Source organism: Lygodium microphyllum, chromosome 20 (genome assembly GCF_053477565.2).
Source record: "Lygodium microphyllum isolate KBCC chromosome 20, Lygodium_microphyllum_v1.1.10, whole genome shotgun sequence".
In the NCBI taxonomy this organism is placed as follows: domain Eukaryota; kingdom Viridiplantae; phylum Streptophyta; class Polypodiopsida; order Schizaeales; family Lygodiaceae; genus Lygodium; species Lygodium microphyllum.
In genome coordinates this window covers 34,788,091-34,932,269 of record NC_141154.1, presented here as the reverse complement: position 1 = coordinate 34,932,269, position 144,179 = coordinate 34,788,091, and the positions used below count along the sequence as shown (strand labels likewise).

Here is a 144,179-nt window from a genome sequence, read left to right as displayed (position 1 = left end):
CCACCATAGTTGGGATTGTAGCACCTTTCGGGCTGTTGTGTCCCCGCTAAAGTGTCCTCCAGCGATTCCGCCATGTGCTTCTTTCAGTGCATCGTGCATCTCGTGCTCACATATGCATCTACGCAATAAACTGTCTTGTCCCAACCTATAGAGTTGGCCGGCTATCACTTGGTATGGTTGAATTTTCAGGATAAGTCTTCTCAGCCTGGCCTTCTCAATGGGTCTCTCAGGTAGTCCGTTCTCTAGCACGTGCACTATGTCATCGGCCCAATATAGCGTCAGATCAGCTTTAAATAATTCTCTCTCGCTAGACAGGTTAAAAAGATGAGCATCCCGTAAATCGTCAGGTATGCCTTGTCCAACGGCTTCTCCTGTGGGTATGCGGGATAGGTGGTCAGCCATGTAATGCTGCTTTCCTTTGCGTACAACCACAGAGAAGTCAAACTCCAGTAGAAGGAGCAACCATCTAGCTATGCGTCCCGTAGCGCAAGGCTTGTTCACAAGATATAACAAGGCTTGATGGTCAACAAAGAAGACAAAGGGAGTGGCCAACAGGTAATGCCTAATTTTCTTTACCGCAAATACCATGGCCAACCCCTCCCTTTCTGTCGTGGAATAGTTCATCTCGGTTTCTGTGAGCTGCCTGTTGGCAAAACTCACCGGGTAATCTAAGTTATGTTCACCAGGCTGGCATAGCATGGCTCCAATAGTGAATTAGAGGCCTCTATGTGTACATGAAACGTTATGTTCCAGTTTGGGGCTCGTAAGATTGGTGCAGTAGTAAGAGCGTTTTTCAAATCCTCATATGTGCGCTGGCATTCCTCAGTCCACTCGAACACTATCAACAGCTTGTACAATGGTCTAGCAATTAGTGTGTAATTTAGTACAAAGCGTCGATAATATCCAGTGTGTCCTAAGAAGCACTGAACTCCCTTGTAGTTATCGGGTGGCGGTAAGTCAACAATGACTCTGACTTTAGAAAAGTTAGTGGCAATGCCGTTCCTTGACACTACGTGCCCTAAGATGCATCCGTGTTTCACCCAAAACTGGCACTTTAAGGGGTTCAACGAGAGGTGGTACAACCTACACCTTTCAAAGACAACTCTCAATTTCTCTAAGTGTTTGGCCCAACTAGAGTGTAAGCATAAGTCGTCTACAAACACTTCCAGTTCATACCTAAGCATGTCCTTAAAGATAGTGTACATTAGGCGTTTGAAAGTCGCAGGTGCGTTCCATTAGCCCAAAAGGCATGACAATGTAGGTGAATACACCCCATACCATGGCAAAGGCAGTCTTGTGCCTGTTGTCGGGGTGCACTTGCACTTGATTATAGCCCGAGAAACCATCCTGAAAACTGTAGGCTTCTTTACTTGCTACCCTCTCAAGCATGTGCTCGGTGTAAGGTAAAGGATAGTTATCCCTCTTTTTAGCGGGATTCACTTTCTTGTAGTTCACACACACTCAGATTTGTCCATTTTTCTTCATGACAATCACAATAGGTGATACCCAATCCGTGTGCTCGATCTCATATATGAATCCTGCCCTCATGAGTTTATCAATCTCCTCTTTTACTACATGGGTGTGTTTGGGATTCATGGGGTAAGGTCGTTGTTTCGTTGGCACTGCATTAGGGACCATTGGGATATTATGAGTCACAACCCTAGGGCCGACTCCCTTAAGTTCATCCAATGTCCAGGCAAATACATCAATGTACTCTTGCAAGAGTGCAACAAGTTTGGTCTCCTCATCCTCCGTCAAGTCATCTGCAATGAATACAGGTCTTGGTTTTTCATCTTCCCTAGCCAAGTTAACTTCCATGACTTTGGCGGGTCCCTCGATCGGTTTACTAGTTTGGCCTTGTCTTTTCGCACCTAGCAGAATCACCACTCTGTCACCCTTTTTAAATTTTGTAAACCGTTTGGGTAGATCCTGCGGTTTCTTTTGCCTTTCTGCTTCTGAGTCCTTTGCTTGCTTCTTGGCCTCCTCTTCTAGCCTCCTGCGCCTTAGGTGGACTGGCAAGTCTCCCTTGGTGCATTTGACTTTAGAAGGTTGTGGTATCTCGGGATCACTCTCAGTGCTGACTTCCGACTCTGAGTTAGACCCACATCCCTCACTTGAGGAAGGTGTTTCCCCGGGGGGTCATAGTTCAGTAGGTGCATCCGTCTTGAGCACTGGGATTATCCATGGTCATGCCACTCCGGCTTGCTCGTAATCCACGGCTCCTATGTGTTCGAGCCAAGATCTGTCACACTCCATTCGCATGACTCCTTTTTCGTTCTGACTGGTCCTTCCTCTCCTAGGCCTCGAGTCTACCCTGATTTGTTCTATCACTTTTCCTTCTGTGTCGTACTCTATTGTATCTATCTCTTCTTCACTCTCCTCTCCCGTAGAGCAAAAGTCCTCATACTCCTCGTCATTAGAGTCCTGTCCTTCTGACTACTCATCATCACCTAAGATTTCCTCTCCAATCTCCTTGTCATCAGTAACTAAAGCCTAGTTATATAACAAATTCAGGTCATGGATCTTGGTCCATTTCCATTCTGGCTTAGCTAATAGATCACGTAGAGGTTTTAAGTTAGCAGCCAAGTTGCCTTCCAGTTTATTGGTCAGATACTCTACGATTTCCTGAAGCTCTAGTTTGTTGTTGGGGATATGGAACGAGGCTGGTTTGCCTGGGTTGAGTGAGCTTCCTGCCATCATGCAGAGTGGCACAATTGGCTCCTCAATTGGCATGGTTGCGGCTTTAGCAGCCTGCCGATATAGTTCTCCCTCATCCGAGATTGGTAGGTCAATGGTTGCCAAAATGTGCATCCAATCCCTCTCATCCTTAGGGCAAGGAATATATTTAGTGAGTGATCCATAGGGTTTGGTCATTTGAGTATCACCTTTCAACATAGCTGAGATGGCATCTAGGTCAATAGGGGTCGTCTTCCAAGTGTCCATCTCTACCCTTACTGCACTAGTTTTGTTCCCTAGGAAAATCAAACCATTGCCCCAGTCCTCAATGACACGCACATTCCTCATCCAAGGTCGGCCTAATAGTATGTCGTAATCCACTCCCTTCATGACAATGAAGTTTACTGAAAACTACACACCGGCAATCTTTACTGGCCAATTCTTTAAGACCCCGAATGGTCTTACCTTCATTCCATTTGCTAACGTGACGTTAAACCTGGCAGTCTCTACATGAGGGTTTTCCCATGCCTCTAAGACTGCATGGTTTAGTATACTAACACCTGCGCTGCCTGTGTCTACAATTTCTTTTTGCATCATATCTCCTAAGTCTAGGACGGGCAAAATTCATGCATTTCAGTGCCTTCCCAAAAAGCATTGATGTGCAAAGACTTAGGAGTTGAGTGTAGAGTCAGACTTGGGATCTGTGTAACCGCATCATGATCTTGCGGATCAGCACCACCTGCAAGTCCTGTGTGTCCCTCCATCAAGTCTTTTAACTCCTGCCATAAGGAATGATACTGCCTAAGCAGGTCTTCCAAGCTTAGAGTTACTGGAGTAGACAACAAGGTTGTGAGGAAGCTACTGGGCTCTTGTCTTCCCCTGAGGCTAGCATTTCTAGGCCATGCATTCTGTCTGCCCTGGCAAGTTTCCCCTTGGCCTTGCTGCTGAGTTGCCCCTAGTGGTGCAGGTATGCTCGCAACTTGTGGTTTTGAAGGTGAGTTTGGTGTGCTCACGCTGGAAAAATCGTCAATAGAATCTTCTAATATGGGTTCAGCATCCTTGAGGTGCTTTTGGGCGTCCTTGACCCATTGCTTGACCTTAGCTATAGCCTCGAGCTATCGTTTGGGGTGGGGATATTCCCCTACCTTGGCACTCCCTAGCTCGGCTATCTTAGGAGCTGAGGTCTCCGCCTCTACGTCTGTGACCCTCTTTCCTGTTACTAACGTAGTCGCTTCCTCGGTTTTAAGAGTTATCTTTGCATCGGTTCTCTTTTTCCGTCTCCTCCGGCTTTTCTTTCCTATTGAGGTTGCGTCAAGGTTACTTGGCCCTGGCAAAGAGATGCCTGCCTGTTTTGTTTGAGCTCGCGTCATAACATGTAGTGGGATGGGTGTATCCTCACTATCAAAGGTTTCCACTCCAAAAATCCCCAAAGGCACCGATGGCATGTTGGCTGAGCTGGTTGATGGCTTCTGCCTAGGACAATCGGGAAACAAATGTGTGATTCCACACTCTGTGCATCGGAGATCCGCTTTGTCCTTGTTAGCTTGTTCTCGTTCTGGGCAGCGTGATGAAATGTGGCCTGGGTGGCCGCAAGTCTAGCATGTGACTGGATCTTGGCTTGGCCCTCCAAAGCCTCTGCCTCTTCCTCTTCCTAAAGCCATCACCGGCACCGGTCAATAGTCCATCAGGACTGGGTTGCCCTCCTCGTCATAGGATATGTACGGGTTGACATATGTTTCTTCCTCATTAGGCTCCTCCACAAAGTGAACAGGAGCATCGCTAGATGGGTGGGTTACAAAAGGCCCTGGTGGTCTGGGTATACCAGTTGGGTTCATCTCCAACCTAGGCACGGCAGGTCTTAAGTCAGTCGGTGTTGGAAGAGCTAACTGGGCTCTCCTCCCAAAGAAATTGGGTGGCCTATTACCTAAGTATGGAGGGTTGTACTGATGTGCATATGGGAATCTCCTCGGCATTCTGCAATACATTGCATCATGCCCGAATCTACCGCAATTTGAGCATGGCCGAGATCTAGGATCTTGGCACTCAACTAGGAGGTGATTGCCGCCGCAGTATATACATTGTACATGCGATCTCACAGGCTTCCTCACCAGCTCTTGCAACCGTGCAATCTCAATTCTCATTTCTACCATCCCCTGGTCGTGGTCTACACTCTTTCACTTATCCTGCACACTAGCAGTTGCTTTTCCCCCCGAAATAGTTGATCTCTCAGGGTCCCTCTGGCTTGCACTTTCTCGGTTGGTAGTCCTCATGCTGCGTTCCCTGAGTTGATCATCTAAGCGTATTGCCTCCTCGAAAACTCTAGCTAGCACGTCTCGTTGCAAGGTGGAGTTACTAGCCAAAGCCTTGTAGAGCTCCTCACTTCAAATCCCATTCATAAACATTGTAGACACTGCCCTCTCGGTAAGTCGCTCATTGGCAGGGATTCTCTTGTAGAGGCTACGCACCTGAGTGACGTAATCCCTAATGTCCTCCTTCTCCCTTTGACTGATATTCATCAACCTAACGATGAGGTTATCCGAATACCCTGCCTCCGAAAACCTCTTGATGAAGAGGCCCTTAAGGTAAACAAAGTTCGTACGTTCTGCATCATCTAGACTAGAATACCAGGTCCTCCCCTTATCGCCTAAGCACAGGCCAAAAGCTTGAGCTCGCTGCGCAGGGTCAGTAAGACCATGTGCCTCACATACTTGCTCGAACTGCTCCATGAAGCTGTACGGGTCACTTCTAGGTTTGTATCTAGCTAGTTGTTTTGCTACGATGGGGATTCTAGCCTGCCCTTTAGCCCCTTCCGTGACTCCCAATCCCGATAATAGTGCGGTGGCTAGGGCAGTAGCACTCTGTTCAACGGACATATTGTCCAAGAGTCGCTTTGCTACCAGTTCGCTCAATGTCATGTCAGCCTCTGCTACCCGTTCCCTCTCTACATTCGGTCCAAATAAGGCCGCTTCAGCTAGGTCTAGCACTCATCTAGCCTCGTACATATCTACGTCTTGCTGTAGCCTTCTAGCCCTTTGCTCATGGTTGTAGGCAATTATGCCTTCTAGCGCTCTCTTGATTGCTCTTCTCTCTTCTTTCAGGTTTGCTACCACTTCCTCTACAGGTCTGCCCTGGATCACGGTCCTAGTGAGTAGATCGTAGTTGTGGACCAGTTCCTGGACTGAGGTTGGAAATTCTCCTAAGTCTAATTGGTCCTCTCCTCGTTTGCCTCTTGATCCCGACATTGTTTCTGCTTTCAGCTCCACGAGGTTGTCAATAAATCCAAGCAGCTCCGGCAGCGTCCAATCCTCTATATTGTTGCTTTCCGTGTTTTCGTGTCTTCTCCAGGTCCTACTAGTAGGGCACTCAGGCACTTGTCTAAGTCTTGGGGTCTTCTCCTACTAGTGGGTTCCTTAATGTTATTAGATATCTTGATGTGTTCCTTGTTATTTGAAAGCAGCTGCAATCCTTATTCACACGTTATGCTTAGTGCTTTCGTGGTGCTTGGTGCGAAAACAGGCTTTTCTCTTTTCTTGCAGTGCAAACTTAGTGGAACACAAGAGTGAAGTGCTGATGCAGAAAGCGTTTAATGCGAACTCCACTCTGTTTCTCTCCACATTCTTAGCCTGATTTGAGTTCTAAGCTTAGTTCCCAGCTATTCTATGGTCTTTCTGAAGGTCTGTGCTGCGTTTTCTATTCTGCTCTAAGTTCGATTGGTCTCTGAGGTTCTAATGGTCAAACTGGGCCTTGGGGGTGTTCAGGGTTGTGTCCTGGGGCTCAGGTCTGTGGCAGGGTCAACTAGAGATCCCTATTTTTTCCTTCTGGCAGGATGGTCTGATTCTGGGAATCGGACAGGGCTGGTCCGACTCTAGGAGTCGGACGGTCCGATTCTTGCAGTCGGACAGAGTGGTCCGATTCTTGCAGTAGGACAGGTCTGGTCCGACTCTAGTAGTCGGACGGTCCGATTATGATGGATAGACAGAGTGGTCCGATTATGATGGGCGGTCCGAGTGCCACGTGGCACGTCTGATCGGACAGGGCTGGTCTGACTCTAGTAGTCGAACGGTCCGATTCTAGTTTTTTTCTTCCATCTTCAAGGAAAGAATGTTTGTATGGCTTTGACATGGAAGATGGGGAGATTCTTCTTCACATTCAAAACAATGTACTCTTGTAAACATGGAAGGATTGATTTACTTGTACTTTGTTTAATTTCATATATAAGCCTTTGTTCTATTAGGATGTAATTGAGTGTAAACATAATATCAAAATATCTTAGAGTTTGTTGTCTACACCCACGACAAAATGTGCAAAGAATGAACATATCACAAATCCAAATATAATAATGAAAATGGAATTGAAAGACATGAAATAGAATAGAGAATGGAAGGTGAAAGAGAATCATCATTCTCTTCATTATTCATTTTTTCTTTGCTATTCATTAACAAGTCTATCATATGCTCCCTTGGGGGAGGGATGGGGGGATTGAAGAAATGGATGGATTGAACAAAAAAACTTAGGAAAATGTAATATGAGTATTCATTGGAACCCCGCCCCCCCCCCCCCCCCCCCCCCCACCACCACCCAAACAAAAAAAAGAAAAAACACAGAGGAGGTTGCAACGTTACATGGTAAGCTATTGAGTGCAAGTATCAAATTGTATATACGAGAAATTGGTGGCAAAATTCTTCATCCACTTTTCAGTCCTAATTAAGCAATCACTTATAGTCAGTGCTTCAATTACATATACTTACAATGTTAAGATTACACTTCCTTACTTGAAAACCATAAAGTAATGCTTTAAATGTGTGTTGTTGGCTTGCCTTAGAACCATGTTCAAGCCATAGATCCAATGGAGCTTGTGATACAAATGTAGTAGTTTGGAATGCTTGAGATTAGGTTGGGGCTATATTTGTTTGAGTTAAGCAAGATGACATGTCACATGGAATAATTGATGTGAGGACTACAAAGTTGAGTAAACAAAAAATAGAGACTAGTGCATCTAGTATAGTGAAGAATTAAAATTTGGTCATATGATGTTAAAAAATCAAAGGTGTATATGATGTTGCAAAAATTTGTTCAATTCTTTCATCACATTAGAGGGACAAATCTTAATTCATATATCTTTAAAAGCACAGTGGTAAAGTGGTTACAAAAAAGTTGGCCAAACTATCAATGATTGATGGCATTTGCCTAGCTTGATGTTATAAAATGATAGTTCTTAGCCTTGTTTGTTGCATTTGCCTCTTTGACATTGTACAATAGTACATAAGATGCTTTCAGAAGGTGGAGCTGAGATATATGTTCTTCGAAATTCTATTCTTGTCTTAGAGGTGCTGATATAGCAGTTTGGAAAGAGGGATTTGTGGTCCTTGGTCATCATTAATACCATTTCTCTATTGTGTCTATCTAATATTGATTGTGAAACATACTAGGATATGTCTATGGATCGCAGTCCTTTTAAATTTGAAGAAGAATATATATTTTAAGCACATAATCACTTGAGAATCACTAGTGGATGTTTCTCCAAGAAAACATGATAATATTGCTTTTTAAATACACTTTTGCCTTTGCACTTTCCTTTTGGCATAACTTGATGTGTGGAGAGGATGATAGAGTACATAAGAAGATCCAAGCATTGTTTTTCAATTTTCATTTTCTTAGGGGTTAAATCAAGTGTTTTTAAATTGCTTGTGATAAGTTAACACAATCCCCTTCATTGTCTAGTCAACAAGAGATCTATGTGATAAATTTTTGGTTGTGGCTAAGAGAGCTCTTGAACTTGCAGACGATCTCTTTTGTCAAAGCACCAAGTTAACATGGCCAACTCTCTTGTGGACATAGCTTGGAACTCTAGGACTTGCTCCTCCCATGCCATTCAGATTTCTTGAACAACAAACTCTTGCAGACCTCATCTTGCACCCCCACATGTGAAGTCTTGTTGGGCATGCGACAAACTCTGAGAGGGTTGTCCTTTGCAAAATCGAATTGGACATAAATTAATTGGAGCTTGTAGCCAGTTATGTTGGCTCTTCAAAGTATTGTCCACCATAGTGAAGACGTTGAATACTAGCATCAAAGTTTATAAGAGTACAATAGAGATAGCAAGAAAGGTGAGAATATATCAAAAATCACATTTGTATATCACCACTCAAGAGACCAAAACTAGGTTGACACATGCATCCAAGTTTAGGTATTGTGGACATTCCATTATTTTGTTGTATTTTGCATTGTTGGATTATATAGCATATTAAAAGAGAACACAAAGTCAATGCTAGATGTTGTCCGGTTAAATGTGGTGCATTGCTAAGAAAATGGTGCATAATTTCAAGTGATAAGGATTGCCGAGAATCAATTGTCGGTCCAAGACTTTGTTCATGATCAGTATGGCAAGTCCACATTCGACTATTTTGGACACCAAGGTCTAGCTACAATAGGCCAATATGGAGAATCTTTTTTGTATAGTCTAGGAATAGGCAATTATGTGCTTGTTTCGATCTTGATTTCCATGATATAGTCCACATTTTGTTATTATTATGTTGGCCTTGTGTTGTTAGCATGCAAGGATGAGCATAATACTTGATAGAGCCATCAAAACTTGCATTTCTTCCATACATTTGTTAGTCATTTGTGATATAGTGTTTTGATGCTGAATCATGAATACTCCACAAGTTGCTCATATTGTTAGTGTACTAATGATGCTTGCGCATTCAATTCCCCAAGTTGATTCCAATTTGTATATAGCGTACCAACTTGCAGTACATAGTTTTAGTGATGTTTTTCTTGAAGCTATAGTTTTTGTTTTCATAGAAGACCTTAATAAGGCCTTGTGATTGTGGTACCTATATGGAGTGCATGGTTGTTTTGTGTTCTATTAGCATAAAAATGTATGCTTATTGATGAAAATAGTACGATTGGATGAACAAATATAATTTTGCATCTTAATCTCTATGTTTTAAAAAATTACATGCTTTTTTAGAATAGTTTGATTGGATTTAGTTACTCACAAGTTTTTGAAGCTACTCAGCTTTGGTTGGAAAGTTGTCATATAGCTTGATATGTTGTGTTGATGATGAAGAGTAGCTTACAAACAAAAAATCAGAAAGAAAGAAAGTTGCTTGGTCAAACTCTAAGATATTGTGGCTTTCATGACTTGTAAAGCTTTGTAGAAGCATAATAGTGACACAAAAAAACACATAAATATGCTAATACAAGTATCATGTTGAAGAATTGGCACAAAATCTCTTCATTGTTTATAATTATGGGGAAAGGTGCCATTCCCCCATCTTTTGAGAAATTTTGAATTTTTCTTTGTTTTCTTTACTTTCATGCACTATTCACTATTAGAAAAGGGAAACAATATAAATTCTAACCTTGTAAAAGATTGTAGTTGCCGTTGCTAAACTGAAGCTTGCATTGATGAGACATAATCGAATGAGGAAAGTAGATTAATTGTAAGTAGAAAAATTATTAGTTTCATGTTCAACCCCACACACACACACACACACACACACACTCTCTCTCTCTCTCTCTCTCTCTCTCTCTCTCTCTCTCTCTCTCTCTCTCTCTCTCTCTCTCTCTCTCTCTCTCTCTCTCTCTCTCTCCCACCCAGACGACTATTACACAGTTCTTTCAGACAGACAGAGTGAGAGCTACTGTACCAGCCTCCAGCCAGACCTCCGGGCTCACACTACAGCAGGCTGAGGACCAGCGTACCCGATGCCGCACGAGGATCCGTGGGTTTCGTACCCCACAACCACACCGACAGGAGATCCGGAGGATTCTTGATCTACATCAACAGCAGACTGAGATCCGACGACACTCGACACATTGGATCTCAGATCTCCAGTTTGCTCTTTCTCCACCGCCAATGTACCACATCCTGCATCTAGGAGGGATCACCTGCTATTAGCGACTTCGACGACTGCTACTACATCCCAGGATAGTATATCTCCCTGCATCTGTTACATATACACATCGCACCACTTTATCACAGCCGGCAGTTGTTCCCCTATCACAGCCGACATTTGTTCCCCTTTTGTAGCCATTATCTGGAGTACCAGAGCTACATATGCACATACACATACACGACACTTATCACACTCACAGCACCGTATTTTCAGTTTCCAGTTTTTAGCTTTTCATTCAGCACTTTTATTTTGGATAGCTGGACCTCATCAGTTGTATCACAGTTTGTCTCATAGGCCAGTTTTGGTCTTTAGAAGACGTTAATATAACTTTCTTTCTTTCTTTCTTTCTCTCTCTCTCTCTCTATTTGTCTCTTGATTGGAACACTATAATTAAATTATTAATTATCAACTATAATACATACTAGTGTACTATTAACTACAATACACACTAACTATACATACTCTCTCTAACTAATTACTTAAGTAATTACAACATTAGCCATAACTAACTATTTGTTAGGTATGTTATTTAGCAATTGACTAATATTTCATTGTCTCCCATCCCCACCCCCTCCTCTCTCTCTCTCTCTCTATATATATATATATATATATATATATATATATATATATATATATATATATATATATATATATATATATATATATATATATATATATATAACACTATCTAATTGACACAACACCACGGCACTAGGCATGGTAGGAAATGTAGGGACATAGTAGAGCAAACTAATAGTGTATTATATTAAGATTATATTATCTATATTATATTATATTAGAATTAATTTACATCATATATAATGACACTTTACAAATCTAATTAACTAAAAACTAATCAACCAACTTTGTTATATTTCTAGTTGGTTTAGATACCTAATTAACTACTAAGAATTGAAGTAATGTAGCAACACATAACTAAACTACATAGCCCACCTAATAACTACTTAACCTTGCACTAATACATACTGAACTATAGTCTCAAAATGCATAATGATTAATTAACACCTCTTAATGTTAAAGTAATTATTAATTTTACTAATACTTACTGCTAACTAAAACCCCCATGTAAATCCCATAGCTCGCCGCATACTAATACATGATTACTAACTAGCTAAATCCCATAACCTACCTAATAACTTATTAACCACATATTAATACATAATTAACTACAATGTGTGCACACTATTACTAATCCATAAGTTAATTACTACTAATGAAAGTAATGCATACATAACTACTAGTAATAACTAAAGTACTATTAACTAATGATTAGTTAAATGTTGACATAATACTTAGATAATCCAATTATTTAATAATAGCTACTAACTAGCAATAATTTAACAAACTAAAGTAAAACATAATTAAGTAAGAACTACTACTATCTAAAGTAATATAGAATTAAGCCTTTTAAAGTAATGTATAACAAAACCCCACAACCCACCTAATAACTAACCAAGTACATACTAATATATAATCAATTACAATATTCACACACAAAATAATTAATTAGATATTATATTTAATTACTATTGACTAAAGTAATCACTACAAGGGAAGGGGGGAATAGCGACGCTGAGTTTCTACGCAAATTAGCGGCGTTGCTAGCGACAGTACTCAAACAAAAAAAACACGAGCGAAACCCGGCATTTTGCGAAAGAGAGTGTGAAAGAGGGAGGGAGAGGAAGAGAAAGAGAGAAAGAGAAGGAAGGAAAGCTTCTCCCCGCCGCTGCCTCTACCATCGCCGCACTGCCGTTCGCGAAGAAGAGGACGAAGAATACGAAGGGCAAAGAGGAGATGAAGAATCCATCTTTGAGCCTTTGCAGTGAGTGCATTGCTCCCTCTTGCTTTGTTTTTGTTCTTTCTCCTTTTCTTTTGTTTGTTTTTGTTAAGAATGAGGTACGTTGAGGGAGAAAGAGAGGAAATGAGAGAGGGAGAAGAAGAAAGGAAAAGGAAGAAAGAATGAGAGAGAGAGGGAATAAACACGAAACATAATAGAGAGAGAGAGAGAGAGAGAGAGAGAGAGAGAGAGAGAGAGAGAGAGAGAGAGAGAGAGAGAGAGAGAGAGAGAGGAGAATGAATGAGAAAACACGAGGGGATAGAGAAAAACAAAGAGAGACCATAGTCATGCAAGAGGACATTTCATGGTTAAAAGCTTGGTGAAAGAAACTCCCTACACCTTAACACATCACAAGGGCCATTGCACTTGAGAAGGAGTAACCAAGTCTTTACTAATGGAAAGCTCAACTCAACTCACTTGTTTGGACTTTAGGAGTGTTTTCAAAGTGCTAGATAGAGGCAAAAGAGATTATGCTAATACTTCTAATACACTCACTTCCAAAGTAAGTGCTAAAGGCTCACTTCATACCTCGAGAAGTGAACTTGAGTAGTCAACCTAAGAACAACTTGAGTGGAAGTAGCACTAATAGTGATAGTCAAGCAATTGGACCTCATACAACTAGGTCATCAAAAGTGACTACATCTAAGAGATGACAACCCTAAGAAGACTAGGATCTCACATTAATTAGCATACTAAATCACTCACAAGTGGTTGGATCATCAAAAAAGAGAATTCACACATTGTGTAGTGTTGTAAAAATTGTGATTGAATGCTTGTTTGCATATGTCATAATTGAATTGGAAGTTTGAGCACCATCATCATGAAGATACTTGCATTTATATTGAATCACATTGATTGTGGAAAACAAAAGCCTAGTTGTGCATGGTGCACCTACATACACTTGCAAGTTAGTAAAATTGTAAATTTCTAACAAAGGAACACAAGATACATAAGGAAATAAAATTTTAAAAAAATCACAAAATACATAAAGAAATTTGAGAAATAGAGAGACAAAATATTGACTAACTCTAGAAACCCCTACAATCATAGCTTAGACAAAGAAAATACACTGTGAAAAATGGACATTATCATCAAAAATATTCTTAAGCTTACACACCATGCAACAGAGACCACATCACTAAATGAGCCTTACTAGCCAACAATGACAAATTAGGCAACAAGCTTTTTAGCACATAGCATACGACACATCAAACATATGACAAATTTGCAGAGCGAGAGGTATCTCCCTCAGAAGCCACCACTTCCTTGCCTAAACTAATCACTTATTAAGATCGTAGTCATGCGGAGGTAGAGAAAAACAAAGAGAGGGGGAGAGAGGGAGGGAGAGAGGAGAATGAGTGAGAAAATGTAAGGGGGTGGATAGAAACATAAAGAGAGGCAACAAAAAGAGAGAGAGAGAGAGAGAGAGAGAGAGAGAGAGTAAGAAAGATAGGAAATGAGAGAGGCAGAAGAAGAAAGGAAAAGGGAGAGAGAGAGAGAGAGAGAGAGAATAAACTTGAAAGACAACAAAGAAATGGGGAAAGAGAGAGAGAGGGAGAGAGGGAGGGAGGGAGGGAGAGAGGAGAATGAATGAGAAAACATAAGGGAGTGGAGAGTAACAAAGAGAGGGGCAACAAAGAAAGAGAGAAAGAGAAATGGGAGAGAAAATAAAACGAAGAGCGTAAAGAAAGGTGCAAAGAAAGAGGGAGAATCAAAGAGACAGGGAGAAAACCAAGATGACATTTGACGTTACTTTTGTTGAGTTACAAGAGAAGAAATCCATTCTCAAATAAATTCAGAAAGAAAAAGAGAATGAGAACAAAAACAAATTGTTTGTTGTAACGTAGACAAAATGGAAAACGATGAAGGTCGTGATGTTCAAGGTCATGATGTGTATCTTAATCAGTATGTTCTGTGTCCTTGCTCTCAATGCAAGCTGGTAATCAGACGAAAGCGTTGCTTGCCTATAGAACATGTACGACGCTTCGGCGAGTTTCAATCAGAGATCATTGATCAGGTGATCTCAAACTTTGAGCAAATGGTAAGAAAAGTGTGTATCAATCATGCATTATATTTGCAAACTAATTGAATATCATATACAACAACACTGGATGTGACCATAAAATTTATACAGGGAGGTGACGTCTCATCCCAAGGAGGAATGCACCTATTGCGGGCAGTTAGAAGAGTTCGTGGGCGTGCGATAGATGGAGTACCTGAGCCAGTCCACCACTTGGAAGGCACTACCATTTGTGACCTCATAAATTAGATTATTCAACTAGTCGATTTAAAGACCATGGAAATTGTACATAGCATAATGGAAAGAAACAAAAATTTGGGAGGAGGCTCAGAGGCCACCATTGACACTTTCTGGCATATTGCTCACTTTAACATCTCAAACACAACCCTTGAGGCCATGGAAAAAAAACTCATAGAGCTGTAGGGGTAAGAGACATATACCCTCTAGTGGTTGTTGGATATCAACAATGGTACTAGATAGTAGCTTGCAATCATGTAAGAAGAGATGGATAGCATCTGAAGAAAATTGTTGAATACTAGAGCTACATCATCCTCACAAAATTCGTTATTAGAGCTCATGTACTAATGCCTATTTGACAACTTGGACATGTTTTAGGTAGGCTTGCATATTGCATAAACTCTCTTAATTAGAATGGGAAACACACTAAGAAATAAGGATCAAGAAAAAATCATGCCAATGGCTAAGCCATTGAATAAATATTGGGTCATGCACAACCCCTATAGCGTTTTTGAATAGTTCAAGAAAGTTTTTGAAGTAGATAACCTTACAGGTGATGCTAAGTAGGCACAAGTATTCATACCCTATTTAGGAGGAAAGAGACGAACCTAGTTCACCATGCATGATGCTACCATGAAAGCCTCATTTTCATACCACTCAAACATCTCTTTATCAAATTCTTTATAGAGGTTGATTAGAGTGAAAATTGCATTATCTAATTAATGAATATCAAGCAACAAGAAGAGGAGAGCATGCAAGACTATGTCTAAAAGGTGAGGGTCCTCTTAAACATATCCCAATTTTGTAGAAGACCCACTACTAAGGTTACAACTAAAGCTTTCATCGAGGGTATCCATGATGAAAAGACTTATGAGACCATGATAGAAAACTTAGGTCTTAATTGTTCCAACATCAATGATATACTCGATGAGGCAATTGACATTGATCACATAGGAAAAAGCACAAGTAGAAAAGCTGTAGGTAATTGTAACATGTTTGCCACTTAATTGTGGAAGGTAATGCTTGATAGTTGTCTAGTGTCTATCCTAGCTACCTCTATTTGCACTCCATAGGAATGATCAGACTTTGGTTTGGATTGGGTAGCCCTCAATCTACCTCAATGTGAATTCTTGGCCTTGACCCACTAGGATTGACCTAAAGGTTTCTAAAAGATCTAACAATCTCTAACAACATTCTAGCCGTTGGTCTAGGCGATTACATTGTAACCCTTCAAGATTGAGAGCAGGTCAATCATCACACTTGGTTCATAGTGAGTGAGAGATAAGGGGGAGTTGAACTTTACCTCCTTGCACACACATAAAGCTTTTAAAAACTCATTTCCATTCTTCTAAAACGATGCGTGACCAGGATCTAGGATCCAACCTTAAAAAATTCAGCATATAACTCTTATCTTCAATTTCCATATGAGGAAAGCACCCAACTTATAGGGTCCACCCAACCATTGATCATTTTCCATTGGAGAAATATGATCTCTTGCTTTTCATTTAAGCATGGACTTTCTTTAGTTTTCTAAATATAACATGCTAACATATTATTTGACATAAAAAGTAGCTTTCTTGATTATCTCTTAACATTGGGTTCATTTCACATTTTTGTTAGAAACAACACAAAAGCAATGAATATAGTTTTTCCAAAACATCTACTTTATTAATTAATAATCTTTACATTGGATTCCTACATAGAGCCAAATACAAAAAGCCCACTCTTTTTCTTAGAGCGATATACCAACCCCTATAAATTTGCGGGCTCTTGATGCTCATCTGCATCGTACTTGTATGAATTTCTTCTCCATTTTAGGACCAACTATGTAATTATACTTTTCTAACTAGCCCCTTGGTTATGCATTGCCATAGGAGGGAGCCTTTCATATGAGACCTTCCTGCCTAGAGCACTCATAGGTGAAACATCACCGGCTCAAACCAAGCCCCAATAATTGCCCTTAGGGAAGGTGGAAATTACTTAATCCTACTTAATATCTAAACATAAGAATATGTTTCTTGGATGTACATTACACATAACTTTCAACTCAAGCTAATCAATCCTTCTCAAATAGAATTTGACTATTTCAATGGGAAGGGAGATTTATACATTTAATATGATTACACTTTCAAATTTAAGTGATCATATTAATCAAGCAAAAATTCTAGCATTCAGTCTTTTGATAAAATTTCTACATACCATTAGCTAGAATTACATGCTTGCCAAGTGCACATTTTATTAGCACAATTAATCTTAGCTTCTCATCGATTCTCCCTAGTATGTGGTTTGGATAATATTTGTAACACTTTAGGCCTTATGTTTTTTATTTATTGCATAGGTGCAACCATTCTATTTTATTGTTTAGAATAATTTCTAAACATTAATTTAATATATCCAATATTATTTTGAGATTTATTTTTTGACTATGAGATAAATAAATTATAATTTTTTGAATATAATTTTATGTAGGCCATATTAGTCGCTCTACAAGATTTTAAAGAATGATAATAAGTCAATATATGAATTAAAAGATTTAGCTTAATTATTCATACATTATTTCTAATGCCTTGCTCATGCCTCATGCAATTTTGCTAATATCCTGACTTTTGTTTAAACTAGTGAGGTGCATGCATGGGTGGTTTAACGATCTTTATATTTCAAAAAAAGCTATCAATGATGTATCCTATTTATGGATAATTCCTATGATTTTTGACTAAGGTACTTTGCCAATATGATTTTGCAATCCAAATAGAATATCTATTATTTCAATAATAATGAGGTAGCTAAGTTATATTTATGGCTATTTTAAGAATTGGAAAATTTATCTATTAAATGTGTGGATAATCTATTATTCTAAAAAATTTCCCAAGGATAGTAAGGTTTACTTGAAGACCCCTTAAAGATTGATGAATATTTAAACCTAGAAATACATGATTTTGTGCATTGAAATTGATAGCATCGTTGGTCCCATTTTCCCCTACATTGAGTGTCATTTGAAGACAGACTACCATGTTAGAAGGCCCTGCCTTGTTGGACACATTGATCCTTTTGCAAGGAGGCATGATGGATGGAGAAAAAGAAAGCAATAGGACGAGGCAAACGATGATGGATGGTGAAAAAAGAAAGTGGGTAGGATTTACAACTTAGGGGAAAAATACTTCAAGAATCTCGATCTTCACGTTCTCACACTCTCTTGAATGCTCTAGTATTTTACCGCTCCTCTCTTTTTAGCATTGCTATGCTATCACTTGCCTCTCTTACTGATTACTCTCAATCAATCATTTTCTTATAGGTGGAGGGGGTGGGAATCCTGCTTATGTCATGGGATTTTTGAGGTATCAATGTGTGATAAGAGGAGGAGAAAAGATCCAATTGTCTTATCAAGTAACTTGGTGCAAGTTCATCCATTGCTATGTAGGATTGTTCATTAATTCTTCAAAAATAGTCAGATTAGTATTTGATCATATGTAGAAGCAAGGCCTCCGTGAAAGGTGGAGCAAGAGTGGAAGCACAAGTGGAAGAAAGAGTTATGGAGATTCAAGTAAGAGAGAGCAAAGTAGTACACGAGAACTCCAAAGTCACAATGTGTAACGTAGCTTTCAGTATATAGTGTGCAAAGAAGGAAACTTTACATAGGATTTTTGGAGTTGAGAAACTTAGAATAAGTATAGAGAATTATCATGAAATTTTTGCATAGAGATTCAGAAATAAGTAGGAGGTTGATTCATAGTGTTGAGTCTTAAGTATTTCCAAGGTAAATCAAGGAGCTCTTGTATTTTATAATTATTGGCACAAGCTCGACCTACTATGGCTATGCAGTTGTTGGGTTGCATGACCCTAGTAATGCGGCGATAAGCCCACTAGGTCAAGGTCATTGATTCACCCTCTCTTTGTACCATAGGGTTAGTTTGACTTGAGTAGAATACGAAAAATTGAACTAATTGTAGATGCTTAGTCCATCGTATCCTCGATAAGTCATATTCTGTATTGCTTACTAAATTGACATAAATAAAGTAGCATGCAAGCATCAGGCTGCTGAGATAGTTGGATCAACCCTAGATATTAGTAAGTTGAAAATTTGCAGGGGTAAAAATGCTTTCCATGATCCGAAATATTTTCTCTCTTAGAGTAAAACTGCACTGAGATCATGGCTAATATACTTTGGAAAACAACTCATGAAATAGTTGTAGCTCTTTCTCCACACAATTTTCTTTGTGAGCTTCAACTAATCCCTATGCGGTTCCAATTACAAGGTTGTTACCAATTTTAGTAATTGACGAGAATTTAGCCTTGCATTGTCATTACTTTATTTCATCCCTTGATCCTATCCATGCATAAAGAATCACTCTTGTGATAATACACATTCCATATTCATTCTAGGATCACATCCAGGGATACAAATCTATTAGCTATCCAATTGACCTTTAGCAATGCACTTGGTGTAAAGGCTCTTACTTGTAGAACTAAGTGATGCCAAACATTCTATACAAAAGGATAAAATAGCCAATGTAGTACTAGTAAACATTTGTCAAATCTTGTTCTAATATGAGAAATCAAGTAAAGGGTGTTGAAAACTCTATCTAATATGTCAAAGCTTGCTCTGATACAAGTTGTTGCATTTAGGGTTGTAGGAATGCAAGTGTAGTACAACTTGGAGAAGAAGAGGCTTGTGAGAGCACAATTCAAAGTGTATTAATAGGCATCAATAGAGAATATTCCTAAGACTAGATATATCCTAAAAAAGAATAGGTATATATGCAAGTACATGAAAAAAAAAACCTTTAAAGAGGGAAAAAGTGACTTGGAGATCTATATGGAAAAAAAAACTTTAAAGAGGGAAAAAGTGACTTGGAGATCCTAAGTGTATTCCCATCCATCAATATCAAAAGATGGCAATAGTACGGTTGGTAATAAAGGGCAAAGGCCTTGACCTATGTTCATTATTGACAATCTAATTTGAGGAAGAGGAAACTAATCTTGTGTGTCTCTTGAGGAAGCTATGTGTTGTGTTTGTCTCGATGGTTTCTAGTGCCACACTAGCAAGATAAAGACCATATGATCATATGTAATTAATCGCAAGCACACATACCATTACAAAAGGGATTGATAAATTCATGAGCCATGGATTAATTTATGAGATTAAACACATGAACCAAGACATTGCCAATCATCATCATACTAAAAAATAATGGTAGAATCCACATGTATATCAACCAAAAGAAAGTCAATGTTGTGACAAAGAGAGAAAATTATTATCTACTAGACATAGTGCACATGCTATAAATAGTGATAGATAAGGAGGCTTATAGCTTTCTTAAGTAATTCTTTGGATATAATCAATCGAAAATTCATCCAAATGATAAGCATAAGATGACATTCACCATAGAGTGGAAGTGTTCACTTATCTAGTCATGTTCTTTGACTTGACTAATGCTTTAGCTACATTTTGGAGACTCATATGTACAATCTTCAAGGACATGATGCAAAAGTAGCTTGAAGTGTTCATAGATGACCTTTGTGTCCACATTGATAGGTAAAAGTACCTAAACTTTGGCTAGTTTTCAAACTGTATCAACAATATGGTCTCTCCTTGAAACCTTAAAATGCTAGTTTTGGGTTAAACATGGGCACATTCTAGGGCACATTGTATCAAGTAATAGAATTTCCACAAAATTATCAAAATTCATAGTGATTATTGAGCTTTCACCTTTGACTAAACTACAAGGGTGTTCAATGCTTTTGTGGTCAAATGTCAATGTCATACATATGAAGCTTTAAAAAGGCTCGCCATAGTATCAATCTTATGAAACCCATAGTAGATAATAACTTTTCACATATATGTTGATGCTTCCAAGTTTTCTTCCATTTGAGTAATATTACGCTATTTTGTAGAGTAGAATATGGATTTCCTAGCAAGTTTTGTAAGTAGAAAATTCACAAACATTGAAAAATGAACTACTCCATTATTGAATGGAAAGGATTGAAAATGGTGTTGTTGTTAAGAAATTTTGACGTTATATTTTAGTTATACTTTTCACAATTTTGGTTAATCATTAGGCTTTGGCACATCTTGTTGAGAAGCCTTATGCAATAGGATGCATTGCCAAATGGTTACATAGCTCTACATGGTAGACCACGTAATAAGAATACCAGATGGGAAGTCCTTAGAAAAAGGAATCATGAAGGATCTTCTAGATGTCCATTTATTTTAGATCTCTAGAGAAAAAGAGTTGTTTCAAATGTCCTTTTTTTTTGGATATCTGGAGAAGAAGAGTTGCATAGAGCACACCTTACTTTGTACTAGCAGATGATATAGTTGAAATTCTTGAAAAAGAAATTCCTAATCACTCAACTGAGAAGGCAAGGCTCAAGTCTCTTCTCCTTAAGATACAAATTTACCACCAAGTGATTACATGCCAATTGTATTGACTAGTTCACGATGATCTTATGAGAAGATATGTGTGTGAATATGAGACGATGCCAACTATTGAAATGGAAAGCTCAACACATGCAGACATTGATGATGGACTCCTTGATTAGATGGGACCGCACATACACACTTATAGCATATTGGTGGTCATTATGATCCTCACATGGCCACTAACTCATCACTTGTTGTATTTGGTTAGTTGCACATATCTACGTATACAAGTGGCATAGTTATAATGTTAGTTGATTAGGATAGTCAATCATGTATTACTTGACTTGGTAGGCTACTTTCCTTAATGTTTTATCTTATCTATACTTTATGCACATTGTATATTGTGAGAAAGAAGGAAGAAAAACCAACAAAAAGATACTTTGGTATTTATCTCTTTTATTGGGTTCTTGAGTAACCTTCTTCTTGCATGTATCATGTGTATTTGACGCAACAACTCGAGTAAGTCCCTCCACGACCCAATTTGTGACATGGTATCAGAGGTACACCATTGATAAAGGCTTGTTTTGGAGACTGTGAAGGAGAAGGAGCAAGGATTTGAGAAAGCAAGCAACGAGTAAGAAGCTCTCCCATTTATACTCTTTCCCTTGGATAGGATAGTACTTGTGGAGGCACTGGAAGCAAGGAAAAGCAAAAATCTCATGGGGTTGAGGGTTCGAATCCCTTTTTTCTCAAATAGTTGTGATTCAATGTGCAAGCTAAATATTGTATATTTTGAAGATATATTCTTTGGGAACTTTCCACTATGTTTTTGTCCATTTTAGGCTCTTTTGGGCCTCGATATTACCTCCACAAGATTGTGGATAATAGTTTTAGAGTACATTGTAATTTTGGCTACTATATCAGCCATTCTTAGGTACATAGATTACATATTTCAAATCTAGAAGTTCTAATGTGTTTGTTAGGAAGCAAACAGAAGGTTTTGTGTGATGAATTTCCTTATTAGAAAAGACCTTTATGAGTTTGTTTCAAGTGAAGAGAAGGAATTGGAGTTAAGTGATCCTCCAGCTCTATAAAATAATTAAAGGCATGGGAAGAATGGAATAAAAAAGATAAAAAATGATGTTTTGGTTGTATGGAGTCATATATAATACTATGCTAAGGTATAGCAAAGTTGTAGAGTTTTCACATTAGCTTGGGCTACCTTTGAAATATGTTCTCATTAAATATGTAAAAAAAGGAAAGATGTAATATATGAGTATATTTTAAAGGTGAGAAGCATTGTAGATTCCTTGGTAACCATTGATGCAAGCTAGATGATGATAATTTGTTTTATCTACTTTGAGTGGCTTTGACATCGAGAGAAGGCTTGGAAATTATTTGTTACTTCTGTGTATGTATGGAAGCCATTTCTATAATTTGATGAGTTGATCTCAATCATGATTACTAAAGGGATCAACATACAAGATGAATCATTTGAAAGAAGTGGCAAATATGTCTAAGCATTCTACTCAATTTTAGGAAAGGGATGTGGCAAGTCCTCTTCAAGAGGCTATGGTATGGGACATGCTAGTGGTAACCGAAAAAATAGGTTAATTAAAAGTTTAGTGACATGCAGATTTTAGGAGGTTTGATGATTCTAGAGGTAGAGCTAGCTCTAGAGGAAGAGGTGGATGGCAGAATAGAGGTTCTAACAACTTTAGTAGTATCTACTATTATTGTGGAAGAACATGTTATATTGCAATCCATTGTTATGATAAGAAGGATGATATCGACAATGGTAAATTGTAGCAAGGAAATTATGCCAATTTTTTGAGAGTGCACATCAGAAAGAGGAACGTGAACATGAAAAGAAGATGAAGAGGACAAAGAGAGAACATAGGAGAGAGAAGGAACAATGTGACTATAATGGTTTAAAGTACAAGGCTGCAACCATCAGCCGAACATGTAGTGTTATGCATCAACATGGGCACCAGACGATAGTAGGGGGATGATAGAATGAGAAGAGCTGGTTGATCATAAAGGATCAATGATGGATAATGGATAATGCAAGTGGGAGGGTAGGTCACCTATATATAGGCAAAAAGAGAAAAAACCCTAAATGTAGTCAAACCCCTAATCAATCTTGGATGAAGGTGAGGGCATATCCTCCAGAATATCTCCTTGGGATGGAAGGTTTTCCCACAATGAGGACATGTGGGATATCCTCTACGCTTTCCCACAAAAGCTATGTTAGAGTGGAAAGATGACTCCAACTTCTTCCTCTGTGATGCGCATCCTAATCAAGCACCAATGGAACTAGCTCCTCCCAATTGAAAGTCTCTAGGCTACAAGAAGTGTGAAGTATTGTGTAGAACACATCATAAGTCGGTGACAAAAAATGTGAGAGAAGTGTCACAACTGTCCTTTGAAGAAATGTATGTACCAGGGAATAAAAGCTCATCTCAAATCTCCTTCATCATGTGGATGTGATCCCTCATCATAGGGAAATGTGCGAGATAGAAAGCTATTGGAGCTTCAACTCAAGAGATAATCAATGCCCAAATGGTTGGATTTGAAAGAGAGATGTTAATCTCCTCCAAATCTCTACAATGGTGTGGAGATGTCTAACATGCATGAGCACAGAATCTGTACAATTCAAAAGGAGAGAAGAGTAGTCTTTGGCATTGAACTAATCCCATAAAGTTGTAGAATCCATGGTCACACCATCCTAAGGATCGGGTATACGGACTAAAACAAAATCCCAAAGGTCATAGTCATAAAGGAGACACCATGTGGCACGACCATAGAGGGTAGTTCATCCCATCTAGCTTGTTGGATGTAGAGAGAGAGGGTAGGATTGACACCTTCTCAAGTCATGCCATCAATGCCAATCAAGGACTAGAAGCCTTGAAAGAATACAATGGGAAAGAGTAATAAGATAGTGATTGGTCTGAAAGATCTCAAACACACAATCCCCCATAGTATACACATTGGCCATATTTGTCCTTCAATAAAGCACATTCAAGAAAACAAAGAAGATGTTGCACAGGAATAAAGGTGACAAATAAGAGGTGTCATTGGGATAATCGAGGTTTGTCAACAATGTCGGGTGAAGAAAGGGTAGTAAAAATAGATGAAAATAGGTATCCAGTCTGTAATTGCACCCAATCCAAGGGCTGGTAATGCACAAGGAGTGCCTGAAAATGGTGTATCTCCAATAAATGGAAATCTTCCCTATTATTGGCCTGAAAAAGAGACCACCCAATACTAAAAAAAACTTGCCTTGGTAAAAAAAAGACAACCAATTTGAAATGCAATAGAGAAAAGATGATGTCCACCTGTAAATAGGCCACCCAATAGAGAACAATGCTACCTAGTTGAGAAGAGCTATCGCCCAACCTTAGACTGCTAGGAGATTGCTTTCTAAAAATGTAGGCAATGCAAGCCCTGGTCTATTCTTGTAGCACATGCACCAAGGGTTGTCTATACAAAGGCGTAGGTGATATAGGGCTTCATTCTACAGTATGTGTGCCGATGTTGCGTGCAGAAAACACAGATCTATTTTGGTGTCACCCAGTAAATAGAATGGTCATCCAGCTTGTTTGACACCACACGGGTGCAGTAATGGTATTGCCTAGCCTAGCAGAGGCCGCCTAGGAGCAAAACACAAATCTACCCTAGTAACACAACTTAAAATAGTCTACCTTGCCCTGTTTGACTCTAAGCACAAGGTTTGTAGCACGTGGGGATAATGGTTGGTAAGTTTTGTCACGGAAAGCATGCTCATCTTTGAGATCTCCGACTCCCACACATGGCTATGATACCATGTGAGAGTGCACAACGGAAAGAGAAAAGTGAACAAAAAGAGAAGAAGGAGACAAACATAGAGTGTAGGAGAGAGAAGAAATAATGTGATCGCAATGGCTGAAGGTACAAGGCTGCAACAATCAGCCCCAAAACGTAGCTCTATACATCAATGTGGGTGCTAGACAGTTAGCAGGGGGATAAGAGAATAAGGAGGATTAGCTGATCACAAAGGATTAATGGTCGATAATGGATAACAAAAGTGGGAGGGTAGGCCGCCCATATATAGGCAAAAAAGAGAGAAAACCCTTAATGTGGTCAAACTTCTAAAAAATAGCCAAAAGTGCATTAAAAAAAACACTAATATGCCCTCCATCTAAAGTGTCAAAAATAGATAAAATGATAGACAAATATAATTTTAGAGCTCCTAATGTTCTTGTTTGCTGACTTGAACTGAGGTTCATAGGCAGGAGATGACCACACAAGACACACATGATTGCTAATAAATTTACTGAGAAAATTGTGCATCATGCTTAATATAAAATGATGATAAAAATGAGTGTTTGTTTCTCATGCAACATATGATGAATGTTGTTATAGAAAAGAGGATAAGTGATGATGTATGGTATGTTGATTCATGTACATCTAATCATATGACTAGGCATGTTGGATGGTTTGGAGAGATATCTGATTTATAGAGTCTAGGTTACATAGAGATGGATGATGATTCATACCATTTGATTTCACACATTGGAAAATTTCACTTGTTTTTGTGTGATAGTTAGATAAAATGTTTGTTAGATGTATTATATGTACTATCCATCACAAAGAATTTGGTATCTATTGATCATATGGTAAAGTAAGGGTTGTAGGTTAGAGGGATATTTTCTAAAAGACTTTAATAATAAGTATAGGTTGATTGCAAAAGAAATTGGAGTTGGCCAAATGTTAACATGGATGTAAAAATTCCAACTATAAATACTATTATGTATGCTAAATACAAATCCATATTTGTAGACATTGAAATATGGCACAAACATGTTGGACATGCAAATGTGCAAATATAAAAATTATGCAATTAAAAGGATTAATTATAGGTTTGCTTGCATTTAGAGTTACAAAGTTACACAAGGTTTGTAAAACATGTTAATTTGGAAAGCAAATAAGACAACGTTTTTCACATGACAAAGATATAAGCAAGAATATACTTGATATTCTATACATAGACATTTGGGGACCTGTACAAAATGTATATTTTAGCAAGTATTTTGTTACATTTAGTGATGATCGTTGTAGAAAGTTGTGGGTGTATTTCATGAAGAAAAATAATAAAGTGTACTTTAGAACTTTTAAGGCTACAATTGAAATAAAAATAGACTTGAAACTTAAGTGCTTGAGGTTAGATAGAGGGGAAAATATCTCTATAATCTCTTTAGTGACTTTTTGAAGTCGCATGGTATAAAGTGATATCTACATACATGTATATATCATAGCAAAATGGGATTGTAAAAAGAAAAAATAGACATATTGCAAAAGTTGGATCTACAAGCTTGGAAGGTCATCTATAGCCATGATGTTTCCATGAGGAGAAAATGCATAAGCAACCTAAGTAGCTAGTTGAGGTATATAGCGTGATATTTCAGGAGGAGCCTTGTGCTCTCGTATAGCCTGCACAGCTGATGCTCGAGTGGCCCATGATCGTGATGTTAGACAGGATGTACAAGCCCCACAACCTACTTTGAGACATTCTACTAGAGATAGATGTCCTCCTAAGTGGTTTGAGCTTTCTATGGACTATGTTACGGTAACACATGCTAGTGAACGTCTTACTTATGAATGAGACCATGTACAGAGGTGATAGTCACTCTTAGGAGAGAGCCATTAGTCAAAGTATGACTCATTGTAGAAAACTCATACATGGGATTTGATTCCTTTGCCTAGTAAAAAAAGCAAGCTTTGCCAATGCAAGTGGGTGTACAAATTAAAGAGTACTTAACACCCCAAGACAACATATAAGGCCGAAAGCAAGATTATGGCATTGACTTTGTTTTTTTCTATAGTTAAGATGACTACCCTATGCTTAATATTGGCTTTGGTTGCTCAATTAGATGTGGACCTTTATTAAATGGATATATAAAAATAGCTTTCTTACATGGGGACTCGCATGATGAGATTTATATGTAGCAGCCTAAGGGCTTTGAGGAAAAAGGTAGGGAACACCTAGTATGCAAGTTGAGAAAGAACCTTTATGGCCTTAAGTAGACACCTAAGGAATGGTACCACAAGTTTTATGCTTTTATGCATTCCCAAGGATATACTCAGAGTGATATGGATTTGTGTTTATACAAGACGGTTGTTGATGGTAGCCTTATGATTTTGGTAATCCTTGTTGTGGATGATATGTTGATTTCTAGGAGAGCTCGTGATGAGTTGGATACCTTGAAAGGTCAACTCAAGAAGAGCTTTGAGATGGACATGGGACAAGCCTTATATATTCTTGGGATGTGCATCACATGTGATCACTCTAAGGGGCTCCTTTACTTGTCATAAAAGGAGTACATCTTGAAGGTCCTTGAGCACTTTCATATGCAGGATGTTAATCGTACTTGCTATCCTTTACCTTCTCATGTGAAGGTTAGTCAGGCCAATTATCCATAGTGCTATGAGTAGAAGGCCCAGATGACCAAGATCCCTTATGCATCTGCAATGAGCAATATGATGTATGCCTTAATAGCCACACGTCTGACATATAATTTGTAGTGGGAGTCGTGGTACACTATATGGCTACACCTGACAAGTGGCATTGGGATGCCATGAAGGATATCATGAGATACCTTAAGGGCACTACAAATATGTGCATATGTTACGATGGCTAGGATATATGAGTCGCGGGATGCACTAACTATGATTATACATGACATATAGACAATAGGAAGTCCACCTCTAGCTATGTTTTCACATTTGCTGGAGGTGCTATTTTTTGGATGTTCAAGGTACAGAAATGCACAACCCTATCTACCACTACAGAGGCACAATATGTTACAGCCACACTAAGACTTGTAAGGAGGCTCTCTGGTCAGGCCATTCGGTAGGCCTTGGTAATACTAAGGTGGTTCCTACGCTGCATTCGAATTCTACGAGTGCTATTCAATTGGGGCCGAGAATCCGATCTTTCATGTGAAAACAAAGCACATTGAGGTACATTACCACTTTATCAAAGAGGTTATTGAGCTTGTCAAGTTCTCAATTGACCAAAATCATGTAGATCTACTCACTAAAAGTCTCTCAATGGAGCGTTTTGTCTTCCTTAGAAAGATAATGAGCATTGGATAGCATCTATTCCTCTTCTTCTTGTACTTTATATACTTTAGTAGTTCTCTTTTCTTTTCACCCCTCACTCGAGGCACATTTACCTTTAAGTGAAAGGTTGTTGCAAGTAAAGGCATCTGTGCCTATGTTGCCCATGTATTCACTACACCTATAGTACCCGCACATATATACGCTACAAGTGGCAAGACCCGTATATCTATACACTACAAGGGGTAGGTGCCCATCACAATAACTTCATTATTTATTCTTTTAGTGACTAATTAATAAGGGAAGGCCAATCACATATTGTGACTATTGTAGTTCCCACATCTTGAGTCTCTATCTTACTCTCTTACTCCATCCTCCATAGCTTACTCCTCTCTTGCTTCCACTTGCTCATGCTTCCACTCCGGCTTCTCCCTTCAAATACATCTTCTCATGCTATGTCACAAAGGCTTTAGCAAGCCAAAATTCCATAACATGATGCTTTAGGTCCAAATAAGCATGGCACAGTGTGAAGAATGTTGAAATAGCACTTAAATGGAGAGGTGGATTTAGGTGTATGTCAAGCAACCAACTAATGTGTAGCTTAACAAGTTTACACTTAAAATGGCCTACCTTAAAAATTTAAGAGAGTTTTAAAAGTTTTTTTGATAGACACATGCCAAATGTCTATTGATATAGTCTACATATTATGGAATATAGGAACCAATGTTCCCCTTATTCTTGGTTACATTTTAAGAACGATTTTTTGGTAAGATAATGTGTAAAATGATATAGGATAAATCTCAAGCCACGAAACATCCAAAAAAGAACTTCAAAACCTAATGTGTTTCTTTGATCCCAAATACTTCAACCACCAAACATCTTTGGAGTACCCTTAATTGCATAAATTTCTTGAAGATGCAAACATGAACACTCTAGAGTTCCTTGCATTTGTTTTATGAAACCATTATCTTATACTATAAGAATGCAAACTTCATGAATAGTACATCCATAGATAGAAAAAATATAAGATGGGGGAAGAATACTTCTAGCTAGACATGAATTATTTATTACCTCGTACATTTCAACAAAAATAGGCAATGACCTTTTAAAAGGTTTGACATATCGAACTTTTTGAAAGGTTAAACTTTTTGAAAGGCTAGACCATCGTAATGTGAGCTCCATGCACTTCATATACAACACAAACTAAAACAGAGTATAGGTGATTCTTAAAACTAGGTCCATGATATAGTTTACATAGTGTAGAAATGGTGAAGAGAAACCTAGACAACCAAAATCGCTTTGCAAATTTTCTTGTGAAAATGAAGGCCATATGTATTGAAAATCTACCTGAGGGCTCATTTAAGTGGGAGAACTAAAAATTCACAAGGTTGTTTCCTATTGTAAGGAAAACCCCCATTTGCAAAACACCTATTAGCAAAGTGTTCTTCAACTGAGTGGCAGAGTGCAAGTATTGAACATCCAAGCAAAAAACAATATGACATTAAGCTACTAATAAGTAGGGTGTCCTCGACAAATAAGAAGCAAGATGAAATATCCATCATTACATTACGTACAAGCCTAAACTTTCCGCATCATGTTTACATGGCTCAATTTTATATTTAGCAAAGATGAAGCTACACAGTTTGTGCAAGTAGACATGCTGTTGCAATAGCAAATAAATGATGCTTCATGACAAGGCCAATCATTATGTGCATGCAATGATTGAGAAAAGACATGAAAGATGATGTGTGTCCATGAGGCTAGTTGCAAAAACTCTTTAGGACAAGGTAGATGCTCTCTTAAGTTTACCTATAAAAAAGCATATCAAGTACACTACTTGAACAATCACTTCCTTGACTATTGTTGGAATATCAAGGGCAAAAGAGAGTATATATAAGAAGAGGAGGCAAACCCATGAACACAAACATGCACACACATACACACACCACCCCAAAAGTTGTGCATTTACTTGGCTTAAGTTTCAACACAATGAAATGATTTAAGAGGAGCTTCTCTACATCTCTAAGCTTCCATTCTAAAGCCCAAGTTAGCTTGCTCATTATTAATTTATTATCTACCACTATTCAGTCTTAGTCATGCCATGTTTTCGTGAATCACACAGAGCATAGCTTAGCATTGCTCTTGATCCATGTTTTCACATTATTCATTAGCTATCTACTATCTTTCAATATTAGTTTCACAATATTTGCTACCAAAAAGCACTTGGAGCCATGTGCAAGTTTTATGTGCAATGTCAAATGCTTGACAAATCTTCAGATCTCATGGAACGGAGAGAGATTTGCAAAAACCTGGTGGAGATTGATAGAGAATATCAAAGGTCCTAAGTGTCAAGAGCCTAACAAGCATCTCAAATGGGAGCAATCTAGATGACACGACAATGAAGAAGGTACTCTAGTAAGCTTGGACTCGATAAAGTGCTCAAAGGCCACATTGTTAAGTAAGTTTAACGTTGAGTTTAAAATGCTTGCTGAAGCTGATCCTTACAAGCAGCAATTCCATCGAATGAGCCATCAACAACTTGTGAAAGAAGCAACAAAATAAGATGCTTAGTATTTGAGATGCTAAAAGCACATCTAAGATTACTTGAATGAAAATTGTCAATGGAGATCAAACACGAGAGATCTTAAAGGCTTCGGAGTCGCATCAAACCCACGCATTAAAAGGCGTCTCACACTGCAGGACAGGAAAAACCCCAAATGTGTTTCAAAAAGTAGGGAGCTGTGAACAATGCACAAGGAACTTGAGACACTTTCAACCCTGAATTACAACTTTCCTTGATCTTCCTGCCAAGGGCCCTTGACAATCCCCTGACAAGCTTGAGGTTTTTACCTTATCATCAACCTACAGCTCATAAGGAATGGTGCCCTAATCCACCAGTTGATGTTCAAGTATACAGACATTCACATCTTGAACCCAAAATTTCATGGATCACGTCTGCCAAGTACCGCATGAATTATGAAGTCCACTCTCAATGTCACCCAGAATGTTCATTGTGATGTTTCATACAATACACAGACTTAAATTTTTCTGTCTTAAGAGCAAGCAATTGTAAATTCACCTTTCGAAGTGTATCACTTTTCTTCGTCTGAATCTGAGGGGGCAAAGATTGTTTCAGGCTGGGTTTCAGCATAGGCAGGGGCAATGTATTTGGGATCATTTGCAGCAGCTTCTGCATGCTTGAGGATTGCTTCTCTGGGATCTTCGTCCATCCAAGTTTCTTTCATGAGCCCACCTTCCTATAAACAAAGCCAAATATTAAGGTATACGATTCTTACAAGAGAAAACACTACCATTGAAGATACAGTGACACAGAAAAGGATAGATGTTAAGGAGTCGTGAACAAACCTTCAGAAGATACTGTGTTAGTAAACTGCCTTTTGTGGCACCAACCCTTCCACCAAAACCTGGCCCTGTAACAGGCAAGTCAGGTCTTCTTGACTTGATTGGATCACTGCGAGCCTTTTCTCTTTGCCTCTTTCGACTTGGCTCATCACGGAATAAAGGCAGTGCATGAGGATGGTGAATCACAGGCCGTAGCTTAAAGTCCTCTACAGATTTCTGCCTTGGAGCCCTTGCAACACAGACTAGTGCTCCCCTGTCACTGACCACAGGGTCGTACAGAACATGTGTCCCCCCTTCCTTCTTATCACCAGTAGTAGCGAAAATCTGGAAGTAATTATAAAGGTTGATAATTTCATCTTCATTATCATCTGAGAGTTGTAATTTTGGTGTGTGCACATGTGCCCACAGAGAGAGAGAGAGATGAACAGCAACAACATACCTGGTTCAAGCGTGGATGCCAAGTGCAGCAAACAACACTGTGAACAGCTGAAACTCCAATTTTGCGGACCAACTCCAGCCGTGTTTTGTCAAAGAAGTACAGCAAGCCCCCAGGTCCACCTTTCTCTACTGATGTCCCCGTGCAAATGAGTCGTTCATCAGGACTAAAAGCTATGTTTGTTTGTGGATAAGAGTTTGGTAGCCCTGAAAAAACTTTGGTAGGAGCTTTGGTGAGACGCAAGTCCCAGACCTGAAACAGTGCCAGAATGTGAGCTTATAAAGACAATTATTGGGACTTGAAGATGTGCCGAAGAAAAAAAAAAACAGCAAGCAACTAACCTTGAGAGTGCCATCAAGACTTCTGGAGACTAGCGTAAGACCATCACCAGAAAATCGCAGTCCTGAAACATCCTCTCCATCTTCATGTGCTTTCTCTATGTATATATCTGGCCTACTACCCCAGCCTGCCTTTATATTCCATACCTGTTTACGGTCAAATGAGTGAGGTCATGTTTGCCAATACTAACTAGATTAAAGTCAACTTCATCTCTGGCATCTCCTATTCCATAAGATTGACTAGAATTTACTAGACATCAACTCACAAATTAGGAAAATGGGAAGGCAAAAATCAATATCTCTGCAACTTCTTTTCATGAAGCAAGATAGACTTCTACTGCTGGAAGATGGACACATGTAAAGCAGCCATACCTGAACTGATCCATTCGCTAAACCTCCTGCCACACATTTACCATCTAAGCCCCAGGCACAAGCGGTGACAGGCACACGGCCAGGTCTGGCAAGTTTTGGCTTGATAACCTGCAAGTTCCAAATTTTTAGTCAGTTAACACAAAATAAGTAAACCAATTCCACGAAGGAAGACTATTCTATCCTACTAAAGCACCTGTTTCTGGGATTTAAAATCATTAACATCCCAAATTCTAAGAGAACCATCCTCTGATGACGTCAATGCCGTCTGCTTCTCCTTCGGATGCCATTCCCCTCCTGTCAGTCCAGATATGTGACCCTTGGTGTTTTTTAAATCCCGAATATACATGTCACCTCTCACAAACTCTCCCAAAGTAAGCCCATCTCTGTCATAAACCTGTAACCCAGAGGGGAAGGGAAAAAAAAAAAAAATATTACACACAAAACAGCTATTCTGAATATTAATAAGTTAAGCAATTGCATGGGCTTATAAGTCCTATGCAAAAAAATCCCTAAATGAACCAGCAGGCAAAGATTGTGATATTGGAGAAACGTTGTAGCTTTATACCTTGAATAATCCTTTTTTCTGTGTCCTAGTATGCAAATCAAACGATTTCGTGCATCAACGGGACATTAGGTCTCTAAACAAACCCTAGACACCCTTCTGAGTACTCTTATACAATTGTGAACACCCTTGCCTTCCTGCTTGCACATTCCCTCAGCATTGCATCCTTTTGCCCTCTTTGAAGTTTGCATATATGAAACTTTCCACTGTCCAGAATTTCCAACTCCCCCAATGATAGCATTATGGTCCAGAGAGGTCTTCTCAGGTTATGTGTGTTTCCCCAGAGCCCATACTTGCCATATATTTTGATAAAACCCTGCTTTGTGTTCCTAATCCCCTTGAGGTTCCTCCTATTTAGGAAATGCTCTGTTCTGTCAATGCTTGAATCACTGTTAGCAATTCTTTGTTTTAGTTAAATGCTTTGGATGCAGCAGAGAACCTATCCATGTTGCGGCACTATAAGCCGGATGGAGACCCAGGAAAGAAAAATGGACTTGGGACTCTGCCAGAGGTATGAGTCGATCGTGCAACCATAATAAGTCTCTGTCTTTTGGTCTTCACACCTCTCAACAAATCAAAAAGGAGGCTGAAATAGCAGAGAACCTATCCATGTTGTGGCACTGTAAGCCAGATGGAGATCCAGGAAAGAAAAATGGACTTGGGACTCTGCCAGAGGTATGAGTTGATCATGCAACCACACACCCTCCTCACAGATGGCTAGGCTGCTGCAAAATGAAGAAATATACAGCCATTTAGATGAAGCTTCTTGCAGGAAACTTGCACAAAACAACAACAAAACTGAAACAATGAGAAAGACAGCACACTCTAGACTGAAAAAGCTCAAAGTATGGGCAGATCTATGCATGAATGATGGACAACGATCTGCTCAGACTGTTCAAATGAAAATGCACTACAGGCAGCAAACAGAGGTAAGATGGAACCTGGAAACAGAAAGGGCTGTACATGATCAAAATACAGACTGATCAACATTATGGCTGATCGCAATTCCTCCAAAACTAAATGCCAAACAAAATAGCGCTATGCCAATGCAAAACGTAGCAATTCAGGTCCAAAAGTGGGCAGCACACTGCGGAAATCAACAGCTATGAAACTGGTGTGAGAAAGAGATCCAAAAATGGAAGCAAAGATACAACTGTTGGACCAAGAGGGGGCACAACAGAGAGAGAGAGAGAGAGGTCGAGCTGGAGTGAGTGTGAGACTGTGACAGCTGGAGAGAGTGTAAGAAGAGTGAAAGGTACGAGTCGATTAGAGTGTACCAACAATGTGTTGGTACACAAAGAATAAAATGTATTTATACTTGGGGCACGTAAAGGGTGTGTTCACATGTACAATGTGCATGTACTATACATGGAGCTTACCGGGCCTTTATATCCCAACAAACTCCCACTTAAAGGTCCGATATGAACCTCTAGCTAACCAACTCCCACTAGTCGAATGCAATGCTTGTGCTGAGCTTTGCTTAGGCTTTTAGTGAGAACATCTGCAGGGTTATCTTGTGTTTTAATCTTGGTCAATGTGATTTGACTATCTTCTAGAATCTGTTTGATGAAGTGATATCGCACATCTATATGCTTTGTGCGTGAATGATACATGGCATTCTTAGCCATATACACAACACTCTGGCTATCACATCCCAAAACTGCAGTACCCATAGACATGCTGAGATCATCTGCAAGCCTGCTCAACCATATAGCTTCCTTAGAAGCTTCAGTAGCTGGTATGTATTCAGCTTTAGTGGTACTCAGTGCAACAATGTTCTGCAACCTGGAACACCAAGAAACAACCCCAACAGCAACTGTAAAGACATACCCCTGGTGGACCTATGAGTGTCCAAGTCACCTGCCATGTCTGCATCACAATAAGCTTGCAAACTAAGTGCACCCTACCCATAGCAAATACTTTTTCTTTGTGTACCCTTAAGGTATCAAAGAATACACTTGATAGCCTCCCAATGTGCTTTGCCAGGATTTGACATAAACCTGCTAACAACTCCCACTGCATGAGCAATGTCTGGACAAGTAGCAACCATAGCATACATAAGAGAGCCACAAGCTAATGCATAAGGAACTCCCTTCATAGCATTTGCTTCCACGTCATCTTTCAGGCTGTTGCCTTTGCTAAGCTTGAGATAAGGAGGTAAGGGTACCCCAAAAGGCTTAGGTTTAGCCCTGTTAAATCTGTCCAGTACCTTCCAATCTACTTTTCTTGAGATAAAAACAGCAATTTCTGCATTCTATCTCTACGAATCCTCATGCCCAAAATATAATTTGCATTCCCTAAATCTTTCATGGAGAAAGCTGATTTCAGCTAATTTATTAGAGCATCCAAGCTAGTCTTTCTTTTCCCAGCTAGTAACATATCATCCACATACAAAACAAGTATGATGGGGCTGCCATCTGTATCCCTTTCCATGTACAAGCAATGATCTACATGGCTGCGTGTAAACTCATGAGATAGCATAAAAGTGTCAAACTTTTTGTACCATTGCCACGGTGCTTGCTTCAACCCATACAAGCTGCGTTTAAGCTTACACACCATCTGCTCTTTTCCAGAAACTACAAAGCCCTCGGGCCATTTCATGTAGATTTCCTCATCAATGTCACCATGCAAGAAAGTTGTTTTTACATCCATTTGATACAGCTCTAAATCCAAAACAGAAGTAAGAGCAAAAAGCACACGTAAAGTGGTCATCTTCACAACAGGCAAGAAGACCTCTTGGAAGTCAATCCCTTCCTTTTGTGCATACCCTTTGGCAACTAGCCTTGCCTTGTACTTGGGTTTCCCATCAATTGTCTTTACTTTGTACACCCATTTGTTTGGAAGTGGCTTCCTTCACTTGGGTAGTGACACAAGATCCCAAGTATCATTTGCATATAGAGATTTAATCTCTTCATGCATAGCTAGCTCCCACTTACTACTGAACTCACATAACTTGGCCTCTTTGTATATAAGAAGCTCACCCTCATCTGTAAGCATCACATAATGCAAGGAGGGGTCAAACCTATGTGGTCGCCTTCTTACGCGTGTAGACTTGCATACCCAATGATCAACATTTTCAGGAATTGGGTCTACATCTGGAGGTATATTATTTTCAGCATTTATTGGCTGCTGTAAGTCATTTTCAGCATGCTTTTCATGATGTACAGCACCTTCATTTTCATTTCCAACACCTGCATTTTCATAATTAGCAAGCCTATCTTGCTGTCCATGACCTCCTTATGCTTCTATTTGCTGCCCATCATCATTTGACTCAAAAATAACCGGCTGATCATCAGTTTCAGCCTGTGGTATAGCACGTTGAGGCTCATTTTCTGAGTAATGGGTAGCTGCAAACTCTGAAATTTCACCCTTTGCAGATCTTCATTAGAGGCTAAAGTGACTTTCAGCAATTTTGCCTCATTGAACACAACATTATGGCTGCAAATAATTTTCTTGGACTGAGGTAACCACACTCTGTAGTAACCGAATTCACCCTCATTACCATAGCCCATGAAAATGCCTTTGATGGATTTTGGGTCAAGTTCATTCCTCAGTTCATCCCTAACATGCATAAAAGCATCACAGCCAAATATGCGTAAATGGTCATATGAGGCCGATTTGCCAGACCAAACCTCCTTAGGGATACCATTATTTAAAGACCTGTTTAGAGAGCGGTTGCAAATGTGAACCGTGGTTTTGAGTGCCTCTCCCCAAAATGCACGAGGGAGATTAACAGTGGACAGCATGCACCGCACTCTTTCACATAAAGTCATGTTATATCTTCCAGCCACCCCATTTAAAGAAGGGCTGTAAGGGGTTGTAAGCTCCCTCTTAATACCATGCAAGTCACAAAAGGACTTGAATTCAATTGATGTGAACTCACCCCCATTATCAGTTCTCAAGCATTTCAGCTTTCTACTTGTCTGAGTGGTCACAAATGCATGAAAAGTTTTAAAAACAGCAAACACTTCACTTTTCTTTTTCAGCAAATACACCTAAATCTTCTTGAAAGAGTCATCAATAAAGGAGATAAAATATGCAGCACCACCCAACGATTTCACAGGCATACTACATACATCAGAATGCACTAAGTCCAAGACATTGAACTTACGTGAGACACCATAGTAAAATGAATTTTTTATTTGCTTTCCAAATTGACACTCGTTACAAAAATCAAGTTTAGAGCCTTTTCCATCAACCCTCTTCAGAGAGAAAAGGACATCAAGTCCTTTTCGGCTCATATGGCCTAATCTCTTATGCCATAACTCCAAGTGGCTGCAAATTTCAACAAGTGCAAGAAACTTGCCATTCAAGGCTTTACAGTGCAAACAATACAATGTGCCCTTCTTGGTTCCTTTTGCAATCAGCATGGAACCCTTTTTCACTTTCCACAAACCACCACCAAACAGTGTGGTGTAGCCATGCAAGTCAAGCTGACCAACAAACAGTAAACTCTTTTTAATAACAAGCACATATCTAACATCTTTCGACACAAGCTCTTGACCATTGTCTAAAGACAAGTGTAATGTGTCAATTCCATCAATGCTACAAGCATGGTTATTTCCAAGATACACCTTTCCATAATTGTTTACATTGAACATAGCAAAACACTCCAAGCAAGGAGTTACATGGAAAGAGGCACCAGAGTCTACAATCCAAGTCTCAGTGACACCATCATCAACTGACAAGAGTGCATCAATCACATCAGCCTTGGTAATCTGCATATCCTGCATGTGACATACAAGGACATCATAATCAACTGCACATAATACATGAGCCTCTGTATCTGAAAGCTCTTCTATGACCACGCTAGAGGCCACATTGGCCTTCTCTTTGCCTTTGGTTGTCTCCGATGCATCTGTCTTTTCTTCCTTCTTATTTTTGTCTCCTGCATTCCTCTCTCTCTTGTTCTTTCTTGTAATACCTGCAATCAGGTTTCTTGTGGCCCTTCCGACCACAATGATAGCAAGTAATGTCACTCTTATCCTTTCCTTTGCTCTTGCTTCTGTTTTTGTGTCCTGCATTTGCATTTTTCTTTTCAACCCTGCCTCTTACATTATAAGCTGAGTTGTTGCCTTCTCCACTAGATATATGTCTAATTTCTTCATTCAAGATAGAACCCCTCACCCCATCATATGAGAGATTAGGGCTATTGCTGAGTGAAACAACCAAGGTCTTCCACAAGTCAGACAGTGTCATGATCAAAAAGATCACCCTCAACTTATCATCAAAGTTCAAATTTGCATCTTTGAGCTAATTTAGAATCCTTGTAAATGCACTCAAGAGCTCAGTTGCAAGCTTTGACTCATCCAGTCACATATTCACGAACTTGCGCATTAAATGCACCTGATTAACAGGTGTGGTGATCTCATAAGTAGTTTTCACCTTCTCCCATATTGCATAACCTGTATTTAAACCCTTAATGTTTGTCAAAATGTCATCAGTGACACCCATCTTTATATAAGCCATAGCTTTTTTATTCACTCTGGCCCAATCTGCATCAGACATTAGTGCGGGTTTATCTTCTTGCAAAGCATCCTCACAATCCTTTAGGAACAAAATGCCTTGCATACGGTCTTTCCAAAGGTCAAATCCATGACCATCAAACCGTTTAATCTCCATCAAACTCTTGATGTCTGAACTGGAAGAAGTTGCAGCCATTTTATCACGGACACAGGAGTAAATGCACTAATCTGCAAAAGTACAAGCTGAACCAGCAAAATGCCCTGCTGTTTTTTCTCAACCAAAAATAAATCTCTGCTGTTTGTACATGAACTAGCCACCAAACAGACAAAAATGCAAAAATTTACCAAATTCTACGCAGATCCCCAAAATTTCAAGTCCAAAATTGCATAAATGTCAACCAAATCTGACCCAGCTGAGCAAAACTTTGAAAAGCCCCAAATTTCTGGGATCCAATGTCAAGAAATTTTGCCCAAAAGAGCGAAAATTCGACAAATTTGGCAAAATCCCCAAATTAATTGATGTCACCGCTCGCAATGTCAGCAATTTCTGACACGAATGTCATTATCAAGCCTAGAAGAGATCAAATCTGGGAAAAGCCCCAAATTTTCCGGCCAGATTTGCACAAATTTTGAAAATTGTGCTTCCACACATGAACTCCATTAGAGGAGGAGGATAAAAGGGATTTTTAAAAAAACGAAATTCTAATTTAAAGAAAAATGGCGGAAGGGGGTCCGTTGACCCGTCAATAGGTTGCGTGATGCCGCTTGCCTATTGCATGGCGTCCGGCTGCGGGCGCGGTGACCTATCATGTGGCGCCCATCGCCCAGTCATCCGTCAGTCGCCCACCTGTCACCCAATCGTCCGCCTGGTCACGCCGGTCGCCAACTATAGCAAGTCGACGCCCGGTCTGCAGCGTGGTCACACCACGTACCTACCTGGTCACCGCGAGCAGTATTCTGCTCGTCTATTGCTTGGGCTGCTGGTCTTCTTCATGGGAAGCGTGCACAGAAGTCAGCTCTGATACCAGTTGTTGGACCAAGAGGGGGCACAACACAGAGAGAGAGGCAGAGAGAGAGATCAAGCTGGAGTGAGTGTGAGAGTGTGACGGCTGGAGAGAGTGTAAGCAGAGTGAAAGGTACAAGTAGATTAGAGTCTACCAACAATGTGTTGGTACACAAATAATAAAATCTATTTATACTTAGGGCACGTAAAGGGTGCGTTCACATGTACAATGTGCGCGTACTATACATGGAGGTTACCGGGCCTTTATATCCCAACAATAACTGAACATTGAAAGAGAAATACAAGAAAGCAAGGACACAAGAATTCAATGAATCAAGAAATGGACCATGGAATCCATATACTAGAGCATGAGAAGATGCATACAAACTACATAGGCTGTCATCATCAGCATGCCTCCAATCTCCCTCTCTCCAACAGACACAAATGCACAATGAATGAAGGGGAGTGAAGAGGAGGCATCTATAAGTAGGCAAAGGAGCAAGGCCCAAGAGAACCGATCCAAACATAGCCCATCTCTAAAGAAAACCTTTCGGCAATTACCTCCTATAGAATAGCTATAGAAGTGTGGGAGAAGCTTCAACTTATGTACAAGGCCTCATGCTCTGTTGACCATGTGAGCAGTGACCCTCTATGGTCAACTGCAAACTATCGAGACCAAGGCAACTAATATGGTTTGGTCATTCCTTGTTCAAGTGACACAAATAGAGGATCAACTTCAGCACATGCAATCTGCCCTTCCAAAAGCACATCTTGTGGGGACTGTTCTATACATGCTTCCTTTAGAATTTGATGGTGTGACCAACAATAGGGGAGGATACCATCTCAATATTGTGGCAATTAGGCAGTCTTTTTCAGCTTCAAAGAGGAGTGCAAACACAAGAAGAAGGCCTAGTGTTATCATTACGGCAAGGAATACAAGGACCTAACAGCATTATGGAAGGAGAGGGAGAAGTAAAACAAGGGTAAGGACTCCCCCGATGAGTCATCATTCTCATCATCTTTCGACTCCAACTCCAATTCAAGACCTCTGGCCAAGGCTTCAAAGGGCTCCTCTTCTGTAGTGAAAGCAAAGGCCATTGAGGCCACCTCTTTCGCCTTCTATTCTTAGTGGTGCTATCATTCCTGACAATTCTCCAATGTCAAGAGAAAGTGTGAGAGAGTGGTGGTGGTGGTGGGGCATCCTAGCCTCATCAATATGTAGGTGTGGTGGACCCAAAGTACAGTGTTCCATACACATTGCAATTTGACAAGTTTTGAAATCCTAGAGCTAGGATTGGCATCCACATTCATGATGGACTGTTTTGTTTGACAGAGAGAGAGCTTTGCTCATAGTCTAAGATCACAGGAGGGGACACTTTGGCAATCTAGTTGAAGGTGTTGGGAATAAAGGTCCACCCTGTCTTTTATATGTGCATGGGTGTGAATGCACCCTTAGCACTTGTACTTTTATATATCTATCTCAAAAACCTAGTCCCCCAAGAAGTGTGGTCGTGCAAGCCACCTTCGTATGCACACTTGAGAGTGTTTGGTTGCGAGGCATTTGTACACATACTCAAGGAACAAAGCAACAAATTGGAACCAAAGTCCTATAAATGCATTTTCCTAGGATATGGTGCAAAGCAACAAATTGGAACCAAAGTCCTATAAATGCATTTTCCTAGGATATGGTGATGAGGTATACACTATGGAATCCCGAGAAAATGAAAATTGTACACAGCAATGACACTATCTTCTCTGAAGATCACATACATAAACAAGCCGAAAAGATCGAGGAAATCAAAAGGATTATGTTCTGAGAAGAGATACCTGTAGGACAACAAAGTGTGCCCATTGTACAGTAGCAAATACATGCTGTAAATGACCCTATAAATACAAGGAATGATGCTGAAATTGATCAACAAGAAGTTGCCCATAATATACCACAGTTTCAGCAAGAAAATGTGCTATTAGAATAGCCGCAACAGGCAAGACAGCATACTGAACCATTTGAACAGCAAGCTGTTAATGCAGATTTGCAAGCTGAACAGCCAGCAAACACTAATCATTGGGTCCGTACATCGACCAGAAATACAGAACAACCGGACAAGTTTGTTCCTGGTGTAAATTATGTTGCTAATTATGTCACGTTGACAGACTATGGTAAACCATCATGCTTCAAGAAGCAATATGGACAAAGAGGACAGCAAGAAATGGCATAAAGCTATGCTATCGAAGATGGATTCTCTAAAGAAGAATGGCACTTGGGATTTAGTGAATTTTCCCAAAGGGCAAAAAGTCCTACCATGCAAATAGGTTTACAAGATGAAGGTCATTTTTTGTTCGTCGCCAAAGTACAAAGCACAGCTCGTTGTAAAGGGGTTCAAGCAAGAACATGGGATTGATTTTGATGAGATTTTCTCTCCTATTGTTAAGACGAATACTTTGCAAACCATATTGGGGTTGGTTGCATGTGAAGATATGGAACTTATACAAATGGATGTAAAGACTACTTTATTACATGGTGATTTGCATGAGGACATACATATGCAACAACCAAAAGGTTTTGTGGCAAAGGGGAAGGAAAAGGTGGTATGTAAACTCAACAAAAGCTTGTATGGGCTAAAATAGGCACGTGAATGGTATCATAAGTTTGATACATTCATGCCATCTCAAGGATTCAAAAGGAGTTAAGTGAATCGTTGCTTATATACCAAGAAGGCAACATATGGCAACCTTATTATTGTTGGATTTGACTCATGCCTACGCTCACAGAGGAGTGTCGGTGATCCGTAGAAGGACACTGGAGCACTTTTTACTCTCCGTAAAAGAGGCCTTTTCCCCTAGTCACATTATTCTCTATTTGTATGTTTATGTTACACAGTTCGGTTACTTATCGCACCTTACACACTTTCGGGGTGTGAATACACCTTAAGGCACTTACACAACCCTAAGGTCTAAGGGTTATACTTTGCACTTTCACTTACACACTTTGAATCTAATAGTGTGTCGAGCCGTGTCTACACTCTCACTCTCTCTCTACTATTCACTCTCTAAACTGAGCTTGGAGTTGCCATCCCCATCCTCAACATTTGGTATCAAAGCACCCAGGTTTGCGAAGCTCCTCGTCAGCTTAGTCTCATTAAGCTCACCTCTTGCTGTCCAAACCTGCACCAGTAGGCTCACCACCCTACTGCTACCCCCGACCAGCCAGTAGCTACCGCCTACAATGCCACTCGATTGCTCTGTACTGGTCCCCCCTCCCGCCTTCCTATCCAACTATGCTGCCCCTTGGTCTAGTGCCGCCTATGCGCCCATCCAATTCTACCGCCACCCTGTAATACGCTGCCTACGTTCCACTAGCACCGCCAACTTTTGCCATCTGTTTGCTAGTTGTGCCAGGTCCTCCAACTCATCCAGGGCGCCACCTACCAACTTGGGCAATTCCATTTGCACTCTTGACAATCTCAACTCGTTCTCCACCTGCCTTTGGCTGTCATAGGTATATCTCATTATTTTTATTTGAAAAATCAGAGCTACAGAAAAGGGTTTCTACAAGGAAAGATGCATTTCTACTCTAGAAAGTGCTTTTGGTTACACATTGCAAAAATTTCTTGGAATTCAGGTAAAAAAATTTGGGTACACATTGCAAAAATTTCTTGGAGTTCAGGTCAAAAATTTTGGGGCTTTTGTGTGTTTGGCACACATTGGCACATGTACTGAATATTCAGTCTGAAATTGACTAAGATTTTGCACTCTAGACCACTAAATTCTGGGGCTTTGCATTTTTTTGTGCTGAGCACTATTTGTGCATTGGACAGCATGCTATTTGCTGAAATTTGTGGAAATTTCAGCACATTGAAAGGTAGTGATCAAGTGTGATACCATTTTGTTAATTACAGCTTGGTGTTTGCTGTAATTTCTGAAAATTTACAAATTTCCAGGTAACCAGATTTGGTTATTGCTTTTGTGCCTTTTGGAAGAGTAACATTTATCATGGCCAATCAAGGATAGAGTGATGTATTCACTTATCTATCTAAAGAGGATAGATTGGACAGAAATAACTATTCTCTATGGTCCTTCATGATGAAGAATGTGCTCATTGCTAAAAATCTTTGGGAGTATGTTAGTGGTGAAGAAGTCCATCCTGGAGTTGCGGCTCCTGCAACTCCTCCCCAAGGAGGACACGGTCAACGGCCAGCTCCAACTCAATCACTTCCCCAAAGAACAGCTGCACAGAAGGCTTGGGACACTCGGGATGCCAAAGCATTGTCACTTATTGCATTGGCAATTCAGCGGTCCATAATCCCGCACATATGATCTACTACTTCAAGAGTAGCATGGCTTACACTTGAGCAAATGTTTGCTGGAAAAAATGAGACACGCGTTTCTTTCTTGAAAAAGGAGCTTAAAAATGTCAAGATGGATGAAGATGATACTATGCAGGACTATCTCAACGAAATTCAAGACTTGCGTGAATCTCTACTACTTTGAATTCCTTGCCACCCTCTTATTTGGCCTTTCACATGGCATTGAATCTCACAATGAGAATTTCTCCGCAGTCACTTACCTTTCTTCAATTGGTTAGTTTGCTACTGGAAGAAGAGCAAACAAGGAAGAACAATGGGATGGATGTTGTAGCCTTTGAACAGGCTTTTGTGGCAAGACAGAAGGGCAAGGGCAGTCAGTCTAAGAATGCTTCCCAAAGTTCTAAAAGTTCAAGCACTTCACAAAACAACAAAAAGCAAGGGGACACACAAGCCAAGAAGGGCAAGTGCCATTATTGTAAAAAGCCAAGTCACTACATTACAGAATGCAAGAAACGCATTGCCAAGGAGAAGGAATCTGGGATGTCTATTTCTAATGAACCTTCTACTGCTACTGCTATAGAGTCCGTGACGTTTGTTCTTGACTATGACTATTGTTTTTACACTTGTAGTTATGATTCTTCTTGGGCAGATAGAGCATTTAGCTCTACAAAGGATGCTAACACTTGGTTCTTTGACAGTGGTGCTTCTAAGCACATTATATCCCACACGGATTTGTTTACCTCTATTGTTACATCTCCTGTTGGCAAATCTATGCAATGTGCCAACAATGCATCTTATCCTATTAGAGGTGTTGGAGAGATTGTCTTGAAAGCCATTGACGGCTTTACTCTTTGTTTACAGGATGTGCCAGGGATAAAGAAGAATTTGTTGTTCATTTCTTCTTTAGCAAAGTGTGGAATGCAAGTTACGTTTGATGATGACAAATGCATAGTCAAGGATAAGAAATTCTTAACTTTGGTATTGACTGGCACATTATGTCATGGATTCTATTGAGTTAGATGCTCATTCAATTGATCACTCAATCTATTTGGCATCTACTATTATTCCTACTATGTCACAGGTAGAGTTATGGCGTGCTTGCATGGGCCATGTTAACTATGGCAATTTGATGCTTATACCTGTCTTGGACAGACCTCCTTAGCATATTTGTGAGAGATGAATTTTGGGAAAAATACATCAGTTCTCTTTTCCTCGTGATGTTGCTTTTAAGGCAACGGCCACGATCTGCAGCCTGAAATCGATGGGACACGACTAACTAAGATTGCTAGAGGCCTATAAACAAGCTGAAAATAATGGCCAAAAGAATGCAGGTCGGCTGCATTAATTGCAGCCAACTGCTGCAGTCCAACTGCAAGCCATGTGGCACCTGGCCGACTGCCTGCCATGTGGCACCTACGTGTCTGAGAGATGACTCGCTAACACCCCCTCTCGAATCCTGGACATAGCAGAAGGCTAAGGAATCTGGAGCGTTGTCGAAGTAAAGCCTAGGGAAGTGCCTTGGTAAACAAATTTGCAAGATTGTCCTCTATCTTGCAGTAGACCAAGGAAATGGTCGCATCCAGAAGCTTCTCCCAAATGAAATGGTACTAGATCTCGCTATGCTTCGTCCGAGCATGAAACACGGGATTCCTAGCCAAGGCAATGCAATTCTCATTGTCGCACTGTAAAACAGTAGGACCTATCTATGGGCAACCAAGCTCCTCCAAGAGCCTACGAAGCCACACTGTCTTACATGTAGTAAAAGACGCCACCCGATACTCCACCTTAGTCAAGAGAGGGCAACCGTAGGTTGCTTCTTGTTGCTTCAAGAAACAGCACCAGCACCCAAGGTAAAACAATTAACCTGTGTTGGACCTCCGATGATCCCCATCACCAGCCCAACCAGAATCACTCCAACTTATAAGGACCAAGTCCGTATCACCTATACCAGCAGGATAATAGATCCCAAAATCAGGAGTTCCCCGTAGGAACCACAAAATCCTCTGAGCATCTACCAATGCACCATCTTGGATTCACTCATGAACCCAGCCAGAACACCTATAGCATAAAACATGGGTATTAAGAAGCCAAATCAATGAACCAACCAACTACCTATAACGAGTAGCATCCACTAAGGGAGAATCAAAATAAGCGGTAGCCTTCCAATTCGGGTCCATAGGAGTCGTAACAGACTTGCATTCCTCCACCTCACATGTAGCCAAGAGTTCTTGAACATACCGTTGTTGGGAAATAAAGATCCCCCTCAAAGTTTGATAGATCTCATGACCTAGAAAGAAGTGAACAAGTCCCATGTCCGTCATCTCAAACTTCTCATGAAGTGCTGCCTTTGTCTGCTCGACCATCTATATATGGTCACCTGTCACAATCAAGTCGTTCACATAAAGAACAAACAACACACGACCTCCACCTGAGGTGTGTACATACAACTGGGGTCGGCTTTGGAATGCTGATATCCTAATGTCTCATGAAGAAACGAGTCAATCTTCTCATTCCAAGCATGGGGGGCCTGCTTAATGCCATAGAGAGCCTTCCACAACCATCATAAGAACCGAAGCCTGGAGGCTACTCAACATAGATCTCCTCTTGCAACTCTCCATTCAAGAAGGTAGACTTCACTTCCAGCTGATAAACCGACCATCTCCTGTGGCTAGCCAAGGCAAGAACTACGCAAATAGTGGCCATCCGAGCTGTAGGGCCAAAAGTATCATGGAAATCCATGCCTGGGCACTGTGCAAAACCTTAAGCAACAAGGCGGGAGGACCTTGTGCTCATCCAATGTGCCATCACTGTGGTACTTGGTCTTGAAAACCCATTTGACTCCAATGATCTTCTTATGAGGAGGCTTTGGCACGAGATACCAAGTGCCATCCCTTTCAATCGACTCCAACTCTTGCTCCATCGCTTTCCACCAATGATCATGCTATAAAGCCTCCTTCACGGAAGTGGGCTCCTAATCCTACATGACACGAGTCATCAAACAATAATTAGTGTAAACAAGCTGAGTGTGGTGTGCTTGGTTCCTCTGAGGACACCACACGCCATCCTGCGGCTGCCACTCCTCAGGGACCCCCTCAATCCCTACATCACGAAGAGTGTCACAAGCCCAACGAGAAGGTCAGTCAGATCTCGCCTTCGTCGCTCTCCATATACTGAAGTTTCTAGAAGCTCCACTGACTACGAGGGAGCAATCGATGAATCCGATGGCTGGGAACTAAGCTCCGCATCCGAAGAAGAGTCTACAAGAGGCACAAGCTCTAGAGGAACAGTCATTGGGGCCCACCTATCATCGAGATCTCCAAGAACAGGGTATTCCTCACCCCCCTCAAGGACTGGAACGTCCATAAACCGAACGTCATGGCTCATGTAGACATCCCATTTAACAGGATCATACAATCGGTAGCCTTGAGATTGCGAGCTATAGTCCACAAACACCTGCCTTTTGGAAGCCGCTTCAAATTTGTCACATTGTGTCTTCGAGATGTGAACACAAGCATCACACCCTAAAACCCTGAAATAAGAAACATTTGGCTTGGACCCAAAGTACGTCTCATAAGGAATCATACCAACAACAACAGAAATAGGAAAACGATTAAGGATGTGGACTGCAGTAGCCACAGCCTTAGCCAATAGACACAAAGGGGTCCGACGATGCTCCATCATCGTATAGGCCATCTCAATCACACTGCGGTTCTTCTGCTCCAAGATGCCATTCTCCTAAGAAATGTTTGTATTGGCAAACTCCTGGTGAATACCACGGTCTGCACAAAAACGAGCAAACTCATTAGAAATAAATTCTCCGCCCTTATCCGATCATAAGGTCTTCAGCTTCTAGCCCACGATCAGTTCTCCTTAAAGAGTAACCAATCCTTAACGTTAGCGAAAGCCTCCGACTTCACCTTCAAGAAGTAAGCCCAGGTCATCCTGCTGTAATCTTCCACAATTAGCATGAAATACAAGCTCCCTCTAAGGGAGTCGGTCCTCATCGGTTCACAAAGATTGGTAGAAACAAGCTCCAAGGGTGCTGAAGACCGCCTCGAAGACTTGCTAGGAACAACATCACGAGTCTACTTCCCACGCATGCAGGATACACAAGGCTGTTGACTCACCACAATATCTTTTTTAATCAAATCCTAAATAAATAAATAATGTGTTTTGCAATTAGGCACTGACCATGCAAATGCATGTGTTAAGACCTTTCCAAATACTTACTATGTGGGATACATTGCTTAGATTTTTATCCAAAAAGATTTATACTTTCCCTTTACGATTCTATTAGGAGCTATCTTTCAAGGGGGATTGTAACCACTTATTGCATGACCTCTGAGTTGATCTCAAAATCTATACCCATGTATTTGGCCTCTGGTCATGTGCCCAATGCCTCTCAGCCACACTAGCTTTTGATCAGCCGTAGAGCCATGCACACACACCTCTAAACCATGCCTTACTTTGGGTCCCTGAGCTTTTTACTAGACTATGTCATGATCTCTCTCTTATGTATCTCCTTTCTAGAATCATTGTATGGGATTAGGCACTACTTCTGAGAGGTAAGACCTTCCCTTTTGCTTTTTCCATATGTTCCATGTTACAGGTTCAACTACTCTTGGCTCGAAGGGGGGATTTTTTAGATTTATTTATCCCCATGTGTGAACACACACTATTGTGTGTAAAAGTGTGTGTTTAGGTGTAAGCACCTTTTACACCACCTAGCATTTAATAAGGGTCAAAGGTGTAGGTGGATACCTTAGCCTATATATTCAGGCCCTATCACTTGTACTTACATCACAAACTATCATATCAATCTATTCAGCTTGTTGTGTACTTGCAAGAGTTCTCTCTCTCTCTCTCTCTCTCTCTCTCTCTCTCTCTCTCTCTCTCTCTCTCTCTCTCTCTCTCTCTACCCTGAAGCTTCACCCTTCATAGCTTGCTAGTCCATTTCATGAACTCCGTACCCAACAAACCTATGATCACTCGTCAATGCCAGCTCTAATAGGCGAGTACCATGTGAGTGCACAACAAAAGAGAAACATGCATGAACACAAAGAAGAAAGAAAAGAGAGAGGCAGCACGAAGAGAAGAGAATGAAGGGATAATCTACATTAAATTCAAAATGAATGTTGAATACAATGGCAAATTGGCTAGTCCTTGCATGCAGCCCTAAGCGTTGATGAGAACACCGGATCACTCTGATGGCAATGGCAACACCGGAGAGAATGTAGGCGTCTGATTTGAAGTGTGCACGACCTGCAGAAAACTCAAATGAATGATGTCCTAAAGTGTCTTCTACAAATAGCAACAAATCATCAAATCTAGGAGACCTAAATTTAGAGTAAAAAAGGATGCAATCGGCCCGCAAAATACTCACTAACCAAGCTGTCACTGGACAAAAAACCCTGACACAATCGTGAGAATGAGCCCACCTGATCTGATCCCAAGTATCCAAGTTGCATGTGTTATGAGCATGGCAAGTGCTCTTCGAGAGTGCGGAAATTGCTCTCGCAACTTACAAGAGAAGAACTTCGAAGAGAAATTGAACTAGAACTTGATTGCGAGATAACACCATTACAAGAGAATGCTCACAAGAGCATGGCTTGATTACAAGACAACACTCCATACAAGATAAGACTAGAACAAGACAAGAAGTAGAAGAGGACTTACCTTGCAAGACCCTCACAATTGGTGTTGGCAAGATGGAAGGGCTTGTAACCCAAGACCCCTATTTATATTAAAATTGAGGAGGGTAAGGGGAAGCTTCTAGATGATGATATCATTGATGTAAGACGGAATGTAAGACGGCTCTCAAGAAGACCATGAAGCCAGAGGAAAACAGTCAGAAGAGATGAGCACAAGCGATCCCTTCACCTCCCAGCCTTGCCTAGTTTATTGCTGGCCAGACCCATCCTAATCCGATTGCCAGCCGTCAAACCTTGGTGAGTCCTACTATTCCTAGACTCTCTTTGGTTCTAGGCTCCCCTGAACCCCGTTCGGGCGCCCAAGAGCCCGGACGGTCATCCTCGTGCATGTTTCCCTTGATTTACCTTAATGTCACATTTCCTTCCCCTTAAGAATCGGTTTCATCCTCGAAAACGATACTTGGAAGGTCTAACTGTAAATTGGGAAACCTTTTCTTTAAAGTACTTACTCGCTCCCATGTTGAGCTTTCTTCTGAACAATCTTTCCACTTAACCAAACATTCTTGATAAATAGTATTCCTTGTTCGCCTATTACGAACATTTAATATTCTTTCTAGTTCATGTGGATTAGATTGGTCGTTTAATAGCTCCTCAATATCATCATTTAATATTAGATTGTCCAAATCACCCAGTTTCTTCCTTAATTTACTTACATGAAAAACTAGATGTATTTTACTACCAGCAGGTAGTTGGAGCTTGTAAGCCAATTCTCCCACCTTTTTAAGTATTATGAAAGGACCACAATACCTCGGTGAAAGCTTTGGACATTGTCCCTTTTTCATAGTTTTAGTTTGTTCAGGCACCTTAAGATAGACCAATTCTCCTTCTTTAAAGGAGATGTCTCTTCGGTGAGGATCTGCATATGCTCTAGCTCGATTTTGAGCCTTTTTAATATTTTCTTGAGCAAATTTTAACATACTATTCATATCCTCCAAAAAATCTTTAGCTGTCTGAACCTTTTCCTTATGCAGTCCTACTGCAAAAGGAGCTCTGGGCTGAAACCCATACATTAACATAAATGGACTATATCCAGTGGAAGAGTGCTTGGCACTGTTATATGCAAACTCTGCTATCGGTAGATACTCTTCCCAATTAGTTTGCCTTTTACTTACATATGCCCTAAGCATATCTTCAAGGATTTGGTTAACCCTTTCAGTTTGCCCATTAGTTTGCGGGTGATCCGCCGTACTCATGCTAAGTTTAGTATCCAACTTCATAAATACCGCACGCCAAAATTGGCTATCAAATTTTCTATCCCGATCAGAAACTATATTTGCCGGAAGGCCATACAATCGGTATATGTTCTCTACGAACAATCTAGCCAATTCTGGTGTTTTAACATCAGTTGTGAAGTTGGAATGAACCTAGCCATTTTGGTTAACCTATCCACAATCACCCACACAGAGTTGTGCCCCCTCTGTGTTCTGGGTAAAGCAACAATAAAGTCCATGGAGATACTCTCCCATTTTCCCGAAGGAATCTCTAGTGGATGGAGAAGTCCTCCCATTTTTAATCTTTCACCTTTATTAACCTGGCATTTATTACATTTGACCACATAGTCAAGGACGTCCTTATTCATTCCAGGCCAATAGAACTGCCTTTTAATAAGACTATAAGTCTTATAACTCCTGGATGTCCCGCGCTAGGGATATCATGACACTCAAAGAGTATCTGGCGCCTTATTTCTGTATCTTTCGGGACACATACCCTACCCTTGTAGAGTAAATAACCATTATCAATGGTAAAATTCTTCCACTTGAATCCAGTTTGAGCAACCCCTGATGCTCCATTTCCTTGTTGAACATCGTCAGATATTCCTTCCTCAGTAGAAGCACTTTCATTTGGATCCCCATTTTTTATTGCTTCCCATATGTTGGAATATGCCGGATCGACCTGGCATTTCCCTTTTAAAGATTCAAGCAAGTTGGAAGTGAAATGAGTAAAACTCAATTCATTAATGATGGGCATTCTGCTGAGTGCATCAGCTACTATATTATACTTTCCTTTTCTATATCTTATCTCATAGTCGAACTCTTGAAGGAGTTCGGCCCATCTGGCTTTACGCCCGTGTAAATCCGGTTGATCATTAAGCCACTTAATGCTTTCATGATCCGATAAAATCAAAAGTTTGGCACCGTACAGATAGTGCCTCTATTTCTTCATTGCATGTACTATTGCATACAGCTCCCTCTCATAAACAGAATAATTCTGTTTTGCACGATCTAATTTCTTGCTTTCAAAAGCAACTGGTCGACCTTCTTGTAATAAGACCGCGCCTATCGCCAAATATTTGACCTCTTGTGCAAAGAATTCACATTTAGTTTTCTTCGCATAAAGAGAATGTGTTCTTAACAGTTGGAATACTAATCGTAAGTGTTCCAAATGTTCTTCTCTTGATTTACTAAAGATCAAGATATCATCCAAGAAGACTACTACAAAATGTCCTAGATAGGGCCGTAAAACACTATTCATCAGCTTCATAAAGGTAGTTGGTGCATTAGTGAGGCCAAAAGGCATCACCAAAAAATCATAATGCCCGTATCTAGTATGAAATGCTGTCTTGGGAACATCGTGTGCCTTAATTCTTACTTGGTGATATCCTGATCTTAAATCTATCTTTGTGAAGAATTTTGCCCCTTGTAATTGATCAAAAAGATCTTCCATTCTAGGCATAGGAAATTTATTCTTCACCGTTATTTTATTAAGTGCTCTATAGTCAACACAAAGTCGCATAGAACCATCTTTTTTCTTTACTAATAAAATTGGTGAAGCCCAAGGTGAATTACTGGGTTGTATAAACCTTTTATCAAGGTAATCCTTAATTTGTCTTTCAACTTCTTGATGTTGTGTTTCACTTAACCTATACGGTGGTTTAGAAATAGGGTGTGTATCCTTATTTGTGTCAATTGGGTGATTTATATCACCCCTATCTAGTGGAAGGCCACTTGGTAAATCAGAAGAAAACACATCTTTAAAATCATCTAACAAGCTACTTAATTCATTATTAACATTCAACTCACAAACATAAGAAAATTGTTGCTTTATATTACAAAAAGTAAAAGTGTTTTGTACAAGAAGAGACCATAACATATATACCTCACAAACTTCCTTCTTTATCAGCTTCTGAACTTCAGTAGAAGACAGCAAAGGATTATCAGATACTTCATGTTCACCTTGAATGACAAAAGTCTTACCATCCCTTTCAAATTCCAGTGTATTATGGTGATAACTACGTTTTAAGGATGGTTCCAATCCCCATAGCCACTCCCTCCCTAGAGCAATATCAGCTCTTTCCATGTTCATAATTTGGAAATCAAGTTTATCTTTATATCCTTGAATCTCAATTTCCAAATTGGATACCATTGTATCCCATATTTTATTGTCTTGGCCTTGCATCATACGAACAACATATTAATGCCCACTCTTTTGTTGGGGAAGTTTCAATTTTTTGACAAGTGCATAATTTATAAAATTATGTGTAGCAGAGTCATCAATCATGACTCTAACTCTCTTTCCAGCTATCAATCCATGTACTCTAACTAAATCATGTGGCCCAAAAGTAGGCTGCCACATAGAAGTTGACATACAACACTTGTGTTGTACATCCATGTGCAGGACCTCTAAAGATTTATACCTTTCATGCCCCTTTAATTCTAAGGTCTGCACTACATGGATTTGTTTTTCTTTTCCCTTGCCCTTGTCCTTATCCTTTCCTTTGTCTTCCCCCTTTTTCTTTTGAGGGAAATTCCAAGCAGCATGGTTAGGGGATAGGCAATTGAAACACAACTTTTCTTTTTTGGCCTTATCAAAGTCATCAGGACTTAACTTTGGCCTCACATATTGTTTCTTTTCAAAAGGTTGTTTTTTACCTTTAAAAAATGGCATTTTCCTTTTAAATTTGCCCACAAATTTTGAGGTTTCCAATTCCTTAGACTTGGGCTCCGTATCAGTGAGACTAGTGAGTGTACCTGGACGCATACTATCTTCATTAATTAATGCAAATCTAATTGCCTCTTCCAACGTCTTAGGTGAACTTCTTTTTACTTCCTTTTTACAGGCTTTATCTAGTCCCCTAATGAATCCTCTTGTCTTTTGAAATTCATCTATTCCTTCCAATTTGAGGATTATCTCACGATATTCCTCCAAATATGTCAGCAGGGGTCTTCCCTTTTGTCTGACATAATCCCAATCTTCCCAATTTCTTTCCATTTCATTTTCAGGAAGGAATTCTTTCAAAAAGACGGATTCAAATTGAGCCCAAGTTTCAGGTATTTTATTTGTCTCCTTTAAAGTTCGCCACCATTTATATGCTTTGGGCCCCAAAGTTAAACTAGCCTCCAGTGCTTGGAGATGTGGTAGGGTATTTTTAAGTTCATGTAAATCTTCCCATTTTTGGAGGAAATTAAAGATTGTATCTTTATTTCTATCTTTTTCCTCCCCGTGAAACTGAGGGGGTTTCATATCCTTTAGAACTGGATTATCCCTCAACTTATGGTGGGGTTCCTTAGGATCTCGGATAGTCACATCTAAATCTTTCGATGAAGATGGGGCATCCGAGGTTTCTATCTTATTTTTATCTCTTTCTAACAATAAAGTTAATTGAGATTTTATTTCAGTGAGTATTTGGGTTAAAAATTCCATTTGAACCCCCTGAGCCTGTACACGAGCAGTAAGATCATCAAATTGTTCTCGTGTAGCAAAAAATTCTTCCCACTGTTCTTCTTGCATCTCTGGTTCATGGGGATCTACCATAGGGTGGTCCCCAGAACTAGAACCTTCCATTACTCTCTCTTTCCCTTTTTCTGCCATTAATACACTGGAATTGGAAAGCAAAAATAAGAAATTTGCATACAAAGTAAAGTACTTCCCTGGTTTTAATGGCAGGCAGCTGTTGCTGGTTTATAAATAAACCCGAAGAGTAAGGAACAAATTTTATCTTTCGAACAAAGTCGGTCACGCAGGAAACGGAGCTTCTTTGCAGAAACGACTAGTATTCAGCCCCCTTCTTAATGATCACGCAGGCCATCAATGCACCTTTCCTGAACTTGTTCTCTGCTCAGCTTTGTTAGAGATCAGATCATAGCCTGATCAGGGGCAGCAGGGCAGGTGGCCTGGTGCAGTCGGACAGGCAGTCGAACTGCCACGTGGCAGTCCGACCTGCAGCAGGCAGTCGGCTGCATTTCTGGCGCCCTGTTTTTCTGGCGCCCTGTTTTTTGTCCCGTTTTCGGCTATTTATACCCGACTTCTTCAGCAGTCTGGTACACTTCTCTGCACGCAGATTACAGACCAGTGACACGCGCAGATTCCGTCTCTGTTCGCAGATTTCAGACAGGAGACAGTGCAGACTGCAGCGGACTTCGAGGTGACCAGCAGGTTGCATCGTCGAAGTGGAGACACGCAGTCCAGCGCACTGCGCCCGTGTATATATCTGCATATCTTTGTATTCAGCACTCTTTATACAGCAGATCTTCATCGTCCACTGTCTCTTTCTCTCTCTTCTCTCTCTGCGTTCTCTCTCTCTCAGTCCTACGCTTCCGCACCGCTGCACTCTGACATGGTATCAGAGCAGTGTTTGAGGGCTGACTGAGCGCAGAATCAACCTGAAGAGGAGTTTCCATCGTGACACAAATTTGCGTTTTTTGCGTTTAAGGGCAGACAGGAGGGCTGCGCCTTGGAACAAGGCTGAAACGAGTGTGGACGCACAGGAAAGGAGTACAGGTGGTGGATTTGCTGCTGTTTACTGCTGTTTGACGCGGAGGAAGTTTGAGTTTTCAGCCTACAAGTGCAGGTTTTGCTTTTTCATCGCCTCCGGCGGGTGAAGAAGTTTCAGGACGCGGAAGAGCCGTAGCAGGCTGAGTTTTCCCAGTCAGAGGGGGCTGCTTTTGCGTTTGTGCAGGCATTGCAGGTGAAGATGTCTACAGAGATTGACTTGGAGTTCCAGGCGATTATGGACCGGAAGGTGCCTGTCTTACCGGCTCTTCCTACAGATCAGAAGCTCGACGGCGACAATTACCGCATTTGGCGCATCATGATGTTGGCCATCCTTGAGTCCTATGATTTGGCGGAGTTGGTACAGGAGGAGATTGACCGGCCCTCGGTAAGAGATGAGTCCAAACTCTCTTCCGATGCTCGTGCGGAGCTGGCCAAGGCCCAGTCTCATTGGGACAAATTGAATGCCAGGATTCATTCCTTTCTCTTTCTATCATGTACTACAGCCGTGATCGCTCACATCGAGCACTTGACGGTGGCTCGGGAGATATGGCTGGAGCTTGATCAGATGTACAATCGAATGACCCTTATGAAGCGGGTTTCTTTGGAGGTACAGATGCGGACCTTGTCCGTAAACAAGTCTTCTTCGCTGCGGGAGCACATTAATAAGCTAAGGCAGCTTCAGATGCAGGTTCAGAATGCGGGGAAGCCGATTTCCTCCGAAGACATGGCGATCACACTATTGTCCCAGTTGCCGCCACAATTCGGTACATTTTACTCTGCCCTTATTACTTCGGGGCGAGAGTCTACTCTTCGGTGGGAAGAGTTGGTTCCTATGGTCTTGGACCAAGAGGAACAGTTAAAGGGACAGAATGCTTCCAAGTCGGAGGCGCTGACAGGTCAAGCCTCTCAGAAGAAGGGGAAGGACCAAAAGAAGAAGAAGGGGGATAACAAGTCCAAGAAGGACAAGGAGAAGGACAAGGAGAAGGACAAGGACAAAGACTCCACATGCCATATTTGTGGAAAGACTGGCCATTGGAAGAAGGATTGCCCTGACAAAGGCACGAAGGACACCAAGAAGAAGGACACCAAGGATTCTGGAGCGGTGGCTGCACCCTCATCAGCTGCATTTCTTCATCTAGCTGTCATTGAGGACGCTTCACCGAATGCTTCTGATGCTGCGATGACGGCTCCCCAGGCTCCAGAGTGGGTCGTTGACAGCGGTGCCTCACGGCACATGACTCCTTCCTCATATGGTGTTGCCCAATTGCGACCCTCGCGTGGGCAGATTCTCATTGGAGACAGCTCTTCAGTATCTATTGCAGGTCGGGGTAAGATGCAGCTTATTCCCGATGGACGAGGTGGTACCCATACCTCAGAGGTTTTGCATGTACCAGGCTTAGGGTACCATCTCCTTTCAGTTCATAAGATTTGCTCTCTTGGTCTTCTGGTGGAGTTTGACAGTACTACGGTGCGAGTCCTTGATCGTGGATCGAGGAAGGTTCTCTCATCCGGATATGAGGAGAACGGCATTTACAAACTGAAGTCTTCCACCGCCCTCTCTACTCTTCTTCTTACCTCTCAGTCACAGTCCGAGTTATGGCATGCTCGGTTTGGTCACCTGAACTATGACTATCTTCGGAGGGCGTCACGTGGACAGCTTGTTCGAGGGTTGCCGGATATAGTGGTGAGCCAGCAACCATGTGTCTCCTGCATTCGGGGGAAGCAGCATAGAGATGCCATTCCCCACGCAGCTTCACGGCGGTCTACTTCACCGATGGAGCTAGTATCTACGGATCTATGTGGCCCTATGAGGAATGAGTCCTTGCGTGGGAGCTCGTACTTCATGCTGATCGTGGATGACTACAGCAGGATGACATGGGCCTACTTTTTGGCATTAAAGTCAAAAGCTTTCTCGCACTTCAAGGATTGGCTTCTCTTTGAGGAGAACCGATCGGGCCGGAAGTTGAAGACCTTGCGATCCGACAAGGGAGGTGAATTTGTTTCTAATGAGTTTGCTCGGTTTTGTGCAGATAGAGGAATTCACCAGGAGTTTGCCAATACCAACACTCCTCAAGAAAATGGTATTCTTGAACGGAAGAACCGCAGTGTGATCGAGATGGCGCACACCATGATGGAGCACCGACAGACCCCTCAGGTTCTGTGGGCGGAGGCTGTGGCTACTGCAGTCCACATCCTTAATCGATCCCCTACTTCGGCCGTGGAAGGGATGACCCCATTTGAGGCTTATTTTGGGACAAAGCCAGATGTTTCTTACTTTCGAGTCTTTGGGTGTGATGCCTATGTTCACATTCCCAAGGCTCACCGTGATAAATTTGAAGCAGCTTCTCGAAAACAGGTATTTGTTGGCTACAGCTCCCAGTCCCAAGGCTACCGACTGTATGATCCCGTCAAGCGGGATATGTACACTAGCCGTGATGTGCGGTTTGTGGAGGTTCCGGCTACTTCAACGGGTGAGGAGCATCCCGTTCTTGGAGATCCAGGGGAGAGTTGGGCTCCTTCTACAGTTCCACTGGAGCCCGTGCCTTTTGATTATGATTATATTTCTGACACAGAGTCTACTGTTCCACCGGACACCTCTGAAGAGTTACCACCGGTGGATATTCCAGAGTCTACTGCTGATGGAGAGAGACGAGGGGAGGTTCGGCCTCCTCCTCGCTGGGCCCGTGACACACTCCGTGATTCAGGGATCGAGGGGGTTCCTGAGGAGTGGGGACCGCAGGATGGTCCACGGCGGTCACGGAGGCACCAGGCACATTCTACGGAGCTTGTTTGCTTCAACTATTGTTTGATGACCCGTGTTATGCAGGATCGAGAGCCCACCTCCGTGAAGGAGGCTTTACAGTCCGCACCATGGAAGAAAGCTATGGAAGCCGAGTTGGAGGCTATTGAGAGGAATGGCACTTGGTCACTCGTGCCCCGCCCCCCGAAGAAGAAGGTGATTGGAGTCAAGTGGGTTTTCAAGACCAAATACCTTAGCAATGGTTCTTTGGATAAGCACAAGGCTCGCCTTGTTGCTAAAGGTTTTGCACAGCGCCCAGGTATTGACTGTCATGATACTTTTGCCCCCACAGCTCGTATGGCGACCATTAGAGCTGTTCTTGCTGGCCATAGGAGATGGCCTGTCTACCAGTTGGATGTGAAGTCGGCCTTCCTCAATGGTGATTTGAAGGAGGAGATCTATGTTGAGCAGCCTCCTGGCTTTGGATCTTCAGATGGGAAAGTCTACAGGTTGAAGAAGGCCTTGTATGGCCTCAAGCAGGCTCCGTGTGCATGGAACGAGAAGATTGATTCGTTCCTCCAATCTCAGTTGGGATATCGGCGGTCCAAGGCCGATCCGCAGCTGTATGTTCACACTTCCGAGGATGGTTGTGTGCTTTTTGTCTTATATGTTGATGATTTGATTGTCACAGGTGCTGATGCACAGTAGGTCCAGGAGACGAAGTCAGCTTTACATCGGACGTTCGAGATGACGGACTTGGGTCTACTCCATTTCTTTTTGGGCCATGAGATTTATCAGTCTCAGAGGGGGATCTTTATCTCTCAACAGAGATATGTACAGGAGCTCTTGGTGTCTTTTGAGATGGAGGATTGTCGGATGCGTCCCGCTATCGTCAGTTGATTGGGTCCTTGATTTGGCTTCTCAACACTAGGGTTGATCTATGTTTTGCTGTTGGACTCTTGGCAGGGTTCATGAGTGAACCTAAAACGGTGCATTGGCAGGCTGCTCAGAGGATACTTCGGTATTTGAGGGGGACGTCTGATTTAGGGATTTTTTACCCCGCAGGCACAGATGGTTCAGATCTTGTACTTGCAGGTTGGAGCGACTCTGATTGGGCCGGTGATGTGGACCACAGGCGGTCTACTACAGGTAACTGTTTTACCTTGGGTGCAGGTGTTATTTCATGGAGTAGCAAGAAGCAGCCCACGGTAGCCCTTTCGTCTACTGAGGCGGAGTATCGGGCCGCGTCTTCCACCACATGTGAGGCTGTGTGGCTTCGGAGATTATTGGAGGAGCTTGGGTGCCCCCAGTCTCGTCCTACTTTGCTACGATGTGACAATGAAAGTTGCATTGCCTTGGCAAGGAACCCTGTTTTTCATGCCCCGACGAAGCACATAGAGATCCAGGCCCACTTCATCCGAGAGAAGCTTCTGGATGAGACCATCACTGTGGAGTACTGCAAGACGGAGGACAATCTTGCGGATTTGTTTACGAAGGCACTTCCTCAGGCTCTACTTCGGAGACATTCCAGATCCCTCAGGCTTCTGCCCTGCCCAGGCTCTGAGAGGGGGTGTTAGAGATCAGATCATAGCCTGATCAGGGGCAGCAGGGCAGATGGCCTGGTGCAGTCGGACAGGCAGTCGGACTGCACAGTTGGACTGCCACGTGGCAGTCCGACCTAAAGCAGGCAGTCGGCTGCATTGGGCATTTCTGGCGCCCTGTTTTTTGTCCCGTTTTCGTCTATTTATACCCGACTTCTTCAGCAGTCTAGTACACTTCTCTGCTCGCAGATTACAGACCAGTGACACGCGCAGATTCCGTCTCTGTTCGCAGATTTCAGACAAGAGACAGTGCAGACTGCAGCGGACTTCGAGGTGAACAGCAGGTTGCATCGTCGAGGTGGAGACACGCAGTCCAGCGCACTGCGCCCGTGTATATATCTGCATATCTTTGTATTCAGCACTCTTTATACAGCAGATCTTCATCGTCCACTGTCTCTTTCTCTCTCTTCTCTCTCTGCGTTCTCTCTCTCTCAGTCCTACGCTTCCGCACCGCTGCACTCTAACAAGCTTGTACTTGTTATGCAAGTGTAGTCGGGGTTGGTGAGAGGCATACCGGACAGATAAAGATGGCGTGCTATCGGCTGGTCACAAAAGGACCAGAAAAATAGCTTCAGTTTCACGTAACTGAAGGGCCAGCCTGCGGAAAGGTAAACAAGGCATGTGGTCCGTTGATGCGCTTAAAGACGGGCTCGAGCCAGGATTCGGCGCGCGATCCAGCATACGACGTTCGATATAAAAGATAGCTCCCCCGCCATAAGATAAGTGACGTAGTGCAATTAATCGTCACGTCAAATTTTATATGACGTGTCACCAGGTGCCGGAAACGAATAGCTTAACGGGACCCGTCGACTTTGCCTTCTCGTCGAAGAGCTTCACAAATCCACAAGACTAGACCCGTCGGCTCTGATACCAATGTAAGACGGAATGTAAGACGGCTCTCAAGAAGACCATGAAGCCTGAGGAAAACAGTCAGAAGAGATGAGCACGAGCGATCCCTTCACCTCCCAGCCTTGCCTAGTTTATTGCTGGCCAGACCCATCCTAATCCGATTGCCAGCCGTCAAACAGTCCTACTATTCCTGGACTCTCTTTGGTTCTAGGCTCCCCTGAACCCCGTTCGGGCGCCCAAGAGCCCGGACGGTCATCCTCGTGCATGTTTCCCTTGATTTACCTTAATGTCACATTAAATGTCACTTTAATGTCACATTAATGTCACATTTACCTTAATGTCACATTAAATGTCACTTTAATGTCACATTAATGTCACAATTGATGACACAAGCATGCATCATTGACACAAGTGATGATATAAGCATTGATGCATACCTCTTCTAGAACTTTCCAAAGAATTATCTAGAATCTTCTTGGAATTGTCTAGTACTTTCTAGAATCTTCCAGAATATTTTAGAATATTATGGAATCTTCTAGAAACTTCATGTGTATCAACTTGCATGTGAACGAAGGGTTGTTCTTGCTTGAGCATCCATTACACTACTCCCTCCCTTCTAGCACCGAGTTCCATAAGGGGCGATAGTGTGCTTTTGAAGAGGCCTTAGCTTGGTTTGAGTGTTGAAGATGAAATTCATAAAACTTATCAGGAGCTCTTTAAATATGTGAAGTTGCTTCCCACATTCGTTCACTTGCATAATAGCCCTTCCAATGGACAAGATATTGTAATCTACATCTTGAAATTCTTGAATCCAGGATTTTGTCCACTTCATATTCTTGGTGATCTTCAACTATGATTGGAGGTGATGACTTCAGTATGCTTCCAGGGATACTGAATGTATGACATGGCTCCAAGACTAAAACATGGAATACAAGATGGATTTTCTATTAGAGATTAGTCATCCCCTAGACTAGCATTTCTCATGTTAACATTGGTGCAGTCAATTCTCTTGGAGGTACTCTCACAAGACATTATTCATTATTCCTATTAGTCAGTGGGCATTTTCAATAGACACAGTATACGGGCCCGGCAGTTCATCAAACAAGCAATGATGCCACGTGGCAACTTGAGGATTATTTGCTGATTATTTTATTCATTTGTGGTGGGCAGTTTTCTGATCAAGTCAGCCAACTTTGCTGGCCGCCTGCACTATTTCCTCCTATTTAGCCCCAAAGACAACCTATCCTCCTCCCTTGCTTTTCAAGTACTGGTGGGAGAGAGATGGCTTGAAGAGATACATCAACAAACCTTGTATATCTACCCTCTTCATTTCAGCATTCATTGACTGCAGATTTCTGCATTCTTCAGTCTCTTTTCTCTCTCCCTTTCTCTCTTGTTCATAATGGTCTTTTAATCTTGTCCATATGCTTCCACATTCGCTACACTCTAACATGGTATCAGAGCAATGTAGAAGGGCTTCTTGAGCTAAAATATGCATTACTTGCTGATTAGCCTCTTAAACAGCCCCAAAACACACTAAAAAATGCTCTTTTAGAGGAAAACCCTAGAACGAGGAGCGGCTCGAGAGAGTTCAATGGAAATCCTAAAACGTGAGCGGTTTGAGAGAGTTCAGTGGAACCCCTGTTAGAGATCAGTCGCCTGGTCGGACTGTAGCCAGGCTGTACAGTCGGACTGCCACGTGACAATCCGACCTGGTATAGTACAGGCAGTTATTTGGCGCCCAGCTCTTGGCTATTTATAGCCGTGATTTCCAGCAATCTTCCACATTCTTCTGCTCGCAGATTACAAGCTGGAGGCTCGCGCAGATTCCGTCTCTGTTCGCAGATTTCAGACAGGAGATCGTGCAGACTGCAGCGGACTTCGAGGTGAACAGCAGGTTGCATCGTCGAGGTGGAGACACGCAGTCCAGCGCACTGCGCCCATGTATATATCTGCATATCTTTGTATACAGCAGATCTTCATCTTCCACTGTCTCTTTCTCTCTCTTCTCCCTGCGTTCTCTCTCTCTAAGTCTTACGCTTCCGCACCGCTGCACTCTAACATGGTATCAGAGCAGTGAAGGGCTGACTGAGTGAAGAACCAACCTGAAGAGGAGTTTCCATCGCAACACAAGGCTGCGTTTTCAGCGTTTGAGGGCAGGCAGGAGGGCTCCGCCTCGAAACAAGGCTGAAGCGAGCGTGGGCGCGCGGGAAAGGAGTCCAGGTGGTGGATTTGTTTCTGCTGTTTGACGAGGAGGAAGTTTGAGTTTTCAGCTTTCAAGTGCAGGTTTTGCTTTTTCATCGCCTCCGGCGGGTGAAGAAGTTTCGAGACGCGGAAGAGCCCTAGCAGGCTGCGTTTTCACAGTCAGAGGGGGCTGCTTTTGCGTTTGTAAAGGCATTACAAGTGAAGATGTCTACAGAGATTGACTTGGAGTTCTAGACGATCATGGACCGGAAGGTGCCTGTCTTACCGGCTCTTCCCGCAGATTAGAAGCTCAATGGCGACAACTACCGCATCTGGCGCGTGATGATGTTAGCCATCCTTGAGTCCTACGATTTGAGGGAGCTTGTACAGGAGGAGATCGACCGGCCCTCGGTGAGAGATGAGTCCAAACTCTCTTCCGATGCTCGTGCGGAGTTGGCCAAGGCACAGTCTCACTGGGACAAACTAAATGCCCGGATTCGTTTCTTTCTTTTTCTGTCTTGTACTACAGCCGTGATAGCTCACATCGAGCACTTGACGGTGGCTCCGGAGATATGGCTGGAGCTTGATCAGATGTATAACCGGATGACCCTTATGAAGCGGGTTTCTTTGGAGGTGCAGATGCGGACCTTGTCCGTGAACAAGTCTTCTTCGTTGCGGGAGCACATCAACAAGCTTAGACAGCTTCAGATACAGGTTCAGAATGCAAGGAAGCCGATTTCCTCCGAAGACATGGAGATCACACTCTTGTCCCAGTTGCCGCCACGATTCCGTGCTTTCTACTCTGCCCTTATTGCTTTGGGGCGAGAGTCCACTCTTCGGTGGGAAGAGTTGGTTCCTATGGTCTTGGACCAAGAGGAACAACTGAAGGGACAGAATGCTTCCAAGTCGGAGCCACTGACAGGTTAAGCCTCTCAGAAGAAGGGGAAGAACCAAAAGAAGAAGAAGGGGGATAACAAGTCAAAGAAGGACAAGGACAAAGAATCCACATGCCATATTTGTGGAAAGACCGGCCATTGGAAGAAGGATTGCCCTGACAAAGACAAGGAGGACACCAACAAGAAGGACACGAAGGATTCTGGAGCGGTGGCTGCACCCTCATCAGCTGCGTTTCTTCATCTAGCTGTCATTGAGGACTCTACACCGAATGCTTCTGATGCTGCGATGACAACTCCCCAGGCTCGAGAGTGGATCGTTGACAGTGGTGCCTCCCGGCACATGACTCCTTCATCAGATGGTGTTGCCCAGTTGCGACCTTCGCATGGGCAGATTCTCATTGGAGATAGCTCTTCGGTGTCTATTGCAGGACGGGGTGAGATGCAGCTTATTCCAGATGGACGTGGTGGTACCCATACCTTAGAGGTCTTGCATGTACCCGGTTTAGGATATCATCTACTGCCAGTTCATAAGATTTGTTCCCTTGGACTTTTGGTGGAGTTTGACAGTGATTCGGTGCGAGTCCTTGATCGTGGGTCAAGGAAGGTTCTCTCATCCGGATATGAGGAGAACGGCATCTACAAATTGAAGTCTTCCACTGCCCTCTCTACTCTTATTCTTAACTCTCAGACACAGTCAGAGCTATGGCATGCTCGGTTTGGTCACCTCAACTATGATTATCTTCGGAGGGCGTCACGTGGACAGCTTGTTCGAGGGTTGCCGGACATAGCGGTGAGCCAACAGCCATGCGTCTCTTGCATTCGTAGGAAACAGCATAGGGATGTGATTCCCAACAAAGCTTCGCGGCGGTCTACTACACCGATGGAGCTTGTATCTACGGATCTTTGTGGCCCTATGAGGAACGAGTCCTTGCGAGGGAGCTCGTACTTCATGTTGATCGTAGATGACTACAGCAGGATGACATGGGCCTATTTCTTGGCATTGAAGTCAGAAGCTTTCTCACACTTCAAGGATTGGCTTCTCTTTGAGGAGAACCGATCGGGCCGGAGATTGAAGACCTTGCGATCCGACAAGGGTGGTGAATTTATTTCTAATGAGTTTGCTCATTTTTGTGCACATAAAGGTATTCACCAGGAGTTTGCTAATACCAACACTCCTCAAGAAAATGGCATTCTTGAACGGAAGAACCGAAGTGTGATCGAGATGGTGCGCACCATGATGGAGCACCGACAGACACCTCAGTTTCTGTGGGTCTAGGCTGTGGCTACTGCAGTCCACATCCTTAACTGATCCCCCACTTCGACCGTTGATGGGATGACACCTTTTGAGGCTTACTTTGGGACTAAGCCCGATGTTTCTTATTTTAGGGTTTTTGGGTGTGATGCCTATGTTCACATTCCCAAGGCTCATCGTGATAAATTTGAAGCAGCTTCCCGAAGACAGGTATTTGTTGGCTACAGCTCCCAGTCCCAAGGCTATCAATTGTATGATCCCGTATCCCGTCAAGCGGGATGCGTACACTAGTCGAGATGTGCGGTTTGTGAAGGTTCTGGCCATAGCAACAAGTAAGGAGCATCCCGTTCTTGGAGATCCAGGGGAGAGTTGGGCTCCCGCGACAGTTCCCTTGGAGCCCGCGCCTTTTGATTCCGATTCTGTTTCTGATACAGAGTCTACTGTTCCACCGGTCACCCCCGAGGAGTTTACACCGATGGATATCCCAGAGTCTTCAGCTGATGGAGAGAGACGAGGAGAGGTCCGCCCTTCCTTGTTGGGCCTGTGACACACTCCGTGATTCAGGGATCGAGGGGGTCCCTGAGGAGTGGGAACCGCAGGATGGTCCGCGGCGTTTACGGCGGCACCAGGCACATTCTTCGGAGCTTGTTTGCTCTAACTATTGTTTGATGACCCGTGTTATGCAGGATCGAGAGCCCACCTCCGTGAAGGAGGCTTTACAGTCCGCACCATGGAAGAAAGCTATGGAAGCCGAGTTGGAGGCTATTGAGAGGAATGGCACTTGGTCACTCGTGCCTCGTCTCCCGCATAAGAAGGTGATTGGCGTCAAGTGGGTCTTCAAGACCAAGTACCTTAGCGATGGTTCTTATGACAAGCACAAGGCTCACCTTGTTGCTAAAGATTTTGCCCAGCGCCCAGGGATTGATTGTCATGACACTTTTTCCCCCACTGCTCGTATGGCGACTATTCGAGCTGTTCTTGCCTTGGCTGGCCACAGGAGATGGCTTGTCAACCAGTTGGATGTGAAGTCGGCCTTCCTCAATGGTGATTTGAAGGAGGAGATCTATGTAGAGCAGCCTCCTGGCTTTGGATCTTCAGATGGGAAGGTCTACAGGTTAAAGAAGGCCTTGTATGGCCTCAAGCAGGCTCCGCGTGCATGGAACGAGAAGATTGATTCGTTCCTTCAGTCGCAGTTGGGATATCGGCATTCCAAGGCCGATCCGCAGCTTTATGTACACACTTTCGAGGCTGGTTGTGTGCTTTTTGTGTTGTATGTTGATGATTTGATTGTCACAGGTGATCATGCACAGAAGGTCAAAGAGACGAAGGCAGCTTTACATCGGACGTTCGAGATGACGGATTTGGGTCTACTCCATTTCTTCTTGGGCCATGAGATTTATTAGTCTTAGAGGGGGATCTTCATCTCTCAGCAGAGATATGTACAGTAGCTCTTGGTTTCTTTTGCGATGGAGGATTGTCGGACCCTTTCTACTCTTATGGATCCAAACTGGAAGGCCACTTCCCATTCAGCTTCTCCCATGGTGGATGCTTCCCGCTATCGTCAGTTGATTGGATCATTGATTTGGCTCCTCAACACTCGTGTTGATCTTTGTTTTGCTGTTGGGCTCTTGGCGGGGTTTATGAGTGAACCTCAGACGGTGCAGGCTGCCCAGAGGATACTTCGGTATTTGAGGGGGACGTCTGATTTAGGGATTCATTATCCAACAGGCACAGGTGGTTCAGATCTTGTTCTTGCAGGTTGGAGCGACTCGGATTGGGCCGGTGATGTGGACCACAGGCGGTCTACTACAGGTTACTGTTTTACCTTGGATGCAGGTGTTATCTCATGGAGTAGCAAGAAGCAGCCCACGGTAGCCCTTTCGTCTACTAAGGCAGAGTATCGGGCCGCGTCTTCCACCACATGTGAGGCTGTGTGGCTTCGGAGATTGTTGGAGGAGCTTGGCTGTGTCAGAGTGCAGCGATGCGGAAGCGTAGGACTGAGAGAGAGAGAACGCAGAGAGAGAAGGGAGAGAAAGAGACAGTGGACGATAAAGATCTGCTGTATAAAGAATGCTGAATACAAAGATATACACGGGCGCAGTGCGCTGGACTGCGTGTCTCCACCTCGACGATGCGACCTGCTGTCCACCTCGAAGTCTGCTGCAGTCTGCACTGTCTGCTGTCTGAAATCTGTGAACAGAGACAGAAACTGCGCGTCACCGGTCTGTAATCTGCGTCAGAGAAGAGTGTACAGACTGCTGAAAGTGTCGACTATAAATAGTCGAAATCTGCCACGAAATGGGGCGCCAGAAATAGGGCACAGCCTGGAAATAAGTCGGCTGCATTAAATGCAGCCGACTGGGCTGCAACCAGTCGGACTGCCACGTGGCAGTCCGCCTGCACAGTCCGACTGTGCAGTTGCCCTCCAAAACAGGCTATGATCTCTAACACCCCCTCTCAGAGCCTGGACAGGGCAGAAGCCTGAGGGATCTGGAATGTCTCCGAAGTAGAGCCTGAGGAAGCGCCTTCGTAAACAAATCCGCGTCTTGCAATACTCCACAGTGATGGTCTCATCCAGAAGCTTTTCTCGGATGAAGTGGTACTGGATCTCAATGTGCTTCGTCCGGGCATGAAAAACAGGGTTCCTTGCCAAGGCAATGCAACTTTCATTGTCACATCGCAGCAATGTAGGACGAGTCTGGGGGCACCCAAGCTCCTCCAACAATCTCTGAAGCCACACAACCTCGCATGTGGTGGAAGACGCGGCCCGATACTCCGCCTCAGTAGACGAAAGGGCTACCGTGGGCTGCTTCTTGCTACTCCATGAAATAACACCTGCACCCAAAGTAAAGCAGTAACCTGTAGTAGACCGCCTGTGGTCCACGTCACCGGCCCAATCCGAGTCGCTCCAACCTGCAAGTACAAGATCTGACCCATCTGTCCCTGCGGGGTAATGAATCCCTAAATCAGACGTCCCCCGCAGATACCGAAGTATCCTCTGAGGAGCCTGCCAATGCACCGTCTTAGGTTCACTCATGAACCCTGCCAAGAGCCCAACAGCAAAACATAGATCAACCCTCGTGTTGAGAAGCCAAATCAAAGACCCAATCAACTGTCGATAGCGGGACGCATCCACCAAAGGAGAAGCGGAATGGGAAGTGGCCTTCCAGTTCGGATCCATAGGAGTAGAGAGGGCCCGACAATCTTCCATCTCAAAAGATACCAAGAGCTCCTGTACATATCTCTGTTGGGAGAGAAAGATCCCCCTCTGAGACTGATAAATCTCATGGCCTAAAAAGAAATATTGTAGACCCAAATCCGTCATCTCGAACGTCCGATGTAAAGCTGACTTTGTCTCCTGGACCTGCTGTGCAGCATCACCTGTGACAATCAAATCATCAACATATAAGACAAACAGCACACAACCATCCTCGGAAGTGTGGACATACAGCTGTGGATCGGCCTTGGACCGCCGATATCCCAACTGAGACTGGAGGAACGAATCAATCTTCTCGTTCCAAGCTCGCGGGGCCTGCTTGAGGCCATACAAGGCCTTCTTCAACCTGTAGACTTTCCCATCTGAAGAACCAAAGCCAGGAGGCTGCTCAACATAGATCTCCTCCTTCAAATCACCATTCAGGAAGGCCAACTTCACATCCAACTGATAAACAGGCCATCTCCTATGGCCAGCCAAAGCAAGAACAGCTCTAATGGTTGCCATGCGAGCTGTGGGGGCAAAAGTGTCATGACAGTCAATCCCCGGGCGCTGGGCAAAACCTTTAGCAACAAGGCGAGCCTTGTGCTTATCCAAAGTACCATCACTGAGATATTTGGTCTTGAAGACCCACTTGACTCCAATCACCTTCTTCTTCGGGGGGCGTGGCACGAGTGACCAAGTGCCATTCCTCTCAATAGCCTCCAACTCAGCTTCCATAGCTTTCTTCCATGCTGCGGACTGTAAAGCCTCCTTCACGGAGGTGGGCTCTCGATCCTGCATAACACGGGACATCAAACAATAGTTGGAGCAAACAAGCTCCGAAGAATGCGCCTGGTGCCTCCGTGACCGCCGCGGACCATCCTGCGGTCCCCACTCCTCAGGAACCCCCTCAATCCCTGAATCACGGAGTGTGTCACGGGCCCAGCGAGGAGGAGGCCGAACCTCCCCTCGTCGTTCTCCATCAGCAGAAGACTCTGGAATATCCACCGGTGGTAACTCCTCAGAGGGGTCCAGTGGAACAGTAGACTCTGTGTCAGAAACAGAATCATAATCAAAAGGCACGGGCTCCAGTGGAACTGTAGAAGGAGCCCAACTCTCCCCTGGATCTCCAAGAACGCGATGCTCCTCACCCGTTGAAGTAGCCGGTACCTCCACAAACCGCACATCACGGCTAGTGTATACATCCCGCTTGACGGGGTCATACAGTCGGTAGCCTTGGGACTGGGAGCTGTAGCCAACAAATACCTGTTTTCGAGAAGCCGCTTCAAATTTATCACGGTGAGCCTTGGAAATGTGAACATAGGCATCACACCCAAAGACCCGAAAGTAAGAAACATCTGGCTTTGTCCCAAAATAAGCCTCAAATGGAGTCATCCCTTCCACGGCCGAAGTAGGGGATCGATTAAGGATGTGGACTGCAGTAGCCACAGCCTCGGCCCACAGAACCTGAGGGGTCTGTCGGTGCTCCATCATGGTACGCGCCATCTCGATCACACTGCGGTTCTTCCGTTCAAGAATACCATTTTCTTGAGGAGTATTGGTATTGGCAAACTCCTGGTGAATTCCTCTATCTGCACAAAACCGAGCAAACTCATTAGACACAAATTCACCTCCTTTGTCGGATCGCAAGGTCTTCAACTTCCGGCTTGATCGGTTCTCCTCAAAGAGAAGCCAATCCTTGAAGTGCGAGAAAGCTTCTGACTTTAGTGCCAAAAAGTAGGCCCATGTTATCCTGCTATAATCATCCACGATCAGCATGAAGTACGAGCTCCCACGCAGGGACTCATTCCTCATAGGGCCACATAGATCCGTAGATACTAGCTCCATCGGTGAAGTAGACCGCCGGGAAGCTGTGAGGGGAATGGCATCCCTATGCTGCTTCCCCCGTATGCAGGAGACACATGGCTGCTGGCTCACCACTATATCCGGCAACCCTCGAACAAGCTGTCCACGTGACGCCTTCCGAAGATAGTCATAGTTCAGGTGACCAAACCTAGCATGCCATAACTCTGACTGTGACTGTGAGGTAAGAAGAAGAGTAGAGAGGGCGGTGGAAGACTTCAGTTTGTAAATGCCGTTCTCCTCATATCCAGATGATAGAACCTTCCTCGATTCACGATCAAGGACTCGCACTGTAGTACTGCCAAACTCCACCAAAAGACCAAGGGAGCAAATCTTATGAACTGAAAGGAGATGGTACCCTAGTCCTGGTACATGCAAAACCTCTGAGGTATGGGTACCACCTCGTCCATCCGGAATAAGCTGCATCTTACCCCGACCTGCAACAGAAACTGAAGAGCTGTCGCCAATGAGAATCTGCCCACGCGAGGGTCGCAACTGGGCAACACCATCTGATGAAGGAGTCATGTGCCGTGAGGCACCACTATCAACAATCCACTCTCGAGCTTGGGGAGCCGTCATCGCAGCATCAGAAGCATTCGGTGAAGCGTCCTCAATGACAGCTAGATGAAGAAATGCAGCTGATGAGGGTGCAGCCACTGCTCCAGAATCCTTGGTTTCCTTCTTCTTGGTGTCCTTCGTGTCTTTGTCAGGGCAATCCTTCTTCCAATGGCCGGTCTTTCCACAAATATGGCATGTGGAGTCTTTGTCCTTGTCCTTCTTGGACTTGTTATCCCCCTTCTTCTTATTTTGGTCCTTCCCCTTCTTCTGAGAGACTTGACCTGTCAGCGCCTCCGTCTTGGAAGCATTCTGTCCCTTTAACTGTTCCTCTTGGTCCAAGACCATAGGAACCAACTCTTCCCACCGAAGAGTAGACTCTCGCCCAGAAGCAATGAGGGTAGAGTAAAATGTACCGAATCGTGGCGGCAACTGGGACAGTAGTGTGATCGCCATGTCTTCGGAGGAAATCGGCTTCCCCGCATTCTGAACCTGCATCTGTAGCTGCCTTAGCTTGTTAATGTGTTCCCGTAGCGAAGAAGACTTATTTACGGACAAAGTCCGCATCTGTACCTCCAAAGAAACCCTCTTCATCAGGGTCATCCGATTGTACATTTGATCAAGCTCCAACCATATCTCACGAGCCACCGTCAAGTGCTCGATGTGAGCGATCACGGCTGTAGTGCATGATAGAAAGAGAAAGGATCGAATCCTGGCATTCAGTTTGTCCCAATGAGACTGGGCCTTGACCAACTCCGCACGAGCTTCGGAAGAGAGTTTGGACTCATCTCTTACCGAGGGCCGGTCAATCTCCTGTACCAACTCCGCCAAATCATAGGACTCAAGAATGGCCAACATCATGACGCGCCAAATGCGGTAGTTGTCGCCGTCGAGCTTCTGATCTGTAGGAAGAGCCGGTAAGACAGGCACCTTCCGGTCCATAATCGCCTGGAACTCCAAGTCAATCTCTGTAGACATCTTCACCTGCAATGCCTTTACAAACGCAAAAGCAGCCCCCTCTGACTGGGAAAACTCAGCCTGCTAAGGCTCTTCCGCGTCTTGAACCTTCTTCACCCGCCGGAGGCGATGAAAAAGCAAAACCTGCACTTGTAGGCTGAAAACTCAAACTTCCTCCGCGTCAAACAGCAGTAAACAGCAGCAAATCCACCACCTGTACTCCTTTCCTGTGCGCCCACACTCGTTTCAGCCTTGTTCCAAGGCGCAGCCCTCCTGTCTGCCCTTAAACGCAAAAAACGCAAATTTGTGTTGCGATGGAAACTCCTCTTCAGGTTGATTCTACGCTCAGTCAGCCCTCAAACACTGCTCTGATACCATGTCAGAGTGCAGCGGTGCGGAAGCGTAGGACTGAGAGAGAGAGAACGCAGAGAGAGAAGGGAGAGAAAGAGACAGTGGACGATGAAGATCTGCTGTATAAAGAATGCTGAATACAAAGATATACACGGGCGCAGTGCGCTGGACTGCGTGTCTCCACCTCGACGATGCGACCTGCTGTCCACCTCGAAGTCTGCTGCAGTCTGCACTGTCTGCTGTCTGAAATCTGTGAACAGAGACAGAAACTGCGCGTCACCGGTCTGTAATCTGCGTCAGAGAAGAGTGTACAGACTGCTGAAAGTGTCGACTATAAATAGTCGAAATCTGCCACGAAATGGGGCGCCAGAAATAGGGCGCAGCCTGGAAATAAGTCGGCTGCATTAAATGCAGCCGACTGGGCTGCAACCAGTCGGACTGCCACGTGGCAGTCCGACTGTGCAGTTGCCCTCCAAAACAGGCTATGATCTCTAACAGGCTGCCCCTAGACTCGTCCCACTTTGCTGCAATGCGACAATGAGAGTTGCATTGCCTTGGCACGGAATCCTGTTTTTCATGCCCGGACGAAGCACATAGAGATCCAGTACCACTTCATCAGAGAGAAGCTTTTGGATGAGACCATCACCATGGAGTATTGCAAGACGGAGGACAATCTTGCAAATTTGTTTACGAAGGCGCTTCCCCAGGCTCTACTTTGGAGACATGCCAGATCCCTCAGGCTTCTGCCCCGCCCAGGCTCTGAGAGGGGGTGTTAGAGATCAGTCGCCTGATCGGACTGTAGCCAGGCTATACAGTCGGACTGCCACGTGGCAGTCCGACCTGGTACAGTACAGTCGGCTGCATTTAATGCAGCCGACAGGCAGTTATTTGGCACCCAGTTCTTGGCTATTTATAGCCGTGATTTCCAGCAATCTTCCACATTCTTCTGCTCGCAGATTACAGGCTGGAGGCTCGCGCAGATTCCGTCTCTGTTCGCAGATTTCAGACAGGAGATCGTGCAGACTGCAGCGGACTTCGAGATAAACAGCAGGTTGCATCGTCGAGGTGGAGACACGCAGTCCAGCGCACTGCGCCCATGTATATATCTGCATATCTTTGTATACAGCACACTTTATACAGCAGATCTTCATCTTCCACTGTCTCTTTCTCTCTCCTCTCTCTGCGTTTTCTCTCTCTCAGTCCTACGCTTCCGCACCGTTGTACTCTGACAACCCCTAATTTTTGGGGCACCCTTCCACATCTATAAATGGACAGACTGCCCCCATTCAACCTTATTCCGTCTGTGCAGGTTTCTCACTCCACGTGTAGATCTCAGCCATCAGCCTCCTCCCATGTGGCTGTCCATCCCTCGAGACTGCTACCACTCCATCCGTGTTTGCTCCTACTGCTGGCGCCTTCATCCATGCTGATGTCAGCTGCTGGCGACATCATCATCTCCTGCGATTTGATCATCCAGTTATCGCCAGCCACATCAGACACTGTTTCAGCCTGCTGTTTACAACAGACTGTGTGCAGTTTCCACCCTCTGATCAGTGGTACACTGCTGCGTTTACTAGTTTCCAGCCTCCAGACTGCTGCATTTTGGTGAAAGCCTACTGCCATTCACTGTTCAGCACTCCTACACTCCGGCTGGTGGTCATAGACTTGGGATCCGGCTCCGGTGGACGTCACACTCCGACATTGCTCTGCCCTTCAGCACACTGTACACTCTTACATTCATTTACAGCATTCATTCACTTCAGAGTTGTGTTCTCTCTCTCCCTTCTTCTATTTGTGTTTGAGTTTTGAGTTTTGCATTTAGGGTTTGAGTTTTGAGTTTTGCGTTTAGGGTTTGAGTTTTGCCCTCTATGTCTATGTCTGTCTCTTTGTGTTTGTGTCATGGTCGTACACTGTGTGTCCTCAGTGCAAACCCTAGCAGTTTTCTTCACGTGGTATCAGAGCCGGTGCTCTTGTAAAGAGTATCCTACGAATATTATGGAGAGCTAGTCTTTGTGCGAGGCACACAATACGACTCGTAACCGAATCACAATGTCCCAGACACCTTCTTCTCCAGTTCCTATGATGCCTTATCAGGCTTCTCCATCATTGGAGGCCCTAATATGGCATTATGGACTTGGTGAGGAGGACGACACTCCACCTTCACCAGATTTCACTAACATGACGAGGACTTTAGGAGTACTATCGCAACAAGTACAGTGATGTTTACACCCCTCCTACCAGTTTTCCTACCACATTCGGACCAGTTGGTGAGGCTGGCCACCTCTCCGATCATGGAGGACATACGGCATTCGGAACGTCTGGCAATCCATCTTCATCATCTCAGCCAGGTCCAATGTCAGGTTTGTACAATTCTTTTGTGTTGCATGGATCATAACCCTCTCTTGTTTCTCTTTTGAGGTACAGGATCCGGATGGCTTTGCGTATGTGAACTTCAATAGAGAGGGCTCACGAAGCAGACGAAATTCCGCCATCTACAACTTCTGTTTCATTTGAGCATGTCACACACACTTCTCACTTCCCTCCCATCCCACCCTCTTCTATATCCCACCTTGATCACCTCTCATCATCTGCATCACACACCCTAGGGGTTGAATCTTCCATCTCCGCTCCTAGCACCTTTTCCTTCTCCACCCCATTCTCTACCTCTTTACACCATGGTACTTCGTTAGGGGGAATGCCACTCTTTAACACAATCTCTCACCTTTCAGCAAATGAGCACACCCATAACTCCTCGGTCGACTGTCACTGGCATCCCCCTCACTATCCCCAGCTTCACATCTCACATGACCACTCAAACGCAGGGGTTTCCATCCTCCACTTATGGTGCATCTTCACACTCTCCTTGGGTTACACATATGCAGGGATTCCCATCTTCTACTTCCCGATTCCCCATTCCACCTCCTTGGGTTCCTCGTGTGGCTACCATGCCCATGCCTAGTCAACCCATCCCTACATATGGATCCACCTTGCACACTACCCGCATACCTGGTGGGCACTCTGGGGCCCCTTCCCAAGTGTACTCCACTCCCCTGTCCTACCCACACTCCACTTTTTCACACTATCCATCTCCGAGCACTACCACTCCTATTGCAATGGCCAAGAATGCCTTCATGGATAAGACACGTTTTAACGGATCAAATTTCACCACTTTGTCTAATTTCATGCAACAAGTGCTTGAGTCTCAGGGTCCACTCCTGTTGCAACGGCCAAGAATGTCTTCATGGATAAGACACGTTTTAACGGATCGAATTTCACCACTTTGTCTAATTTCATGCAACAAGTGCTTGAGTCTCAGGGTCTTTGGAACCTCATCATTGGTCTAGAGCCTATGCCGGACCCTCGACTAGCTCACCCTGATTACATACGTCAATGGAGAGCCCCCGCAATGCCATAGCCAATGTTGAGCTGATGCAGGGATTGCTTCCTGAGTTTCACTCTCAGTAGCAGCACTTCCCGCTCGCATCAGAGCGTTGGAGTCACCTTCTTGACCGCTATGCGACTCGTGATCGTACTCCGCACATCAATCTCAACTTTGAGCTTCAAGAGTTCTCTATTAAGGAAGGGGATGATTTGAAAGTCAAGTTGGCTGACTATAGGCGGTTACTTGCCGAGTTCGCCACTACTAGCTCTCCAAAGTCAGATGACGATCACGTTACATTCTTCTAGCCCTAGCATGCACCAACACCATGCGTGGAGTCAATGGCTGCCCTTGTTTTTTCGTGCAGGTCATTCTGTTGACAATGCTAATCGAAATTGACATGGAGCTTCAAGCTATTATGGACTACAAGGTCTCCGTGTTGCTAGCTCTTTCTTGTCACAACTCTATAGAAACAGAATTTGTATCCTTTTTCATTAATTTATCTATATAATGATTTATTAAATTTGTTTCCTTTGCACTAATTAGATATAAAGAAAAGTGCATTGGAGCTGGCCACTGATGAGTGGTCACAAGTTATGGTGGACCCACGCGGTGGGTTAGAGAAAAGATAGTTCACACTTCCACCTATATGGCCCGATTGGGCGCCTGTGACCAGAACTCACGCATATCAGGGTTAGACTCGCACACAGAAAGGATTGATGCCTTGAAATGTGGGCTAGATCCGTCAGAACAGACAGTTACAACCAACAAGATGGCATGATCATGAAATGCTTGTACAATGTGAATGTGTGGACTGAAAGCTTGAAATGCACATTTCTTTGCATAGGAAAGTCACATGAAGATTCTGATACCGTTTTTGTGATGTACACGGAAAAAGCTTTCATATGACACCCATATTGGGGGGTCCCTAAATTTTAGGAGCCTCGAATTAGCCTAAAAATGCTAGTCCTAAAAAATAGGGATGTCATTCTAAAAATAGTAAATTCTATACTCTGACTGTGCTTACTAAATTTGGTTGTTTCTATTCTTGACAGTATTCAGCCCAAAAAGGAAGGCCATAGAGAAGAGACAAGTGTCAAGATACTTGTCACACAAGTTTCCAAGTGTCCCACCACTTGTCACATCTCATGACATGTGGCTGGACACTTGTCTTGTGCTACTCCACTTTCCCCTTTTGTACTAGCTCTTCCCTCTCCTATAAATAAGAGCTCGTTTTTCTTCATTCAGCATCATTTTTCTTTGCTGTAAACTCATGTACAGCACCCATAGATAGCCAGAAACTGGCCCCATCCATCCCCATCATCATCCCCCACTTCTCCATTATCAAATTCCTCCATATTCCCTCTTCTATCACTGCTGTTTTACAGGACAGCAAGCCTGTAAATTCATTACAGCACCTCCTTCTCGAGCCCTTTCTTCCATTTTAGCAACAAGAAGCAAGCCCTATCCATGTACTGCTGATCAACGATGGAGAAAGGCTGATTTCCCCTCTTTCTTCTCTCATACTGTAAAGAAATCAGTTCTTATCATTGCATAATAGATAATGCATGTGTTTGTACATCTTTGCATGATCTTGTGAGAGTGAGAATTACTTCTCCTCACTCTCAGGTTGATTGTAACTGAGCTCTTCCCTAAGGGACTTGGGTTAAGCAGAAATACATTCCTTCGGGGGAGGGTTGCCCATCTTCAACCCTCAATCTTGTCTCCATTACTTTTACATTTTCATGGCTGTAACTTTGTGAGTAATTTTCATTTTCAGCTTTAAGTATTCATTCTCTTTTATATTAAATCTCGAAAACAAGAGAATATCATAATTGTTAAGCATACTACGTTGTTCGGGGCGTTTACAGTGGTATCAAAGCTTTGGCTCGGTCCTCACCCCAACACTGATAGTGCTTACAATTATAAGTTAGTTTGTTTTCAGCCCTTGCATTGAGTGCTTGAGCATATTTTTCTTAGAGTCTCAATGGATCAGTCGAGTGCTATCCTTCAAGCCATTCAAAGTCTTAGAGAGGAGAATTAGCAAATTCGAAATTGTAAGCTTGTTTGTTTTCAGCCCTTGCATTGAGTGCTTGAGCATATTTTTCTCAGAGTCTCAATGGATCAGTCAAGTGCTATCCTTCAAGCCATTCAAAGTCTTAGAGAGGAGAATCAGCAAATTTGTGAGCAACTTCTCAAACTAGAAAAAGTTGAGAATCCCAAAGAATTCAAGGAAAGAAGCCCATCTGCTTCAAGGAGACAAAGCCATACCAATGAAAGGAGCCGATCAAGAAGTCCAACTACTTCTAAGAGGCAGTCCCATTCTACTTCAAGACAAAGAAAGAGATCACGTCGAAGCTCATCCTCTTCTTCAAAGTCATCTGGCATCTACTCTGATGGACCCTCTTCTAGCGACGAAGAGTCACACCCTTCTCATGGAAGACTTCATCATCGTCAAAGGCGTCGACATTCTTCACCCTCGTCTCCATCTTCATCCCCATCAAGCACTTCATCATCTTCAACCTCAAGATCCGGACATGGACGAAGGCATAAGAAGAAAAAGAAGACTGTCACTATCTCAACTTGAAAAAAAAGATCAAGTTCAGTATGTATGATGGTTCTCGAAATCCTGATCTTCTTCTGAAGTTTATTCGTCAATTTCAAATTTTGTATGGTCGTGACAAGTATTAAGAAAAAGATTAGATTAAGTTTGCAGCTTTACATTTGACCGACTTAGCCCATACTTGGTGGACGGGGTTGGAATATGATCATGCTGCCCCAAAATCATAGCGGTCCTTTGTTCGCATGATACAAAGCCAATTTCTTCCTGTTCATTTCAAAAGAGATGTAAAAATGGAATGGGATCGGCTTTGGCAAAGGAAAAATGAGTCACTTGGTGACTATACCAAGAGATTTTGGGAGCTACTTTTGAAGGTCCAACATTTCAAGAAGATCAGCAGTTCGGAAAAGCTTAGGAAGTTTCAAGGAGGTTTGCATTTTAAACTTCGTACTGCTCTTAATCATTATCATTGTTCTAGTCTCAGGGAACTCATTGACCATGCTGAGACATGGGAAATGGAGCACAATGGCAACAAATCATTCCAAAAGAATGATAAGAAGAGAGTAGCTGATGATGAGGAGTATTCAGCCCCAAATGAAGGACAAAAACAGCGGCAAAAGCAGCCATCAAATCAAAAGAAGATGAAGCCCTATGCACCTCCTAATGCTCCTCAATTTCGCTCCAATTTATACCCACAAGCAAAGCAACTTTCCGAAGAAGAAAAGCAGCGCTTCATGAAAGAAGGGAAGTGCTTTAAATGTGGACAAACAGGCCACATAGCGAAGCAATGTCCAAACAAAGGACAAAGCAAGGTTTCTGACAACAAGCCTAAGTCGCCAGTGAAAATCAATGCTATCAGTGATGTAGTTGCAAACACAACTCACACTCCAGAGATGCGCAAATTATTAAAAGCTTGGGGACAGTTGCAAGGTAAGCAAGCACTATTCTTGATAGATCTTGGGGCGAATGAAAATGTCATTTCCTTGCAATTAGCTAAAGAGCTTGGATTAAAGAATGAAGAGATGGACACTCCAGCAGAAGTTCGCCAAGCTTTAAATGCCGATGAAGGTGACACAGTGAAGACTGTGACACCCTACATTGGCAAGCTCAAGTTTCAAATTCAAGGCTACAGTGGCAAAAATACCTTCTGTACCGGAGACCTTGATGGTTGCGATGTGATTTTTGGCATGCCCTGGAATCATAGAGTAGATTCAACCATCTTCTCTCAGAAAAAGAAGGTAAAACTTACCAACAAAGGCAAGAAGTACGAGATCCAAGCTGGAGCTGCTGGAGACACCATACCTATGGTAAGCCATATGCAAGTCTCTAGAGCAATTAAGGATTGTGTTCAATGTTGTTTGCTTTATGTCACTGATGTAAAAGATAATATGAATGCTGAAAACCAAGAGCGACTTCAGCTCTTGAAAAAGTATAAAGATTGTTTTTCAGAAGATCTTCCTTATCAGCTTCCCCCAGAAAGGCCAGAAGACCATCATATTGATATTATTCCGGGCAGTTCTTCTCCTAATATAGCACCATACCATGTGAGCCATCCTCAACAAGAAGAAATCAGAAAGCAAGTCGAAGACCTACTCAACCGTGGGCTAATTAGGCCAAGTAGCTCACCATTTTGTTCATTGGTTCTTCTTGTTCAAAAGAAAGATGGCACATTCAGAATGTGCATTGATTATCGAGCCCTCAACAAAATCACTGTGAAGAATCGGTTTCCTATTCCCAGAATTGACAACATTTTGGATCGTCTAGGAGACTCAAACGTTTTCAGACGCATTGATCTAAAGAGTGGTTATCATCAAATTAGGGTAATACCACAAGATGTACACAAAACTACTTTCCGCACTTCATACGGTCTTTATGAATTCTTGGTGGTTCCTTTCGGATTAACCAATGCACCAGCCACCTTTAATCGAATGATGGAGCGCATCTTTAGAGAGCATCGACAATATGTCGGTACTTTCTTTGATGATATTCTTGTCTTTAGCAAGAATGAAGAGGAGCATCATCAGCACTTGGAGATTATTCTACAATTACTTCAACAAAATCAACTCTTGGTAAATGGTAAAAAGAGTGAATTTTTCATGCATAAAATAAATTACCTTGGGCATGTCATCTCTTCTGAAGGGATTCAGATGGATCCTGAAAAGATCAAGATAATCCAAGAATGGCCTCATCTTCATGATATAATGAGGTGTGATCGTTTCTTGGCTTATGCTCTTATTACCGTCGCTTCATCAAGCATTTTGCACATATGGCTTCTCCACTTCATGACCTTACAAAGAAGAATACCTCTTTCCAATGGAAGAAAAAAGAGAAGGAAGCCTTCGCAAGGCTGAAAACAGCTCTTACTTCTGGACCTATTCTTATCATTCCAGATTTGGTAAAACCATTTGTGGTGGAAGCAGATGCTTGCGGTGATTGTATTGGTGCAGTGCTAAATCAAAAAGGCCATGCTGTAGCCTTTGAAAGCCGTCGTCTAAATGATGTGGAGAAAAGGTATGACATTTATGAAAAGGAGCTCTTAGCAGTGGTTCATGCTTTGAAGATATGGAAACATTATCTTTTAGGCAATGAATTCCTTATTAAAAGTGATCATCAGAGCTTGAAGTATTTCAAGACTCCAAAGCATTTGCAGGAGAAACATGCAAGATGGGAAAATTTCTTGTCTATGTTTCATTTTCAAATTATGTACACTCCAGGGAAACAAAATGTAGTTGCTGATGCACTCTCTAGAGTGCCTCGCATTGCAACTATTACAGTGGCTCATCATGAAGATTTTCAAACGATGAAGAATACTTATGATGAAGATACTAATTTTGCAGCAATTTGGTCAAATTTACAGCAAGGAGGTTCTCATCCAGATTATTCCATCAAAGACGGTTACCTTCTCATGAACAATCACCTTTATGTCACTCTTCCTGTTCAACAAAAGGTGCTTAAAGAAAGTCATGAACCCCCTTATGCATGGCATAGAGGAAGGGCAGCCACTCTAAGTGCAATTGAGCGCTACTTTTATTGGCCAACATTACGAAGAGATACACATAACTTCATTGAGGCTTGTCTAGTATGCCAAAAATCCAAGTATAATAGGCAGAAGACTCCAGGATTGTTGCAAACTCTTCCAGTGCCCAAAGATCCATGGGAATCTATCACAATGGATTTCATCTCAGGTATTCCAAGAACACCTCAAGGTCATGATATGATTTGGGTCATAATTGATCGATTCAGCAAGCAATCACATTTTATTCCATGTCATAAAACATTGAAATCCGCACAAGCTGCAAGACTTCTCATTCAACATATCTTCAGATTACATGGTATGCCTTCTGAGATCATTTCAAATAGAGACTCCAAATTCACAAGTAACTTTTGGCGTGCTTTATTTGAGATTTTGGGAACCACTTTAAAGTTCTCCTCAGCTTTTCATCCTCAAACTGACGGCCAAACAGAGGTGATGAATCTCACTCTTTTGGATATGTTGAAAGCTTATGTTAGTGAACATAAGTCACAATGGGAGAAATATCTTCCATTATTGGAGTTTGCTTACAACAATACAGTGCACTCATCCACAGGGAAAGCTCCAAATGAAATAGTACAGGGTAAAGTCATTCCTCCTCCAATTATTCGCACTAAAGATAAGATTTTTGTTGTTGATGAGTTTGCTTCATATTTAAAAACAGCAATGAATCAAGTTCGAGCCACTATCAAAGTTGCCCAAGAGCGACAAAAGAAGCAAGCAGATAAACGAAGAAGACCTTTGGCTTTGAAAAAGGTCAATATATCTTGCTAAAGTTTGATAAAAGCAGGCTCAAACAAGGTTCCGGTCAAAATTCATCTTTTCCAAAGCTCTCCAGTAGATACTTTGGACCCTTCAAAGTGATTGAGAAAATAAATGAAGTTACTTATCGACTTGAGCTTCCTGCTCATTGGAAAATACACAATGCTAATCATGTAAGTTTGCTAAAACCTTACATAGGACCAGAACCAAAGAAACCCATTACTGAAGATCCCCCAGAAGTTGAAGAAACAGAGCAACTCTTGGAACCTGAACAGATTTTGTTTCACAAGGATCGAACCACGAGAAGTGGCCTTGTGACACGAAAATTCTTACTAAAATTCAAGAATCTACCCACAACGGATGCACAGTGGGTAAATGAAAAATTCATGAAGGATTACCCAGACATTCTTCAGCCATATCAAGAAGCTTTTCAACTGAGGACAGCTGAATAAAAGCCAGAGGGCTGTCACAACTCTATAGAAACAGAATTTGTATCCTTTTTCATTAATTTGTCTATATAATGATTTATTAAATTTGTTTCCTTTGCACTAATTAGATATAAAGAAAAGTGCATTGGAGTTGGCCACTGATGAGTGGTCACAGGTTATGGTGGACCCACGCAGTGGGTTAGAGAAAAGATAGTTCACACTTCCACCTATATGGCCCGATTGGGCGCCTATGACCAGAACTCACGCATATCAGGGTTAGACTCACACACAGAAAGGATTGATGCCTTGAAATGTGGACTAGATCCGCCAGAACAGACAGTTACAATCAACAAGATGGCATGATCATGGAATGCTTGTACAATGTGCATGTGTGGGCTGAAAGCTTGAAATGCACATTTCTTTGCATAGGAAAGTCGCATGAAGATTCTGATACCGTTTTTGCGATGTACACAGAAAAAGCTTTTATATGACACCCATATTGGGAGGTCCCTAAATTTTAGGAGCCTCGAATTAGCCTAAAAATGCTAGTCCTAAAAAATAGGGATGTCATTCTAAAAATAGTAAATTCTATACTCTGACTGTGCTTACTAAATTTGGTTGTTTCTATTCTTGACAGTATTCAGCCCAAAAAGGAAGGCCATAGAGAAGAGACAAGTGTCAAGACACTTGTCACACAAGTTTCCAAGTGTCCCACCACTTGTCACATCTCATGACATGTGGCTGGACACTTGTCTTGTGCTACTCCACTTTCCCCTTTTGTACTAGCCCTTCCCTCTCCTATAAATAAGAGCTCGTTTTTCTTCATTCAGCATCATTTTTCTTTGCTGTAAACTCATGTACAGCACCCATAGATAGCCAGAAACTGGCCCCATCCATCCCCATCATCATCCCCCACTTCTCCATTATCAAATTCCTCCATATTCCCTCTTCTATCACTACTGTTTTACAGGACAGCAAGCCTGTAAATTCATTACAGCACCTCCTTCTCGAGCTCTTTTTTCCATTTTAGCAACAATAAGCAAGCCCTATCCATGTACTACTGATCAACGATGGAGAAAGGCTAATTTCCCCTCTTTCTTCTCTCAGACTGTAAAGAAATCAGTTCTTATCATTGCATAATAGATAATGCATGTGTGTTTGTACATCTTTGCATGATCTTGTGAGAGTGAGAATTACTTCTCCTCACTCTCAGGTTGATTGTAACTGAGCTCTTCCCTAAGGGACTTGGGTTGAGCAGAAATACACTCCGTGTGGGGGGGGGGGGGGGGCGCGGGGGGGGGGGAGGGACCGGTTGCCCATCTTCAACCCTCAATATTGTCTCCATTACTTTTACACTTTCATGGCTGTAATTTTGTGAGTAATTTTCATTTTCAGCTTTAAGTGCTCATTCTCTTTTATATTAAATCTCGAAAACAAGCGAATATCATAATTGTTAAGTATACTACGTTGTTCGGGGCGTTTACATTCTTCAAATCAAAAGCTTGATAGGGAGAGTTACCACATATGGCGTGTCATGATGCCTGCCATCTTGGAGTCTTATGATTTGGCGAAGCTTGTGACCGAGCCTATAGACCGTCCTACAACCTACGATGCCTTATGATTTGGCGAAGTTTGTGACCGAGCCTATAGACCGTCCTACAACCTACGATGCCTTTAAGCTTTCTTCAAATGAGAAAGCCGCGTTGATGAAGGTACATGCACATTGGGACAATTTGAATGCCCGCATCCGTTCTTCTCTCTCTCTCTCTCTCTCTCTCTCTCTCTCTCTCTCTCTCTCTCTCCAACAGTCATTGCTCACATCGAGCACTTAATCATGGTTTGGGTCATATGGCTGGAGCTTGATCAAATGTACAATTAAATGACTATGATTTGGAGGTTGACATGAGAACTTTGAGTCCTAACAAGTCTTCTTCTATGTGGGAGCATGTCAATAAGCTTTGGCAATTGCAAATGTAGATCCAGAACGTAGGAAAGGCGATTACCTCAAAGGACATGGCGATAACTCTTCTTTCTTAGTTACCGCTCCAATTCAATGCTTTTTACTCCGCCTTGATTGCTTCAGGGCGGCTAGAGACTCTTTGTTGGGAAGAGTTGATTCATATGATTTTGGACTAGGGGGAGTAATTGACAAGACAGAATGCTTCCAAATCAAAGGCATTGACATGTCAGTTCTCTCAAAAGAAGGAGAAAGATCAAAAGAAGAAGGAGAACAAATCAAAGAGGGACAAAGAAAATGATTCTACTTGTCGCATCTGTGGCAAGGCAAGTCACTGAAAGAATGATTGCCCTGACAAGGAAAATGAGAGAAGTTTTCAAAGGATTCAAAAGCAGTGGTGGTTGCTCCCTCATCAGCTAACTTTCTCCACTTGGAGGTGATTGAGGCATCGATCCCTAGGGCTTATGATGTTGCATTGACAATCCCATAACCTCGTTAGTGGATTGTTGACAGTGGTGCCTCTCGGCACATAACTCCTTCTGCAATAGTTGTTGCCCATTTGCAACCTTCCCATGGATAGATTCTCATTGGTAATAGCTCTTTTGTTCCTATATAAAGAATAGATAACATGCAACTTATTCCAGATGGGCACGGTGGTGCTCATACTTCAAAGGTGCTTTATGTGCCAAGGGGTTACCATCTGCTTTCCGTACATAAGATTTGTCCCCTTGGTCCCTTGGTTGAGTTTGACAAGGATTCCTTTCGGATTCTTGATCGTGGATCAACACAGGTACTTACTTCAAGTTATGAGGAGATTGGCGTCTACAAGCTAAACTCTCTTTCTACCTTGACCTCTCTTCTTCTTCTTACCTCTCAAACATAGTCCGACCTTTGGCATGCTCGGTTTAGCTACTTAAATTATGATTATCTTTGGAAGGCTTCTAGGGCACAACTTATTCAAGGTTAATGGGCATCTTTCTTTAGATTATGTGACCTTCTCAACTCTTTCTAGTTTAAGAATTGCTCACAAATATGTCAATTCTTCTCTTTAAGGCTTTGAATGGCTTGAAGGATAGAAGTTGAATCTTCCATTGGGATTCTAAGAAAAATATGCTCAAGTACTCAATGCAAGGACTAAAAATAAATAAACTTATATTTGTAAGCACTATCAGTATTGGGATATGGATCAAGCAAAAGCTTTAAACCAATGTAGATACTTCGAACGACTTAGTACACTGAACAATTAAAATATTCATTTTTTTTCAAGCTTAATATTTAAAAATGAATAGAACAAATCCTTAAAGCCGAATATGACAACTATTTTATAAAATTTCAGCCATGAAAGCGTAAAATAATGGAGACCAGATTGAGTGTTGAAAATGAATAAACCCCCTTTCCTAAAGCGATTTATTTCTACTCAATCCAAGTATAGAAAGAGGAAAAACCGCCTTTCTCCATTGATGAGCAGTAATACATCAATATCACTTGCTTCTTGTTCTTGGAATGAAAGAAAAGCTCGAGAAGAAGGAGTTGTAATGAATTTGCAAGTTTGTTGTCTTGTAAAGTAGCAACAAAAGAAGAGAAAATATGGAAATATTAGATCATGGAGAAGTGCAAAATGATGATGTAGATGGATGGGGCTATCTTTAAGTTGTCTCCAATTGATGTACAAGAGTTAACAGCCAAGAAAACTGATGCAGAATTAGAAAAAACAAGCTCTCTTTAAAAGGAAAATGGAGAGCTAGTGTCACAAGAACGTGAAATTTTAAGATGCTTAACTCTTGTCAATAACATTTCATTAAGTTATTAATCAAATGTGCAAGGTTGTTTACCATATATGATGCACATGGTTATTATTTCATGGCAATAGGCCAAGGGCCCCAAGGATACACTGGTATTAAAGGCAAAGTTGTGATGAGTTATACCAACTAGGCTTTCGAGGTCAATTGGTGTTAGTTTTGACCCTACAATAGTTGTTTGGCAAATAAGTATCAATGATGACACTAGGGACTAACATTAATTAATGTCAGTCTAAGGATCAACAGAGGTTGGGGACCCCTCCAAGTTGCAAATGGCCTAGCTAATTTAATTATGAATTGGCACGTTTAATTTTGGGCAGGGTCAAAAGGATTGAAATTAAATTTCAAGATTATTTAATTCCAAGATTGCAAATGGCCTAGCTAATTTAATTATGAATTGGCACATTTAATTTTGAGCAAGGTCAAAAGGATTGAAATTAAATTTTAAGATTATTTAATTCTAAGAATTAATTAAATGGTTGGATAATGCTGAAAATTGGTTTTAGAAGGTTACCACTTGGCAAACATGCCCATGCAAACTCAAAAAACGTTTTTGGGAGCTAGGTCTTGGCCATTCAGTTAGTTTACAACCTGGGAGAGAGGGAAGAGAGGGAGCTACTGATCCATTTTCTGATTAGATAACAGCAATTCGATGCAGAAGACAATTATCTCGGGGCCTCAATAGATAGGGGACAGCAAAGGGACACCTTCAAAGGGCTGGTAATAAAATTGTTGATTAGATGACAACAGTTTGGAGTTGTCTGGTAATAGGTGAATGCGTTAAATATAAGCTGGAGCATGCAACAAGCAGATTTTAGGATTTTCTCGTAAAGAAAATCAAATTTCTCTCTCATCTTAGCTCTCTCTCATCTTCTCCAATAATTTCTCAAAAGATCTCAGCACATCTCAGTCATTCCCAACACATCTCGGCCAGATTTGGTGGACAACAAGAGGATTTCAATTGTAAACCCTAAATTTCTGCAAAAATTAGGGTTTGATAATCACCTTGGGACTTGTGCCAACAAGAAAAGGCATCGTACATTGAAATCAGCACTTGAAGTTGGTAGAATTGACAAGGATTTTAGATACCAACCCATGCATTGTAAATTGGGGTAACATTTGACCAGTTGGTGGTTCCATTTGTGAAAGTCCTAGGTAAAAATCAAAGGGCAATTGATCCAAATTGCTTATTGATTGTATGTACAATAACAGGCTTTTGGATTAAGAAATGAGATTGTGAAATCTCAACTTGTACACAAGCCATTAGCAATCAAAGTTGAAGAAATACCGGAAGGGAAACTAATTTTAGGGCCAATTGGGTGTCTATCGTTCAAGATTGTTAAGATAATGTATGCATTTCAGTTTTGCTCAGTTATCAATTGTTGTAATTAAGTGCTTGATCGGATTTTACTACCCTATCCGAAGAGAAAGACTGGTTTCAAATAGGACACTTAGAAGCTTATGTGACAAGTCTCCTGGCACTTATCTCTTATCTATGGCTTTTCTTTTTGGACCAAGTATTATCAAAAATAGAAACAATCAAATTTAGTAAACACTATCAGTATACAAAACTTAATGTTTTCAAAATGTCGTCTCTATTTTTTAAAACTAACATTTTTAGACCAATCCAAGACTCCTGAAATTTAGAATCCCCTGAAATTTAAAGACCCTCCAACATGGGTATCATATGAAAGCTTTTTACGAGCGCCTTACAAAGATAGTGCTGAAATATTCATATAAGTTTTCCATGTAAAGATATGTGCATTTTAAACTTTCAGTATACATATGCACATTGTACAAACATTTCATAATCATGTCATCTTACTGATTGTACCTACTTGTTTTAGCGGATCTAGCCAACAGCATTAATTCTTTATCTGTGCAAGCTTGACCCTGATCTGCTTGAGTTCCAATCAAGTACCCAATCCAATCATATAGGTGGAAGTATGTACTATCTTTTCTTTAACCCACTGCGTAGATCCACCCTAACCTGTGACTATCAGTGGCTAGCTCTAATGCATTTTTCTTTACATCTAGTAAGTGCAAAGGAAACAAATTTAATAAACAATTAAACATGAAAAAAAATAGAAAGAATACAAACTCTCTTTCTGTTGTGTTATGATGTTGGCATACTTTTTTGCCTATGTAGACAAGCTCCCACCTCCTCAATCAATCACTTATAGATGCATCCCAATGGAGAGAGGGAGACTGTGTCCACTAGCAATGACTTGGTAACCAAGCCTTATACTATCCTTGTGCCTTTGTATATGGATTTGATTTTCCGAGCATATTCTTCTCAAGTTCTTGTGTCCTTTGCAACGTTTTTCTTTCTTCTTTATTTCGATACAATCTCTCACAGCAATGACTTCTTGCTTCCATTGCTGCCCCCTATTCTAATAATGTGTACCTATAGCCATCGCATGTGGCCTATCTTCGGTCTCCCCTACTAGGCATCCCAAATAATCGTTGCATGTTTGAGGAACATTGCATGCATGCCTAAACACTGATGTACACTCATATGCAATATCAAATTCTATATCAATCAACCCTGATTTGCATAAATCGACAGAAACCCTGATGAGCCCTGACCAAGGAGAACATAATCAACTCTAATCAGCCAGTTTCCTTGCCAAAAGAGAGAGAAAAGAAGAGATGCAGAAACCCTTTGCTCCAAAGCAATGTTTCAAGAATCATATTTAAATGGGCAAAATACTTTGACAAATTGAATCTACCCTAAATATTACCAAAGTTGAAAAAAGTGATATGTCCAAGTCAATATCAAAATCCACATAAAAAGACAAAACACCATGCTAGATCCATTTCATTGTACAATGCATGAAACATGAAATGTCAAATGAAATATACGGGAAAAAAAAGGCACGCTTACCTTTGCTTGTGCAGAGCCAGTGACACATAAAAATCGATCAGCACTTGGACTCCAACTCAAAGCACGCACTTGGTGACCCTCGAATGGTTCAAATTGCCTAAAAGACTTCAATCTTGAGTCCATGCCTTGGAAATCATACATTCGAACTGAATAATCGTAACTGCCTGTCAGTACTCTTGAACCAGTTGGATCCACAGCTAACGCTGATACAACCTACAATCATTGACAATTGTATGATTAATAAACAAGAAATGCCCAAAACATTGTATGTATGACAAGTGATTTTGAAACATTCTATAGGCTAAAACCAGGAGTCAAAGATGACAAGTATGAAGTGACTGCATTCCTACTTTATCCACCCCTGCCACCAAATCAATGACATCAGATAATACCATTTTTGAAGTTTATGATTACTACAGCAGTTATGTTAATTCTTCAAAGGAGTAGATGGAACCGAAATTTGCAAACGGATATAAATGTTCAACCTTAGCATGTCCTTTCAAGACTATCTCATTGCTAACTGGTACTCGATACGTATCTTCTTCATAATAGTCATTTTCATCACTATTAGTGTCACCGTCCTCATCGTCTGTGCTTTGAAGATCTGCATCGTCCATGACTGGTGGTCTCGGAGGACCAATTTCCACGTCACTATCACTCTGGGGAGGCTGGGATGGTACAGGAGGGCCTATCACTGGCACATCTTCATCGAGCGTGTTCTGCTGGGGACTGGCAGTGTCTTCCACTGTACAGTTGGATGCAATTTCTTGGGCTGGCATTGGAAGCGGACCCCGAATTGGACCTCTGATTTCGCGCAGGCCATCGTTCCTGTGCAGTTCGGCATTCCTCTGTGTGCTCAACCTGTCTGCTTTGGCAGCCAGGAACCTGTCTTTCAAGGAAGACCCGGCTCCCTTTTCAGGAACAACAGGAAGGGGGTCCCTCTTGGTTTTAGAGTGTATGGATTCCAAGGATGCTTGTCTGCGCTCCTGCTTCCCAAAAGACAGGGGGAAGTTGGCTCTGAAGCCTTCGTACACTTCTGCCTCATCGATGACAGCAGGTACGGGAGGTCGAGCAACCTGTATGACAATTTAAAAATTGCATCAATAGAGAGGAACTGACTGGCTGGCTGGCTGACACACAGAGAGAGAGAGAGAGAGAGAGAGAAAACGCACCTGATCGAGCTCGTCATCGTCCTCGTCTGAAGCCATAATTCTTCACACGATTTTGCAAAATGTCCTGCGTTCAGTAGAAGAAGGCGTCTCTGGGTTGTCAGAGGAGTTCTTATAAGATCGTTGGAGAAATCTAGTTTATTTATATATTTATATATTACAATTATGACAAGTCTCGAAATCTTTTAGTGTAATTATCTTTTTTCTTTTTTAAGATTAAAAAAAGAATATATAAGAGTATATTTTATATTTAAATTTGAAGAAAAACTTTAATATTTGAAAGCTTTTAAACTTTTCAATTTTGTAAAATACAAAAGCTTAAAGAAAAGCTTTGAACATTGGGAAGCTTTAAGCGTATATAAGAGGGGGAGAGTTAAGTTATATGGGTCATTCTCTTCATTATGAGATTCATCTCTTATTTGACTAGAGATGAAGGTTATACACAAGTGTGTGGAGACACGTACGTCGGTTCCTTGGTCATCTCGTTTGCAAGCTAAAAGGTTAGATTCAAATCTTCATCATTCGTTCTTTTTAGGATTAGTTTAAACAATTTTGACCTTTGTATTAAGTAATTCAAATCTTCGTCATTCGTTCTTTAGGATTAGTAAATAGTAGTGAAACGAAAATGAAAGAAAATAATATTTTGAACGTATGGCAAAAACAAAAGCGTAACGAACTTTCGAACATACTAAAAAAAACGAAAATGTAAAACTTCAACAAACCGGATATTGTGAATGGACGAGGAATGGCACCTTCTCCTATAATTATTTAATATTGCGAAGAGATTTGTGCTAACTCTTTGGCATGCTATATAGCATATTTTCTCTTTTTTTTAGTTTTTTAAGTATTGTTATTGTTTATTATTTCATTTATTTATTTTGTTAGAATTATTATCAAGAATAAAAAATTATCATCCTTGCACGTTGAAAAAATAAATTATCTTTTTTTTAAATAAATTTACGAAGTATAACATGTTTTTTCATAAATAAGTGTATTGCAGTTTTATGATAAAAACATATTGTTTACATCAACATGGACGCTACAAAGAAACAAAGTCATAAGGCATCCTTCAGAGGACTTCTAGAAAAAGGAAAACTATAGCTTCTAGAAAAACATTACTAAAACCGTTTGCTGCAACTTGGTACGACATAGAAAATTCGAATCATCTTGGGCAACAGAATGTGAAAGCATCATTAGAAGGCTAACAATGTGCACATTCTATGGTATAGTCACAATGCAACATCATGCTATCAACTCTCAAAGAACGATCCATCTATAGAAGAAATACAAGTTACAATGGCTTTGTCAAGCACTATTCTCATCCTCGCATGCCAACAACATGGAGACAACATGATAATAAATGTTGACCATTTCTTGCAAAGAAAGAGAGAAATAAATATGCGGTGTCACTCTTACGAGACTACACAAAACGAATTCTCAATGCAAAGCCATTACAGCTTCAACTATTGAACATCATTGATACATCCATCTCGGCTTGCAAAATGACAAGAGCGATTGCGAATGGAACCTTGGACCATCGATCTATTCTTGATAACCCTCTAGTCTCTTGGAATGATGGATCGCTTTCACAGTCATCTACTAGAATTGACTTGACTACATCCGATATTGCTAAAAGATAGGGCTTTGCATCCTCAACAGGCAATCCATCGAAAGGATTATAGAGCTCCATCGTGAAAGCTCTCCATTCGACCCAATGCTCCAAGCATATCACAATAATGAAAGATGTTACAATTTGCTCGAAAATGTAATCGAGCCAAGCCGATGACAGGCATTCCAAAGAGCCGATCAGCATGAGTTTGCATACATCATATTACGAAATAATAACCGTCTCGTTGAAACAGCGACATTCAGGACAAACGGCTTTGCCTGCAAGAACCTTACCCTGCCTAGATATCACCTTGGAAAACGTTGTGTTTCCATTCTTATTCCCACTTGGCCATGGCACCTATGACCAAAAGAAATGTGAACGTTCAAAATCACGATTAGTGATCGAACTACATATGCATACATATTCTCCTTTCGACACCCTCTATGTATTTAAACAACCCAAAAACTTATATACAAACGTACTTCGCTATGTAACACGATGCATGTCTAAACACCATTAGTAAAATTGCTATATAACAAACATGCAAGAATTGCATAATAGAACTTCAAACTCCTTTACTGAGTTGCACATGTCAACCTAGTTTCATTCCAAATTTTAGAAAAATGGCAAAAAACAAGAGAAAAGATCAATCAAGTCCAAAGATTAGTTGCACATGTACAAAGAGTAAAACGCGAATTTGACAATATAGACATGAGAGAGAGAGAGAGAGAGAGAGAGAGAGAGTGTGTGTGTGTGTGTGTGTGTGTGTGTGTGTGTGTGTGTGTGTGACTTATTACATTTGAAGACAAACATTCACATTCAGAGTTGGAGTTGATGGACAACACAAATCAAGACCTCACACGAGAGAGAGAGAGAGAGAGAGAGAGAGAGAGAGAGAGAGAGAGAGAGAGAGAGAGAGAGAGAGAGAGAGAGAGAGAGAGAGAGAGAGAGAGAGAGAGAGAGAAGGAGATAGACATAATGAGAATCATTGAATCCATGTAGTTTCATCTTATCACCTGCATGTAAAATACCTCAATGCGGAGTATCTTTCGAGTGCCTTAGCACTCTTTCAGTTCTATGATGTCATTAATTCACTAATAATGTCAATATTACTTGATCCATTGAGTGTATGAACAAAACGAATTAGTAGCAATTAGTTGTAATTGTTGATTAGCGATTAGCAATTAGTTAGATAGTTAGTGATTACATGAATTAGTAGCAATTAGCTATAGCAATTCGTTAGTAGTGATTAGTTTTTTTAAAATTCAGCAATTACTTTTTTTCTCAATTAGTCTAGCAAATAGAGATAGTGGTTAGCTTTTTTTCAATTAGTTCTACTAGTTACTAGCGATTAGCAATTAGTTTTTTTTCAATTTGTTAGTTAGCTATTCGTTTTCTTTTAAATTTCTTAGTATAGAGTAGTTTTTTTCTCAATTAGTTAGCTAGAGATTTGTTTTTATTTTAAAGTTGGTTAGAATTTATAGTTTTTTTTAAATTAGTTAGTTAGTATTTAGTTACTCTGATTCATTAGTTTTGGATTATAGTGTTTAGTTATTCCAATTCATTAGTTTTGGATAACAACTTTTAGTTATTTCGATTTGTTAGTTTTGGATTACATTGTTATTTAGTTAATAGTTGTAGTTGCTAGTTGCTTAACTAGTGAAAATAGTTTCATTTAGTTACACACTTGGTTTTATGCACATGCTTAGTTTTACATGCAGACTTGCTTTTAGTTAGTTAGTTTAAACTAAAATTAATAGTTTAGTTATTTATCATCGATTAGTTCATAGTTCTTTGTTATTTTCAAACATGAAACTAATAATTGTTGTATTTAGAATTAATGTGATTTTCTCATTCAATTTTGTCTCATCATTGTAGGCTTCACCCTAGCAAAAGCAACTCTATATGTACAATCTTGTATGAGGTTCAAATCTTCTTCTTTTTTTTCATTTTTCGCATAGTCAATAGTAAAGGAAAGTCAAGAAATACAAAGAAAAATGGTGCCATTAGTAAACTATAGTTTTATTGATGCTATGAATTAATTAATTAGTGTGTGCATTATGTTACAATTACTTAGTGTATTAATATAGCTAATTTAGCATTGTATTTGTACTAGAGTTAATGTACTTTTCTCATCTAGTTCTCTCTCATCATTGCAAGGTTGACTTTAGCAAAGGCAACTACAATCTAGATATGTACAATATTTCACCAAGTTAGAATCTAACTTCTTCCCTTTTTGTCATAATCAATTGTAAAGGAAAGTAAAGAAAAGTGCATATCTTCTTGAAAGACTGGGGAATGACACCTTCCCCTATAATTATAAAACAATGAACAAGCATGTGCCAACTCTTCAACATGCTACTTGTATAGCATGTTTATGTGTTTCTTTGCATTAATATTGTCCTTTCACAAAGTAATAGGCTGATTCTTAACCAAAACATTGAGTCAAATATGAAAGCCACTGCATCTCAGACTTTTAGCCAAGTAACTTTTTGGTTTCTAGTTTTTATGTTTTGTAAGGTACTCTTTATCAACATGACGTCTCATGCCATATGACAAGTTTCCAGACTAATTTGATTGGCTTCAAAAACTTGTGAGTGCTATTTATCTAATCCATACTTTAAAACAAACATCTCATTTTGGTTAGATATGGCTTTAACCATATTCAATTTAGTGAGATTTATGTCACACATGAAAAAAGACACATTGAGTTCTCAAGGAGGGCTTCCCCCTCTTTTGAGCGTGAGGAGGTGCCATCCTTGAGAGAAAATTGTACAACAAATATTGTAGAAGAGGGTTCCCTATGACAAAGTAAAAAACGATCAGCCATTTGGCTTGCTCACTAGTTGAAAGAGAAGAATAGAGGGAGAGATGATTGTGAGAGGAGGAACCTATTTTCACTTCTACCACTTAATTAGCATATCCAATAATTCTCCTTCAAATAGGTCAGCTAAAGATCGTATCCTACTATCTCCTAGAATGAGTGTAGAATAGGAGAACAATCCCTTGTAATCTATTATCATGTTACCACAAAGTGCATTTGCAGGGGAGGTTTCCCAAAGGTTTATGGTTCCACCCAAGCAAGTCTCGTAGCTTCCATAGGTTGCACTATTGCATATCTATTCCCACCCAAGTAATAGGGTATACTTGCCTTTTCCTCATGATGTATACCATCAACTACCTTTGGGTAGATAGATGGAGAAGGGGACCACAAGTCATCACGGATCTCAGTAAGGATTTTAAAAAGAACTAGATAGTGATTTATAATCCCATGAAAAAATATTCGCAATGTAAAGAGTATGATATATAGGAAAAATATGGGGTTAGCATGGGAACAATACCCAGTCACATCAATGAGGTATATAATGTGTTGAGAAACTCAGTTAGGGCATCCATTATTGCATAATGAAATCTCTTCACCTTTCTCTCTAGCCTTCATGGCTTTCTTTCTCTCTTTCTCTCTCTTTCTATCTTTCTCTCTTTCTCTCTCCTCTCTATAGTCTTCTCCCTCTGTAGTCTTCTTCGTTACAATTGGACCAAACAAGGTGGCAAGGCAAGAGTGAGGTGACCCTCCCTTACCACTAATGACCTTGAAGGGGTGCACAACCTGGCTTGAGAAGGAACTTTTCACACCTCTCAAGTCTCGGAGCCCAAACTTGTTTGTAGGTGTAGGTATATCCCTATTCACTCATTTGCATCCTACCTTTAAGCTTTATTTTACATTTACATATAAAAAGAACATCTACCAAACCTCTTCCCTAAGAATTATTATTTTTTAAAATATATCTTATACATTAGAGAAATTCTATCTCCCCCCCAACAAAAAGATAGAGGCAAAAAGATATGAATATATTATCTCAAAAATATTCGGTTTTATAAAAGCTAGGACCTGCTAGTTTAGTATGGTGCTTAGCATAACCATGCCCCCTCCAGTACTATTACCTAGCAAACTAGAAGTATACCAAAGCCAACACACTAGGTTCTTGATTTTATACCAATTGACCTCTAACCTATCCACGAGGACATGAGACTGCCATATTTCTTGGAGAGTTAAAATCCTAATGATGTGTAGCCCAATAAGCCTTATATTGTCCCCTCTGAAGTTATCATCAAAGCGCACATCTCTAATTGACTTGCATCCAAGCAAAACCTATGCAGGTGAGGTAGTATATTAGACTAGGCTATATGCCAACAACACAATAATCATTAAATAAGCGGGACATTGTCTCAGGCCACATTTGCACTTGCCATCCATGAGACCTCGTTTGTAGCTTGGCCAATGTGGGAATGCCCTCATGATCACATGCCAAGCAAAGATTCTATCCCTAAGTGGGACTTTTGTTAGCCATAGCCCATTCAAAATAGTGGCAAGTCTATCTTCTAAGATTCTAACTCCCCAAATATCCCTTATCTTATCAACATTGACACCTTAATTATTGAGCACCTCTCTCACTATTGAGGCACACAATATTTGCATGAGGCTCAAAAAAATTACCTACATCCCAAATCCTCAATCCTTTATCAGGTGTGTAAGAACATCTCGATGAAAATTTAAGCTAGGTATCTAATTCTAAACACTCATTTCTTATCAAGGGAACAACCTCTTCATCTAAGAGTATGTGCAAGTGGTGGCTAAATGACCTAGGACCAATATACGTTATCCTCTTAGACTGACTCTAGACTTCTACTTGCATGGGTGCTTTCAAATAGGACCCTCCTCCATGAGATTAATAGTTGTTATACAATACCCTATGGCCACCACATGCATCATGGTGATGATGTTAGCTTTCTTCAAGTCCCAACTTATGCACCACTTTCTATTTTGATGATAAGTGATTCCAAGAGATCCAAGTATTTGAGAATGACACTTGTACTAATGGTAATCTTCCCTTTCCAGCCTAGCTATAGTAAGTCATACTATGTCATGCTAATCAACAAGATTTCTAGATATTGGATCTAAATCCAACTGCCCTATCATAACAATTTATGACCTCCATGGCCTATAGCATCATTAATAGGTCACCGACAAACCCTTAACCAACTACTTGCTTACCTTTATAGTTCACTCCCACTAGTCTCCCTTCATCAATCAAGGAGAACACAAGATGCATAGCTGTAGCAAACAATAGAGGCCTTACTCCAATAGCCTTGCCTTACCTCATTGCCCACTACAATCAGCTTAGTGAGGGTCCCATTGGTGGATATAAAGGCTTGCCCTTCCTTATATAATTTAAAAGAAAGGTTGGCTATCTTCTATTAGAATCCCATTCTTAGCATCATTTGCCTCAAGAATTCCCATCCAACCCTATCGAAGGCTTTCTTAATATCTACTTGTATCATGACAATTCTTTGTCTAGTGATTGAAGCCCATTGTGATGCCATGAGGACATTTAACACATTTTCTAAGAGAATCCTACCTTTTAAAAATCCATATTGATGAGGGTTGACATTTCTTTATATGACTAGGCCCAATCTATTTGCCAAAGCCTTTGTAAATATTTTATAAACAACTCTCATTAGTGAGATTTGATGCACTAATGGTTTAGCTAAGTACATAGTGTTTCTTTGGGAATTTATTTGTAATGAAGTAAATTTTATCCCATGAGCCTTTGTAAAATATTTGAAAACATCTATTGCTTAAATTTCTAGGGTTTACTATAAAAGCATATAGGGTGCTATTGTAAGGATCTTTTGGCTCATTTACTAAATTTGATCATCTTGATCTAACACTGGCTTGGGGTGTGTACCAAGAACATTTTCTTATACTTTCTTTAGTTTGTTGCCATGGATACCTTGTGCCATTGGATAATGAAAGATTGATCTATGTCATGGCCATGTTTGAGTACTTCTTTTGTGTTTCTTTGTTTCATTAGGAGTAGTTTTGTTACATTTCATGGTTAAAGTAGGACTCTTGTATAGTAGCATAAAAGCATGAACAAAGACCTGATGAGAAGAGACCATCACATTCTTTTGGATAGCATCATTCTTTTGGCAATGGTTGTGTTAGTGGGGATCATAATATATTTGGACAGCAACGAAATTATGTGAACAATCATTGTTTGGGTCAGCCCCAAGTTTAAGAAAATCGTTATGATCATTTTGGATAGCCACCAATACAAATCAATCATATTGGACAACCTCAAGTGCATGGGAATGGGGAATTCCTTCGGATGGCATGTCAATGGTCAAGGATCATGGAATCATGAGGTACATAGGTAACCATCTTTTGGAATGCATGGAAATGGATAGTCAAGTGTGAGTGGGTAGCAACCACATTATGACAATATTAGGAGAAGATGACCATCCCTAATTTTAAGGTGAAGTAGTTCAAAGACAAGGAACAAGAGATGGTAGAGGATGCATAAAAATTTTTGGGGTGTGTACCAAGAACATTTTCTTGTACTTTCTTTAGTTTGTTGCCATGGATACCTTGTGCCATTGGATAATGAAAGATTGATCTATGTCATGGCCATGTTTGAGTACTTCTTTTGTGTTTCTTTGTTTCATTAGGAGTAGTTTTGTTACATTTCATGGTTAAAGTAGGACTCTTGTATAGTAGCATAAAAGCATGAACAAAGACCTGATGAGAAGAGACCATCACATTCTTTTGGATAGCATCATTCTTTTGGCAATGGTTGTGTTAGTGGGGATCATAATATATTTGGACAGCAACGAAATTATGTGAACAATCATTGTTTGGGTCAGCCCCAAGTTTAAGAAAATCGTTATGATCATTTTGGATAGCCACCAATACAAATCAATCATATTGGACAGCCTCAAGTGCATGGTAATGGGGAATTCCTTCGGATGGCATGTCAATGGTCAAGGATCATGGAATCATGAGGTACATAGGTAACCATCTTTTGGAATGCATGGAAATGGATAGTCAAGTGTGAGTGGGTAGCAACCACATTATGACAATATTAGGAGAAGATGACCATCCCTAATTTTAAGGTGAAGTAGTTCAAAGACAAGGAACAAGAGATGGTAGAGGATGCATAAAAATTTTTGAGCTTTGTGAATAGGGTCTGATAGTTCTTATGTTTGGGTTGCTAATTAGGATGGTCAATTTCTAAACCTTCCAATGTATGTGGATGGTATCTCTGATGGGCAAAATCTCAATAAGTACATGTTTGGTCACGATTCTGCCCTCTCTTTTAAAGTTGGTGCAATGCATCCCACTTTAGTCCATGCTACCATTCAATTTGCTAAGAGATATAATAAAAAATCTAAGAGTTTTCAGCCTAAAACAAGGTTTTATCTAGCCTAACCAATCTATGAGGGAAATATCATATTTCAGCTTGTCAAGGAAAGGATTTAAGCAAGATGGAAGACCTTAAAATACGTACAAAAAGATACCCACATTTCCTATAGCTTATGGACCAAAACAAGGCAGAAATTTTAGATCCAATGTTGAAGTGAAAATGGAGTATAAGAGAAGAGATTTTGGTAGCAAACCTTCACTAAATAATACACAAGGCAAGCATATTCCCAATGACAAGCTAAAGCAAATGTATATTAAGGGTTTATGCTTTGCATGTGGAGAGAAGTGGACTCCCAATCACAAAACAAAATGTAAGGCAAAACATGCTAAATTGAGCATGATAATTAAGGATGGTTCAGATGAGGAAACACACGAGGAAAATGTATTGTGAGCTGAGACATTTCCTGCTTGTGAAGAACCAAATGAGCATGAAGTGGATAGCCATGTTTTATGATCCCATGAAGATATTTTCTTTTAACCTTGGTGGATTCTATATGGATGAATTTTGAGATGATATTTATTCTCCAAAGTTGTGCTCAAATTCACATTATGTTTGGACAATGTGCGAATGGGACAACATATTTCAGCTCAAGGGAACATTAAATGGAAGAGTTGCTCACATTCTCATTGATATGGGGAGTACTCATAGCTTTGTAAATGCTAATTCTCTTAATGGAATAAGGTTGTTTCCAAAAGAAATTAAGTCTTTATTGTGTGTACAAGTGGCAAATGGGGCCCATGAAATAAGCAAGCAAATATGTCCATTAACTCCTATTACTTTAACATCATCATGTACCACTGTAGTCAACCTTATTGCTTTGGAGATGCGATCTATTGATGTTGTGCTTGATTATGATTGACTTAAATACATTGGAAAGTTTTACATGGATTTAGAGAAGATGAAAATGGATTTCAATGGGAAGGACATCAACAAGTACTTCTTCATAGGATTGAGAGGAAAAAGGTGAAGTTGATTCGTCTGAAGAAGCTTAAAACGGAAATTAATGCTATGCCATGCATTTTCACTCTTTTCTTGTCTAAAGTGGATGAGAATCAACCCTCTACTTCTTCCAAAGAGATAGATCCATGTTGATGCAATTTATTGGAAGAGTATACACTAAAGCAAGAAGTGGATCACCTAATGGACTTGCCACCAAACACTAAACCCATCAACAAACCACCCTATATATTGTCAAAGTGTGAACAAGGAGATGGAGAAACAATTAAGGAGCTTTTGGAAATGGGATTTATTCAGCTAAGTCAATCTCCTTTTTCCTCTATGATACTTCTTGTCAAGAAGAAGGATGGATCCTTTCATATGTGTATCAACTATAGAGACTTCAACAAAAGTACAATCAAGAATCAATACCCTATTCCTCACATAGATGACCTTTTGGATGAACTTAAAATTGGGCTATCATCAAGGCTATCATCAAATAAGGATGAAGTAAGGGGATAAGTACAAAACAACCTTTAGAATGGAAAGGGATTTCTATAATTTTTTAGTGATGTCATTCGGGCTATTGAATGCACTCACTACTTTCCAAGCTGCTTCAATGAACAAAATATTATGTCAATTTCTCTAAAATAATCTTAGTATTCTTTGATGACATTTTGATCTATAACAAGAGTAAGAAATATCATTTGCAACATGTAAATGAAGTTGTTGAGCTCTTGAGGTAGCACAAGTTGTTTGCAGAGGAGTCTAAGTATGCATTCATAGCAAAAGAAGTGGAGTATTTGGGTCACATAGTAAGTAAGAAGGAAATAATAGTGGATCATAAAAAGGTACAATGCATTAAGGATTGTCCTACTCCAACAAATATAACTTCCTTTAGAGGATTTCTTGGGCTTTCATCCTTCTAATATTGGTTTATCAAGAAATATGCACATGTGGTGATACCTCTCACTGAGTGGTTGAAGAAAGAGGTATTCTCTTGGGATGCAATTGTGAAGAAGAGCTTTAACGAACTGAAACACTTTTTATTTTAGCACCTATATTGGTTTTCCTAAATTTCTCCTAAGAATTCACAATTTTTGCAAATGCAAGCAATCATGGAATAGGGGCTTTTTGTTGCAAGATCATGGGACAATTTTGCATAAAAGTAGGAAACTTAATGACAAAGAAAGAATACTCCATGTTTAAGAGCAACATATATTTGTAATTTTTTGTGCTACACAAGCTCAACATAATGGGACTTTGGACACATTCTTATTCCTTCAAGAGCTTCGATGCACTAGAATCAAACAACTACCTCTCACATAGTCTCTTGCACATGAATGCAAGCATTCATTTGTAGTGAGTGGCATGGTCTTCCTTCAATCCCATGAAGGACACGCTTTGCACACTCCATGATCTAAGTGAGTGCTTGTGGGAGCTTTCGCTCAACCGCTAAGACCCACGAACCGCTTATTGTTTCAAGCGTTCCAAGCCGAGCACTAATGGCTACCTCTCACATAGCTGACGCGCCATCCATATCTACGGCTGTAGTGAGCTTACCTCCATGCTGATCGAGTTACCTCCTCTCCCGCGCACTCCAGTAGCTTCACGATCCAAGTGCAAGCTTCAAGCAAGCTCCATCCTCAAGCTCCACGCTCCAAGCTCCATTGCCGTGAGCAAGAGAAGAGAAGAGAAGAGAAGAGAAGATGGAGAGCTTCTCCTCCTCAGTCCCTCACCCTCACACTCACTCCCTCACACTCTCACACTCCCTCTCTCAAGCACAAGCTCAAGCAAGCAAGAAGAAGAAGAAGGAGAAGAAGAGGAGATCCACTTTTGGCCACACACAAGAATGAGCTTCTCATTCACTTTTCAACTTTATATACAAAACCCTAAATCCCTTTTGGGCGGCCATCCCCTTATCCCCTTTTTTACATGGCCGACCGTGGCCTAGGCCCTTTTCCCCATTGTCCTTCTATCCTCCTAGCTTCCTTCCCACCGCCCGTCTACATTTACAAATTGCACGGGTGAGAGCCCGACACTCCTTAAATTAAATCATGATGCGCTTGCGCTCTTCTACAAAAGTATTGACTTGCACTTTTCCTTGTGCACTTTTGTCTTTCGTTTCACTTTGCCTTGGCCTTTGTCTTCTGCTTTAGCTTTTCCGGATTTTCCACCTTGTTCGCCTGATGGTCACGTTCCGCAAGGGGCATTGTCACGGCCAGGGGTTGTGACTGCTGTGATCCTTGATTGGAAGTAGTAGCAGCTATTTCAGTGATGGGAGAGCTTCTTACCCGTTGCTTGCTTTCTCGAACCTTGCTTCTTCTCCTTCACTTCAGCCTTCAAAAATCAGCCTCCCTCAATGGCACGGCTTTGATACCATGTCAAGAATCGCGTGGTGGGGGACTTGCTTGAGCTGCGGCGCCAAACACACAGTGCGACTACTCAATCCCAATCTCTACCTACATCTGAGCTTCCAAATATCCAAGAGGCAGGACATGACACCACCCTTAGCTCTCAACCTAAGGATATGCCTGTGCAATCCACCGTGGCTAGCTCAATTGATGCTTGATCTACACAAGTGAATGTTCTAAGGGCAACAAAAGACACGACCACTTCCAATCGACCTAGGGACTTGACACTGCGATCTACTAACAATAGCTACTTGTCAAGCACGCTAGGCTGAGGATCTACCCTTTGTTGAGTGGTCCCGTTTGGTTTCTTGATTTCGATCGGGCTCGGTCACTCCACAGTTTTTGACTCGAGACTTGGTTTTTCGTTTAGATCTCCTCCTACACTTCTTTGCTCTTGATACGATCTGGCCTTCAATCGACAGAGGAGGTTTAGCAGGGGGTTTTGGCACCCAAATCCATCGATTACCTGCGTAATACCCTTGAGCAAGTAGCAACGCTTTGGATATCCATCGCGGTGTTGTGCTGACCCTCCATCGATGCCTTCGTTTATAAGGCTTGGGCTTCTTTTGGGGTCTTCTACGATATTTGTAAGTCCAAAGGCCGTCCTTGGCATTGTCTCCTGACCTTCTTGTTTTAGGCATGGCCTCACTCACTGGTTCTCGTTGTTCGACTTGTGCTTGTATCAACTCTTCCAACAAGTCCTTGCTCTCGTTAGTAGGCTTGACTGTTATGTCAGCACCTTCCTTACCTTTTCCTTGAGGTTCAATGAGGTCACCCTTGCTAGAGGTTGTGACTATCCTCACTCCCGGTAGTGTGAGGTGTATCCTCTGTGCTGCATAGTCGGCCTCACACTTGGTCGCCCTTTTAAAGGGTCTTCCTAGGAGGGTTTCCTTCCTGGAATTAGCATTATTTGGAGGAACATGAAATAGGATAGGCAAGCTTTCAGTTTCAATTGTCGCAAGGATTTTGCACTTCCCTATGAGTGCTTGTGGGTGTCCCTCGTAAGGGCTAAGAGTTACATTAGTCGGTGTGAGCTCTGGTAGGCCTAGTAGGGTCCATGCCTCATAGGTCAAGATATTAAAATCTGCCCCTTCATCAATCAGAGCATCGATAGTGTGCTCTCTTTTCGTAGTGAGTTTGACCCTAAGATAAACAGGTGGTACTATGTCTTCGTCTTCTGGGTCTTGGCTTGTAAATTTAAGCCTTCTGACAATGCCCTTGAGTCCCCAACTACACGACCAGATGTGGATTCTCCACTGATGTCTTGCATCGCTTGTGCAGTGCTTATTAAGGTGAATCTATCGTTAGGACTGTCATATCTATCATCCTCACTATTGCAGCTTGATGTTGTTGCTTTCTGCTTTGACTAGATGCAGTCCGAACGCAACACGTATGTGTTTTTGCAGTGTGGTCTTTTTGCCCTTGTTGGCTAGATTGGCCCATTGAGGTTCTAGGGTCTCTGTTTGTCTCCGTTCGGGTAGGGGCTTTTGGTTGCTCTTTTGCAAGTGAGAATCCATGCTCGTGTAGAGCCATTACTACTCTAGGGTCTGTTTTGGAGGACCTGTCATGGCGCGCGTTTTCTCTCTAACCTACTTGGGGGATGTGCGGAGGGGCAAAGCCCCCTCTGCGAGAGGGTCCCGGGGGGGGGGGGGGGGGGGGCAGTCCCCCTCAGCCCGCAAGGCCGTTACGGTAAATGCCATACGTGATTTGAAAGACTGTTTATAGCCAAATTTTGAACTACTTGCTCTAAGTTTCAGTCCAATGATCGATCTATGATATGGTTTCGGCTCTATATGGTCTCTCGGTCAGTTTCAATGTCTTTAGGTTAAAATTTGAAAAACTGTAAATTCGGCCTAACAAGTCCGAATTGCAGGGGCCGACTGCCCGATTCGGCCCGTTCGAGGGCCGAGTAGAAAGGGCCGAATGTGACTGGTCCGAATGTCAAATTCGGCCAGTCCAAGTCTGGTCGTCCGAGGGTCGAGTGGGCCGAGGGCCGAGCCAGGTGGGCCGAGGCCGAATTTCAAAATTGGTCCCCGACTGATCAATTTGGACGGGCCGAGCGGTGGGTCCTGGGCTGAGGGCCGAACTGGTGAATGGGCCGAGCGGCCTTCGGGCTGAGTCAAGTGGTTCGAGTGGTAGTGGGCCAAGGGCCGAATTTTCGAGCGGTCCGAGGGTCGATTCTGGGACTCGGCCCAGGATCGTCGTCACTCGGACACGCCGAGCGCGGCGCGATTTTTCGTCAGACTTCACGAAATTTACCGTGCCGAGCATTGGAGGCCTTTCCCCTGGTTGAGCAGCTTCAGATCCAACCTACTCATGTAGGGGAAGGTGTAGAATTACATGGGCTAGGCAAATATCTCCCGGATGGCAAGATCGAAGTGGATCCACTCAACAAAGCTTTCTTCCTCTCTCCTGCTCTCCTGAAACCCTGCAATGCATAATGTGGCCTTTCTTGCCACTCCTGACCCCTGATCACCCTGCCCAAGCATGTACTTACCTTAGTCTTGCCTCCCTTACTAACATTTAACCCAAAATTTCATTTTAGCCATTCTTTTCCCTGTTTCAGCCTGTTATACAGCAATAGAAAACCCTACCATTTGCTCCAATGTTTTGCTCCTATCCTTCCTAAATGCAAGAAAAATTCATAAGGAAAATACCTACACTACTCCATCATACTTTCCCAATTCCAAAATAACAAAAACCTACTTGCTAAGGAGATTGAATACCTCTTCAAACTCCCTCGCTTCCTACCTATCTACCTCAAGCACCAGTTCAGGAAAAACCCTACTCCAATGCTCGATTCGAAGTGCGCAAGCGCTCAAGGCTTGAATCCATTGGTCCCGGCAATGGAACAAAATGTGGGAGCTTTCACTCAACCGCCAAGACCCACGGACCGCTTATTGTTTCAAGCGTTCCAAGCCAAGCACTAATGGCTACCTCTCACATAGTGGACGCGCCATCCATACTACGACTGTAGTGAGCTTACCTCCGTGCCGATCGAGTTACCTCCTCTCCCGCGCACTTCGGTAGCTCCACGATCCAAGTGCAAGCTTCAAGCAAGCTCCATCCTCAAGCTCCACGCTCCAAGCTCCATCGCCGCGAGTAAAACAAGAGAAGAGAAGAGAAGAGAAGAAGAGAAGAGAAGATGGAGAGCTTCTCCTCCTCGGTCCCTCACCCTCACACACTCACTCTCTCACACTCCCTCTCTCAAGCACAAGCTCAAGCAAGAAAGAAGAAGAAGAAGACGAGACCCACTTTTGGCCACACACAAGAATAAGCTTCTTATTCACTTTTCAACTTTATATACAAAACCCTAAATCCCTTTTGGGCGGTCATCCCCTTATCCCCTTTTTTATATGGCCGGCCGTGGCCTAGGCCCTTTTTTCCAATTGTCCTTCTATCCTCCTAGCTTTCTTCCCACCGCCCGTCTACATTTACAAATTGCACGGGTGAGAGCCCGGTGCTCCTTAAATTAAATCATGATGCGCTTGCACTCTTATACAAAAGTATTGACTTACGCTTTTCCTTGTGCGCCTTTGTCTTCCATTTCACTTTGTCTTGGCCTTTGTCTTCTGCTTTAGCTTTTCCAGATTTTCCACCTTATTTTTCTGACGGTTAACAGTGCTCCTTTGGTCCTCAACCCTCTACAACCTCCACATGCAAAAGAGAAGCATGGGCATGGTAAGAGTGAGTGCTTGCACACTCACCCTCATTCTCTCTCTCTTGCAATGAAAGTAGGAAGGCAAGTGCTCAAAGGTTGCATACACATGAATAGCTTATTTTATTCATTCTTATCCTTTTTATACATGATTTCTAGGGTTATGGTTTTCCCATCCATCTTGGGCATCCAACCCATTTTAGGGCATCAAGGCCAATCATCTCTCTTATTGCATGCTTTTCCTATGGTGAGAATAAACTAGAACCTTTGCCGTTTTTCCACAGGAGCCTATGCTATCATTACAATTTGCATGGGATAATGCTAGGCTTATGGGTTTACATGATTAATCAATACAAATGTGGCAACCATTTAGTAATTCAAATGTGTATATGCTTCATGTACATTATATTGTGGTTAATAATCCAAAGACTATTTTCAAAACTTTTGGCTCCTTCTCATGCTTGCTTGCACCTTGCATGTAGCATACTTCTTGTGATTAACATTATCCCCCTTTGAGATGAGTGCTAGTCCCATGGCACTATGTGTTGTAGGTGACATGCTTTGGGTTGCTTCAAAGACATGGATCCTAGGAAATATCATATGTTGTCCTTGGAGGAATGCTTTAGACTGTTGATGGTGCTTTGCATTGTAGGTGGCATGCTTTAGCTTGCTTCAAAAATGTGGATGCTAGGGACTATCATGTGTTGTCCTTGGAGGAATGCTTTAGACCACAGATGGCATAGAAGCTTCTGGTTGTAAGGTAAGTTGTCATTGGAGTGGTGGTAGGTGTCTAGGTGTCCTGGTTGCTGAGATTGGTGGGATTCTCTTGGCGTTCTCTCAGTGGGTTCCAATGCTGATTATTCTTATGGGAAGTTCTCATAGCAAGTCATAGGTCAAAAGTATTGGTTAAGGATGGAAGATCTTGACGAACAAGTGATTGTGTGTTGATCCTTGGAATCTTAAGTACCTACCATTGAAAACCTTTCGTGCAGTGTCTTCCTAAGGGCAATGCTAGTCTTCTTATCGTGCACATGGCATATTTTGTTGGTTTGGGAGACGGGTTAGTCATGAAGTGTTATCCTAAACTTGAGGACCCAAACTGTGCTGCATAGGTTATGGTGTAGATATTATGTGAGTGCATGTGAATAGTTAAATATTACTTAGCTAGAAGATAGCCATTTTGGTTCCTTGTAGCTATGTTTTTGATGACGTGATGAAATTGTTCTTGAAGGAGATTCTAAAGACATCATGATTATGCTAGATAAGATGTGTCATGGCTAGATGACTTGAGAATAAGGGTCTTCAGTAGTTGAAGATACTTCTAGTGAGGTTGAAGAGAATGGACTCTTCTTCCAATGCTTTTTCACCTTGCTTTGTTGGGGGCATTGATGTGGTATAAGAAAAGAAATGTGCAAGTGAATTAGGGTCACAAGTCTAATCGTAGGTAAGATATGCTTCCTAGGTATGTCCTTCCCTTAATGTGCCCTGAGTGTGTGTGGGGGAATGAACAAAAGGACTAGGGGATTAGAGATGGAGTTGATTGATCAAGGTCACTAGGTGTACCTAATTTGAGGACCCCTAGGTGCAGTGTAGTGATGGTGCGTGCATTTGTTTGTTTTTCTTTTCTCTCTTTTTATATTTCTTTTTTTTTTTGGAATAATACAATCAATGTTATACAGTGAGGCTTTTACTCTTACAAAAGGAATAGAAGATCTTTTAGGGCTCGAAAAGCTTAAAATGATTACTCTTTGAGAAGTAGATTTTTTTGATCTTTAAGCCTTGATTCAAAGCTATGAAGAACCTACTGTTGATGAAGAGTGGGAAGTTTGAGAGATGGTTGAAATTCTTGGGTAATTGTTGCTCTTCACACTGGAATGATAGAGAGCTTGAGATAGTGGATGAGATTTGCTTGATGAAATTAGCTCTTAATATCACCTTTTCTTCTTGCATTCCCTTGGAGTTTCAAGAATTCTACGCATCCACGGCTTCGGTCTTGCTTGTGTCATTTAGGTCTTCCATAGCTCATTGACTTGCTGCTGCCGCTTCTTTGTTGCTGCTTTAAGCATATCATTTGCCACTTGTTTGTCTGCATCCACTTGATAAAGCTTGAGAGCATATGCAGTCAAGTTCAACAATGATTTGGAGAAAATTATTAAAATTAATGTTAATATCACTCACATGTTCATGTTGTTAACTATTGGTTGCTTCTACTTGCTCTCTCCCTGCACGAAAAATGTTGCAATGCTTTTGAGCATTGCAGGGGTACTAATAGTGTGGTGTGTATGGATTGTTTTATGTTTTTTATTTTTAAATATTTTTTATTTAAATACAAATTATTGTGTATAGAATTGTAATGTACAAGTTTCCATTGCACAAGGTTACTTTTTCAAGATGTGAGTCATTGATAAAAATGAGGATTATACTAGAGTGTAGCATATTTGTCAAGAAGTTGCGGTAATTTTACCATTAGGGTTAAATATGTAGCAACGTCAAGTACAACACATACTTTTTTTAGTCTACTCCCAATATGTAGCTCTTCATCTGTGAGGATTTTGTCATATAAGGGAAGGTCTAAGAGAGGTCTAGTTTAGCATGACTCCTTGTAGAGTGGCAAGTGCTCGAAGGGAAGTTAGAGCTTCATATGTTGGGTCAAATTGGGATTTTCGGATAGCTTGTTGTTGCTTGGAAATGGTCATGAGTTGACTTTTGAATTCAACCACTGAGGTTCTCATGGTGTACCAAACTTGCTCGAATGAGCTACCAGTCTCTACCTTCTCATCAAGGGCTACTAATTCCTTGATGTTTTGGGGCCATAATGGATTGCATAATGTTGGAATCAAATGACATTTCTTGGCTCACTCTTTTGGAATGTGTCATAGAAGGTTATCTAGTTGATAGTGGCAATGCTAAGTAATCCATGAATTCCATAGGGAGAATTCCAACATTAGACTAGGCAAAAACACAAGAAAGGAATGTGGTTTTATCACACAATTCTTAAAGGTAGATAGTCATTGGTTGATTCTCATTTGGAAAATATATGCTGCAAGATCATTTAACCTTCTCACATGCAAGTTAGGTTTCTGTTGAGATGGAGGTTTTGGGTGGAATGAGCTTGACTTGAGAGGTGGTGATTCTCTAGGGCTCATTGGATTGGTGCTATAGCACTCTTTCTCGAGGTAGTAGGCATATATTTCTCGATGGAGTTGGTGGGTCTAGTCACAACTAGGAAGTGCGACTATTGTAGGTCCACTTCTTGATGGAAAGTAGTAAGGACTAAGTTGGTGGGTTTGGAGATTGTAGTAGTTGGGGGCAATTGTAGTCTTAGATCCTGGTTCGGGTCTGGTTCTAGTCAGAAGGATTCTAAGGTTAAGAGACTCTTGTGTGTTTAGGGTTCTCTATGGATGTGTCTTTAAGGGAAATGATTTGTCTACTTTAAAGCCTTTGTTAAGGGTTTTGTTAGGAGGAATGGATCCTTGGCCTAGATCTGCAGTGTGATTGGCCATTTTTGTTCTGGCCATATGAGGTGAGAACATAGGCAAGTCATTTGCTTTTCATTTTTCAAAAAAGGATTGGATGGTATTAGGGCAAAATCAAGAGCTAGACTAGGTTTCATGTCATACAACCATGGACTCTAAACCACTTGAAGAAGTTAGGATTGTATTGAAGCAAAGCATATTTGTCTAGGATATTGGGTCTTGAGTGATCACGCAATATGCACATGCATTAGCATTAAGCACCATGCTTCCTACTCCAAGCTTGCTAGCCATGTGTACATCTTCTTCTATGAGAACCTTATTGAGCAAGGGATGATTCTAGGCGGTGGATGAAAGTCGACATCATGGATGATTGATAATACTCATAGGGATATAGGAGCGACATACATGGGTCATGCAGGGGTGTCCAAAGATCTTTCCTTTGCTCAGCTAATTGTGGTTTTGTACAAGGTGACATCTGGCAAGTAACATTGGAACACCATGAAGGGTATGATGAAATATCTTAAGGACACTATAGATATGTGCATTTTTTATGGTGGCCATGATACTAGAGCTGTGGGCTACATATAGTTTGATTATGTAGGATATGCAAATAGTAGAAATTCCACCTCTGGTTATGTCTTCACTTTTGATGGATGTGTTGTTTCTTGGATGTCTAAGGTGCAAAAATGCATGGTCTTGTTTATATATTGAGGTTGAGTATATTGTAGCTATTGAGGCTTGCAAGAAGACCTAATGGTTAGGCCATCTATTGTAGACCTCGATATGACTATGACACCTACATTACATTTGGACTTTATTTGAGTGCCATTCAATTGGCACGTAATTTGGTCTTTCTGCAAAAGACATGTAAAGACCAAGCACATTGAGGTCCCTTATCGCTTCATTAGAGACATGATTGAGGACAAGTAGATAGAGCTTATTGATTGACGAGAATCCTGTAGATCTACTTATTAAAGTCTCTCATTGGAACATTATGTCTTCCTTAGGAAGATGAAGGGGGTAGGATGAGATGACATCTATTTCTCATCCTATTGTACCTATATATACACATTATACTTTGTTACTTTTTTCTTGTTTTCTCCACACTCATGCACATTTGCCTTTAAGTAGGAGGTTGTTGGAGGTTAAAGGAGGCCTATGCCTAGCTTCTTACATTTAGTTGTATGTATTGCTTGCACACAACTCATTATCCTCATCAATGTGACAGTTCTATTTTGACACCATTTCAGGTTTTGTCAATCCATTTAAGCTTAGATGTCTCCCTTTCACATAACTAAGAGCCTTGTAAACATATGAATTATTGCACTATGTCTAGAAAAATCCCCCACATATGTCAACGTCCATCTTCAAATCAATAACTAGTGGGAGCCATTCACCTCCACAAGTAGAATACTAATGGGCTAATTTGGCCTAGCAACAGGGCTAACTAAGAGAATTGTATGTTGGAGATGCTTCATTAGCCTACAAAAAGGCATTGATGTTAATTAGGCCTAGCTTAGGAGATCAAACCTTTCCCATGTCTCTAGCTTTGCCCTACTAGCTTGAGTTGATTGTGATGATGAGGCATCTCCTTCAACAAGAAACATATTAAAGTCCTTGGCCACACATCTAAATTGGAGGACTCTTGCCATAGATTCCTCCTCATATATGCTCATAATGTTTAGAGATTCAACATTCCAAGAGATACTTACCAGCAAAACTCTACCATTCTATGAAAAGTATTTTAAAAGAGGTGCTCTCATAGTTTTCATTCTAGTTGTGTATCCAAAGTCTCCTCCAAACACTCTTCCAAAAAACTAGTATAATTGCCATGGGGAAAAACATCATCACTCCTAGTTGCAACTTATACTCTTGGATTAGCGCAGCATCAAGGACTTCTTGCAACACCCATTTCCAAAAAATCCTCCTCTTGGCTACTCCAACCACATGTATTCTAGTATCAAAGCTAGGATACTCCTTGATCAAGGTGGCCCTACTAATGTTCATGAAGGCATTGGCTGTACCATTTCTTCCTTTGGGTATCATTGCTTTACTCCAAAATTCCTAATTGGGGGTGACTTGACTTAAGTATTGTCTAAGACCTCCATCTTTTGCTTACTTGCATTGGCCTTGGCCTTACAATTATGCACCAATTATCAATCACCATCATTCTCTACACTGTTCTCCTCACTAATAGAGTCTGTATGGGCTCCCTTTGACACTATAGCCCATGATGCTCCTTTCTCTTATTATTGCATTTGGTTCAACATCTCCTTTCTATATTGCTAGGCATTATTTATAGTAATGGAACATTGACCACATTGGTAACAAGACCCATTGGACTGAGCTTGAGGTGCAACTCACCCACATAAGGAATACTGATGTTGATGAACTTGGGCTTTTGGTAAGATGTATCCTACAAAAGACAAATCCTATTTTGAAAAGGGTTGGCCAATGGTGCTATATATAGGGTTTTTCCCATGCCTTTGGCAATAGCCATGAAGACGTTCCATAAATATGCCTTTAGGTCACCTATCTTGACCCATACTAGACAATCCTTTCTAACTTTTTGAGGTGATCATGTCCCATCCTTGATGGGCTGCCATGGCATGATGTAGACTAGATCCAACCCCCAAAAATGTACTCCTTATGTGTGGGTTTTTTGCATTGTGTCCTTCTTGTCAAAGACCACTTAAAGAATCCCCTACCACCATAATAGATTTGATAAACCATGCCATCAGCTTTGAGAATCATGCTAAACCATGCCACCATTTCCATAGGCTCCAAAGGCTTTCTTGTAAGAAAAACACCAAAATTCTCTTAGCATTGAACTTGAGGACATTGGCACAAACTTTATTTGCATCAAGGATAATCTTCATTGTCACTAGTCCTCCTCCTCTTTGTCCTCCATAGTCTTACAAAGGAACTTAGCCGAATCTCCAAAATTGTTTGAGGGTTACCTGGTTAGAAGTGGATGTAGCAATGGAAGCAAAGAAGAATGATGAAATAAATTGCTGAACACAAGATAGAATAGAGAGAAAAGAGAAAATGCAAGAACATTGCAAAGGAGAACTCAGAGATGTGCTTAGGAAATGAAATCCATATACCAAACACAAGACAATTGCATATAATAGTGAGTCACTGGCCAGGTGGGCACTAGCACTAGCTCTTTCTTTCCAATAGGACCTTGCAATAGAATTTGCAGGTGGTGAAGTGGCTAAATTGTGGACGAGGAGCCTAAATATATAGCATAAAATAATGCGATAAATATGACCAAGTTAGCCATCATTAAATGCTGGTCGACTAGCAATAAATGTAAGAAATACCATAATAATAGCAAATAAAAAATGCTAGATGCCTAGCCCACATGCTTAGCTTAGTACACTCACAGATGAGCTGGCTAAATTGCTAACATTAGCCTCCAAGTGGCATAATGTCTTTTTGAGTGTCAATACACTGTTATTTAGGTGAAGATGAGCTTTGCTATGCTTTGATTGATAAAGGGTACTACGTGGTTGCAAGCTCTCAACATCCTCAATAATAAGGATATTGACATTATTTTCTTCCATCTTGCATTTGAGTAAATTAAAGAGCATGTTTTCTTGTGGTACTACCCTTAACACTAGTAGACTCACTTGCATATTATCCCCCAACCAAAAATGTTGGGGAGGCCATACCATTTCATTGTTATGGGATTTAAGAATTTTCTCTAAGTAATTTTGAAAAATAGAAGCATTTTCATTGGCTAGATAGGGACGCTTGCCTGTCTTTGTTGGGGGTAAAGATGCTTGTGTATATGCCATCCTATATTTACTTCACACATCATGACTACACATCTGTATACTACAGGTGGCGAGTGTCCATCACTGCTACCTATTCTTTCAGTGACTATTGAATAAGGGAAGGCTGATCACACATTATGATTATTGGAGTTCCCATATATACTCTCTCTCTCTCTCTCTCTCTCTCTCTCTCTCTCTCTCTCTCTCTCTCTATCATAGCTTTTGCTTTTCTCTTATTTCTGTTTTTGTGCTTCCACTTGAGCTCTACCTTTCAACTAGTATTTTTAGTCAGTTATGCACTTTTTGACTTAGGAGGCCACTTTTCTTTATGTTATATATTATCTATGCTTTGTGTACATTGTATTGCATGAAAAGAAGAAGAAGAAGAAACCAGAAAGAAAAAATTTGGCCTCCATCTCTCCTCTTGTGTTTTGGAGTGAGCTTTGTCTTATGTATATGGAGTGTGTTTGGTATAGCAGCTCAAGCAAGTCTCCCCACCATGCAATTTGTGACATGTTATTAGAGCGGTGCCACTGAGAGAGGTTGGTTTTGAAGACTGAAGTGAAGGAGAAGAAGCAAGGATTTGAGCAAGCAAGCAATGGGTAAGAAGATTCTTCTACTCTTCTCTTAGATAGTGCTTGAGGAGGCATAGGAAGAAAGGCAAAGCAAAAACCTCGAATTACATGTATTGTTGAGAAGTTATTGGAAAAGGTTGCTTTGTGTATTGCTCTATACTTATTGTGAAAGGTTGCAGAAGACTTGCTTACTGTTTTGTATCAACTTAGTGATAATGGTAGAGAACAATGGAAACCCCATCATTGAAAAGCTGGACAAGAACAATTATGCATCATGGAAGTTTCATGTGACAAAAGTCATAGGATTACTTAACTCTGGCTCCTTTTCTTCACCTAAAACAAACTCATAGAGGCATTTTCCAATTCTGAATAGTCAGATGTTATCTTTTGTTCCCTGAGCATTTTTAAAAATATGTTAAGGTGTCTCCAAACCTCCATTCGTAGGAATGCAATTCGTGGTGTGCTAGCCACATTTGTTGTGATTGCACACAACTCTCTCCAGCATTCCCACAATGCATTCATTTGTTTATCAGTATGATTTCTTAGAAATTGTCTAGCTTTTGCATCCCCCATAGAGACATTTGCTAAGACCTCTCTTGTTTTCTCTGAGGCTATTGGATCCTTTCTCAGGTGAACTTGACCTCCATGAAAACCCACTTTTGATAGTAAAGCCTCCCATTTATCAATGAAATCATGTGACAAAGATACTAGTTTCACCATATTGATTTTTGAGTTCTTAGTTTTACACTTCAGCTTATGATCTTGCGACCACTTCTCCCCACATTTGAAGCATAATCCTTTTGCATGCATTTTTCTAAGCTTATCGTCGTGAGGAAGGGACACTTTAGAAGCATTTTCAGCTCTTAAAAAAGTGGCTATTGTCTTAGCCACATTTTTGAAAGTTTACCCCTATTTCTATGCATGATTTTACCCTATTTAGAGTTATACATAGTGGGAAAAGTTCGCACTTTGCTATTATAATTGTTTTGACTATTATAACCCCTGTTTTCTTGCTTAAAAGAGTCTCTTGATTGGCTAAAAACTTGCCCATATTTTGTAGGTTGATTAGAAATATTATTGCCCATACTCCTTTGCTGAAAATTTCATGCATCTCTCTTGTACTTCAAGGAGTATCTTTCAGCCGATTGTATGGCCTCACGTAATGTTTTTCGTTGTCGAGCTCCTATCTCCGATGAGATAGGGTAGGGTCAAGACCAAAAATGTATTTATTTAGCTTAGAAAATCTGAAATGCCTTTAACATACATGGAAAGATTCAAGTAGGTGTTGGAATAGTCTTTAACAAACATTCCTCTTTGAGTACATGCATACCATCTTCTTTGGAGACTTTCTTTTTCCAAAGGAGAAACAAAGACATCAATCATTGCTTGCTTGAACTCCTCCCAAGTGACAAAGTTTTGCCCAATCTTGTGCATGTAACGCCGCCAAGTATGGGCATAACCTTCAAGATGAAGAGCCATGAAATAAATCTTGGCTTTTTCACTTCTAGTATAAAGGGTGAAGTACATAATTGAATCTTCAGGTTTGAACAGGGGTTTCCTGCACCTTGTGTCCACCACCTGTAAGTACCCTGTTTGACCTTGTACCTTATAAACCATTGTACCAACTAGAATAGGGTTATGGGGCACTTATAGGGATCAATGATAACTTGAAGATTGGTATGCACATATTGTATGACGTGTAAAAAAACTTTATCCAACACCTGTAGGTATCTTGAAAATAGGAGATGCCATGCTACATCTCTTCCAATCTTTTCCAATGGAACCTTTAACCACTTGTGGTATCCTGAATAGGGTTGATCATTGCTGTACTACTGCCAAACTTTGATAATGGGGAATGTACCTACACCTAAATTTGAAAATTGTATGGGCTTCGAGACAAGAGGGGTGTGCAAAGTTCCACCTCAAGTCGGGTTGTGCACCCCTTCAAGATCTTAATCAGGAAGGGCGGGTCACCTCTATTTTGTCTTCTGACTCGCCTGGCATCCACTTTTCCTCATCGGAACCAACATGGCAAGTACATTCTAATGGCTAATCAAACAAGGACGGTATGCATTGATTGAAAAATCCTTTAAATTCTTGAATGAAATGCAAGTGGGTATTGGAAAATGATTGAATTGAAAGGGCTATGGATAGGGCATTACCCTTTTGCAGTGATTCACTACTTTTACAGTATTTCCACTTACCATTTTCATCATTATTTCAATCCTATAGCATCAATGTTCAATCATCCAACAAAAATCCAAGTGAAGTAGGTAGTGAGTAGCATTTATGTAATCAATTCAGCATTAACATTTGAATGTGTAGAAAAGAAATTCATCAAGCAATCATAATCAGTCCTAGGCTGAATTCTACATGCCCTTCAATGGGAATGAATTAAGAGGTTCTATTACACTCAATCTCTCTTATGAACAATAGGATTAGTTCAACAATTGGATGAAAAGAGAGATTAACCTGAAAGGAATAGAATTACCTCTTTAATGTTGATGAAGAGTAGTAGATGAATCCAACTAATCAACATTCATCATAAACCACCATCAATGGACCAAGATTGAAGATTATAAGACAAACTTCAAGAAAGAATTGTCCAATATGATTGGTCCCATGTAATTTTCAGCTCTTGATCAATAAGATTGCTGCAATGCAATCAAGATAGAAGTCTACAATAGCTTGTTGTAGAAGATCCTTTGAGCTTTGAAGAGTGTAAATTCCTGTTAGAATCAAGGATTCAATGAATTTTCAGACATTGCCATGTTCAAGAGGTTGGAAATGCCTTCAATCTTAAAGAAATTCTTCAATGTAAGCACAATCTTTATGAAATACCTTTAATTAAACCTTCCCAAGGTTGTAGACAACAAAAGCCCCATGAATTGAAGCCTTAATGAAGCAAAAATTTGATGATGATTGATGGTTGCCTTGTTTTTCTCCAATTTGAGAAGAGAAAAATGCTTTAATCTTGCTTGGAAGCTCCAATGTTTGCCCAATGTTGGTTATAAATGCTTGCTTTCCACTTCTCTTCATGTTGTCCATTTCCAGTCATAGCTAGGGTTGTGAAGGAAGCTTCAAGGATGAAGCAAAGTGAAATATCAAGTAAGAGATGACTAGTACTTCAGGATAGGGCTGCATTTGATTATGAAAGAGAGGGCATAAATTCAGTATGATGTTGTGAACTAAATCAAGAGGTCAGCAACATGCTGAAAACTAGCATAAACTATCAAGAAGCTTCTCTTGCATCACGTGGTGATAATCTTGATGAAGAACCATCAAATAGGTAGTCCATATGTTGCCCAGGGTATTAGGAATCATCTCTAGTAGGTGGCTTGAAGAGAAATGATCATGGTAGAGAGAAATGAGAAGAGATCTCCATGGCAGTTTTTAGCAAGAAGCTTGAAAAGAGAAAAGAGAAGCTTGCTCCAAAAAGTAACCACGGTTTAACATGGCAAATTCACGGTCATTTTGGTGGATCGTGGTCAACTTGGGACCATTTTGTCATGGACATGTTTGCTCATAACACTAGAGAAGCTAGAGATGTGGAAATTTGGCATAAGTGCATTGGATATGTAAACATATAGCTGTTGAAAGACATGTAGGAGAAAAAGATTGTACTTGGTTTGAGTATATGAAGTTAGGACATGTATGCTTCTCTTGCTAGTTTTGGAAGCAAGAAAGACTTCCATTTATCAAATATGTCAGAAATAGTACATGTAAGCTACCTTTTAAAAGCTTATAGTGGGTTTTTATCTATATAGTTTGCTTAGATGACTAAAGTGATGGGTCACAAAGAGCCTATAATGTTTAATGGAGCAATTGGTGATTAGAATTGGTGTGTAGCCATGGATGAGGAATATGCAGCATTGGCTGGAAATGACACCTGAGATTTGGTCAGGTTGCCTGAAGGAAAAAAGCGCATTGGCTATAAATGGATTTACAGAGTGAAATGTAAAGCAAATGGATCTCTGGAGAGATACAAAGCAACATTGATTGCTAAAGTTTATGCATATCAGTATGGTCTAGATTATGAGGAGACTTTCAGCCCAATAGTGAAAATGGCAATCGTGAGAATTATCATTGCTTTGGCGCCATCTAAGCGATGGAAGTTTTGATAGATGGATGTTAAAAATGCATTTCTAAATGGAGATTCGATTGAAGAAATGTATATGGAAGCGCCTGAGGGTTATGTATACCATGATTACATGAATCATGTGTGTAGGCTAAAAAAGCCACTTTATGGATTAAAATAGGCACCAAGAGCATGGAATGCTTGGAACAACTTGTTCTTATAGCAACTTGGGTTTCAAATGGGAAATGAAGATCATAGTCAATTTACTAAGCATACAGAGACAATATATGTAGTTTTGCTTATTTTTGTAGATGTCTTGATCATTATTGGAGATGATGACCATGGTATTGTTGAAATTAAATCCATCTTACAGGCATAGTTCAAAGTGAAAGACTTGGGAGAGCTGAAATATTTTCTTGGCATTGAGGTAGTAACTACATCTCAAGGAATTTGGTTGCTACAGAAAGAGGATGCATAGGATATGATGATCAAGTATGGAATGATGAATTGTAAGCCCATGGAGACGCCACTAGATCAGAATGTCAAAACTTGTAGAGTTGATGTTGGGAGTGCGATAGAGAATGTTACCATGTATAGGAAGATAGTAGGAAGCCTGATCTATTTCACTATTATTCATCCTAACCTCAGTTACTTAGTGGGGATGATTAGCCTGTTTATGTAGAAGCTACATAAACCTCATCTAGATGCTGTCAAGAGGATTATGAGGTATGTGAAGGGTATTGTTGATTATGGGCTACTTTATGAGTTTAGAAAGCCACTTGAGTTGATAGGTTATATAGATGTTGATTGGGTAGGTTGTGTATATGACAAACGATCAACTAGTGGTTATGCTTTCAGTTTTGGAAGTAGTATAGTTAGCTGGAGTAGTAAAAAAGTAGCAAGTTGCTCTCTCTAGCATAGAGGTAGAGTATAGAGGTGTGGCCTTAGCTGCATGTGAAGTAGTTTGACTCTTTAAATTGTTACATGACTTGGGTATACAGATGGACATGAATTTCACATTGCATTGTGACAACATGAGTAGTGTGCTGTTGGCTAGCAATCCAATTTACCGTACTCGTTCAAAGCACATAAACGTTCATTATCATTTCATAAGGAAATGGTACCTGCATGAAAGATAGATCTACTTCATGTGAAGAGACTGAAGACCAGGTAGCTGCCATCTTTACCAAATCACTTGGTAGAGATAAGCATGTTTACTTTAGAGAGGTACTTGGATTATAGCAGTTGACTTGAGCTTAAGGGGGAGTGTTGAGATTCAGGCTCAGTATCTACACTAACTTAGTTGCATAGCTGTAGCTAGCTGTGATTGTCTTATGCACCATAATAATGAGTTGGTCAAGTTAGATGTGTTTGGTTAGTTAGTGATCTATTTTCATACACTGTATGTGTGACTTAGACTTAGTACCTTTGTGTATTACACAATGAATCAGTAATGGAAGAAGACAGAGTACACTGCTCTATGTTCATGGCTCACATTCTTGTTTGTCTCTTCCCCTCTCTTTGAACACTTTAAGCTCTTCTATCATAGCATTATAAACTTCTCTTTTATTCAATTACCTCCTTTGTAGTGGGTCCTATTGTGAAGTCATCAAAGGGTGGTAGATTAGGGAAGTCTATAGGTGGTATCATGATAGTAGGTTGTTCTGAGGCAATAGAGGACAAGGGAGGAGAAGGATTGTTTTCCCAAAGTCCCATTACCTCTATCTCATGATCTGGGTACCCTTGCTACTGAAGGTGTCATATGATGTATTGCTTGATGGGTTCAAAAGTCAACAATCAAACGTTCCTAAACTTTTCCATGCCTTGAAGCATGTTATGGACAATGCTAAGGTATGTGCTAAGCTCCTGAGGATCTTCTATTAGTGGGGTACATGCTTTGAAGGCATCTTCTCTATAGATTTCATATTGTTTGTTGAGGATTTGCCTATAAGTGTCCAACTTAATTTTGTACTAGGATTCCCTATACAATGTGACATCAAGGTCATTGGACAATTTCGTGAGCATCTCCCCATGTAGCCTTTGTGTGTCTCCTTCTATAGAGCTTATAGCTTGGATTAACACAGTAGTTACTTGCTTTGTAGTGTTTCAAATGTATTCTCCCATTATTCCTTATCTAGCTAAGTATTGGTTGAGTTCTCCCTCCTTTTGCTGCACCTTGGCCTTCTCTTTAGAGAGCTCAATGTAGCCTTCTGCCAATTGGCACTTCAATTCCACCTTGCTTGCTCTATTTGCGTTATCCATTCTATACTCCTTTAGTTCTATGTCTACTCTTTGAAGCTTTGAAATTGTCTCTTGTAAGACAACCTTATTGTAATCTAGCTATTTTTGAAGATATTTCTTTAGTGCTACTTCCTTCCTATTAGTTTCCTAGGTTTCCTCCTATAGGGATTGCTCTTTTTCCTCCAACTCCCTTTGAAACCCTTATCTTAAGGAGTTTTCCTTTTCTTGCCATGTCTTCTAGAATTTTGCAGGCAATGAGTCCTTGTCCTGAAGTGCTTTCTAGAAAATTTCCTTCCATATGGCTTCCCTTTTGTTGAGTTCTTTAGTTTTTCCTTAGAGCTCTATTTCCTTTTCTTCCAAATTTGTTTCGAATTTTGAAGGTTGTTTTTTTGCCTATATAATGTAGTTTTGTAATCCTCTTGTGTCTTTTCTAATTTTTATTGCATCTCTTTCTTCTCTCCAAGTGCATTTGCCTTTGCTCTTTCTAGCTCCTCACACATTCTTCCCAAAGCCTCTATGCCACCCATTTCATCTTGTGGCTTCAAGTGAACTATGTGCTCATAGTGGATTCCACATGCTATTGTTTTTTCTATTTGCATGTCTGTAGTGGTCTCTTGTGAGGATTGTTTCTTGGGAAGCTCTGAGATTTGTGCATGTATAGCTGCTTCATTTGCTTCATCTATGTCTACATTTGCTCCATTTTCTTCTGCAAGTTGAGTAGAAGTGCTAGATTTGTAGGCCCTTAATCCATTTATTCTTTGCCCTTTATAGAGCTTGAATCTCCTCTCCTAGCCAAAATTGCACCTATCTCTACTGATGCATCAAGGTTTCAAGATGCTTCATGGTGGCCTTCGTAGGACCTTCTTGTTTTTGTGCTAGCATTTTTTCTTTTTCATCCTTTGTAGAGGTGTGCGCTAGCTCAACCGCCAAGACCCACGGACTACTTATTGTTCAAGCATTTCAAGCGAGCACTAATGGATACCTCTCACATAGCCGATGCACCATCCCTCTCTACGAGTGTAGTGAGCTTACCTTGATGCCCGCCGATCGAGTTGTTTCCTCTCTCAAGCACTCCGATAGCTCATGATTCTTGATGCAAGCTCAAGGATCCTCAAACCTCCACCTCCAAGCTCCATCCTCCATAGCCACGTGTGAGATGAGAGAAGAGAAGAGAAGAAGAAGAGAGGAGATGGAGCAGTGCTTTGCCTCCAAGGTCCCTCACTCTCACACACTCCCTCCCTCACTGACTCACATTTTGTCACTCACTCACTCACAAGCAAGCAAGAGAAGAGAAGAAGAAGATAAGAGAGAGTCCACTTTGCCACACACCCAAGAATGAGCTCTCATTCATCTTTTGAACTTTATATAGATGCCCTAAATCCCATTTGGGTAGTCATCCCCTTTTTACATGGCGGCCATAGCCTAGGCTCTTTTTCCCTTGTTCTCCTATCTTCCTAGCTTCCTTCCTACCGCCTATCTACATTTATAATTTGGGTGCTCTTAAAATAAATCATGGTGCGCCTTGCGTTCTTTTACAAAAGTATTGACTTGCGCTTTTTCTTGAGCGCCTCTCCTTGATTCAGGACTTTTTCACACTTCTTGTGTTTCCTAATTTTTCTTGGTGTGCCCTTGTTCTCCATACCACTTTTACCTTGGCCCTGTCTTCTGCTTCCCTATCTTCTCCTTTAGATTTTCTGGATTTTTCACCTTGTTTATTTGAGGGTTAACATTACCCCCCTCCTAGTTGAGTGCTAGTCCCATGGCACTTGTTGGGTGGTGAGTCAGATTTTGCTACTGGAGTAGCCAAGTGGCTTTTTGAGTTTGTGTACAAGCCATGTTGGGAAGTGTGTTGGAGGGATTTATGGACCGGTTGGAGGGATTTATGGAACTGAAAGACTCTTGAGTGTGGAATGAGCCCTGGACTTGGAGGGATTTATGGACCTATTGGAGGGATTTTTGGAACTTAAAGGCCCTTGCGTTGGATATGATCCCTGATGTTGGAGGGATTTATGGACATGCTAGAAGGATTTATGGAATTGGAAGGCCCTTGTATGAGCCTTGGCGAGAAATGCGCGAGGGAAATTCATGCCTTTGAAAGCGAGCATATAAGTGGATGAATCCTTGTGTGGAGAGATGCTGATTGGTGGGTCTATCTTTGAAATTGAAAATGGTGCTAGATGGGTCCTCGCTTGGAGGAGGGCGTGGGGATAGATCCTTCTTTGAAATTTAAGATGGTATTAGACGGATCTGTCATGTGACCTTCCATGGTTGGCTGAGTTCACCTGCACTATTCCAAATGAGATTTTTCATTCACTTTTTATTTGCAACTGTTGCGTTTGCCCCTTACTTGGTTGAGCTTTGGCTGATAGCCGATGGCATAGGATGGGGAGTGCATTACATGGATGATGGTGTCTTTGAAGTTGGTGGTGGGGCCTTTATTTGTACTTGGAAAAAAAGAAAGGTGCATTGCCTGTGGGTGTGTTCCATTGACGTGTGGTGCATTGTACACATGCTAGTGGGATGGAGGCTAGGATGACAGGTCTAACCACAAGTGAGTGTTACCTCCTTGGACTTGTCCTGCCCTTGATGTGCCCTAGGCATGAAGTGGGGAATCAAAAATGATGCTTGGGGGTTAGGGACGAAGCCGACCGACCAAAGCCATTGGATGCACCTAAGTTGAGGACCCCTAGGTGTAGTGACTGTGATCGATGTGCAACGTGCAGCTTTTTTTTTCATAGTTGTGATAGAAGTTAGTCTTCATCATCAGAGTGAGGTGGAGAAGGGGGCTTAATAGATTTACTAAGGAATTAGAGGCTTTGGAGATACCCCTTGAGGCTGAGGTAGACTTGAAGGGTGGTGGTGGAGAGGAATGAATGATTGTAGTGGTGGGTGAAGTGGTTATCATTCATGTCCTCTAGAAAACCTAAGAAAAATGAAGGCAATAGGGTATCTTGCATCATTAGTTGAGCCATTGCATAGCTATTTATAGTGTTAGGATCAAAATGGAGTATTGAAAGTCCATGCTCCTGTGGGGTGGGATCTTGCCTAAGGAGTATTTTAGGCAATCTAAGGTAATTACAAGTAGCAATAAAGGTGGGATCAAGGCATGAGGAGAACTCGTTAGTGAATTGGATTAGGGTATTGTATAGGTTTTTTGATGTGAAACGAGGGCGTCCTCACATGTAGTACAATGGGGGTTATAGATTACAAGGAAGTTGTAGTGGTCATGGACACTGGGGTCAAAATCCACTCCAACCCTTCAAGGATAGGGAATAAAGGTTGGGTCATTCCTCTCGAATGGTTGAGTGTTGCAAAAATCCAATCCAAGTTTCTAGGTTGGTGTCACAAACCCTTCTTCTCCATGTTGGTTGGCATTCGTAGCCCGGCATAGATCTGGGTACCTCAAAAACTTTATTTTGCCAAAATTTGCCATCTTATGTGGCCCATAATGTGGGGTTCTACTCTCTCTCCTCCAGCTATCTTTGTTCGAGCTTGCTTTCGATGTTAAACGCCTCCTCCACTACCTTGATGGGTAACACTCTACGCAATGTGGTGGGGAATTGGAAGTTGAGGTTGAAGGGGCTCCTAGCCATTTCTTGTCTCTCCCAGATTATAAGATGGATGTGGAAACTTGGTGGGTTATCATCCTCGCATGGTGGGATGGGTGCCTGGGTGCCCTCACTCCCTTGGCATTCCATTTTCTCCTTGTCTCCTCCACCATTTGTTTTCTTCTTGCCCTCAGTACCGCCTTTCTTTCTGCGGAGGCGTATGCATGTTGTTGCTTTTTAGGCTATAGGGAAGGAGGGGGTGGGGCAAGCTCTTTTTCATGTGGTCCCATTTCAAAGGTCATGTCCACCCCCTGTCTAGGTTTGGCCCCTGTTGCTCTTCTTTGACGAATCCGAGAGTGTCCACTTCTTGTGGGGTTATTAGGCCTACCAATAGGAGATAGTGGCGTTGCTCTTGTAGGCATGGGCCAACTCCGCAAGGTTGTTGTGGCATCTACAGTCCTGCTTTCAGTACTCTGCGCGCCATGCCTGGCTTCTTCCTTATGGTCACCATGGACTCTCCCTCCTCTGATAGGGTGACATCTAGTAGGGTATTCAAGAAGGCACGTTGTTGTGTTTGGAAGCTCAACTGGGTGGCCTATGCTTTGCTTTTCGTGAGTGTTTTGTCTTTCTTTGCTTGAGCTAGGCAACGTGCCAGGGTTCTTACCCATTCTTCAGCATGGATTGTCCACTCTTTAGCTCTCTTCGTCATCTCTGTGGAGCTCTCCCCCTGCTTGCGTGCTAGGGATGTTATGATTGACTCCTGTTCATTCCCCATATGAGTGAGCTCCTCCTTCTCTTTTTCCAAGTGTTCAATCTCTCTCTTCAACCTCTCCTACTCATCTATTTCCAGGGATACTCTGATTATGAGGTCTTTGACCTCTTGGTGATGCTCCTCCTATTCCTATTTCCTCTCTGCTTCTCTTTCAGCCAATTCTTCCATGCCTGATTAAACTCTTTGCAATTGGGCTTCCAAGTCCTGGTGTTGCAATATCAAGATTTTATATTCACGCTGCTGCAGCACCGTTAGCTCTTGGTTTTCCTCTTCAAGTTGGCTACCTCCCGGTTTTCTCCTTTTCCTCCTTGGTGTTGAGGTTGGCCGTCATCTCACTTATCTCTTTTTGGTACGTGCTGACCTGTCGAGCTTTTTCCAGTTGGAAGGCCCCCATTGAATCCTTTTTGGCTTCCAACTCAGCCACTGCTATTCTTTTTTCCTACTTGGCCTTCTCCAGTTGGGAGAGGAGCTCCACAACGTAGTCATCGTAGTTAGTAGATGGTATCACATTTGTGGGGATGGGACTCTTGGAGGCCCCCAACTTTTGCCACTTAGGATCTTGCCTTGACTCGGCATCTGCTGCTACTGCCAGTCTCTTCTACCCTACAGTTGGGGCTTTCATGCTCTTTGAGACTGAGCTCGCTCTTTGTTGACAAAATATTGCACCCAAGCCATAAGGTTAGCAGTGTCTACCATGGCTCGGGTGCCCTATGTGGGCGTTGTCATTATGGGGGTAGGCAGTGTGAGGGGCGGAATGGGATCAATGGGGACTTTGCCCTTGCCCTTCTGCATAGTGGTTGGCATGCCAGCCTTTCAGACACCCAAATGTTGGGGCCTGGGGCGGTGTCCATCTCGCCCTGTTCATTTTGCTATTCCATTGATCTTTGATTGGCTAGCTCAATGTCTTTCTCTTCCTTCTTCTTGAACTCCTCCTCTTGTGTTGCGGCTTTTCTCTTTCTCTTTTCCTCTCTTCCTCCACTCTCCTTGACTCATGCCTAGCTTTTTGCAGGTCAGCTTCCTCCTTTCTCTTCCCCTCTTCTTCCTACTTTTTCTGTGCCGTGTTCTTTTTAGGCATCCTTGCCTTCCTCTTACTGGATTGAGCTTTTCGCTTGCCTCTTCTTCACTAACTCTCCTCTCACTTGATTGTTCTTTGCCTTGGCAAGGAGGTGACCTATCATGCGTTTCATCCGATCCCTCTTCTCCATCTTGAGCCTCTTCCATCGCCTCTTGGATAAGGGCGGTCAAGACTCCTCCATACCCTATGAACAAGGCCCTGGTTGAGGGTTTTTTCCTGTCGATTCCCTTTGATGATGGGGATTCTCCACTTGTCGGTCTACTTCCAATGGTCTGCTTCCAAGGGCTAGTGACCTGGTTGATTGATCTATGGTTTTCCTGATGTAGCCGTTCCAATCCACCTCATGTAGTGAATGAGCCACCATGCTCTCTAGCATGGGCACATTGATTCTATACATGAGAGAATTGTATCTTAGGCTGGAGAAGAGGGTGTGGATCACCTTTGCTTGCAATCTAGCCTTCGCATCGGGAATGTCTTGGATACTAATGCCATCATTTGTTAAGACACTTTCCTTTTTCATCCCTAGCATGGCATAGATGTCTCTTTTGTGCCTCTTCTCCACCTTTGGTTCCAACCCCAATGCCTTTTCCACTAAGGTCTTGCTGAGCGGGACCTGCACCTACTTGGATTCCTTCCCTACTTGCCAAGGACACTGTTCCACTCTCCTTATCAGGGTCATATGTCCTCACGAATTCCACACACCTAGTGTGGTCCAAACTTTTCGATATACTTGGCGAGGTTGCACTGATCCTCAATCCTCATGATGGCTTCCTCGCTGGTCACCACCCCTTTGATGTTGTGGACACTGCTAAACCTGAGCTATTGTATGCCCGATTTTCAAGGGATAGGCTGTACTTTGCTCTTTTCTCTTCCATGAAGGGTAGGCGATGGGCTCGGTCTTGCTGCGACATCTTCAGCTTCTGCCATAAGCCATGGTTTGCCATTAGTGCTTTTCTACCTAGCTATTTACTGAAAGAAAAGACTTCATGCTTGGCAGATAAACTTAGTTTTATTGCGTAAGTAGACTTTTTCCTCCAAATAGTATGAGTCCATTCCTTTCAAGTTTTATTGTCAATTTCTCAGTCACAAGTTGCTTTGTCCTACCATTGAGTCCCTCATGTGTGATTTTCCTTTATGATTTGTTATGTGTTTGGTTTGTTTCTTGTTTCACCTTACCTCCCCCTCTTTGAATTGAGAAGAATTATTCCTAAGATTAAAGGGTTAGAGGATGACAATCGTGTAGCACAGAATCTGAGTGCTTTACCTTCACATGAGCTAGGCATAGAAATTTGGATTATACTCGAGATTAGCATAGCTATCCATGTCGAAGGGGTGGATGCCTACGTGCATAATATAAGTGAGGACATCAAGCAAGAAGTCACTAGAGTCCATTCTACTAGTGACATGCAACTCCTCCTCAGTAAGGATGCAATCTAAATATGGATGTCCCTCAATGTGTTCTTCTAGGGGTCAGTTACAAATGGAAGTCAACACCCTATAGGAAGTTGAAGCGACATAGGTGGGGTCATATTTAGATGCCTTGATTGCACATTGTTGTTCAACGTTGGTCATTATTTGGTATCTCGCTTGCTCCCATTACAGGCGTAAAGCATACCATTTTTGTAACAAGGAGAGTCGTGGTCGCTAAGCTTTTTCACTTTCTCGATTTCTTGATTTATGGCCAGGATTGTATTTTTGTTATATGACGTAATGAGACAGTGCTTGATGGCTTGCTCCTTAGATATCTCAGTTGCAATTAATTCATGAGCTGCTTCGGAAGCCTTGACGAATAAAAATTTCGACTCCTCCCAAGAGTAAGGGAGTGTTCATACTTCCATTGCTATAAGTTATTCCAAGAGGCCTAAGTCTAGTTGGTCGTAGCTTTTAGCCAAGGTCATGAAAGTAGTGTCCAAGCATTAGAGGCAAGCAACCAAGTCATCCCCAATATTTTTAAATCTGCAACCAAGTTTAGAATTGATCATCGCTCATAAGAGGGTCGAAGGCCAGGGGGTGGTTGTGGCTTGATAGGACTAGATAATTCAACTGCCTGATTTGCTTGTGGTTTGAGTGTCTCTGGCATGATGCTATGGTTGGTCAAAGCTTGAGGGTGGTGCTTGCATAGGGCCTTTGGTCGCTCTAGCTTTATAGGCATCCAAATCCAGGTCTTACCTGCATAGTAGCCTTGCGCTCGTAATAGGGCCTTGGGGCCCCATGGTGGCTTGACCGTATGTTTATGTGGATACTTTTGACTTGGGGTCCTAGGTTTCGAGTGCGGATTAGGAGCCTTGCGAGGCCATGGGTTTTGATTCCTAGGTTGCGCTCTTTGTTAGGTACCCATTTGAACAGGGGTCCACATGTTTCAACGTAGCTTCTCATAGATTGCTAGCATCGAGGCTTGGTGGGTGGTGACGAGTCACGACCTACCTCCTTAGATGTGACTGTGGGTTTTTCTATTGGTGTCTCTATGGACTTAGATAGAGTCGCACTGCCCTTGTTGAGAGTTGTAACAATGCGAACATTGCCCACGGCTAGGTGGATATGCTGCGACTCATAGTCGACAGTGCAACGAGTTTGCTTCATGAACGTTTGTCCTAATAGCGATTTCGTATCTACATTCTTAGTGTTGGGCAACACATAGAAAAGTATCGGCACACTTTTAGACTCGATAGAAATTGCAACCTTGCACTTTCCTAACACTGTGTAGGGTTGGCCTCCATAAGGGGTGAGCTTAGGATTAGAAGGCTACAACTGCGGTTTGCCAATGTGGGTCCAATGGTCATGAGTTAAGATTTTAAAATCAGCTCCCTCATTGATCAATGCATTGATGGTGCATGTGTGTTTAACAGTGACCATCATGCATAGGTAAGCTGATGGTACTGCTTCCTCATCCTCACTGTCCATTTTAGTGATAGTGGTTTCTCGTACGTGGACAGGGGGTGCTGGCATTGGGGGCTCATGCCATGGGTGCATGGGAGGGAAATAATTTTTTATGCGGCTGCCATTGAAGAAGCCTATACCCTCTCCCTCTATGGTTTCGAGTTCTGCATTGCCAGTTCAGCTGATGGTTCGCGGTCCTAGCCCTTGAAACTTCAGTTTTTGCTTATGTCCTCTAACTGAGTACAGTAGTACTAAGTCACCCTATTTGAAGTTGCGCTACGTAACATGCTTATCAAACTAGCTTTTGCATCTTGCCTTCTCGCATATGAGCGAGTGGGTGGCTAGAAGCCGATTTCCATTAAGCATTTGAGTTTGAACAGGCATTCCGTCCCCATGCCCCCTTTCCATCCTATCTTTCTTGAAGGGCTATCGTAAGGCTAGGTACAAAGAATTACAAGGGAAGGATTGCCTCAGTACCATATGTCAATTTGAAGGGGGTCTGTGTCCTACAGCTGTCTTGTAAGCCGTGCAATAGGCCCATAAGGCCGCAATCAGCTTGTTATCCCAATCATTGCATGAAGTAGGTCAGGACTTTTACCAGGATTTTATTTATTGATTTGGCTTGACCATTTACTTGAGGGTAATAAGGCAAGGATTTTCGATGGATGATTAGGAAGGAGGAGAGGAGGTGAGCTATCACTTTGTTGATCAAGTGTGTGCCTTGGTCGCTAACTAGTTCGATGGGGTAGTTGAATTGTGAGATCACTTGCTCCCATAGGAACTTAGCAGTAGTCCTAGCGTCATTCTTTCTCATGGCTCCTGCTTTTGCCCATTTTGTGAGATAGTTGGTGGCTATGATGATATATTTGGCTTGTGAATACTGTGCCGCAGGACACTAATGGGTCTGATGAAGTCAATTCCCCCATTTCTCGAAGGGTTGTCGTACGATAATTGGGTTTAACTCCATGTGATCATTACAAATGGGAACTTTAGTCCCTTGACTCTCATCACAATGTTTCACAAATCATGTCGCATCTTGAAAGATGGTAGGCCACCACAATTGGGACTGCATCACCTTGTGGGCTGTTGCATCCCCATTGAAATGTCCTCTTGCGATTCCATCGTGTGCCTCTGTTAATACGTCATGCATCTCATGCTCACACATGCATTTGCACAACAACCCGTCTTGCCCTAGCCTATAAAGTTGTCTTGCTATCAATTGATATGGTTGGATCTTCAAGATGAGTCGTCTAAGTCAGTCTTTTTCTATCAGTCACTCCGACAGTCCGTGTTGAAGCATTTGAACTATGTCATCTGCCCAATACGTCGTCAAGTCAGCTTTAAACAAATCTTTTTCGCTCGATAAGCGAAATAGATGTGCATTTGGTAGCTCATCCATAATGCCTTGTCTAACCGCTTCTCTCGTGTGGGGACGTGAGAGACATATGGTTAGCCATGTAATGTTGCTTTCCCTTATGCACCACCACCGAGAAGTCAAACTCCAAAAGCAGAAGAAGCCATCTAGCAATGCATCCTGTAGTGCACGGTTTGTTAACAAGATACAACAAGGCTTGATGGTCAACAAAGAAAGTAAAAGGCATAGCCAAAAGATAATGTTGGAATTTCTTTACAGCAAACACCATGGCCAAGCCCTCTTTCTCTGTTGTTGAGTAATTCATTTTGGTCTCAGTGAGTTGTTTGCTAGCAAAGCTCACCAGATAGACTAGATTGTGTTCACAAGGTTGACACAACATAGCTTTGACTGCGAATTTCAAAGTGTCGATGTGCACATGGATTGTGAGTGTCCTGTTTGGGGTTCGTAGTATCGGTGCGGTGGTTAGAGCCCTTTTCAATTTCTCATATGCGCATTGGCATTCCGCGGTCAATTTGAATACAATCAATATCTTGTAGAGAGGTCTAGCAATCAAGGCATAGTTTAACACAAACCATCAATAGTACCTAGTATGTCCTAAGAAGCACTGAACACACTTGTAATCAACTAGGGGTGGAAGATTGACAATGACCTTGATATTTGAGGAATCTGTGGCAATGTCATTCTTTGATACCACGTGTCCTAGGATACATCCATGCTTCACCTAGAATTGGCATTTCAAGGGGTTGAATGAGAGGTGGTATAGCTGACATTGTTCAAAGACTGCTTGAAGCCTAAGTGTTCTCGCCAAGTAGAGTGAACCCACAAGTCGTCCACGAAGACTTCTAACTTGTTCCTTAGCATGTCTTTGAATATTGTACACATCAGTTTGTTGGAAAGTGGTTGGTGCGTTAGTCAATCCAAAAGGCATGACTATGTAGGCAAAGACTCCCCATTCAGTGGCAAACAATGTCTTATGCCTATTGTTAGGATGCATTTGCACCTAATTGTATCTAGAGAACCCATCCAAAAAACTGTAGGCTTCTTTGCTCTCTCTAGCGTATGCTTGGTATACGACAATGGGTAATTATCTCTCTTCGTAGTTGTGTTTACCTTCTTATAATTGACACACACTCGAATCTTCCCATTTTTCTCTAATACAATGACTATGGGAGAAACCCAGTCCGTGTGTTCAATTTCATATATGAATCCTACCCTCATTAGCTTATCAATTTATTCCTTGATGGCGTGGGCGTGCTTTAAATTCATGGGATACGGTCACTACTTGACCGGTGTTGAGTCAGTGTCATGGGTATGTTTTGAGTCACCACACTCGAATCTACCCCCTTGAGCTCTTCTAGGGACCAAGTAAAGACATCTACATACTCTCGCAAGAGAGTAACAAGACTTGCTTTGTCTAGCCCATCCAAGTCATTGGCTATAAAGATAAGTCATGGGGCCTCCCCTTCCTTGGCCAAATCAACCTCCTTGACCTTGGCGGGTCCCTTGATTGGTTCACTTGCTTGCCCCTGTCAGTTGGTTGGCTCCCAACAAGACCACCACCCTATCTCCCTTTTTGAACTTTGTGAATCGTTTTGGCAGGTCTTGTGGTTTTCATTGTTCTTCTTTCTGCATCTCTTTAGGTAGCTTTCATCATTCCTCCCTCAACCATTGGCGTCTTAGGTGGACGGGTAGGTCCCCCTTGGTGCCTCTAGTCTTGGGGGGTTGACGTATTTTAAGATCACTATCTGAGTTGACTTTTGATTCGAAATCCAACTCTCCGTCTTCACTAGAAGAGGGGCTCTCCCCTGGTGGTCGTAGATCAGAAGATGAACTCGATTTGTAGTAGTGGTGCATCACTTGGCAAAGCTAGGCCTGCCTGCTCGTAGTCGATTGCACCTGTGTGCTCCAACCAAGTTCTATCGTAGTCCTTGTGTCTTATTGCCTTCTCCACTCTAAGTGTGCTTCGCTTGTGCGGTCTGGGGTCCACTTGTATTTGTTCAATTATATGCCCCCCAATGTCGTATTCTAGGATATTAATTTCCTTTTTGCTCTCATCATTGAAGGAACAATAGTCCTCATATTCGTAGTCAGAGCTGTCTTTGTCCAGTTGCTCTTGATTCTCATGGTTCTGTCAATTCCCTTCTTGTTGGTCGAGGAGCAAGGCCCAATTGTACTTCAAGTTCAAATCGTGTACCTTGGACCATCGCCATTCAGGCTCATCCAAGAGGTCTTGGAGTGGCTTAAGGTTCATCACTGGATTGCTAGCCAACTTGTTGGTTAAGTACCCTAGGATCTCCTGGAGCTCACATCTATTGTTTGGGACTTAGAATGCAACATGATTGGGTCCTTCACATAGACTCTCGGTTATCATGCAGACTGGCACTGAAGGTGTGTCCTTGAACTTATCAGTTGCCTTGATGGCTTGTTTGTACTCCTCAACATTTGAGAATGGTAGGTCGATGGTAGCCAGAATGTGCATCCAGTCTTACTCGTCCTTAGAACACAGGATATACTTGGTAAGAGCTACATAGGATCCCCTAGTTTACCCGTCACCCTTCAGCATGGTGGAGATGGCGTTAAGGTCGACTGACATAGTCTTCCACGTGTCCATCTCTACTCTCACAGCTCTGTTTGATTGCCTAAGAAGATAAGACCATTGGCCCAGTCTTCTAAGACTCTCGTGTTGCTTATCCAAGGTTGGCCTAGCCGGATGTTGTAGTCCACTCCCTTCATGAAGTTAATAGAGAATTGGATCCCTGCAATCTTTACTTGCCAATTTTTGAACACTCCGAATGGCTTCACCTTCATTCCATTTTCTAGTGTGATGTTAAACCTAGCAGTCTTGTGACTGGTGGATTACCCCAAGTTTGGATTGCATGGCTTAGTATACTCACTCATGCCCTTGTGTCCACGATCCCCTTTCTGGTGACGTCTCCCAGTGCTAGGATTGCATACATTTTCGTGCATTCCCAAAAGGCATTGATGTGTAGGGATCTAGGCATGGAATGCAACATTAGACTCGTTATTTGGATTTTTGCATCATGCTCAGGCAAGTTTGTGGCAATTGGCTCATTTGGTTCTTCAACCCACTGCTTTAGCTCCAGCCATAGCATTGGGTGTTGCCTAAGCAAGCTGCCTAGGCTCAGAGTTATCGAGGTGGTCACCAGTGTATATAGGAGGTTGCTAGTCACTTGTCTCTCTCCTATGTTTGCAGTTCTTGGCCACTGGCCTTGATTGCCTTGTTGGCCCGGAGCATCTAGGATTTGTCTAGGCGACCCAGCTTGTGGTGCTGTCACCTCCCTTGAACCTGGTCATGGAAGAGAGATTGGCATGCTTATGCTGGAGAGGTCATCGATCTCATCCTCTAGTATGGGTTCGGCATCCTTTAGCTGTTCCTAGGCCTCCTTCACCCACTCCTTCACCAACTTGATGGCTTTGAGTTTGCACTTCGGATCGGGGTACTCCCCTTAGCACATCCCTTCTCAGCCGTTCGTGGAGCTGACGTTTCTTCCTCAGCATCAACGGCTTTCCTTCCAATCGGTAGTGTTGTGGCACTTTCGGTTTTGAGGGTGACCTTAGCATATGGTCTTTCCTTCCTTCGTCTCCAGCTCTTCTTTCCAACTGAGGTTGCATCAAGGTTGCTAGGCCTTGGCAATGATATGCCAGCCTACTTCGTTTGCATGTGGGTCATGACCTGTAATGGGATAGGTGTTGCCTCCCCATCGAGTGTCTCGACACCAAACAACCCCAATGGAACTGATGGCTCATTTGCCAAAGTAGAGGATGGCCTTTGTCTAGGGCAATCGACAAAGAGATGAGTGATTCCACACTCAATGCATCTCAAGTCAACCTTATCTCTTTTCTCTTTTCGCTTGCTCCCTCTTGGGGCAGTGCGAAGAAATGTCTTGGGTGACCACAAGTCCAACACATGATTGGCTCTTGGGCTTGCCCTCCTAAGCCTTTGCCTCTCTCCCTACCCAACGCCATCACCGGTACTGGTCAATATTCAATGAAGATAGCATTGCCTTCCTCATCGTATGACACGTATGGGTTTAGATAAGGCTCATCGTTGCTAGACTCGTCCACATAGTGGATTGGAGTATCACTCAACGGATGGGTCACGTAGGGTCCATGCGGTCTAGGGATACCTGTAGGATTGATTTCCATCCTAGGGATGGTTTGGTTTAGCATCGTTTGGTGCCGAAAGAGCCAACATGGATCCCCTTCCAAAGAAATTCGATGGCCTGTTTGGAAGGTGGCATTGACCGTAAGGCTGGGTGCAGGTATAGGAGCCTCCGAGGTAATCGACAATGCATGGTGTCATGGCCGAACCTACCACAATTAGCACAAGGTCCTGACCTAGGGTCGTGATACTCAGTTGGCAAGTGGTTCCTACCGCAATACACACATCGGACATGTGGGTACATCGGTTGTCTCATCATCTCTTATAGTTTGGCTATGTCCATCCTAATCTCTGTTAGCTCTTGTCCAGACTCAGTGCCCTTCCCTTTGTCTTGAGTGCTTGGGTTTGCTCTCTCACTCGACGTTGAGGCTCTCTCGAAAATCTTGGCACTGGAATCTTCCTGATTTGAGCCTTTGGAGCCTTTTTCCTTGAGTTGGCTATCCACTCTAATAGCTTCTTTAAAGACCCTTGCCAGTGCGTCTTGCTGCAAGCTTGAGTTGCTGGCCAAGGCTTTGTAGAGCTCTTCGCCTCGTATTTCATTGATGAATACCGTGGATACCACCCTTTCGGTTGGTCTCTCACCCATGGGAATTCTCTTGAAGAGGCTCCTCATGTGGGTCACATAATCTTGAATGCCCTCTCTCTCTTTCTACTTGACATTCATAAGTCACACTAACAGGTTATCTGAGTATCCCGGTTCGAAAAATCTCTTAATGAAGAGATTTTTCAAGCCATTGAAATCGGCATGCTCCACAGCATCTAGACTTATGTATCAGGTCGAACCCTTGTTGCCTAAGCACAATCTGAAGGCTTGGGAGCATTGAGTAGGATCATTTAGAAATCAAGCTCGTGTATCTTTCGTATCTCTTTCGTATCTCTTATGTCAGTGTGTGAGACCAACTCCAGCTAGATACAACTGTTCATGTGTGTGTCATTGAATAAGTCAGTGTAGAGTTAATCTAACTATAGTCAAATGATTGGTTAGTTAGATCTAGAGTAACACTTACTCTTATCTTTCAGTCTTGTAGACCTAGTAGTGTGGTATAATGAAGAAAATGAATGAGAGTCGAGGTTCATTGGTTCTGCTCTATTCCTTGTCTCTCTCTCCTTATCTTTTACATGGTATTAGAGCCATGCTAGGATGGGCTCTTTGGAGCAGGAGGAAGTCAATAAGACTTGCAAGAGTTGAAGAATAAGTTTTCCTTGAAGACAAGCAAGCTGTCATTACGTCTCAAAGATATGCATTGTTCATCAGGCTCTCCATTGTACATGTCAATGTTTGAGGCTTGTTTGGAGCCTTTGGGGAGCATCATTGAGCATAAATAAGTGCTCATCATCATCATTATCATCAACTTCGAGCTACTGCACCCTAGATTTGATCAGCGTGAACTACGTCTGTGTCTGGACTGATCTCATTTGCTCGAAATAATCAAGGAGATCACTTGGTGAGACTGATATAGAGCTTGGGTGAACCCTCTGGAAGGCATATGAAGGCCTAGAAGCATCATTGTTTGGTTAGAAGCTCACATGGGAGATGAAAGGAATGGTTGCAGATCTGACATGAATAGTGGCCTGTTGTATACTGGCATTTCACAATATGTATCCATCTCTGATATGAGTCTGGAGCTCTCAAACTTGCTCAGGAGTACCATTGGAGCATATGTATGTGCTGGGAAGTCATATGTACTTGATGTCATGCATTGGAGCTGAAGTTTTATACTGAAAACATTTAGATCTAGAATTTTTTAATGGTCGAAAACTATCATTGTCTGTGGGTTGCGGGCATTGTATCTTGTTGAAGCATTACATAACATCTGGTTGGCATCTGTCATATGTATGACATGAGATATGTCTTCTTGTTGAAGGCTCTAGGGATTGAGATGAACATTGAATGCTCATGAAAGCTGAAGGCTAAGTTTGGAATTAGTGCAGTGACATTGTCTTGGCTGGTTGCTAACTGTAAATGCAATTTATGACTTGGATTCATGAAGACAGGATGTCTATGGTTACCCGAATGCTCATGTATTGAACCTATCACTTCAAAGTGAATGTATGACATGATTTGAGGCTATTTTGGAGCTGGGTAGACTTGGTTTTACTAAGCATTTGCTGACTACAATCTATAAATAGGAGGTTTGATACTTATACTTGGTGTCTACACATTGATTTATGCCCGTATAGTCATGTTTGGATTGCTACATGTATTAACAAATGTCTATGCTGGTTTGGGACATGTATGACATGTATATGACTCAATTTTGGCTTTGAATAAGCTCACTGACAGTTTACAGTGTTCAGACTTCATGTATGTACCCTAGCAGTAAGGCTGCATGTTATAAACCTGAAGCAACTACATAGCATATGTATTAACAAATGTACCTACAAGTGAGACCATATGTTTGTGGATGTTTTTGAGCAGTTAAAGGGATGAAATACCCTGGTTTTGACAGTAAATTTGTTGCAAAAACTGTCATAAATAGTCAAGAACTGCAGTGAGTCAGGGACACTTGTTGGCTTGTAGGAAGTAGACATAGTCTAATGCACCATGGCTAATGCACAGGGTATAGACAATATTACCTAGATCGTTGGAGAGAAGTTGGATAATAAGAATTTAGCCTTGTGGAAATTCAGGATGAAGAAATTTTTAGTTGGCAGAGGTTATTGGGACCTATGTAGAGGTGATGAGACTGAACCTAAATTGCTTGAGAAGAACCCAACCAATGATAAAAAAAAAGGGCTCATAAGCTACGAACTGAGAGAGCATGCAAGGTGCTACACTAGTTTTCATTATGTATAACCGATGCTATGGTAATACAGATCACTAGATGTGAGTCTCCGAAAGATGAATGGGACATACTCATGAAGAACTATGGAAATGTGACACATGCACGTAAGATTCGGCTGAAACAATAGTTCAATAACATGCTTAGGAATGGCAGGAACATCCAGGCGTATATGATAGAGGTTAAGACCATAGCTGACCAGCTTGCCACCATTGGATCACATGTATCTGAGGATGATATGATTGCTGTCACTTTAAATGGACTTGGAAAGGAATACAAAGCATTCGATACATCTATATCTGTTAGAGCTGAACCCCCTAACTAGGATGAGTTGGTTGCTTTTCTATTACATCTGGAGGTAAAGCTTGGATTGAATACAGGTGCTAGTGCATCTCAGAATAGAGACACTATTTTGTACTCTAGCCAGTGTGGCAGAGGCAGGGCAGAGGCTATGGCTCATTTCAAGGTTATGGTGATACTCAAAACACTTATGGACAATAGAAACAGAGTAATTGGCATGGCACAAATACACAAGGCCAGTGTGGATCTGGCGGGTTTAGACGTAGGGGGAGATCAACCCGAGGCAGAGGTGGTGGATTTGGATCATGGTAGTCGAATGATCAGTCGAACAGAGACAAGGATTTTCATTACTGTGGTAGGTATGGGCACATTGCAAAGGATTGTTACAAGAAGCAGGGAGATTTGAAGGCAAAGGGCAAACAACATGGGCACTATGCATCTTCTAGCAGTGCTCATGATGAGCAGATTGACAGATTGTTTGCCATGCAGCATGTGTCCAAGAATGCACCTAGACAGAACAGAGATGAGAGATGGTACATTGAATCTAGAGCTTCAAACCACATGACATCTCATGGAGAGTGGTTTGATGAAATGGTTGCACGCTTACATGGTTATGTCTGTACTGGGGGACGAAACCCAGCATGACATTAAACACATAAGAGTTGTTCCGTTGATGATGCTTGATGGCAAGAAGAAAAGCCTGCATGATGTATTGCATGTACCGTCGTGGCAGCTTTCACTCAACCGCCAAGACCCACGGACCGCTTATTGTTTCAAGCGTTCCAAGCGAGCTCTCATGGCCATCTCTCCCCTAGCCGACGTGCCGTCAATCCTATGAATGTAGTGAACTTACCTTGATGCTTGATCGAGTACCCTCCTCTCTGTCACACTTCGGTAGCTCCACGATTCTTGATGCTAGCTCAAGCATCCTCAAGCCTCCTCCATCTCCAAGCCTCATCCTCCATAGCCGCGCGCGCAAGAGAAGATAAGAAGAGAGAAGAGGAGAAGGGAAGAGGAGATGGTGGAGAGCTTCACCCTCTTGATTCCTCACGCTCTCACACACTCACTCCCTCACACTCTCACACTCCCTCTCTCAAGAGCATACACAAGCAAGAAGGAGAGAAGAAGAGAGGAAGAAGAAGACTAGTTTTGCCACACCAAAGAATGAGCTCTTCATTCACTTTTCAACTTTATATACAAAACCCTACTTCCCTTTTGGGCGGTCATTTCCCTTTTCCCTTTTTTACATGGCCGGTCATAGCCCAGGCCCTGTTTTCCATTGTCCTTTTCTCTTACTTGCTTCCTTTTCACTACCCTTCTATATTTACAAATAGCACGGGTGAGAGCCCGGCACTCTTTTACAAGATTTTAGGGTGCGCTTTTTATGCGCCTTTCCCTTTTCGTGGTTGCCTTGGTCTTTAACGGTTGTCCTTGAGCTTTTGGCCTTTTCTCCTTCTTTTCCTTTCGTCGGGTTACCTTCTTTCCGCCTTTGCCCTGCGTCTTTTCCACTTTGTCCTTTCCACTTTCTTTTGCTCTCGTCGTGTTGGGGTTAACATTACCCCCCTCCTAGACGAGTGCCAGTCCCATGGCACTTACTGGCATAGGGAGCAAGTGGTGGTAGGCACTGAAGACTTCGGGGGGACAGGGGCTTGGGGTTTGCACTGGTGACCGGTTACGTGGGGGTTGGTTGGGGATGCCGCGTAGGATGATTTTGCCGGCTCGCTGGATGCTGGGTGGGCAATTAGCATGGGAGGTTGATGAAGAACGAATGCCACTTGGGTTGTGGTTGTCGACACCTGCAATTGAAAACTTGTCAGGTGGTCTCTCCCTAGGGGTGGTGCTAGTCTCTGTATTGTGCACAAGACTTAGTTTGGGAGACAGGTCGAACTCTAAGCAAGCTGAGAGTGTTGTCTTGCACTTGAGGACCCAAACTGTGAATTAGTTCTGTGTAGGTATTATATGAGTGCCGTGCGTGTGCATATTTAAATATTACGTAGTTAGAAGATTGGGCGGCGGGGGGGCGCGTGGAGCAGAAGGGTGGTAATGGGGAGATGAAGTACACCTTTGACTCTTGTTTGGAGGCGTCGTTAAGGGTGTCCCATTGTGTTCAGGACTTGCTTGCTTTTCTTTTTTTTTTTAAAAAAAATTTAAAAACCACGGTTACATGGGGGCAGCAGTACAAGGGATAACGGGAGTTCTACCCCTCATCATCCGAATGGTGGGGAAGGGTGGGCGGAGGCCGGGGGGCCTTGTTGAGGAATTTTCGGCTTAGCAAGTAGCCTTTAGTGTGGAGACGGGTTTTAAGGGTGGTGGTGGAGAGAAAGGGGTGGTTGCACTGTGTGAACTTGCTGTCATTCATGTCTTCCAGCAGTGCACCACAGAAGGATGGCAAAAGGGTAGCACGCATCATGAGACGAGTCATGGTGGTGCTGTCTATGGCATTGGGGTCAAAATAGAGGGGTGGAAGGTGGCGCTCTTGGGGTGCAGGTTCCTGGTGTACTAGGATTCTAATTAATCTAAGGTAGTTACAGGTGGTGATGAAGGCTGGGTCAGGGCAAGAAGTGAATTCAGTAAGGAATTTATTTATGGAGCTGTACAAGTCGGGCAGGGTGAAGAGAAGAGCATTCCTATGGGAAGTGATGTTGGCATTATAAATAACGGGAAAGTCAAACCTGCCGTGGATGGACAGGTTAAAATCCACTCCTACCCTTCGAGGAAACGACATAAAGGTGGGGTCGTTCCTTTCCGAAGGGAGGGTGTTGCAAAACGCCATCCACGCCTCCAGGTTGACATCAAAAATGCGCTGCCTCTAGGTGGGTTGGGAGCTATAGCCTTCCACTGTGCGAGGTACGTGGAGGACTTTGTCTTGCCAAAATTCGCGGTCCTCGGTCCCCCAAGCAGTTGGGTGGGCCTCACGTTCTTCTAACCATCTAGCCTTGAGCCGGGCCCCCATGGCGATGACATCCTCCACCAACTGAATGGGCAGCACCCTATTTAAGGCGGTGGGAAACTTGAAGCGTAGGTCGAAGGGGTCTCGCCTATACTCCTGTTGCTCCCAGATAATCATCTCAGCGCGGTACTCAGCGGGGGAATCTTGGGTGCGCAGCGGGAAAGGGGCAGGCTGTTTCAGGGCGGGTCTGGCCTTGAGTTTTCTTCTTGCCTTCTCCACTAGTTCCTTCCTTCGGGTGGTGTGGGCCGCTCTTCGTTCGGCGGGTGCGTCATGGGGTGGCACTTCGGTTTGTTGGGGTTGAGGGGGTGGCGGGGCATATTCCTCATCTTGAGGCCCTAGTTCAAGCTCGGGCTCACCCCCTTCCGCTTGCTCCTCCTCCTGTATTTTCTCCTCAGTGAACCCCAGGTCATCCAACTCCTGTGTTGTCAGTCCTGCTTGTGCCAAATATTTCCTTTGTTTCTCCAGGCTCTGCGGAGGGCCTCCTAGCTGCAGTGGTACGTGTAGGCCTGAAGTAAGGGCCCTGCGTGCAATGGTTAGCTTTCTCTGCAACTGATCATTGGCCTCTTCTGTTTCTGAGTGGGTGGTGTGGAGTAGCGTGTTGATGAAAGTGCGCTGCTGAGCCATCATAGCAAGTTGGGCTGCCTCTGCCTAGTTTTCAGCCATCACTTTGTTGCCCTCCGCCTTGGCCAGCCTGCGTGCTAGGTCCCGCACTCTCTGCTCGTTATGATTTGACCATTCCTTTGCCCGCTTCTCCATGTCTTCCAGGCTTTCCCCCTGTCGGAGGGTCATTGCCATAAGCTGTTGTTGTTGGGCTTCGAGCTCCTGGTGCAAGCGGGACTGCTCTCGGTGCTGCTCTCCAATCTGCTTGTTGAGTTGGTCCCGCGTCGCCTGCAACCTACGCACCTGTTCTGCCCTCAATTGATCCAGCTTTGCAATGTCTTGTCTAATTTTTTCGAGCTGGCTCTGCGCCTCCAAGTTGGTTACAAATAGCTGGTCATTTCTGGGCTGAAGGTGGGCATTTGTCTCCCTCTCCCTGGTGAGACGCTCCATTAGGATTTTCCTTCGTCCTTCCCAGGTAGCGTCGCGCTCCTTCAGGGTTTTCAGCTCCTCCACCTCCTTGCTGCTGGCCTCCTCCCTGAGCACAGCAATTTCTTTTTAATATTCTGTTATTTGCCTTACTCTGTCCAGTTGGAGGGCAGCTTGCGATTCACGCTCCACTGCCAGCTCTTCCACCGCCACCCTCCTTTCCTGCCTGGCTGTTTGCAACTGCACGAGCAGCTCCTTTACATAGTCATCATAGTGGCCTGTTCGGGGTGGGGAGTGGGGCATGATCGTAGTGGTGGCAATCTCCTTCACTTTTTGTCTTTTCTCCTCTGGCCCTGGCTCCAGCTCGGTCGTCGCTGCCCTTTTGGCCCCTGAGACTGGGGTGGCCCCGGCTGCTTCCCTTGCCAACTCTCTTTCCACCAAGAATTGTAGCCAGGTGACTACATTGCTTTCATCGACCTTTGGGGTGTGCATCAGGGTGGCTGTGTCAGGGGGCGTCACCTTGAGGGGAGTGGCTTGCATGGTTGGTGCGAGGAGAGGGGAGACGGGTCTGACCGGGTCTTTTCCCTTCCCTTCTGTAGGAGGCTGCGGCACGGGTTCCGGCACCAGTGCTGGGGCCGGGTGCTTCAGATTCGAATTGGTATGCCCTGCCCGCTCCCTCTATGTCTTTCCTCCGCTGTTCCTCGATGGAGCGACGCGTTTCCTCAGCTCTTTTTCTTCTTTCCTCTTCTTCTCTTACCGACTCTCTTCGGGCCCATTCGAGCTCCTCCTTCTCTTTTCTTCTTCGCTCCTTCTCTCTCTTTCCGTGCAGGGCTTTGGTCCGTTGCTCCGCTTTCCTTTCTGGTGCAGCCTGGCATTCTTCCTCCTTGTCGGTGTCCGTCTCTGTTTCATCTGACTGTTCCTCTACCTGGGGCTGGGACTGCGACGGCGATTCGCCTCCTTTTCCGCCACCTCCCTGTTTGTCCTCTTCCGCACGTCCCTGCCCTTTTGCCTCGTGGAGGATCGCAGTGAGGACACCTCCAAAACCTACGGTGGAGGCCTTGGAGGATGAGGCCTTGCGGGTTGATCGAGGTGAGGGGGACTCTCCTGCTACGGCCCTTCCTCCTGTTGCCAGGGCCTTTGCTGAGGCCTCAATCGTCCTTCTCACGAAGCCGTTGAGGTTCACCTCATCCAGTGCCTGAGCCGCGATGCTTTCGAGTAAAGGCACATTTATCCTGGACATGATGCTATTGTACCGTTGACTCAAAAATAGGGTATGCATCATTTTTGCTTGCAGCTGGATCTCTGGATCAGGGATGTCTGCCAAGTTGACTCCGTCGTTGGTGTGGACTTTCACTTTGTCCATTCCCAACATGGCGTAGAAGTCCCTTTTCGGCTTCTTCTCCACCTTGTTCGGAAGCTCCAATGCTCTTTCTACCAGTTCAGGGGTCAGTTTAACTTGCACCTGTTTGGTGGCTCCCGCGTCCCGTACTGTGATGGTGCCCCTGTTTTTGTTGAAGGTGCGTAGGAACTCGGCGCACAGGGTATAGTCTATCCTCCGGCCCACTGCTTCCAGATACCGTTGTAAGTGGCATTGCTCCATGATCTGTCGCACCGCTGGTTCCTCAATAACCACATCTTCCAAGTTGAATATGTGGCGGAACTTCAGCTGATTGAATGCTCTGGTTTCCACCGTGAGGCCGTACCGCACCTGTTCCTCCTCCGAGAAAGGGAGTTTGCCAGCTTTGTCTTGACCTGCCACGGTCGCTACCTGTACATTCAGTCAATTCACTCCTTAGTATTTTTGGCAACCAATTCGTAGGACAACCATAGCAGATTTTATCATTGATAATCATGATTTTTTCCTTTCAAACTTCTATCACCTGTTTCTGCATGGCATTTTAATTTGGAGCTTTTTCATGCGTGGTTCACTTTTTAGTTTTAACTTTCATGCTTGGTTTGCTTTTTAGATTTACTGCCCCATCCCCCTTGTGGAAAAGAAAAATCCGTCCCAGGATTGGGGTGTGGGTCCAAGGCGTTCAGGTTGTTTTGTGGAGGAGCCAATCGTAGAAGTTGGGGTTATATTCGAGATGTGCAGAGTGGTCCAGGTCACAGGGTCGGATGCCTACGTGGGTGATGTATGTGAGGACATCGGTGAGGAAATCTCCGGAGTTGATCCGACTTGCGATGTGGAGCTCTTCTTCTGTCAAGATGCGATCGAGATAGGGGTGTCCTAAGATATGATCGTCCATGGTTCGACCTCGAAGAGTGGTTAACACTCGATACGAGGTGGGCGCGACGTATGTGGGATCATACTCGGTTGTCTTGATGGCTTGGCGTTGTTCGGCGTTGGTCATTATGCGGCATCCTTCCATTGCCCATTTTAATCGAAGAGTGTACCATTGCTTCAAGAAGGGAGATTCGGTGTCCGCGAGGTGGGACAACCTTGCTGTTTCTTGGCTAGTGAGGCCGGACATCGTGTGCGGGTCAAACGATGGGATGAGGCGTTGCTTAATGGCTTGCTCTTTGGAGACCTCGCGAGCGAGTAGCTCAGCGACAGAGCGTGAAGCTTGTGCGAAGGCGAATTCAAAAGTCTCCCAAGAGCAAGGCATGGTGCGCACGTCCGTTGCAAGGGGTTCCGCTAACAGTCCCAAGTCTAGGCGGTCATAGCTAAGGGCCAGTGCCACAAAGGTGGCGTCGAGTTGTTTGATGCAGTCCACAACGTCATCCCCCGTGTCCTCGGCGAGGTCAGCGGCCAGCATTAGGAATGACTTCCGTTCATAGGAAGGCTTAAGGCCGGCGGCCCGGGTGGTTGAGGTTTGTTGGGGCTAGAGGTTCTGTCGGCACAGAGCTGCTGCTGGGGGCCTGTTTGAGTCAGCAGCTCGGCCAATGGTCGGATGGATGGGTCGGGGTTGATCTTAGGGACCATGCTAGGGCGGTTGGCAGGGCTGCTGGGTTGCGGGTCAGGGTGGTTGGGTGATACCGCCGGTGGTGGTGGCCGGTGCTTGGGCCGTTGGGCGTGTATGACGCCTGTGGGATGACTCGCAAAGGAGTCGGATGACTGGGGTGGATTCTGCGGTTCGTGGTCTTGAAGTGTCAGAGGACAAGGCCTTGCGATTGACGTAGGAGCAGGGTCCGTGTCAGTTGGGACTTTGGGGACCCACAGCAAGGCATTTCCTTCATAGTAGCCTTGTGCACGCAGCAGGATTTTAGGGACCCATATTTGCTTAACCATGCGGCGCTTGTGATGATGGCGTTTTGGTCTTCTAGGTCTAGGTTTGTAGGTGTTTCGCGGAGCTGCGCGTCTAGTTCTAGGCTGATCCCGAGGCTTCTTCGGCACCCAATGCAAGTGAGTCTGTTGGGGTTTTGCCTTAGGTTTGGCGGGTTGCGGTGCATGGGGATCCGGGTGTAGTAAAT

At 42.4% G+C, this 144,179-nt stretch overlaps 1 protein-coding gene across 1 annotated transcript; it reads right to left on the bottom strand.

The window, feature by feature from the left end:
* Window positions 1-30,699: 30,699 nt before the first annotated feature.
* Window positions 30,700-89,956, bottom strand: LOC148018829 (Transducin/WD40 repeat-like superfamily protein). The gene is made up of 9 exons (XM_087701444.1): window positions 89,846-89,956; window positions 89,159-89,749; window positions 88,674-88,886; window positions 32,860-33,060; window positions 32,667-32,774; window positions 32,298-32,441; window positions 31,960-32,208; window positions 31,524-31,844; window positions 30,700-31,414 (listed from the first exon to the last, which is right to left on the bottom strand). The coding sequence occupies exons 1-9, from the start codon at window positions 89,879-89,881 to the stop codon at window positions 31,250-31,252; spliced, it is 2,028 nt and encodes a 675-aa protein (XP_087557570.1). The 5' UTR covers window positions 89,882-89,956; the 3' UTR covers window positions 30,700-31,249.
* Between the last annotated feature and the right edge of the window lie 54,223 nt (window positions 89,957-144,179).

What these genes read in the sequence shown, in the direction of transcription:
- LOC148018829 (XM_087701444.1), bottom strand. Translation starts at nt 89,881, where the DNA reads ATGGCTTCAGACGAGGACGATGACGAGCTCGATCAG. An exon ending in ACGATGACGAGCTCGATCAG is followed by an intron (nt 89,750 to 89,845) that starts GTGCGTTTTCTC and finishes ATTGTCATACAG; the next exon opens with GTTGCTCGACCTCCCGTACC. An exon ending in GTCTTGATGGCACTCTCAAG is followed by an intron (nt 32,209 to 32,297) that starts GTTAGTTGCTTG and finishes GCACTGTTTCAG; the next exon opens with GTCTGGGACTTGCGTCTCAC.